We start from the raw sequence: 144,179 nt of genomic DNA, 5'->3' as shown, positions 1-144,179 counted from the left end.
TTCAGCGTTGATAAGCAGTTTATCAGCGTCGGTAGGTAGTTTATCGGTGTCTGTAAGCGGTTTATTTGTGCCGATAAGCAGTTAACGGTGCCAATAAGCGGCTTAATGGCACTTATGATGTCATAAATGCCATTTATTACCATAATTGTCAGCGATTTTAAGTTAGTGGTGCTCAGCCGGGAACTGAACCCGCGCCGTTAACCGGGGACTGCCTGTATCAGGATTGTCAATAGGAAATGAATCTCGGAGTGATGCTGGAGCAGACTCATGTGTTTCTAACACTTGCTCATGGAATTTCACAGAAGCTCTTAAAATTGACAGTTTCTCTCATAGGTTTTACCATCATCAGTTAAAGACTTCATAATCTCAGTTAAGACTTCGTACCCTTGAGTGTTAATCCTCTTGCATAGTTTCTTGCTCCCACTGTTTCTTGTCGTTAATAATTGGCTGTACTCTACCTATATCACCAACAGCCAGAGATTTCAAATTTTTATATGTATAGCAATCAGCCACCACAAAGCATTTGTTTTCCGTTGTCGTTCTTTCCTTTTCCATCTGAATGTTGGAAGGCATAAAGCATTTAGCTATTGCTGGCAGAGAAGTTATAGTACATCTGCCCAAAGGAAGCTAACTAGACATTTCCATCACATTTTGGGGAGTATTTCAATGTTGAGAAGACCTATATATGGATCTTCTTTGGCTTTCTTGCATTTCTTCGTCATGTTCTTGGCTATTTTGACAGCAGACTCAGCTGCCCCCATTTGCTTTACTATGTCCAGGAATAATGGGTTCATGGGAAATACCCCAATTATTTGCGAAACTGGTAAATTCATAAGAGTACAGTACTGAGGACTATCATCTGAAATGACAGTATCTGGAATACCATAATGAGCAAAATGATATTTTAACTTTATGACTGCCTCTGAAGTAATTTCTGACAAATACTCTACTTCAAAGAACTGACTAAAATAATCCACAGTACAGTGCCTAGCTAACATTTTCCTACAATTGTACACATATTAGTAGCCAACTTCTCCCTTGGGAAAGTGGGGATATCATGGATGTACAGTGGCTCCTCAGTCTGTATGAGGAGCAAACATCACAAGACTCAATGTACTGACAAATTTCTGGAGATATTCCAGGCCAGTGTATAAATTCAAGAGCAAAGAGAAGACATAAATTTATTCCAGAATGACCAGCATGAACTTTTTCATTTCCCATTGCAATGAGGCAGGAAGAGCAACACGTTCTCCTTGTAGAATTATCCCATCTTAAACAGTTATTTCATCTCTATAGTTCAAATAGAGAGAGTTGTGGTAAAAGAGCTTTTTTTTTATGCCATCCTTCAACTATTGTCTGGCTTAACAGCTTCAAGGTCTCACCTGACTGAGTCTTTGCACATTTTTCATCCAGATGAGAAACTTTAAATGGAGAAAACGACAAGTTATTGATAGAAACAACTTCTTCACTCGTTGGGGCTCATGGTAGAGCATCAGTTACTGGAATGTCCTTTCCCAGCTTATATTAAACTTGAAAATTATATTCTTGAGCATGAAGAAGCAAAGCCTAAATGGGCTTGGGAGCATGGATAAGGGGTTTCTTCACAATACTCACGATAGGCTTATGGTCTGTCACAACCTTCACAACATGACCAAAAGTAAAGTGATGAAATTTATTCTGACCTTTGAGAAGAGCAAATATTTCTTTCTCAATCTGTGCATAGTTTCTCTCAGAACTTGACAGGGCTCTACTAGTAAAAACAACTGGTTTTCCTTCTTGCATGAGAATTGGGCCTAATCCATACTCAGATCCATCACTTTCAAGAGTAAGTTTCTTCTTAGGATCATAAAATGCCAGAGTTGGATTATTTACTATCATCTCTTTAACATGCTGAAAAGCATCTTTTTGATTCTGAGATCAAGCCAAGGAACATCTTTTTTAAGCAGATTATGAAGAGGATGTAAAACAGCAGTTAAATGAGGCACAAACTTTGACATATAATTTTCCATAACTAGAAAGCAATGGAAGTCTTCAACCATTTAGGGAGTTGGAAAGTTGCAAATAGCTTTCATCTTCTCAAGTTCAAAGAACAGACCATTCTTAGTAATGACATGACCCATTATGTAAGGCGTTACTGTTCTAAGTGTAAACTTATCCATATTCAGCTGAATACCTCATTCTCTGCATCTCTTAAGGAATGATTCTTATAGGTTTTGCCATGAATAATGATGTCATCTGCAATGCATACATTAAACAAAGGATTCAAGAATGTGCTTCTAGAAAATTTCAGAGGACACGTCAAGTCCAAACGGGAGTCACAGCCATCTGTATCCACCGAAGCAAATTTGAAAGAGTCAACAGTCTAGAGGGCTCATCAAGTACAACATGCCAATACAGTAACCTGAAGTTAGATCAGCCTTAGAAAAGATTCTTGACTGTCCTGATTCATGAAGAGTATCTTCAAGAACAGGTAATGTAAAGCATTCTTATAAGGGCTTATTAATGTTCTTTATGGCCAAGACAAATTCTAATGTTGCCATCTCTCTTTGATGCAATTACTGACTGGCTGACCCAGGGTTTAGGGCATCCTACAGGAGCAATCACTCCAAGACTAACTAACCTGTCTAGTTCAGGGAGCAAGGAGACTGGCACAGCAACTGTCAAATGCTGTAACCCAGCAAAACAGCCTAATTTTCCTTCCATAACATCCATGTAATTATCTTCAACATTAACACTGTTAATTTTCAAAATTATTTTCACATATGGTACATTAATAAGACCCATTTGTTCATTTGCTTTCAAGTCTAATAAAGAGGTAAAATTTTCTTCAAATACAATAAATTCAACAGAATACGTTTTATGGTTAACAATATTCCTTCTACACTTACAGGATCTTGTTTGGTTTTATTCCATATTGTCAGTATTTTAATTGTTTTCTGAACATTCTTAGCATATTTTATAGGCAAAGTGTTCACACTAGAACCTCTATCAATTTGGAAAGTTAACCTTTCACTATCTACAAGCATACATTTAACATCTTTTGTAACTAACAGTATTAATACAATTTACACATACACCTTCAGAAAAATCACAATTTTTTAAAGTAAATTGTATTTTTTCATAACTATACAAACCTGAGGTCCTTTACATTAGGAACTAATGTAAAGGACTTTCAAACAAGGTGGTTAGGCTGTTAACTACTGTCCGGGAGGTGGGAGTCCCACCTGCCCAGATGTAAACATTCCAATTTGCCTTTCGGCCCAGGTGTCAGATTGAGGGGTGGCATGAGATGGGCATGAAAATGTAATGTAAAGGACCTCAGGTTTGTATAGTTATGAAAAATACAATTTACTTTAAAAAACTGTGATATGTTCTGACATGATATACAAACCATCGGTCCTTTACATTAGGAAGACTCATTGGTTGTAGGGAGGAATCTGAGCAGGTCTCTATGAACTGACTGGAGTTTGCTACACCTTGGGTTCCCTCCCTGGTTGACAGAGTGAGGAAGGGAAAACCTGCCTCTGACAAAGTGATCGGGTTGTAGGAAACTGTCAAACTTCAGGGCTTTTTTGTATGAATGAAGAAGATGTCATTTCATACATAAATAGGCTAGGATTAACCTTGAGAAGTTAGCGACAGTAAGGCAAATACAAGTATCGCATTTGTCTTATTGTTATGATCTCCTTCCTCCACTTGCTAGAGGAAGGAGTGGGTTTCTTCTATAATCCTGAAAGGAAATAGGATGGAAGCTCGAAGTGTATGCTTACCTGCATCGACTGCCAGATCCAGCATATAACAGCATATCCGCTCTCTGCCTGCAGGAAGAGAGCCAGGACGAAGAGAAGAAGGAGAGGCCAGTCACTCCCACACTCATTCTCACATCCACAACCACATATCTTAGGCGAGATGCAACCCTGTCCTGTTAGAGGAGCTGGGTAAGCTACACAACTTGTTGAGCAGCCACCACAGGTCCCAAGGAAAAGGTGTCCAAGGACTTGTGGGCAATATCCCAAAGGTAGAAAGAAGCGAAAGCGGTCTGTTGAGACCACACCCCTACTTTCCACACCTGAGGAACCAACAGGTTCTTCTGGAATGCAAGGGTCGAACCAATGCTCCGGACTTTGTGAGCCCTCAGACGGAAGGTACCGGTGTCATCTTCTCCAGGAGCAGAATATGCTCTCCTTACCGTCTCATGAAGCCAGAAAGAAATCGTGTTCTTGGACACCTCTTTCTTGGTTGAGCCAGCGCTAACGAAGAGTCATCGACACTCAGGCCGGAGACAGAGTTCTCTTTAAATAGCGCCACAGCACTCTAACAGGACACAGTAGCATCTCATCTGGGTCATTACCTACGAAGTCCTCTAGGGAGGGGATCGTGAAGGACTCGAACCTAGCATCAGGGACCGATGGATTCTAAGTCTTTGCTATAAGTCTGGGACGAAATTGAGCGTAGTTCATCCCCATCCCCTCGAGTGTTTATCAAAGGAAAGTCCATGAAGTTCTCCAACTCTCTTCGCCAATGCCAATGCAAGCAGGAAGACAGTCTTGAGGGTCAGATCCCTGCCTGATGACTATCATAGAGGTTCGTACGGTGCACGAATCAGGTTCCTTAGAATGAGAGTCACATCCCATGCAGGGAGCGTGAGGTCCCTGGGTGGGCAAGACCTTTCGAAGCTTCTCATCAGTAGAGAAACCTCAAAAGAAGAGGAGATATCTACCCCTTTCAGCTGCAAGACTAGGCCGAGTGTGGCTCTATAGCCCTCTACAGCCTAAATGGACAGAAGCTTCTCTTGGTGAAGAAAGATGAGGAGGTCCCCGACCTGCTGAACAGCAGCTCCGACCAGAGAGAAACCCCGTCCATAACACCAACCACAGAAGACGGCCCACTTTCCCTGGTATACCGCTGTGGAGGACTGCCTGAGGTGTCCAGCCATCTCTGTTGCTGTGCGACACAAAATGCCTCTCGCTTGCAGGAGATGCTGGATTACCACCAACCGTGAAGGCACAGGGACTGCACTGCCAGGTGGTACTGCTCTATGTGGGGTTGACACAGCAGGTTGGGCCAGGGAGGAATCTCACTCGCTGCCTCGGAAAGAAGAGCTAGCAGGTCGGGATACCAAACAGCCTGAGGCCATTTGGGAGCCACCAAAATCATCCTGAGATTCGGGGTGATCATCTCTTGGCTGATCACCCTGCGAATAAGACAAAACGGAGGAAAGGCGTAGACATCGAGGTTGTCTCACGGGTGTTGGAACACGTCTTCCGCAGCGGCCTATGGGTCCAGCACAACTGAGCAGAAGATCTAAAGTTTTCTGCTGTGCCGGGTGGTGAACAGATCTATGACTGGACGCCCCCACAGATCAAACAACCTTTCTGCGATGTCTGGGTGAAGGGACCACTCTATCCCTATCACCTGATTCTGGCAGCTGAGCTTGTGTGCCACGACATTCCTCTTGCCTAGAATGTACCTGGCTGACAGCTCTACCAAGTGAGCCAGAGCCCACACATGCACCTGCATTGTCAACTGATGAAGCGGAAGGGACACCAGGCCACCTTGCTTGTTGCATATGCCACTACCTTGGTGTTGTAGCTCATCAACACCACAGTGTGTCCCATCACTCAATCCTGAAACTCTTGGAGAGCCAAGAAGTCTGCCTTGAGTTCCTGGATGTTGATGTAAAGGTGCTTGTCATCTCGGTGCCACACTCCCAAAGTCAGCAACTCTTCTGGTGTGTCCCCTATCCCCCAGTTGATGCGTCTGAGAACAGAAGCATGTCCAGAACGGGAGTATGTAGGCATACTCCTATTAAACTGTTAAGCGCCCCTCCGGACGACCTCGCTGCTAACGTACCATCATGCTTTTTTTGTAGTTAGCGGTCATTTCACTGATGATAGTTTTTCAAAGTTAACATTCATTCTTATCCTTATAATTCATACTTGTAGTTTATTGTATGAAAGGACAGAGGGTATGAAAGGACAGAGCGAAAGTAGCGAAAGTGAGAGTGAAAGTGAGAAAGAAGTGAGAAAGGCTATGTATGTGAGGGAGGTACCCGGTGTGAAAAGTATAATGAGTATGGAAGTAGGGATGTGCATGATTTCTTTAGGGAGTATGAAAGGTTTGTCAGGATAAGTATGGGAAAGTAAGAGAGTGTGGGCACGAGAATTAGGAGAGTATTTGACTGGGTTTTTACTTGATATGTATAGGGTTATTATGAGTGTGGGGGATGTTGAGTATGACAAGGTGAAAGCTTAGACTAGTTGAGCAAGCGAGGCGTATGAAAGCGAGTGTTAAGTGTAAGAGGAAGAATGAATTTGATGAGGCAAGAATGAAAGCTGGGAAACCTTGTCACTATATGCTTGTAGGCTGGAGACGTTGGCAAGGAAGAAGTTTGGGGATGATGGGATAGATGAATGTAAGGAGGTAGTACGGAAGTTGTTAGGGACAGTGCCAGATGGAGTTAGAGAATTTGTGAACTTGAAGCGGAAGGAGAAGAAAAAGATGGACGAATGAAAGGTTGACTTGGGGAGAAATCTTGGAAATTGTAGAAGATTATGAGCTTGACAGGGTTATAAAGAGAGCAGAAGTGTAAGTGTAAGGGCTGGGGTAGATGAGAGAGTACCAGAGTTTGGAAGCTTTAGGGATGCAGTGTTGAGGGCCCAATGAGAATGGCCGATAGTGTAATAGATAGGAGTGTAAGAGCAAGTAATGTGGAGGTGCCAGTGAGGATGAATGGTGGGTTTGTAAGGGAACAACGGGTTGGACGGGTTAGGGATAGTAGTGTACAAAGGGAAGGTCGATGAGTGGAAGTCGAAAGCGAAGTGTTTTAGATGTGGAAAGGAAGGACATACAAAGAATGAGTGTAGGTGGGCTTTGGGAGCGTGTTTCGGTGTGGGCAACCGGACATTTGGTAAGGAGTGTACGAAAGATAGGGGTTAAATGCTACAGGTGCGGACAGGTGGGTCATATTGCTAATGGTTGTAGGGGTACCAGTGAATGTAATATGTGGCAACTGTGGTAAGAATGGGCATTATGCGAGAATGTGTTCAGAACCGAGAGCGAAGTGTGTCGAATGTGGAATGGAAGGGCATGTATCAAGTGTATGTAGACGAAAGAGGGTGACTGTGACAGCGAATTCGGAAACTGAGTGTGAAGGGGGTTCAAATGGGTGGATCCTCCAGGATGCAAGCGGTGCGTGTGATGCATGTGCGTGAGGGGTTGTTGCATGAGGATCAGCAATTTGTTTTGATAGAGTATGGTAGAAAACGTAAGAAAGGGAAGAACGTAAGTAAACTGAATGGTCGTAAGTTGTGTGATAGGGGTGTGAGTGCCAAAGTGAAAATGAGTGATAAAGCGTGTAATACGGATGAATGGGATGGTATGAATAGAACGTATAGCATATGCGGTTTGATATAACTGAGTTGACTGAACGTGTAGGGGTTAGTGAACGGTTGGAGGTGAGCGAAGTGTAAGAGTAAGAGAGCGTAGCAGTAATATGCGAGTGATTGAAAGCATGAATGAATCGTTGCAAGAATTGGAAAGGTCAATGAGCGAATGGGATGGGTTAGTTGAAGAATTGGGGGAGGTATTTGGGAACGAGTTAGAGGGTATAGATGAGATTGTGGATGAAATTGAGAGTGGCAATAGTGAAGAAGATAGCGTGAATCTGAGAGAGAATGGAGGAGAAGATGTGAGTTTGAATGTTGCTAGAAGAGAGAATGATTCTGAGAGAATGATTGCGTGCCCGCGAACGCGATCTAGAGGACCTGCTAGTGAGCATCCGTGGGTGTTGCGTGTAAAGGCGATTTGAAAGAGGGTGAAAAGGTGTTGGTTGGGAAATGCTAAAAGGGGGAGAAATATAGAGGGATGAAGAAATTTGTTTTTATTTAGCATTTCCCAACGTTTTGTGAGAGAGAGAGAGAGAGAGAGAGAGAGAGAGAGAGTGTAATTGTCATTGGGGAGTGGTTCGGTTGTTGGAGTTGGTTTTCGGCTGTCTCTCTGTCTGTCGGTCTGTCGGGGAGTTTTTCGTTTTTGGGAGGTCTTGGGCAGTTGAGGTCCAACCTTGAAAGTGAACGGGAGTTTGTCTGGCTTTTGTTTTTTTCGGTACCGATATTGATGGTGCATGTGTCTCTTTTTGTTCGTTGTTGGTGGAGGGTTTGTTTGCAATTTTGTTTTGTGGTTTCTGTGTGCTGTGATTGGACCGTGGACTTTACCCATCTCCAGCAACCGAAGATCAGGGTGAGTGTTGTTTTGTTTGAGGTTAGAATTCTTTACTCCCTAAAGAAATCATGCACATCCCTACTTCCATACTCATTATATTCTTTTCACACCGGGGTACCTCCCACATACATAGCCTTTCTCACTTCTTTCTCACTTTCACTCTCACTTTTCGCTCTGTCCTTTCATACCCTCTTCCGAATACAAAGAGTCCACTTCTGCACTTACATTCATCTTACTCATTACACTCTTTCTTCCCCCTCTTTATCCACTTTTATCCACTCACCTCCATCCACCTCACTATCACTACTGCCTTCACCCTCTCCCTGTTCTTTCCTGCCTTTCCCACTTCCTTACCCTTCTTACCAGTTTCCTTTCCCTTTCCTTCTTCCCTTTTTCTTCCCTGACTTATCCTTACTTTTCCTCTGTTCCTTCCCTTGCTTTTCATTCCCCTTTCCTACCCTGCCTCTCATTCCTCATTTCTTACTTCCTATTCCCATATCACTTTCATCACTCACGCTTCCATTCACTTCTTCCTCCTTTTCTTTCTCTCTGCCCCTTCACACGTTCCAGAGAACCTGCCTCCAACAGCCCCTTCTCCAAAAACACCCTTGAACATACCTTTCACCATTTCTTCCACACCTTTCATCATTCCTCCAACTTTTTATCCATCCTCTCTTCCATTCTCTCTTCTGACTCTTTCATCTCCCCTTTCATTTCTTCTTTTGCACTTCTAGCATTCCCTCCACCTCCTCCAACTGACTCCTCAATCTCTCATTCTCACCCCTCAACCACGTATTCTCCTCTCTCAACCTTACCAGTTCCTCTTCCATCCTTCTCTTCAGTCACACTACCAGCCACCAATCTCACTTGCAGCTGCAATGGACCAGCTGCCCCGTTCAGGCGCCAAATATTATGTGGCGGAATTCTAACCCTCAAACAAAACAACACTCACCTGATCTTCGGTTGCTGGAGATGGGTAAAGGTCCACGGTCGCCAATCACAGCACACAGAAACCACAAAACAAAATTGCAAACAAACCCTCCACCAACAACAACAAAAAGAGACACATGCACCATCAATATCGGTACAAAAAAAACAAAAGCCAGACAAACTCCCCTGTTCACTTTCCAAGGTTGGACCTCAACTGCCCAAGACCTCCCAAAAAACGAAAAACTCCCGACAGACCGACAGACAGAGAGACAGCCGAAAACCAACTCCAACAACCGAACCACTCACAACAACAATTACACTCTCTCTCTCTCTCTCTCTCTCTCTCACAAAACGTTGGGAAATGCTAAATAAAAACAAATTTCTTCATCCCTCTATAATGCTTTTTTTGTAGTTAGCGGTCATTTCACTGATGATAGTTTTTCAAAGTTAACATTCATTCTTATCCTTATAATTCATACTTGTAGTTTATTGTAGGAATATTAAATGGAATAAAAAACAATTAATACTACTATTATTTTATTTCAAAAGGCTACATAATACTGAATGAAAAATGTTATGCATGAATTATCACACTTATAATCAATGCCCTGTAAAATAAGTAGACCTATAAAGACTCTAACTTCATTTGCACAAGTGTCAAACCATCTATGTACTCGTGATTGTGGTAACAAATATTCTACATTCTCATCTAGAAACTGATTTGCAATCTGTTTGTTTCTTTCACGAGGTAATCAATGATTTCATCATCAAAGCATTTCTCAAAATATTCTAATGGGTTCTCTTTATCCTCAACTGTAAATTTCACTCCGGGATCAGCAACAAAAGCAAAAGGATCTCGGAAATGAAAAGTCATCTTCACTCCTGCTATCAGAAGAAAAGTTTGTTCCTTCAATATCCTCATCACTGGAGGATTCAGAACTAGAGCTCTCATCATCTAATAGGTCATCAATATCACACTCCTCTTCTAGTATTTGATTGATCTCTCCTGAAGAAATACACCTCTTTAGGACATTCGTTGTGAAAGAAGCAAAAAGTCAACTTGTCTCGATAAATGCCCGAAGCGTAATGAAAGAAAACCAGCTTTCTAGCATCAAGCAACCACCAGAAAAATGTTGCCAAGCAGCAAATAAGTTTCCATTTACAGCTTACGTGTGCTGAGAGTTTTACCAAATGATGTTCCTACACTTTCTATACGAGCAAACGTATTATTACGGGACTGACGGCTTGACACTTACATTTGAAGTCTTGAACGTAATATCCCGTTGAAGGCGGTACCAAGTAGGTCGTGGTAAACGTATTATTACGTGGGTGACGCTTCAGAGGTTAAGAGGTTCCTGTCATCCATCCACCAGTCTAGGTCCTCTCTCACCTCCTCCAAAACAGGGATGAGAAAGGACTGGGGGTCTCAAGACTGGGACCAGTGCTCCTTCAGTTGCCACTGCAGGACTGAAGGTGTAGATGCCCATACGGAACAAGCTCATCCAATAACGACAGGTGACTGATGATGACTTGCCATTGCCGAACTGGCTGTTCCTGTCGAGACAGGAACAGCTGTGTTGCCTTCCTGAACCTGCTGATACAAGAGTCCAAGGGGAAGACTCTTGCTGCTACCGTATCTATCAGCATGTCCAGGTACTTTATCCTCTGCTTGGGGGTGAGATCTGACATCTCGAGATTTGCTATGATCCCTAGATTGCAGCAAAACTCGAGGAGCCGATCCCTGTCCTGAAGCAACTGCGAGCAGGAGCTCTCCAGGACTTGCCAATCGTCGAGATACCTCAATAGATGTATCCCATGTGAATGGGCCCAAGCTGACACTAGGGTGAACACTCACATGAACACCTGGGGAGCAGTCGAGGGCCCAAACCAGAGTGCCCTGAATTGGAACACCGTCTCCCCGAGGATAAAACGAAGGTACTTGCGGGAGGACGGATGGATGGGTATTTAGAAATATGCATCCTTTAGATCCATTGTAAGCATGAAGTCGTTCTCTGGCGAGCATGGAACGAGCTGTCTCTGCGTGAACCAAGTCTGGCGAACGAAAAGGTTCAGGGGAGAGAGGTCTATGACCAGTCTCCAGACCCCCGAAGCTTTCTACACGAGAAAGACACGGCTGTAAAAGCCTGGGGACCGATCCGATACGAGTTCCACAGCACCCTTGCTCAGGTCCTTCATTGAACCAGCAACGTAGGTACGGAGACAGACCGGAGAGTTGGTGAGGGGTGGCCGAGACTCGAACGGGAGTAGATATCCCTCCCGAAGAACATCCACTACCCAGGTCTCGGCTCCGTATCGCTGCCATGTTGCTCAATGGCTTGATAGGCACCCACCCACCACTGGCAGCAGCTGGAGGGGAACGCCGCCCCTAGCGTTTCCCTTTCTTCTTCTTTACCTTGCCCCCTTTACTGGACTGGAAAGAGGGCTGAAAGGGGAGCGATTTCCCGTCCTTCCCGGCAGAAGAAGAAGGCTGGGTGTTTCCATGGGAACCCTTCAAAGTCTGGGACCTACAGACCTGGCAAAACATGAAAGGACAGTGTCTCTTCTCTTTAACACCAGGTTTGCCATCTGGTGAGCAAGGTAAGAGATAGCTCTACCTCCATACCGGCACAGCCTCCCAAAAGCAGAGTCCTCCCCAGGCACAACAGTGCCCGAGGAGGCAGCCACTTTGGATACTATGAATGACCACAGATCCAGCCAGGAGTCTGCCTGGAGAGCCGCCATAGTGGTGGCTTCCAGGGTCGCTGCTTCCTGCTGCAAGAGGGAGATTCCTTCCACTGTAAGCTGCAGCAGTGAGAGACCGAGCCTAGATGCACCAGGTCCAGGTCAACCTGCTTGGTTGGCAATGCCCTCTCCAAGAGTGTATAGAAGCACTTCTGTTGAGGCAGAGGAGGGAGAAGCAGCTTATCCGAACGGTTCGAACGAAGTGAATTATCTTGCCCAGAAACAAGATTATTCACCTGATCGAGAACTCCCTCGGCAAGCGTGGACCACAGCAGCCCCACCGAAAACTTGGGTTCTTTTTTGGACCCCAGAAGGGTTCAAGGCACAAACGATGATCCACAGACAAGGCCGTGGTCCATTCCCCAAGGTCGTTGTGCTGACAGATCAGCACCATGACCTCTGCAAAAGTCTTCTGTTTTTCTGGGGTCTGCATCCTAGGGGAAAGGACCCTCAAGTCTTTTAAGGGTGCGGTCCTCCCAATCTACTCTCCCAGCAGGAGGGAGAACCTCAGCAGACCCCTTGGATCCTTCCTTCACTACAAGGGCGTACGATATAGTAGATTTGAGGACCAAGCCAGGAACATACAGTAAAACCCCCGTATTCACGTTGTCAACGTTCGCGGACTCACGCATTCGCGGGTTTCTCTGTGGAACATATCTAGCCATCATTCGCGGAAAATTTGCCCATTCGCGGTATTTTTCACTGAGAAATATTCACTAATTACTGTATTTTCATATAATTTTCATGAATAAATGCACTTTTTGTGATAAAACTATTAAAATATTCAGGTATAAGCATTTTTACAGGGTTTTTCTGTGTTTAAGCTATCAAAATGGGCAGTTCTAAGTGTTTTTAGAGGGGTTTTAAGCATTCACGGATTTGACCTATTTGCGGGGGGGTGTGGGAAGCATGCCTTTATAGTCAAACTCTGCAGAGAGGAGTCTCCAGAGTTCCTCCTGTCCGACTTGCCCCTCCCAGGGAAACCCCAGGAGGTTGAAGGGACAGGCAAGGAGTATCAACTCACAGTGACAGCAACCTGGGTCCAGGAGAGCGCTTTTCCCTTAGTGAAGCGCTGTCCCGAGGAGAGCGTAGCGGTTCGTGCAAGTCGAGCCGAGCACTCGACTCGACCGAGCTAGGTCGATCACACAAACATGATTGGGGAGTGGGTGGAGTCGAACGCATGGATGGCTAGCAACAACTTGCGCTGTCCTCTTGACAAGCCCCAGTCTTCTTCGTGGCCAGAACCTTGCCAGAAGACTGTATAGGGGATCTCCTCTCTGTCTCACCAGATGCTTGGATTCGAGAGACCAAAGCACCTACCTGGGAACCTGACTTGCCAATAAGGGAAGTGCCAGCAAGCAGAAAATAGTTACGTATACCTTAGTATAACCAGACCACTGAGCTGATTAACAGCTCTCTTAGGGCTGGCCCAAAGGATGAAATTTATTTTACGTGGCTAAGAACCAGTTGGTTACCTAGCAACGGGACCTACAGCTTATTGTGGAATCCGAACCACATTATCACGAGAAATTAATTTCTATCACCAGAAATAAATTTCTCTAATTCTTCATTGGCCGGTCGGAGAATCGAACACGGGCCCAGCAGAGTGCTATCCGGGTATGATACCAACCCATCCAATGAGGAACTATCCCTGGGCAGAGCCAAGATGCCTGCATGTCTTGGCTCATTCTCCCATCCTGTGCCTGAATCGGTACAGTGAGGAGACTCTCCAGTACTGGTTTGGGTACTCGGAGTAGTTCACGAACAAGCACCCGGCACAGCACCAGCCTTCAAAGCAGACTTCTTAGGCGCGGCAACGGGTATGCAGTTCAAGGTTTGCAAGCTGCGGGGGGTCAACGATTCAGTTCCCTGACCTGCATGACAGGAAGAGCCGACGAGAGATTCCACTGCCTCCCCTGTGGAGGGAGGCAGTCCTTTAGAAGTCCCAGAATGGGATTTCTTGGGAGGGGAGAGACAGCCTTCTTCTTCTTCTTCTTCGACCGACAGGCCTCGGAAGAAGAAAGGGAGGAGGTGGTAGGCGACGATGAAGACAAAGACAATGAAGACGAAGACAACGACACCTTCCTAGCCCTCTTCTTCGACTTCTTCTTCATCATCTTCTTCAGGATGGCGGTCAAGTCCCCCATCCAGGAGGGAGCAGCAGATGTCACAGGAGCAGCCAGGGTGGCCAGGGAACCAGGAGCGACCCAGGCAGCAGATTTATCAACAGCGGTGACTGGGGCAGCCGGGGCAGCCAGTACAGCCCGGGAGCCGGGGAAGCCAGGAGCAGCGACTAGGACGACCAGTTGCTAAGTAACCAATTGGTTGTTAGCCACGTTAAATAAGTCTAATCCCTCGGGCTAGCCCTAGGAGAGCTGTTAATCAGCTCAGTGGTCTGGTAAAACTAACATATACAGTACTTAACTTAACTTAGAACAGCCTGGGCAGGTGGAGGAGCCAGGACAGGCCAAGAGCCAGGGAAGCCAGGAGCCACGACCAGGGCGACCAGGATAGCTGGGGCAGGTGGAACAGCCAGGATAGCCTAGGAGCCAGCAAAGCCAAGAACAGCAGGAGCAGGAACCATAACATGAGGCACGGACAGCTGGGCCATGGAGAAGCCAGGAGGCAGAGGCACTGCATTCTGAGATGCCAGCATGATGGTCACCTGGGTCCCCCAGGTGAGATGAGACAGTCACCGGCATCTTAGCAAAAGCTGTCATGGTCACACTGCTGGTGACAGCGGTAGCCACAGCGTGAGTTACCACTGGAGCACCAGTTAGATGAGCAAGGAAACCATCTCGTGATGGGATGCCAGGAAGACCCAGGTGGAGCTAGGTTGGATTCAGATCTGTAGCCTGCCCCCTAAGGAGAAGTCTCTGCTGCCAGGTTAATTACAGGTTAATTACAGTCGACCGACAAAAAATAACAGTAAATTCTTAATAAGCAACCAAAACACAAAAGAAAAAATCAATTTCCAGAGTAATACCTGATACGGAGCTCTTGCTTAGTTCTACCGTTTCTGACACTAACTTTCTTAGCAAATGACCTAACCAACCACACCTAACCTTACCAAGTCCAACAAAACTAAACACAACTACTGCAGCCTGTCTCCTGCCAGTTGCCAACCAGAATAGTTATCCTTTTTGTTTTTGTTTTCATTAACATTTACATTTTTTTTTTTTGCCTATATTTATCATCTTTGTTTTATGGATAGAATTATGGAACAACTCTGCATAGGCTATTACCTTGGAAATTGACTTTTACTATAGTATTTTGGTTGCTTATCAAGAATTTACCATTATTTTTTGTCAGTGGACTGTAATTAACCTCAGAACTGATATGTTACTGTATGCTGGCCAGCCTGGAATGTTATCGCACAAGTGCAGTGCCATAGGGAAACTTTTGGTCAAGAGTGGAGTTTCCTTCACTGGGGGTCTGGGGGCAGAGCCCCCTGCTAAGTAACAGAGCCTACTAGGATAGGTTAGGTTAGGGTAAGTTGGGTTAGTATGGTTCCTTTTATAATAGATTTCCTTAGCCATTCCCTTCTTGAACATATGGCTCCCTAATGACTTGCGAATGCACGGAACCATTCCATAAGACCAACGTGACAATCCGGTTTCCTTCTAGTATATTTCCCCACCCAAAACCCAGAGTTCCCACAGGGTCCCCAACATTGTTGAGTAGCGTTGTATGTTAATAATAGTTGACCAACAATTAAAAACACCACCTCCTTCATCAGCAACACCTTAAGTATAGGAAAAATCAATTTCCTAAGTAATATATAAATCGTGAAGAGCTGTTATGTAGAAATACCGTTTCATATTTTTCCACTCATCCCCAAGGGGCTGGTACAGAACATGGCGCCCATCTTGCCTGTAAACTGATAGTTGCCAAACCAGAGGGGCATGGTGGTATTCTCCAGTTTTACCCCAGGTCCTTACCCTCTTGCACGATAGTAGTTTGAAAACATTCAAAAACTTGCCTTACCTAATCTGAATGAGAATCACCGATGGGATTAAGGTTATTGTATTTCCCTCGTTTAGTTTTCCTCTTTCCAATGCACCCGCTCTCCCACTGTGGTTTCTAAATTGTAGATAGTCCAAAACAATAAAAACAACACTAATAACATCAGCTTAGGCAGTTTACACTTGCAATCGACTCACCTGTGATCAATATTAGTCTCGGAGCAAATGAATCACATTTATTAATAATTTTTCCCAAGATAGCTTTTGACATGGTTCTTGTTTTAATAAGCTACATGCCATGCAAAACTGAAGTTGATGATAGGTCAGGGCATAGTTCCTTTACGCTCACACAACAATGTGCTTAATTATGTTAACGACAAAATACTCTGGAATGCTTTAGATCAGTGGTTCTTAACCTGTGGGGAATTCCCCACTGGTGGGGAATGGCGGAGTTGCCAAGTGGGGAATGACCGGTCGGACAGAAGAACCACTGTCTTGTTGTCACATTTCGTGAATTTGTTTCCACCCACAAATAATCGATAGTGCAAAAAAAATTAAAGGCCGTAAAATGGCACAAAAAAGCAAAGCGTATATTTACGTATTAAAGTTAAACACTGCATGGGTTAAACTCGAATTTGTCAATGACCGATGCTTTGGTGGGAAATGGAGAGTTGGCTCACTGAAAAGTGGGGAATTGGAGAAAAAAGGTTAAGAACCCCTGCTTTAGATTGTCAAAACTGTCCGCAAGGAAATGTTGTAGTAGCGGGGGTGACCGTCGTAGTAGTAGTAGTATTAGTGAGCTTCATTGCTTTTGAAACAGCTCTCTTGCCCATTCTCTTTTTCCTTTGGTAGTGCTTGTTTAAGTATCTTTTATCTGTGATAACTTATGTGTTTTTGTGCGTTTTGGACATTCACTCTTCCTATTTTCGATTTCCTCTTTAGACAAATTTGTGAATAGTAAGATGTTAGCTATTAGTCGCTCTTCATCTTCCTGATATGCCTGCTGCATGATTTTAAATCTGTTCACAGTATTGTTATACGGTAGTCAGTAAATTAATAGATATTCATTTCTTTCCATCTTTAATCTTCTCCCATCATTCTAGGTCTGCTACATCAGCAAAGAGTTGTATCGTACCAAGGTTCTTCTCTTATTTTTCCTTAAATTTTCCATAGATTTTCAGTGATGATTCTCAATTATTTCTCTTTTCCATGCTTTTTGTGTCCCAACCTTTTAAAATTTCTTTTAACTGCGTTTCTTTAATCCATTCCATTTTGCTTAAACAATAGTTTAACTCTTTCACACAACGTTTCATTTGCAAAATCCAAAAAGTTTTTTGTCTTATACTGGTCCAAATTTATGTCATAGAGGAACCTGGGTAATAGTTGAACATATTTCACTCGGTTATGCACGATGTCAAGTTGGTGGATTTAGGGAACAAAACCCCTGGTAAAGTCAAGACACAGTGTCCTACGAGTTGTTAGGCTAGGGAAGGTTAGGTGTGGTTGGTTAGGTCATTTACCAACTGAAATATGCCTTTGATCTGCTTTTAAGCAGAGCAGTGAGGCAGAAAAAGGCCTAAAGAGCGCAGCTCCTCTATACTTTTTTCTTACCGGAGACTATTCCTGTCACTGTTGGGATATGCATGCTTATTCTTCGTATCCCATGAGTGTCTTTATGACTCCCCATACATCAGATAGTAAAACACAACTTGGGAGTGCCCTGGTGCATTCACTATTATCCTATAAATGTGGTTATCTTTTTTTTTGCAATTTTATTTATTTTTTTTTGCTTGGCTTCACTTTTTCCATGGCTTACAAGAACGTTAGCATCGCTAAACCCTTCCGATTATCACCATCCAGCTACAACTTTTACTTAAGACTGAGTTACCATGTTGCCATTCGTGCTGCCTTTTCTAAAGCAATATTTTGAGTTATGTCTAGTAATAGCTAGATATTTTATTTGCTTTACTGTTCTAATTCATTTACTATATTGTATGTCTTCTATTTTATCTATTTTGTACCAGTCGCTGAATTTAAATTTATTATTATTATTATTATTATTATTATTGTTGTTGTTGTTGTTTACAGGACTGAAAGGTTAACTGAAAGTTAAAGGTTTTATAGGTATAGCAGGAGGAAAACCTTGCAGTTGCACTATGAAACAATAGATAAGAGAGGATGGAAAGTAAGTTGGAAGAAAGAGAATATGATCGGAGGTACAATAAAAGGGTTTCAGCCATGGGCCAAAGGGACATTGCAAAGAACCTAAAAAAATACCTAGAGTGCACTGCGTGAGGTGCACTGATGGCACTATCCTCCTACAGGGTCCTTGTTTATACTAAGGATACATCCACTAACTTTTTTATATGAATTTTCATGGCTTTTACCATTTCTTCCAAAGAATCAAGTAAATTACAAATAAGAACATCATCATCATTTCAGCCTTCAAAAGTCCTTTTTTGGATTTAGGCCTTCCCCAGGTTCCTCCACAGATTTCTATCCCCTGCTGTTCTGTGCCACTATCGTTTATGTTGGTCTAAGTCATCTCGCCAGTGGGTTTTTTTGTCTTCCTCGGTTTCTTGTACATCCTCGGAGCGTCCAGAAGGTTGTTCATGATGTCCATCTGCTGTCTGTCATCCTGGCAATGCACTCTGTCCTGTTCCACTTGAGCTTACTGATGGTTTCAAGGATATCCTTTACTTTAGTTTTTGACGTATCCATTTAGCTGTTTTTCTATCCTTCCAAGTTAGATCTAGCATAATTCTTTCATGTGCCCTCTGCACTGTTCGTAACTTAGGGGAAAGCTTTTTTGTTAGATTCCAAGTTTCGGCCTCATAGGTGACAGTGGGGAGGATACACTGATCATAGACTTTCCTTTTTAAGATGATGGGAATCTTCTTATTTTTTAACACTATACTGGCTCTTCCAAACGCCTGCCAACCGAAGGTTATTCTTCTTTTTATTTCGCTCTCTTTGGAAGCGTCATGTAGAGAGATTTGTTGTCTAAGGTAGATGTAGTGGTCCACTTCCTCAATTTGTTGATTTTCAGTTTCAAGTATGTCATCTGCATTTTCAGTGTATTTATTGCTCATGACTTTGGTCTTATGGAAGTTCATGTGGAGGCCTACTGATTTGCTTGCTTCATTTAGCTCACTGAGCATTTGCTGAAGCTCTTCTTTGGTGGGGGCAACGATAATGATGTCATCAGCAAATCTCAGGTGACTTAGGTATTCTCCATCTATTCTTATTCCTTTTTCTTGCCAGTTGAGTTGTCAGAAAGCTCTCTCCAGGCAGGCAGTAAACACTTTCGGTGAGCTTGTGTCACCTTGTCTGAATCCTCTCGAGTTGGAATGGTTCAGAGTCCTTGTGGAGGCGAATAAACAATGTTGCATGGTCACAGATGTGATGGAGGACATTGATGTAAACTTCGTCAACTCCCTGTTCTTCCAGCCCTGACATGACCTCCTTAGTTTCGACCGAGTCAAATGCTTTGGTGTAATCTACAAGTGCTTCTACTAGTATGGGATTTTATATTCGTTTGTTTTCTCAATGATCTGGTTTACTGTTTGTAGATGGTCAATTGTGGAGAAGCCCCTTCTATAGCCTGCTTGTTCCCTTGGCTGATTTTCATCAAGCTTACCTGCAACTGATTAGTGATAACTCTGGTGAAGATCTTATAACATTATGGAGGCTGATTGGTCTTTGGTTGTTCATGTTCCTGCGGTCACCTTTTTTGTAGAGTAGAATGAGGATGGTTTTATTCCACTCTCCTGGTGTTTTGCTCTTCTTCAAACATTCATTGAATAGTCCCGCCAATCCGACTTGGATTGGCTCATCAGCATCTGTTATTAGGTCCAGTGTGATGTTATATGGCCCCAGTGCTTTCCCCTTCTTCATTTGCTTGATAACAAGTCGCACCTCGCATGCTATGTTCTCTGGAAAGTCATGAGATAGGTGTTGATTTTCTCTTTTGTGAAGATGGTAACGGGGTCTTTCTGAGAAGTAAAGCTTTTGGTACTACTCTCTTGCTCACTTAACTATTCCATCAAAATTGGTTGTAAGGGATCCGTCTTCTTCTAGCACCCCAGTGAACTGCAGCTTCCCATGGCTGAGTTTTCTTTTTGCTGTTTTAAACCCTCTGCCCAGTTTAATGACATCTTCAATTATTTCTGTTGTTCTGTTTTGAAGGATTTCTTCTTGCTTTTTCTGTATAGTTTTGTTTAGTTCTGATGCTTCAATTTCCTCCTGCACTGTTGATGGGGCTTGAGATTTCTACATTTTTTCATGAGGTTCTTTGTCTCTTCAGAGAATTTGCTGTTGTCGGAGGGCTTTCTGTCCTGGAACTTCTTTGCTACTTCTTTCTATGGGATAATGATGTTATTACAGTATTCAAGTTTTCAAGATCATTTACATTACAGTACTGTTTTGGTCTTCTAAATTTTCAAGAATTTTGTAGCGGTTTTTTAACTCTATCTGAAATGTAGATGAGAGCTTCAGGTATTTTGATATGTTCTGGTCTTGAGAAGAATAGTTTTTGTCTTTCTTGTTTGGTGTTGATTTGGATTTTGCCTCTTACCATCCTGTGACCATTGCCTACGTTGACTTGGTTCAGGAGGACATCAACACTTTTAACTATATTATGTTTGCCTACAAGTATGTAGTCTATTTCATTTCGTGTTTCATGGTTTGGGCTTCATCATGTCCATCTCTTGTTTTCACTCTTTTGAAAGAATTTGTTCATGATCTTGAAGTCATGTGCTACAGCAAAAGTGATCAAGTCATTTCCCCTCTCATTTCTCTCTCCATATCCAAATTTGCCAACACAATCTTCATTCCCTTGTCCAATTTTAGCACTGAAATCCCCCATTATGTTGTATTATTATTTAAAGTGGTATATAGGTCATCATAAAAGTTATCCAGTTCCCCCTGGGATGACATTGATGTGGGAGCATATACCTGTACGATTGCTAGTCTGTACCGTTTTGAAATTCTAAGAGTGACACTAGCTACTCTGTCAGATGTGGCTGTGAACTTCTCAATGTTGCTCTGTAAGTTTTTGTTTATGAGAAATCCAACACCATTTTGTTTGCTTTCCTTGCCACTGTTGTAAAGCACATGTCTGCTTTTAAGCATTTGGATTTTCTCACCTGGTCTTCTCATCTCAGAGATTCCAATAATGTCCCAATTGATGTTTTTAATCTCTGTTTCGAGGCTGCTCAGGTGTAACTCTTCAGAGAGGGTTTTTACATTGTATGTAGCAATGCTGAGCATTGTTTTGGGGGTAGGTAGTTGCTTGTACAGCACACAGTCCCTACCCAAATCAGACTGCGTGGTTGGGCCTTGATTTAAATCCGCTGACCCAACAGGAACAGCCCAATTTCATCTGTGGTTGTAACTCATTAGGGGAGGGTGTGGGCCATACCCTGCAGTGCTGCCCCATGGCGAGTTGGCATGGGAAGAGACAGCAAGAAGTGAAGTTTGATAAGGGAATGGACAGAAAATATAAAGGGATGAAAGAAATGAGGGGACAGTAAGAGATAAAAATTTGACTCCGGACTGAAGGGCCATCAAAACCCTTTAGATATTGTCTACCTCTATTGCATACAATATCCCCGGTTGACCCATTGCATCCCTGCCTTATGCCAATTGTTAAATTTTATTTTTAATGTTCTACAGTATTGAGAAAGTGCTGTTGTGTCATTTGCATATATCTTGGCAACTACATTTTTATCCTACACATGTAATATATATTTCATGATTCCAGTAAGCGTTCTGTCTGTGGATCAAAAACTTTCTGGAAATCAACTGAGGCTACCAATAAGGGGTCATTTCTTCCAGAACATGAGCATAGTATGTATTCAGTGATCTCTACTCAGGTGAGAGTTTGCCCATGTAATGGTGCACTAGTAGCTCGTGTGGTGTTTTCTAATTTGGGATATTACCTTTTACTTATTTTGCCTTTTTCTCTACATATAAGATTTTATTTCTTTTCAATCCAATGCAATTACTTTTGCTGAATAAAATCTTTCCAACTATCATTGACCCCATTAGCAAACACCCAGTGCTCAGCTAGGGTGCTTGGCTGTTCAGCTGTATTTTTTTTCACTCCAATTTAACTTTTTCTTTTTCCTCAACTGCATAACATCTGGAACTAAACTATTTCCCTGTATTCCACTTGAGCCTTATTTTTTACTCCAAAGAATATTTTCCAAAGAATTGTTTCTTTTTCTCATAGCACAAATATTTCCCTTTTCCTTTCTGGCCTTCCATCACACTTCCAAGGCCTTCCCTCTTTCAAGAACTTTTTTCTTTCCTTCCTGGCCTCTCTAACTATAACAAGACTTACTGTACTTTTAAGAACTTTTTCCAAAGGGGTGTCAATCCTACATGTACTTTTTCCTTTTCCCACGACCAAAATTTTCTTCACTGCCACAGGTTTCAATGTCACTTCAGGGTTGCTCTAGGAGGAGGAGCCCATACTAGCATATGCTAAGCTTAATCTAAGTCATTAACCCCAATGTGTCATAGCTGGCTTGGGATTTATGGGCATATCCAGCCCTTGGACGTGAACAAGTTTTAACAATATGCCTTATTATTTTCATTATCACTGACTAATCTGCAACTGTAGTTAGAAAAGTAGAATGTTAGAGCCCAAGAGCCTCAAAAAAGAAAGTCCAGTACAGGAAAGAACTACAGATGCAAAGAATAATCTATAAAAGCAGAAAAAAAATCAGACAGATAAAAGTGAAAAACAATCACAATAAACAGCAAAAAATAAATCCATAAATATAAAGTATGAAATAAGACTTATTTGAACCTGCTCAACAAAAAGCATTTGCATCAAGTTCTAAACTCCAACAATTCTTTAACATGATCAGGATTCCACAATTTGGTTGCAGCTGGAATGCAACTTATAGAAAATTGTGTGGTACTGTACCTCACAAAAGAGATATCACGTACTGTACATAGCATAATGCATTGGACTGTGTAGTCTGTGCAGAGGTGACTATATGAAATATTCAAAACATAAACACATATCTCCCTAATGAGAGCCAAAGAGATCATTAATGCTGGGAAGGAATGCAACCCCATCCCCCCCCAAAAAAAAAGAGAATAAATTGTAGAACATTCTCGAAAATAGAAATTACCAAAAATAACTGTACAAGGAAGTACAGACAGTCCACTTACCCTTCTTCACAGCTTAAATGAAAGTGGCTAATGGTGATTAAAACCCACCTCAGGGTGCCTAATACACCACTTGTTAACAGCAAGTACTTAAACTTATAAAATCAATACAAAACTATACTGTACAAGAATGTAAATTACTGTACCTATATATACAATTTACTGAAAAGCACACTAAAATGTTGCTGAAATTTCTAAGAAACATAATTAGATAGCTCCACCACAGAGCTAGTGATTCAAAGGTAAACACCAATTACAACTTGAGCAATAAGTCAAACTGTTCATCATTAACTAAGGAAAAGAAGTGAACTATGTTGTAAAAGAATGATGAACTGGGTATCAAAAAAATGAGATACTGGTTGGAACAACAATGGAAAATGGCAATCCTGAAGTGAGAGGAATATCACAGATTCTTGAAAAGAAGGCAATTGATGAGTACCTTACTTTTCTTATTCTGTCTACATGGGTAAAAAATTTAAAATATCCATTAAGTCTTTTATGTGAAGCTGAGGTGTCAGGTACACATATTTTTAAGATGGAGTAGAATGGAATATAAAATTTAGGCCAAAGGCCAACCACTGGGATCTATGAGGTCATTCAGAGCTGAGAGGGAAATCGAGAGTAAAAAGGTTTTAAAGATGTAACAAGAAGAAAGCCTTGTAGTTACATTATAAAACAACTGTTAGGAGAGTGTGGAAAGTAATGGAAGAAAGAGAGTATGAATGGAGGTACAGTGAAAGGAATGAAAGGGATTGCAGCTATGGGCCAAAGGGATACTGCAAAGAAACTCAAGCAATGACTGTGGTGCACTTAAGTGCACTACTCCCCCTACAGGGACACTAAGTTTAGATGGCCTAGCCTAACACATGATTCAATTTAGTAATTTTAATATAATTTATTCATACTTTATTATTATTATTATTATTATTATTATTAAAAGATTTTGACAAAGGAAAAATCTATTTCTGGAGAGGGGCCCGTGTCACCCGGTGAAATAGTCCATTCAGCACTTATTTCTAGGTAATTCCGTTGCTAGATACCAGAGAAAGCTAAATGAAATGCTGGAGTTACTACCCCCAGAGCGATCTCCACTAGATGGAGTCGTGTATGGAAAAGGGTGAACTACAAAAACACGGAACCTTATCCTATAGAGATTCCCAATGTCAAAAGTCCCAACGAGAGAGGTGCCGATACAAGCCCATGCACTACTCGCGGACTGTATACAAGGGCAACACTAGCCGCATTCCATGTTAGCACCCACCTCACTAGAATGAAGTTTATCAAGGGAGGGAGAGAATGAAAAACAGGGTGGGTCACCCGGGTGACACGGGCCCCTCTCCAGAAATAGATTTTCCTTTGTCAAAATCCTTTTTCTGGATCGGGGTCCCGTGTCACCCGGTGAAATAGTAACAGAGAAATAAACATCATTCTTATGCTATTAAAGACTTAAATAGAAACATTGAAAACTAGAAGAATTCTACCCTGAACATTAGTAAGGTCCTCTAAGTTCATGTAATGAAAATAATGTAAGTGGTCACCGTCTAAGATCAAGAGCTTAGAATAGCACCTGAATAGGCTTGTATTAAGAAAATACTTCCTGCCTAATAGCAGACCCAATGACAGTGCCCCCTTTTTTAAGGAGAGGACCTGACAAAATTGCGAGGGACTGTCTAAAAAGCCTGAAAGGAGAAAACTGGACACAGAAACAGACCTTGTAAAAGGGGAGTACTTTCCCAGGTGACCACCGAAAATGAGGACCTTCAATTGAGGATAGAAAGTTAGGGTGAGGAATTCACAACACTACCCCTGATGAGGGGAAACCAAACTGATTGGTTCCGCCAGACAGGGCAGACAGTACAGGAAAACTAACACTAGAAGCTAAGCTGATTAAAAATTTTTGGGACTTCCTTAACAAGGAAAGGTAAGAACAGGATGATTGTTAGTTACCGGCTAACTCCGATACATTACTCAAAGACCAGGAAACCGAATGTGGACGGAGTACTGTTCTTAGACGAACACAGACCTTAGGGATGAAAGTTAAGGGCCTGTGAGTCTGGTTCCAACAAAACACTTTCCTCGAGGCCAATGCGGCCGCATCAGTACTGTAGCTTCGAAAACTATGTGAAGAGTGCTAGTTACTTAACTGCAGAACCATACTGCAGTAGAGTAGGATCCCTTAACTGATTTCAGGAAAACAGTAATAACAGGACCAATATCAGTTTCCTCCTAAACTGTAAGATTCACAAAGACCACAAAGCCAGGACATCAGAGTTTGAGGGGGCTGACGCAGGCTGAGTTTATACCAGACGGGACAGCTTGATAGTTGTGGCTGAATTGGGTTGCAAACAGACCTACTTCAGGCCCAGGAAAAGGTCACAAGGCTACCTGAATGACGCTTCGTCTAAGGACTATTCCGACACCAGGGGGGAGGCCCTGGATAGGGAAAAAGCAGTGACCTTTTGGACCCCTACGAGAAGGGTGGTAGACAGAGGCACCTGCGTCTCTTGGTTATGGAGAAGAATAAACCATAACCTGAACGAAGCAATTCGAGTCCAAAACCACTTGTTTACGCAGCGCACTATTGCTGTTTTGTTCAGAACCAGCCTAAAAGGAAACCCCTTGGGGGGAAGAAGTTTCCCAAGGACAGGAAGACTGTCACCGCCCTCCAAAGCGTTGATATGGAACTGCCGGAACGTGACCGACTAAGTACCATGTACTTCATTGGGCCAAAAAAAATATCCACCTCACCCGCCCAGAGAGGTGACGGTGTGGAATACTGAGGCCGGAGGGGAAAGCTGGAGAGGAACTGACTTCGGTAAGCACTTGACAGTTGTGCAAGGCCGGAGGCCACTATTCAAGCAGGAGGAATCAAGGAGACACGTCCCTGACTCCACCATACCCCGGTCATAAACTCCAGCTTTGACTTCAGAAGGAGAACCGTCACTGAAGCAAACTGGAGAAAACCCAGGACCTTTTCTTGGGCACGGGGAGAGGTATGCTTGAGATGATGAAATGATAGGATGTCCTTGCTATCTCTTTCCACTTCCACTGGATTCATAACTACGGAAGGCTACCCTCCTGAATCAGGTGGGATTCCTTCCTGGTTACTTAGAAGCCCAAAGACTCTAGAAACCGATTATAATGACCGGCGCCCTCAGGCAATTCCCGACGCTGGGTGCCCAAATGAGCCAGGCAACTAGATATGCAGCTAGCATAGCCTCCTAATACCGGAGCTGTTGAATTACGGTATTGTTCAAACTGGCAAAGACTCTGGAGCCGCATTGAGGAGGGCATGAACCTGAAGGGGTACGCCTGCTCCCCGAGTCTGAATCCCAAGAAGGGATAGGACCTTTCTGCAACCAAGATGTGAAAGGAAGCGTCGGAAAGGTCTATAGAGGTGGTTACGGCTCCACGGCGCAGTAGGATCCGAACCCATAAGACTGTAAGCAACCGAGACTTGCCGCATGAATAAGGAAAACAAACGGGACACGCCGGAAAAATTTTCCAGTGGAAGGAACTTCCTTGGCAGACTGAAAAAGCCCGACAGGCCATTCACAAAGACCCCAGAACTCTGGCCGGAGGCTGATTGAACCTGATTGGGGGGAACAACAGTCCAGCCCCACCCCGGCCCTGATAACTATACTCTGGGCCCAGGAACTGAAGTTCCAGTGGCCCCGAAAATGGTACAGCCTCCCACCCATATGAGAAATACTACAGGGGGAGGAGGCTTGATTGCCTCCCGTGAAGCGAATGCCTTCCCAATTTCTCGGAGAGGGAGTAGGATGCATCCCTGCTCCTATGATAACCCCGAGGGTCAGAGCCTCTGGCCAAATGTCTAGTGAAAATTCTTTCCTTACGTTTTCAATATGAAGTAAAGAAAACTTCGGCAGGCACGTGGGGGAGGCAGAGACACACGGGGGTGTTACAAGGGGCTGATGTGTTGGCTGAACCCACACACATCGAGGTGGAGGCTGGGAGTGAGAGCTGACGGCTGTCTAGGGGCAGAGACCTGAAGAGCCTGCACCACCGCCTGAGCAGGGGGCTCTTGAACTACATGAACTTCTTGCCGGACTTGGGACAGGTCCCGGCAAGATCAGACCTTTCTGCTCGTAGGGTAGACACCCATGAGAACGGAGGCTCTGGGTAACAATAGTAGCCCCAGACGGGCCGTAATAACGCCCACCTGGGGAAAAGATTAATTCTCCAGGTGAAACTGTTCATAAGATTTTTTCAGCTCAAAGGCGGAACGGGCAAGCCTGACTTACACCTGTTTCAGCTTCGAAAATTGACTCCGAAGCTTAGGGAGCTGTACGCTGAATAAATTAGAAGCGTAGTCCCGGGTTAGAAGATTCACTGTGAATGCATCTGTGATATCTGTCTCCGGAAATGCCTCAGCGATACATTTTCAAAACAAGCCTGTTGATAAGAGGGGCTACATTCGGAGCACAAGGGGTAAAAACAGGGCTCTCAAAGAGAACACGGTAAGACCCCACAGCTGGCGTGAACTTGGGATTCTCCGCCTGCCACTCCGTTAGAGTTCTCAGGAGACGATGTGTCCAGCCCCTAGCTGAGGGGCTCACTTATGGATCCTGCCAGACAGATGCCATGCTCGTTCTGACAGTCTGGTAAAACCCGGAGAAGAGGATACCAGACCGGAAGGGAAGAAATGCCCTTCCACCAACCTCCGTGTGCCCACACCCCCGACAGGAGGGTGCCTTCATGCTGGGAAGCATAAAGGGAAGGCACCAAGATTCCCCAGACTGGAGGGGAAAAGAGGTGGAGATGTCGAACGATAGAATTCGAACGGAGCAGGACTTAACAGGTGATCCATTGACAATGAGTCTTGAGATTAATCACTTGGGATTTAAGCTCCTGGGAAAGGGAAGGCATGGACCATGAGGTAGATAGTTAGTTTAATAGGTTGACAATGACCCTCAAATCGAGCTCCTTATAAGGAGACCCGTAAAAAAGTTTTCAACAAAGGAAGAAGGGGGTAACCGCCTTGCTTTGCTTGGGCCGTGTCCCTTTCAGAAGACGAGGCCAAACTCGTAGATGGCACCGGATTAGAGATCTGAGACGTCCTTGAGGGGACCCGAGCGGGTCTTCTTGGTTTAAAAAGGGTTTTTTTTTTTTTTTTTTTTTTTTTGACTTCACCTTAGGGACGGTAGACCAGAAACCGTCGAAAAGGGATGAGAAGGTAACGAATCCCCTAAAGGAAAAAGTTTGCCTCACCTAATTCCGAGCTAAGCGGAAAAGGTTTGCCTCAATTATTCCCGCACCTACTTATCGCTCCGGGGCGATGTTCACAGGTCCGAGAACGAGACAGAAGGCCGCAACGTCTTCAGAAAACTCTCTGTAAACAATTAACTTGAAGCGACAGGGTTACGAGACTTGCAGCCGGCCTCCAGGAGGGGGAAAAATAGGACCCCAGACACCGGAGGAACAACTATTAATAAGTTATATAAGACGGAGTTTGGCGAAGGAAAAACCGATAGGTGTATATGAAACCTACCAATTTACCGAGAATCTCGCCCGAAACGGAGTTTGGCGGAGGAAATCGATAGGCGATATGAAACCTACCGAACCACCGAGAATCTCGCCGGAGAGAGCCCAAACACCGAAAGATTAACTATTAATAAGCCACAAGAGGCAGAGAACTGATAGGTTTATATGAAACCTACCGAATTAACGAGAATCCCGCCCGAGACGGAGTTTGGCGGAGTGAAATCGATAGGCGTATATGTGAAACCTACCGATTTATCGCGCGAAGAGCGACTATTAATAAGCCACATGAGGCGGAGCTGACGGAGGTAAAACCGACAGGTATACAGTATATGAAACCCTACGGATTCATCAGGTAGCCTGCTCGGGAGAGCATAGCGCACAACGCAATCTGCCGGGTGCCAAACGACTAATAATAAGCCAAAGGAGGTGGCGTTTGGCGGCGATAAAACCGACTGGTGTAAATAAAACCTACGGATTCATCAAGTAGCCTGCTCGGAGAGAGCATAATCTACTTTACAACCTTCCGAGTCAAGAATAAGTCACATGAGGCGGAGTTTGGCGGAGACGAAAACCGACAGGTATATATAAAACCTCACGGGTTCATCAAGAAGTCTGCTCGAGGAGAGCATAGCGTACTTCATAACCTTCCGTGCCAAACTATAAATCCAAAACAGACTGCGCACCGGAATGGGAGATATAGACTCCGTGACCGCTGGTTTGTTGCAGGATAGCGGAGCATTCCTGCACTTGACAAAACCAGCCGAAATGTATGAAAAAAGGGCATGCTGGAACGGATGCCGGAGCAGAGTACCGAGCAGCCATAGCCTAGTCAGACCAGGAAAACCCCGGAGAAAACCGGAGAGAAAACCGGGCTAACAGGACAAAACTCATAGACATACAAACAGAGTCAACGGAACATTCGAAGCGATCATGTTTGAATAAAATGTGGAAGGTTATGAACTGTTGAAGTGGGCGCACTCCGAGCCAAGAGAGGAAAACCCCGGAGGAGGATATCCTGAACGAAGTGATAGCGGTGGGGATAAACGGCGACCGCTAAACACTAAAAACCACCGTAGCAGTAAGCAAGGAGAGCGCCCAACAAGATAAACGAAACACCAACAGGTAGTAGCAAAGAGGAGGGGGAACGCACAAAAGTAAATAAAGCAGAAGACAGTTAGGTGGAGAACGCTAACTGGCCTCATATGAGATCCCAACAGTGAGGTGCGAACATGTAGGAAGCACCACAAGAGAAGGGAAATAGTCGACGTAAAAGGAAGGGGGAAGGATAGGCCAGGAGGTTGGTAACCCAAAGCAGCGACCAGGGGTGGGGCAGCATCCCGGGCGCCCAGAGATTCTCATAGATCCCCTCGCTATGTAAGCTATGTTGCACGACAAGAGCGAGAGAAAAAAGAGAGGAAGGGCAAAAACCTCTAAGGCCAGGAGAGCAATGAAAGATAAAAGGAGTGTGAACGGGAGTGGGGAGAGCACTCCTGGTCACCTCCAGGTCCAGGTGGAGTGCCAACTCAGACACACCGAGGACAATCAATGAATGCAGAGGAGGGGATGTAGGCTACAACATAAAATAAGGATAATTGCTCTCAAACCTTGAAAGTTAACAAACTTTGAAAACAAACCAAGGGGAGAGAGAGCAAAGGATAAAAGGGAGAGAAGGGACTCTCACTTAAACCACAAATAACATATATATAGTCGGTAAAAGAAGTGTGAACAGGAGTGGGGAGAGCACTCCCGGTCACCATTGGTAAGCAACCCAAAGAAGGATTGAACTAGGATAGGCTACGCAGGTAAACCCCTCGCTATTCCAGCTTAACTTATTAGGAACATTAGCCTAAGTGAAAAGCCGAAACAGGGAGAGGGTGGACGTAGGCAATATATCCAAGCCAAAACCAAACAAAGGGAAGCACCAGACATAAAACACACATGTACAGAACGAGATCACCGACATGAAACTCATACGTACAGATCGAGATCGTCCCTCCTTAACGAATTTTTTCCCGAAGGAAAAAAAGTGTTACAGCCAACCCCTAGGCTAACCTAACTGAGGCGATGTAAAGGAAGGAAGCCTAGGAGAGGGGTAAAGGCTAACCAATAACTCAAAAAAAAAAATCATAATAAAACAAAAATTGTCTATAAGGTACATGTAGGAGGATAGGCAGGCCCAACACAACATGGACGTGAAGGGACATGACCAACCTCCAGTTAAATGAAAGTATCCCAAAATTAACAAAATTCAAAAGCATCCAAGCACAAGGTCAAAAATTAAATGTAACAATGAAAATCGTGTTTCCATACACTTAGAGAAGTGAGTCTAAAACAAGGCAAAATAAAGCCAAAATAAGAAGCTTAATAGGCCCGAGGGGGAACCACGTAGCCTAAACAGCAAGACAGCACTTGACCAGGAAGGGAACACAAAATTCACAAAATAAACAAAATTATAAAAACAAAGTAAAAACCGTAACAGTACCAATGAAAATAAGATCCCCAAAGGCTAAGAGAAGTGAGTGACAAAAATAAAGCATAATGAGGCCATGATAATAAGCGAATGGGCTCGAGGGGGAAGCTCAGTTTTTTAAACGCTCAACAACACTTCTCGTAATGAAGCCACGATAAAAGCGAATGGGCCCGAGGGGGTAGCTTGTAGCCTAAACGCTAAACATCACTCCCGTAAAGAAGCCATGATAAAAGGCGAATGGGCTCGAGTGGGTAGCTCGTAGCCTAAACGCTAAATATCACTCCCGTAATAAAAATCACTCTCGTAATGAAGCCATGATAAAAAGCGAATGGGCCCGAGGGGGTAGCTTGTAGCCTAAACGCTAAACAGCACTTCTCGTAGTAAATGGGTACAGAACAAACAAAAATTAATCAAACCCACTAAAGTTAGGGATCATTAAAGGTAAAATATCCCAAATAAAAAGGGATACAAATAAAAAACACAAAACAAACATGCCGACCCAAGACCAAGAGAGGTCAAGAGACAACGTGAGAGGAGATCGAGACGGGCGTATAAATCCCTTTAATTATTAAACTAAAGGAAAATAAGAAGCCTCAATCGCCTAAAAAACAACAAAACACTGGTACTCAAGTAATTGAAGACGAACCTTGCGAGGATGCCATAAAAAATCCAAAATAGAGCACAAAATAAGGATCACAACGAAATTACGTGTGAACGAAAAACGTGCTAAAATGGAATGCGGCTAGTGTTGCCTTGTATACAGTCCGCGAGTAGTGCATGGGCTTGTATCGGCACCTCTCTCGTTGGGACTTTTGACATTGGGAATCTCTATAGGATAAGGTTCCGTGTTTTTGTAGTTCACCCTTTTCCATACACGACTCCATCTAGTGGAGCTCGCTCTGGGGGTAGTAACTCCAGCATTTCATTTAGCTTTCTCTGGTATCTAGCAACGGAATTACCTAGAAATAAGTGCTGAATGGACTATTTCACCGGGTGACACGGGACCCCGATCCAGAAATTATTATTATTATTATTATTATTATTATTATTATTATTATTATTATCGTGTCACTGCAACTCACCAGTAACTCTCCTATGTGTTTGTAATGCTTTCATGAATAGAGAGGTAAACATTCTTTGGTGGAAATTCTTTGAATACAAAGAATACAGAACATCTGAGTTACAAAGTAACTCTGATGTTTGCGAGAAAGTCTGCAACAGGTACTCGTCTTTACTTACCTTCATTAAGGGTAACAAGTTTCTGGGCAATAGTTCTCAACTGCCGCTTGTGGTCCTTCTTTCTGAGGTGGCACAGACATGTGATAATGTTTTCTGGATATTGCAAGACATAGCTGGTGAGTCCTTGCTCAGTAGGTTCATCCTCTTCTTCCTGGCCCTCTCCTCCAGGAATACCAGGAGGCTCTGCTTCAGGATCTTTGTCTGCGTCACTGTTCTATACATTTGGTTGGATTATTTTTTCAGTGTTGGAATCACCACTCCTAGTTTGGCCAGTTGTTCTTTTAAACTCACCAACTCAGTGCTGAGGGGATGCTGCTGCTCTCTTCTAGTATTCTTGAAGGATGGGACCAGGAAGAAGAGGATGAATCTACTGAGCAAGGACTTAATGTACTACTCAGCTTTTAGATGAACTGTTTGTATTTATGAGTGATTCTTATATAAAATATTTATGTTGATAAATATACTATACCTAAATACACATTATTCATTGTTAAATAGGATACTATAATACTATATGTATTTGAAAATTCACTCTTATGAAAAACAAACAAAATATTCATGTGAATGTGAAACTTCTGTAAAGGTATTTGCTTCTCAAGCATATCCTTGGAAATTAGCTTCCTATTACATTCCCATCAATAAAAGAATTAATTCTCATATAGATTAACATGATATTCCTTATTAAATAAGATCTTGACAACTTCATTTTAAAATTCATTAATACAAAGAGGACTAAACATTTATAAAGACTCCACTATGACAAGTAGCTAAGCTAGTACTTAATGTGTAGTATATGCAAGCCTCCAACATAATTATTTTACAGTAAAAAATTTCTTATAAACCAACAGGTCTCAAGTGCCGCTGATCTTACATGCTACCAAATACAATACATGAATGATGGGTTTATGATAAAACAAATTTGTCTCAAGTCCTTAAATATCTGAACTGAGTATTTTACATTTGTTTTTTATTTCTGACTGAAATATGCTGCACAGTAAGAATTCATATCAATATCCCCAAACAGCATTAAAAGTACAGAAACTACTGTATGCAAAAAATGTTATAAAGCTACTGGAGAGAAGAGCATCAAAGTAATATCAATAAGAAGTTGAAGACTCCAAAAAATTATCTATAAATTATCCACAACTAAATTAATCAACATGGTGGAGCTGGTATATCATGCAATAACATTAGAACATCCTTCATTGCTAATCATCATTAACAAGATTCAAGGTAAAAATAAAACAGATAAAACAAGAATAAATCTATTAAAGCAATACACAACATAAGATTTCTTAACCTTTTCATGAGGCATAATTTTGCATACAGCACTTACAGTTATCTATATCCCTTCACTATCAAAGTCTCAGGCAATGGCATCAAAGCAGCAGCAATGTGTCCTTGTAAAAAATTCATTACTGTATTTACTTCTAAAACCTAAAACTATTTTTCACATCCATTTTATGAAAGTAACACAATGGACTCGATAGTTTGAACTTCATGAAACACAATCACAGTCCTTACTAAATGAGAATACAGTACAATATTGCAATTCATGCTTTTGCTTTTTATAAAGAAAGGTGTGGAACAATCAAGGTTCCAAAGGAATTTGTACGAACTTCAACTTGTATCCATCTGGTAGCGGATTGTCAATCTTAGCTTGAATAGTACTTGGGTCCATAATTTGAATTTTTTGTGCCATGTTGTTTAAAGTATCCATATCTTCAGCCATTAGTTCAAAATCAAAAACCTGTAATGGAGTACATACCCAAATTTAAAACTTCAAAGGTAAACAAAAGACCTAAAAGCCAAAGTAAAATCGTGCATAACGCACACTAATGACTGCCACATACTGTTGGTGTTATGTGTGTCCTTATACATCTGATACACAGCAACAATCCAAAATTATATGAGTCTAGAAATCAAGCTTCTCTGCGTTTCAGTGAAGATATGTTCACTTCAGTGTCAGACAGTGAGGGCAGATAGCCACTATATAACAATTTTTGAGTGCTCCTAGGAGAGTTAAGAACCTTATCACAATGGTCCACATAAACCACTGAATCATTATACAGTAATGTCAATGCTTGAATGTTACAATAATATAAGATCATGATGTTGATATAGCAAAGTACTGAACAAAAATGCTTCAAGTTATTATAACAGGTACACAGGCTACACAACACCCCTATTTCCAACATTATACAGAAGTTTTTAAATCCTAGACTTGTGTAAAATCCACTATCAAAGTAAAAGGTTTGTAATACTCTTACTTTAAAATCTGTTAGTCAAAACTGTATCAAATTATGCAAAAAGAAAATTTACCTTGTATGGTAAATTTGCCGAATGCTGTCTTTGTCATATTTAATAACTGACATACAATCTTCAATTTTTGTCATGCAGAAATCTGGAATAACTAATAAATATAAAAATGGGAAAAAAAACAAACTACTGGATGCAGCAAACGTACCTTAGCATGCAAGGACCAAAAATTTTGCTACAAAAAATGCAGTGCAAAACATCATCTCAGCAATAAGTTGGGGTTCCATGACACATGGAGATCACGATTTAGCTTATCTAGAAAGTCCATATCTTTTTCAGATAAGGCAAAATCAAACACCTGCAAAAGGCAAAAGTTAGTGATCTTGACTTACCAACGAAAATATTGAGAATAAGTTAGTAAATTTTAAGTCTACCAACACATATGCAGGTTTAGCTCAAACATTTGGTACATTAGTTGGGATTCTGCAAATTGCAATTTAATAATGGTACAACCATGTTACAGTTCGTTAAACTTATGAAGTTTTTCTTTTAAATTATAAGAAAATTAAATGCCAGCAAAGATTTCAATGTATCTCTTGATGTTTCATACATTGCTAGAAATCTTGAAAACCTTTTTGTCCACAATGTATGCATGACCATATACATCTGCTTTTATACTGAAGCCCTCTGCTGGATCACAACAGGCCTGTGTCAGTACTATTTTGGCTGCTATCTCAAAAAATGGCTACCAAAAACCAGTTTGAATACAGTGCAAGATATCCACAGTGTCAAAGAAACCAAGAGAGCTGAGTGAAAAAATAAAAAATTTTAAATCAATTTGTGTTTTTCATAACTAACATACCCTTGGTCTTAACATAAGGGGATTTCTCTAGCGCCTTGCTGGAGTCTGGTTATTAATAGCACAAAGTTTTGGTGGCAACAGGAGTTTAAATTTTTGTTCTTAGGATCAACAATCCAGCTACCATCTTTTAATTGGGCAACAGTTTAACTTTTACTTTTAATAAAAAGTTGCAAATGATCAGTTATGCTAAAAATACTCACAGAATGTATTATTGAAAACTCTTTTCAGGTTTTAACTAGGTATTCCTTATATGAAATACGTATATAATCATTTATTGTTTAATGCACTTTTCTTCTGGTAACCTGAAATTTATATGTTGTATTATTGGTGGCAATGATATTTATAAAATCTTTTTTATTTTACGACAAAGCTAGCAATGCAGTACGTCTGTACAGTATTGTGTTCTAATATACTGTTTTTTTTTCAGGTTACTGGCCAGTAAACTAGTAAGATGTCAAAAAGATGAAGCTTATAACTGATAGAAGGTGACACAGTGCTTCTACCTACTCTGGTTTTTGGGTGAGATTATCTGCCAGGTAGTTACAGATGCACTACTCATTAACACAAAAAAGTGTACTGAAAAATCTGTTAAGACTCAATTGCATACAGTGATACAGTGAATTTCATGCACTGCTAATGTTCATCCCCCTTTTCCCAACCTGATGGATTAAGCATCAATACATTATTTGAATCTTATTCAATAAAGTAAAAAAAAAATACTGGAAAATGTAAACCACACAACAGTTGCTGTACATTGTATGAAGGCTATTTTATTCTTTACAAGGTAGGTTTGAATATTGGCATTCAAGTGATCACTCGAGCCCAACCAATTCATGTCTCAGCAAAGCACTTGGAGTGGCAATTTCCTTAATTTTATGACAAAAATAAGTTTGTTAACCAAATGGATGGTTTCCATGAAGAAATATCTATCCAGTTAACTGGTTCAGACTGAACTTTAATCTTTGTTGATGGTGGAGTAGCAAATACTGGACAAACAAGTCTTTCTTATCATGCTCATATGTAAAACCCACTTGATACACACCATAAGTAAGAGCAACTTTACTAATTATCACTGAAGGCTTAAGCTTACAAATTTCTGTATTTATCAAATGGAGACCAAGATTTAATTTTTCACAAGTGATACAGTATAGCAGTTATATTTAAAAATCATGTTTTTATTTTGGTCAATTATCACTGAAATAAATGTACGCCTACTCTCTCTCACCTGCAGTGTGAGAGGGTACTTAGATATTTAGTACTGTACTTTAAACTTCTTGACCTATTGCCTAAATTTCAATTTGGGATCTATGCGACTGATGAGTGTGTGATTAAGCAACCAAAATTTTATAAAAAAAAAGTATATTTTTATCATATAAAATATACGAAAACTACCAATCATGTAAAAAGTGCCCTCTCCTTATCCCCTTTTTTGTGCTGTTTCTTGTACAGTACACTCTAGTCAAACAGCCTACCAATGGGCAAAGGAGTGCCTGTGTGAATGGTTGCTCTCAGTTCATCTACTTTCTTTGTCTACAAGACATCAGAGTACACCTCTATGTCTGGGATCATTTAGAGCGTGAGTGAAGTTTCTGTGCGACTGATGAGTATGTATGGGGAAAAACGTGTTTGCTTACTTCTCCACATCTTCTCCCACTTTTATGTAGGGTCAATGTTTCTGACAGCTTTCCTCCACTTGTCTTGATCATATACATCACCCTACGACAGCTGTTTGTCTCTCAGATCTTCTTTAACTACATCCATCCACCTTTGTTTTGGCCTCCCTCTCACTTTCCCACCTGGCACCTGCATCTGCATCACTCACCTCCATACATATGTCCTCTCATTACTAATCATGTGGCCATACCACTGCAGTCTTCTTCCCTGGACCTTCTTTGATAGTTCTGCCACTTTAATAGTTCTCCTTATTCTTTCATTCTTGATCCTATCCATTTTGTCACTCCACACACAGCTCTAAGCATTTTCACTTCTACCACATCCCATTTCTTGTGCTCTCTTTACCAGCCATGTTTCAGCTTCATATATCAGTGCTGGTGTTACTGCTGTCTTATACACTCTTTCCTTAACCTTTATGTTGATTCTGCAGTCACACAAGATGCCTAACATCTTTTTCCTATTTTTCCACCCAGCCTGCACTGTTATTTTTTATACAAATTTCCATCCCCAGCTACAATTGAACCAAGATACTGTATCTAAATTTTTCTACTCTACTCAAACTTGTCCCCTCCACACTAATCTCAGTCTTGATCTTCATTGAGTCTTGGGTATTTAGAACCTTAGGTATGGGAAAAAATGTGCATCAATGTATAAAAAATGACAAATTTAAATTAATTTGTATTTTCATAGCTAACAAACCTATGGTCTTAACATTAGGATAAATCTTCTCATGCCAGCTGGAATCCGGTAAAAATAAAAACAAGAATTGTCAATGCGAAGAATTGGTGGCACATGGCATCTTGTCACACAGGTGAGATGGGAAGTGGCCAGCGACATGATCTCAACCCCATGACTTATCAATTTTCTTCCAGCCCATTGTTAACTGAAAGAGGGGTAGCTTAATATTTTAGTACATTTGTAATATTCCAGTACATAATGCTTTTAGGGTAAAAAGTAATGTTCAAAATAACTGAAAGGATAGTTGATTAAGTTATGGAATGTGAAACCTATTCAAAACAAAGTGGGGTTTAATGAACATTATGCCATTGATAGTACACTTTGTTTATTAACTGAAAAGAACAAGGTACATCAGTGTGGTGGATATATTTGGTTATCCAGGTAAATCCTACCCTTTTATCAATTTTCCAACATTACATGCTTTCTGAAGATCTTCACAAAAGATTTGTTTCCCAGGATGTTCCTCCTTATCAAGTTAATCACCATCATACTCAACTTGAGTAAGTGAAAGATATTTTTTAAAGGCACAGCTTCACAAAGTTGGACATCCAGCCACCTATTTAAGGAGTGCTGAAGCACTGTCAAGCAAATCAATTACCACACTTATTTCAATTATCTTTTACTATTTATCCACAGTCCTTGTAGACTGTGGATGCTTTCACTAGACTGCACCACGTGAGATGGTTACCATTTTATATGGAGACTTGACAAAAACCTGAACAGTACCACCCTAGTGTACATGCAGTATTAATGAAAAAAGATGAAACCAATTTAAAGTCAAAAGAGCAACAAATAATTTTTGGCATTAGCAAAAGATAAATAAAATTAGTGATAACTGCTTTGCAAGACAATGCTTCAGCACTCCTTAAATAGATGGCTGGATGCCCAACTTTGTAAAAATAATGTGCCCGTAATAATTTTGTTTTACTTACTCAAGATGAGTAAAATGATGATTAAATTGAAACAGAAGAATATCCACGAAAACAAAATCTTTTGTGACAATATTTAGAAACCATGCAATACCGGAAAACTGATGAAATAGTGGAATTTAATGGATTATGAAATTTAGGCTTAACATGCCAATCACAATGGTGTTCCTTATTCTTTTGAGTTAATAATAAAATGTACTGTATATGGTTTAATTTTCATGAAGCCCCACGCTGTTATGGATAGTTTCACATTTTATAATTTAATGAGCCACCCACACAACTATTATGAACATGTGGCAGTATTACTTTTTACCCTAAAGGCATTACTGGGACATTGGAATATTATATACAACTATTATGAACATGTGGCAGTATTACTTTTTACCCTAAAGGCATTACTGGAACATTGGAATATTACATATGTACTAAAATATTACATTTTTCTACCTTAATATACATTTTTCTTGGGCTTACCCATCGGTCACACAGAACCTTCACTAACAGCCTAAATGCTCCCACACACATAGAGGTGTACTCTGTTGTCTTGCAGACAGAAAAGCAGATGAACTAAGAGCAACCTATCATACATGCACACCTTTGGCCCTTTGGTAGGTCATTTGACTAGAATGTACATGAAACAGCAAAATTAAGGGGATGAGAGGTAGGCATTTTACATGATTGATTGGTCTTCATGAAAACATATTTTACTATAAAATCTAATTTTTTTCATCACATACCCATAAAGCATGGACAGCTCATATTGCAATTTAGAAGAAAGGAACAGATGGAGACTGAATAGGTCAGGAACTAAGGATCAAAAGTATTTTCATGGGGTACTGTAAACAGTAAGACACCATAAGATGAACACAGTAAGAAATTAAGTTTGTACAGTGCTTGTCAGTATTTTTGATACAATAGATATCAAATCAATATTTAAGTAAAATTTAAGAGCTCATAAACAAAAAATTATTTCTTATGGATAGCTGAGCATGAACATGGGTGATGCTTAAAAAAAAAAGTGGAAGCAGATTGCACTGCATTTTCCACCACTGGCAACATCTGTCTTGTCGTGACTAATAGCTCCAGTGAGTACAATCCTAACCCCTTGTGCTTAACATATTTAAATGTAAAGTTCAGCATATGTTGAGTGGAATTTTTTAGTAACTAAATTTGTAATGGATATAATCTCAATAACTGTTTTCAAGGCTATGGAAGTTGAGATGGCCTTGATTTTATGAGCAGTCACTCCTGCCTAACTGGCATTTTCTAGAAAACTATTCCTTTGCTGCTCGTAGACAGAGGAGTCTGGAGTTGTTGCCTTTCTGATATTTTGTTCCCTTCAGGTTGTGGTGGATAGCTCTACTGAACTAACAGATGTCAAGGCTTCAATGGCATAAGGAGACATGATGCAGTCCTGACTTCAGGCAGCCTGAGCTTTAGGGACTAAGTAAAGAGCAAAGGACAACTCAGTGAAAGACCACCCCTGGTATGACAATGAAGGGCTTGCAAAAAAGTTATTGTAGTAAAGTGCTGAAGGAATAATTCTTGAAGCAGTTCATAGGGCACCCTGCAAGACTACAATGGACTGAGAAGAGGTCTCACTCAATTGGCAGAATCAACCTATGAGAAAGCTCCTTTAAGTGGTGAAAGCCTTCTCCAGTCTCTAGAAACAATTACTTCTTATTTGTAATTTATTCTTCATTGGTGCCAAAGTCTTCCAGCTACAAGGTTTTTACACAAAATATTCACAAACAATGAACAGACCAACTGTATGCTACTTTCAGGTTGCTAAGCCACATCTGAGCACAGTTTCTAGTCTGCAAATGTCATAGTAAAGAATAAAATGCTTTCCAATCTTCAATCAAGTACGAGTGATTCAAATTCTTTCTTTTTCAATTCTCTATGTTCCTCATATTCTGACTACAATCCTATCAATGGAGAAATTTATTTTCAAAATTTTTCTGATTTATTTAGGTTCATTGCACTTTGTTTAAGATACCTTAACTCTACCCCTTAGAAACAGAAATTCAATAAGAAACATTCAAAATGAACAGCTTTTTTCCTGCAACAGAATCTTCCTTAGATTATAAAGACCTGGTCAACTGGCTGGCTAAGCCTTGGGCTAATGCTGAATAAAGTCATAATAATCTAGCAGTCAAAAACAAAAGTCCAGTTGAAGTAAGTCATAAACAATAGTGAAAATTTTAAAAATAATGCTGACATCAACAAAACAGCATTCTTTCATACCTGAGGGCTAAAGATAAGACACAATCTCCATTCTTTTAAAACTTAATGCCAACAATAAGACTTCTGTCTGTCAAAATTTTTCTAACATTTGCAACATTGTAGACTATCATATATGGTGTACAGCTTTCAAGCCGTGGTGAGAGTAGTTACTGAGTTTTGTGTAATTAACCATTTTCACAATTTTAGCTATGTGAGGTCATTTTTCCAGTTGCTTCAGTCTCATATTCATTCTAATATTTTTAATGATTCACTATGCAATTATCATAAAAGATAAAATCAAGTATGAACTCAACTTTATAAATATTAACTTGATTTTAAATTCCTCACAGCATTATAGCATCAAGCAAACTGAGTACAGAACTTAGTGACTATGCATAATGAAAATAGGACTCTTTATGTCATATAACATGGTATTTCAAGAAACTATTAGCTAATCTATTTACAAACACAAAAATTACATGTTAAAGTATCATACAAGAACAAAAATCACTGATATACTGTTTAAAATAATGCTTCCACTGCAAATTCCTGAGAAAACTAGTTGCAAGGATCCCAACTAAAGTACAGCATTTTTTAGAAAATAAAAGTTATTGTGACCTACACACACTTGCAATATTAAGAGGAATACCTGTACTTAATAGATTCTACCTCTGAATTTTCTTTAACCCTGTGCTTCTTGGTGGACTTAGGGATGCAAACCACCTTATTCTGAAGATTCCAACGAATGAGAATCTGAGCTGGAGACCTGTTGTGCTTTTGGGCTATGTCTTGAATACTGGGCTCAGTAAGAATTTGCCCATTCCCTAGTGGACAGTACCCCTATGATATTGGATTTAACAAACATTCAATAAAATCAAAATAGTCATTAGAAAATCATTGCCACTTAAAACAACAGACTTACCCCTAAAAATAATTTCCATTGACTACAAAATGTTAAATACTGGACTTATGATAAAAGCATATTTACATCTTGTTAGTTGCATTTTCCAATTCCTATGATACTGTAAAATAAGTCACACACAAAATTAACATTACCCAAATATTGAAAAATTTTGTTTTCAGCGGATTTTAGAACTTTTGTTAAAGGGACATCTCAAAGACATCAACAAACTTCTGCAGGCTGTTCCATCACTACATTGCCAGTCACTGTGACTGGAAGAGTTAACAGCTTGCAATTTACGTAGAAAGGGAATTATTGTGTAATTAAAACCAAACTTAATTATAACTATTCACATAGTATTTTTACTACTGTAAATAAATTTTTGTATAGTACATTCTTAGTGATCAAACCACAGTAATCCAGGCACTCCCATACTTCTCTGTAAATATGCAGTCATCGAATTCTGTATCTAGGATATAAATATAGTTTGTGGTAAATGCTGCTCTAGCATATTTATTAAGCTATATAGCTCCTTTTAAAATAAGATCACATTGTTACTTTTAAAATTTTAAAGATGTTAACCATCCTCACGAAAATTCTTAAATTACTTCAGAACATTTCAGCAGTATTTTTCTTTGTTCAGGATTTTAAAAGAAAATGAGATACAGTACTTGGAGACTCCCTCCTGTCCAATTTTAAGTAAAAAGACCCATACAATCAGGTTAATGTTGAGAATTATAAAAAATGTTTTAAATATGTAAATTTATGTGCAAGCCTGCAAATTTATTACAGTATTATATTCGATGTAAAAAGCAAATACAGAAAGATGTATGACCATAAAAATTCAGATAATATTACAACACATAAAACAACTATAGAGGTGCATCACTCAACAGGAAAAAACCAAAAATTTCAAATAGAAGACATTAAAAAATACCATGAATGTGTAAAAGTGTTGGTCATTTGGTAACCACAGGAGTACAATGATTAAACACTACTGGCCCAAAACATATATGGCTTTGAAATTCTGCTACTGTATTTTGTTTGCCCTAGTATGGGAAAGTGATGGAGGTTGAGACAAAGTTTGTACACAATACAATATAAACAATTTAAAATATCTTCTTTTGTTCCTTAAACTAAAAAAATCTTATCTTACTTATGCTATACTGCCTGAGACCATGAAGCATTTACCATGATTAGAGTTACCAAAGCTATTATATTAATTTCCTTGGCTACCTTTCTGTGTGTGTGTGTGTCCCCCTCCCCTCCCTCTTGCTCCTTCCCCCTCCCCCTTTCCCTCCCCTAATGCAGGTGGTTCATAGTTATCACATGAGGTTAATTAAACACTTCATAAATGCTAAAGGCCAAGCAAGTTATATATATTATAAGATGTCTTCACTACTCCAGGATCCTTTGAAGTCGTCTTCAGCTCCTGAAGCATTCCTGGAGAAACGCCCATTGGATTATAACGTCTTCTTGAAGTCTTAAAGACTCCTGGATCACGTGAAGCTGTCTTCAGCTGGAGAACCACCCATTGGATTAAATCTTCTTGAAGATGTCTTCATAACCCCAGGATCCTGTGAAGTCGTCTCCAGATCCTGAAGAACTCCTGGATAAACACCCATTGGATTATCAAGGCTTCCTAAAGAAGTCTTCAAGAATTCAGCTGTCTTCGTCTCCTGCTTTGGATTACTAAGCCTTCTTGATGACATCTTCACAACTCCAGGAGTCTGTGAAACCGTCTTCAGCTCCTAAAGAACTGCTGGATTAACACCCATTGGATTGTCACGGCTTCCTGAAGAAGTCTTCAAGAATCCAGCTGTCTTCATCACCTTCTGCTGCAGCCTCGCGAATCTCAAAGTGTGCATTCAAACAAACAAACAAACGTTTCATGGAGAAATCCAGAATCTGTATACAGAATCATTCCACCCAGAAATCCAACGGGAGTTTTTACAGGAATGCTTCAGGAACTGAAGACAACTTCAAAGGATCCTGGAGCAGTGAAGAAGTCTTTTAAATATAACTTGCTTGACCTTTAGAATTTATGAAGTGTTTAATTAACCTCATGTGGTAACTATGAACCACCTGCATTATGAGGACCACAGTAAATACTACTCCTGTTATACAATTTCAATATTAATTATATCATAACTTTAACAAGAAACTAGCAAATGTGAGTAATAGCAAGCATCTGCTAATGAAAAATTAAGTCAAGACTTTTTTATTGAGTAATCCTCACCAGAGAGCACCTCTAGTTAGTATGTTACCTTTATGAATTATCATTAGCTTCACTGAGAAGGAGAAGTGGCTACCTAAAAAAAACATTCAGTGTCTGTTTGGGAACACAATTATTTGTTTTAATTATGTATATGGTGATATAGCACTACACACAAACCACATATTTTACTTGGGCAAAGAGAGGGAGGCAACTAGCATCTCTTAGGTATTTATATCTAAATTCTAGCATCTCTTAGGTATCTATATCTAAATTGGGTTGATAAAGCTGGCAATAAGAACTAATATAACTTTCAGGATTTTGGGAACCTCTGTGGTCTCTAGAACAGGTAGCACAAAGTTGCTTATAAGAAGAAATAAAAAAATTATATATTGTTTGTGAGAGAGAATGGATCTACAGCATTCATGTACACCAGATGTGGCTGGGGACTAGATGGCTACCAAATGCTCACTTCACAAGTGGTAAAGCTACAATTGAAAGCAGTGTTGATGTAGCCAGCTGGATCTGTCTCTTCACTTGTCCTAACTCCAACAAAATAAACCATAGAAAGTCATAGTAACAAATCAGCAGTGAGGCTTAGTAGTGGAGGTGACTGGTATTTCTACCTTATTGTGGGGAAAACCTCACTAAAGAGCTAGGAAAATGACCTAACCCTTTTAGTACTGGTTTTATTACTGGCACACTCCTATGATATATCCACTGATCTCGAGATAGTTTTTGTAGAGATGCTACATATAATCCTCCAATCTCAGGTTTTACCAGAGTCTAATGTTGGTTTCCCCCATACAGTAGTCTCCGAAGATCCACACAGACTAGGGGATCCAAGGTCCAATTGGTGGGAAGGACCTACTTCCGATGGCTCAGCTCGTCTGCCAAAACATGTATTTTGCCCTGAATAAATTGAGTGACCAGCGTCACTTGATTTTGATCCACCCACAGATGATCTCTTGATGCCTGGCAGAGAAAGAAGGAGTGAGTGCCGCCTTGCTGTTGAATGTACATTAAAGCCATGGTACTGTCCACACGGACTACCACCACCTTGCTGTAGACCATGCTCGATAAAAACTAAAATCTAAAGTGAACCGCTTTCAGCTCTCGGACATTTATGTGAAGGTTCTGTTCTTTCAGGGACCAAGTCCCTGAAACTTCCTGGTTTCCCAGAAGGGCTCCCCAGCCTAGATCCAATGCGTCTGAGTAGAACTCTAGGTCGGGGCTCAGAGGATGAAGAGACTTTCCCTCCGAAAGTCTTTCTTCAGACAGCCACCATAGCAGGTCCGACTTGATCTCCAGGGTTACAGGAAATAAGTAAGTGTCCAGCTGTGTCTTGCTGTTCTATTTGGCCTTGAGGAAGAATTGAAGGACTCTCAAATGAAGCCTGCCCAGCTTGACAAACATCTCGATGGATGACAGCGTCCTCAGCAGGCTCATCCACCGACGGGCTGAGAAAGACAAGAGGGCTAGAAAATTGTGGGCCGTCTGAAGGCAGCTGGCGATTCCCTTGGGACACGGAAAAGCCAGAAAAGTCCAAGAGTTGAGAGTCATCCCCATACAGAGGCTCTCTTGCGACAGGGTCAACTGAGACTTCTGGAAGTTGATGAGAATACCCAGTTCCTGAGTGAGGAGAAGAATCTTGTGAAAGTTCTTCGTGCACTTCTCCCTTGAAGGGGATCAAAGAAGCGAGTTGTCCAGGTACAGAACGACGTTTATGCCTATCAAACGAAGCCAATTTGCTAAAGGAGCAAGGACTTGAGTGAACAATTGAGGTGCCATAGAGAGGCCGTAGCAAAGAGTCAGAAACTGGAAGACTTTGTCATGGAAGACGAATCTTGGATACTTCCTGGAGTTCGGATGGATGGGGATGTGGAAGTATGCATCCTGCATATCCACCGTTATCATACAGTAACTACGGTGAATGGATGACAGGACTGAATGATTCGTCTCCATCTTGAACCTTGTCTTCTGAACAAACAGACTGAGGGCGCTTACATCAAGGACTGGTCTCCAACACCCGATATTTTGGGAACCACAAAAAGACAGTTGTAGAAGCCTTCTGAGCTGATGTCCTCGACCTCTTCTATGGCCCTCTTTAGAATGAAGGAGGAGACCCCCTCCAAAAGGGCTGAATGTTTCACTGAGCCTCTTGAGTAGGCCGTCAATATGATGAGAGAAGTGATTAAAGGGGGTGCTTTTTGAGAACAGGATGGCGTAGCCCCCCTTCAGAACCTTGATAATCCATGGTTCTGCACCTCTGATCTTTCACTTCTCCCAAATCTTGGGAAGTCTGGCTCCCACTGGCACACGAAGGACTTCCTCCTCATTTCTTAGGCACAGACTTTGTTGAGAACTTTCTGATGGATCTGGCTGAGAAGCAGATGCTGGAGCAGGGCTTAGGCTGTGACTTAGGCTTCCTTCCACAAAAGGGCTGCCAGAGTGGAGAGGTCATCTTGGGAGCCAACACAGACGAATCCTTGGGCATTTGGAAGATTGTGACAGATGATCCTGGGCAGACTTCTTTTGGAGGTCTGAAGCAATTTCCCTCACAGTGTTCTGAAGGAAGAGGTGATGAAGATCCAACAGCAAAAACAAAAGAGCCAATTTCTGGGTCTAAGTGACTCCTTTAGTTATAAAGAAGCACCAAAGTTCTCTCTTCTTTAAAACCCCCAAGGAGAAAAGAGCAGAGAGCGCAAGACAGCCATCTCTAATTGCCTTGTCTGCACAGGACAGAACTCCCTGCCAGTCCAAGGCAATGTATCCCGCCAAGTCACTGAAGTCTTCGATCTTCTTGGCCAGTGCTCCAACTGTCCAGTCCAAGAGACTAAAGAACTCAAACACCCTGAAGAGATCCTTCACAGGGTGGTCTAGTTCCGCCAATGAAAACATTATCTTCACCAACAAGAACGCAGAACGACGGGAAGAGTCGACGAAGCCAGAGAAGTCCCCTTGGGAGGAGGTAGCAACTCCCAAAGAAGGGGCTTCCCCAGTGAAATAGGAAAGATATCTCCTATGGACTAAGTGCGAGGGCAGGAGGGCAAAGGACGCTTTGCCTTGCTCCCTCTTAGCAGAAAGACAATCCTCAATCTCTCTCAGATCCTTCTTAGAAGATGAAAAAAGCACCATCTTGGGGAGACTAGCTCTGTCATCTGGATGACTCCTCATCAGAAAGGTTGACACAGGCAAGACCGAGCAGCTGGGGCAAAAAAATGAGGGAAAGGTCGCCAGCAGAAACTGAAGCAGAGTTGCACAGGCCGAAGGAGGAGCAGGTTCTTGCTCAAACTCCTCTTCTCCTGAGGAGACCAGAGACAGGGTCGTATCATGAGCACGCTTGCAGACAGAAGGAGCTTTCTTCAGTAAGCTCATTATTTCAGCCAACTGCTGTTTAATGGGAGCCAATGATGGCTTGTCTTGGTCTATATGAGCTGGAGACTGGTACTGAAGAGTTGGTGCCAGGCATTTGGACAATGATGGCAGGTACCTGAGAGGGTCTGTTGACCGCTTGGGTGCCAAGTAAGGGTGCTCAACAGCTGGGTGCTCAGGAGAGAAGGCTTCCGGACTGTCCCATGTGGAAAGTGGATGCTGGGCTGAAGCAGGGACAAAGGGTCCACAGTGTAACTGCAGGAAGGCTGTTGGCTGAGACTAGTCTTCTTGTACCACTTAACAGGAAGCGAAGAATGGTGACCAACATCATCTGCAAGTCTCTTCAGTGGACATGATGAATCAGAAAGTGTTTACGGTGCTTCCTGTCTACACCAGCATCCTCAGAACTAGACAACAACTGGTGCACATCCAACGAGACTCCTTTCCAGTGGCTGTCAGTTGATACCTGGGAACATGCAACAGGCTTGACCGAGGGGGCGATTACTCGTGGGCAAACCCCACCAGCCTCCCTTGTCTTCTGGTATGTCTTCTCCCAGGTTCAGGGGAGCAGGACAGGGACCTTAGTCTAGGACAACCGGCGGGACAAGTAGCCACCTCCTCCACTTGTACAACAGTCACTTACCACTTTCTCTGTGTACACTTTACTCATTAACACTTGCAGTGACACTCCTAACTCCACCACTGTATTAACAAGGTTAATTTTCTTGTCAAACCTAGCTTCGAGACTGGCAATGGTATTAGGGTCGGAAGCAAGGGATCCAGGCATGGGAGTAGGTGGATTAATAGTAGGAGGGCTAGTAACAGGAGAAAAAGCAGAATGGGGGAAGGAATAGCAAGACTTTCTAAACTAGGTTTAGGAGCGGTTTCTAGGTTAGCTCGTCTCCTGGCTCTATCCCTTTCTAGCTTGCTTGGGTGAAGTCTAAGTACTTTCCACTTTTTCTCATCCCAGTCATTACATTCAGTACAAGTTTTCTCCCTACTACACTACTGCCCCTACAATTACTGCAAATTGTATATGAATCACAGCAGGATTTAGTCAATCTGATTTTACAACCTTCACTACAGTAGCGAAAACCAGAGGAACTAGAATCAGGCATAATCAGTAAAAAACACTATCCTCATCCTAAAGGATACTAATAAGCTGAACAAGCTTGAAGGCTACCAAAATACAATGGTAATACTTCACCAAAATCCAGTAAAGAGACCAAAAAAACCATAAAAAAAAGCTGCTGCTAGCAACCCGATGTTTACTCAAGAGCCGGCAGAAACAAATTGAGGTTGTCTACCAAGTCATTCCCAGTGTTCCCCAATAGTGGGTGGGGCTAGTCACCTACACAAAACAACTGAAGCACTACCACGAATTTTTAAAAAAGGCTGCTGTGCGGGTTAGAAACTACAGGGAGTCCCTGGTTATCGGCGGGGGTTCCATTCCAACGGCATGATGATAAGCGGAAACCACCGATAACTGAAAATCAGCACCTCTGTTAGTTATGCACCGATAAAAATCAGTAAATCCAAAATCGCCCATTTTCACCACTAGACAAGCCCCAAAAATCCAGATCACCGATAACTGAAACCACCAATAACCGGGGACTGCCTGTATAGCTATGTAATTACTTGGTAAGTTACTTATATGAATATAATAAAATAAATAAATTATGATCAACATGAAGAATAAAAACATAACTACCCTAACATAAACACATAAACACCCTTTCATTACTTATTGCACTAATAAACTAAAAATCTAGATAACATTATGGATTATTGCTGGGCAGCAATAATGATCTAACATGAGGGACACAACACAAAAAGTTCCAGTCAATGCATCATCTCTGTTTGCACATATGGTCTAAAGTCACTAATTACTTGTCCCAGACCTGTACCCATAAAATGGGTGCATTTAAGTACAGTATATTGTTTCTAAAAATCACATTTTCAAGCAATATTCACAGTAGAGTCATCAGCAAAAAAATTATTCCCTAATTAATATGTTAGTAAAAGTTTAATGTACAGTACTGTGTGATTATAATTTCAATGTCTATCTTGTAATTGTGTACTAATTTTATCATGGTTATCAATACACTAGAAATATTCCTGTTTGTCTCATGCAATAGAGTACTTTTCTACAGGATATCCCTGGGTGTTATTACATCATACTGACTTTAGAGAATAAAGAACCTTAAACCCTCCAACTGCCCCATAAGCTGCATGCCATATATGATATTTTCATCATTATACCTGAGAGTTTTCCAAAACACGCTGCCTTTTGGTAGACTTCGGTACTGTGGGAATCTTTTTCTGGACACCCCAACGGACGAGAACTTGAGCTGGTGTTCGCTCATAACACTTTCCCATTTTTAACACCTGGGACTCATTCAAAAGCATACCTTTTGCTAATGGAGAATATCCCTAAGATGAAATGAATGTTGAAGACTGCATAAATAAAAATTTGCCCTTAAACTGAAAATTATTAGAAAAAATTAGCAGAAATAAGTAAGACAAAAGACCAAATTACTAGAGGAGAGTGTGACAAAAATTTAGAAAAAATTAAATTCCTATAGTTATGAACCTGTAACACTATTATCAAAATTACCTAAAAGAATAGCTACTCAACCATTACAATAACATGTGCAGTCAGGTTTCTGTCATGAAAAAGAATGCAAGTTATTACATCTGAAGTTTTCATCATGTTTACACAATCATGTACAGTAACATAATTAAGTACAGTAATGCACAGTGTGCTGTACTTTGGTTCCAGATGTGAAGCTAATGGATTCAATGTCTTTTATCTACTCTTTTATATTTATTCTATATAGTCTATTTATCATCCTTGCTTTGACTATTGTTAATGAAGAAAGAATAAAACAGGACAACCATCAACAAATGATAAACAAATTCTAGCACCAAAGTTTTAACAATGTTTCCAAAAAGGCACTGATTCCACTCCTACCCCAAACCGTCAACCACTACATAGGGGATGCAAAAGGAGATACCATAAGGCTTATGGTGTGCCTTGCTCAACACACTGTGGGCCGTATAAAAGGTTCTTGGCAGCATCCTTCTGGCCTCAACTGCATTTCTATGTTCTTCACTTTTGCCATTTGTCGTAACTTTCCATTTTCTTCAACTCTGTCCTGCCCCATTTCTCACTCCTCATTCAAGAACAATTCCTTTTAGCCACCATTTGAGAGTCTAGAAGTGCAACTCATTTGTTTGGCATAGCTATTTTGTATTAATGTAATAATAATAATAATAATAATAATAACAAATAATAATAATAATATAACAATAATAATAATAAGCAAGATGCAACACAGAACCCAGTGACTATAAAACACCAGTCTGGATAGACTGCGATAGACAAAAAATAAGAACAATGATAATGATGCTCTACTGGGAAGCAATGCTAGTGGTTCTTGGCAATGCTATCCAGCCTCAACCTTGGAGGGCAGTGACTACATCTTGGAACAGGTCTCAAGCCTTCTGGCCTAAACTAAAAAGTGCATCTAACGCAAAGTTGAGGCTACATCAAAATAAATTTGGCCATCATGTGCACAGAACTTTGATGTTCTTTAAATAAAAGAACATATTAAATGTTAATTAACCCTTTCGCTTACCGATGATGTACATAAACATCACCCAAATTCAAGTTCTTTGCTTACTGATGATGTATGCAAACGTCAACGACAAAAAAAAAAAAAAAAGGTTGCACAAACCAGCAGACAAGATGAGGATCATATTCAGCAAGTGTTCCTGATATTCTCTTAAACATACGTAACATGTATCTTTAATCATTTTTTATAGTTTTAGGTTTTTATTCTATAATTATGTTATTTATCTTTTTTCCTGAAAGAGAGAATATTTTTTTGTACATATCTAACAGGCATATTTATCTGTTTTGTTTTGCATAGTTTTAAATTTCAGTTTTCTGAAAATAAAACTATAGTGCTAGCTGTCTGTCTGTCCGCACTTTTTCTGTCCACCCTCAGATCTTAAAAACTACTGAGGCTAGAAGGCTGCAAATTGGCATGTTCATCATCCTCCCTCCGATCATCAAACATACCAAGTTGCAGCCCTCTAGCCTCAGCAGTTTTATTTTATTTTATTTACAGGCCACCACAGGGCTTTGGTTAAAGTCTCATGGGCCACGGCTCACACAGCATTATACTGAGACCACCAAAAGTTAGATCTACTTTTGGTGGCTTTGATTATAAGCTCTACAGAAAACTCGATTGCACCAAAGAAACTTCAGCGCATTTTTTACTTGTTTATTCTATAAACACATTACTTATCTTTTTTGAGAGAGAGAGAGAGAGAGAAATTTTTTATGCGTATGTAAAATAAGTTTATTTGTCTTGTATTGTTTAGAGAGAGAGAGAGAGAGAGAGAGAGAGAGAGAGAGAGAGAGAGAGAGAGAGAGAGAGAGAGAGAGAGAGAGAGAGAGAGAGACTCATGACTGGATCCCACTTATTTTGCGGAAAACATTATGTTACTTTTTCATTCATTTTCATATACATTCATTGGTGTAATTACTTTTGCTTTCCTTGGTGTAATTACAACTTTTGCATTGCAAAAACTACATAATTTATCTGGGTATAGTATGGATTTCTATCAATAACGGGGCAAATTATATTTTGGGGTAAAGTGCAAAATTTTCACGTATCTAGTAATTTCTACTCATTATTTCACCTGCATAAGTTATTTTGTGGGTATTTTTATGCCATTGTATAGAGCAATCATTCAGCTGCAAAATGAAACAAAATTGAGCAGTCTGCCTTGAAAAGTCTGAGCTATGCTTCTTTGACCAAAAAAAGGTACTGTATACACATTTTTTGCACGTACAGTGTGGGTGACTGGCACTTTTCTTACAGAAAATGCGATGTTACTTTGTCATTCATTTTTCATATTTTCCTTTTTATAATTAAGAGATTTTTGCACTGTAATAACTAGGTAATTTAGCTGGGTGTGCTATGACCAAAAAATGTAGACTTTATCGTAATTAATTTTATTTTGGTAAATATTTTTGGGGAACATTTTCTCATAATTTCTACTCATTATTTCATCTACATTAACGTTATTTTGGGAGGATTTCTTTATGACATTGCATAGAATATTTATTCGGCTTCAAAATTAAACAAAATTGACCAGTCTATACAGAAAATTGTCAGAGATATGCGTCTCCGAACAAATAAAGGTATCAAAATTTTTACGCTTACTGCTCAAGTCACCACCACTGCCCACAGATGTAACTGTTTATAAGAGTCATGCCCACAGACGTAACTGTTTATAAGAGTCATAAGCGAAAGGGTTGAAGTATTAAGTCTTATAATTCCATCTGGCTTTACAACTGTCTATGGAAACTGAGCTTGTAAAACAAGAAGGCTTTACCATTATTATACATGCAACTCAGATTTGAATTTTATAATTTTTTTCTCTCCTCTACAGTAATGAAAAGGATAAACCATACTGTTTACACTTATAAATGTAAAAAGCAAGTATTCAACAATGTAGCAGGTACTGATACCTGCTACCTGACTGACTGTTTTCAAAAGTTACTGAAACAAGTCTCAATTCTCATCTGAAGGACAAATATTTACCATTTCTACATATCTTAATAGCAAAATCTAATTTTCTTTGCACTTCTGCTATATAGGAGGTCACTGGGCTTAAGGGAAATGCTAAGGTACACTTGCTTAACTGCAGAAACTGACTGGGCTTGTGCCAAAAGCAGTTCTGAGATATTTCTGACATGAGACGTGGTCAGTACTAAAAGATACCTTCCATCCAATCCCTCTTTAAAAAGAAGTCTCCCCTTTCAAGTGTGATATTTGGTCATTTACAATTATATAACTTTCTCCATAGACCTACTTCCCTTCTTGCAAATGGGTTCCTCCATATTTGGATTCTTTACTATTAGCTTGCATTTTCCCAGTACCTTGTGAAAAATGGATAATTGCCTCATATTCACAAAAAATTATTTAGTGAGCAAGGATTTTAGGATTTTAGATCTCATGGTAAATGTGCACCATTTCAATTATCTCTTCTGGCTCTCGTAGTGTTTCTGGGTCCAAATGCATTCTCCTAACAAACTTCAATCTAAAAGATAAGTAGCTGAGTTGAAAGCCATCTCATACGTGGCCGGACAGTTTGTCTATGGGTAGATTGCCTACTGACAGCTTGCCTACAGACAATGTGCCTACCAGTCAGTTTGCCTACAGACAGTTTGCCTACTGGACATTATGCCTACAGATAGTTTGCCTACTAGTGAACAACTGTCTCATAAACTAATGAGGGTATTTTTGTGTGTCCCTACAGCTTGTAAAGAAGTGATATATTTACCATATTTTCGACAAGTGTCTGTTAAAATGGAAAAAAATTACAAATTTTTAATTAATTTGTATTTTTCCAACATACAAACCTCAGATCTTTACATAAGGATAACTTTCGGTGAAGTTGGTAAGTCCGGCAGTTAAACTTTTGCAAGGTAGGGGCAGGAGCACCGTCCACCCAACCAGTATGCATTTAATCTCTTCAGTTTACCTTTTGGCCCAGGTAAAAAAATGAGAGGTGGTTAAAGGTGGGTCTTTTATGTAAAGACCTCAGGTTTGTGTGCTAGGAAAAATACCAGTTAATTAAAAATTTGTCATTTGTTCCCGCACGAATACAAACCCTCGGTCTTTACGTACGGAGACTTACTATTGGAGGGAGGATTCCAAGTAATTCTCTGAAATGACTAGTAGTTGGCTCACCTGGTATTCTCTTCCTGGTCATGAAAGACCACCAAAGGAAGGATACCATAACTCTGATCCGTTGAACACGTGATGTTCAACTGGCAGACTTCTGGGCACATCGAATAAAAGTAAAGTATGAAAACCCTTGATTCAAAAGGTATGGATGAACTCAAAATGCCGAAGACTATGTAGCTAAAAACAACCAACTGGCTTGCCCATAGTCAGTCCTTCTCTCTCCTTGCTAGGGAGAAGGCAGGAAATGCATCTATTAATCCAAACAAAACTGGATTATAGACAGGAAACTCACTCATGCAGATCACCTGCATGCACACCAGTCCAGCTACGGCTTGTTCACTCTTCCTCTGTCCACTGGAAGAGGACAGAACACAGAAGGAAGGTAGGAAGCTAGTCCCGCCCACACCTTCTCCCTGTAACTGCACACCTTAGGCGAGATGTAACCTGTCCTTGAGAGCTGGGTAAACTACATGACTTATTGAGCATCCACCAAGGATCCCAGGAAAAGGAGTCCAAGGACCCATGGGCAATAAGAATGTGAACTGCTCAATTACATTCTATCAAAGTACCAGATCGGCATGTTCTTCCTGAATGCCATAGATCGATGGATGACTGTGGCCCCTAGAGATGTTGCCTCAAATGTACTGATGACCACCAGGAAATTGCAAGGATGTTTGTAGGTCATTCCCCCCAGGCAGGGAAATGATCCCCTTTACCTATGGTCTTCATTTCCCTTTACCTATGGTTAACACTCCAAGGCAAGAGGATATGAATGTGAATTTAACAAATACATTCTATCCTAGTACTTGAACTACATGTCCTTTCTGAATGTGACAGACGTATGGATGACTTTGCCTTCTAGAGATCCTACCTGAAATGTACTGCTGTCTAGTAGGAAATTTCATGGTACGCTCGGTTCCCTAGCTAGAGAAAGGATCCCTTTGCCATCGTTTCTCAGGCAGCTCGAAGCTAACGAACTAGTTGTTAGCTTTGGGTAGAAAGACTAGATTATGGGGGTAATACAGAAGTCATACTACCTTTGGTGCCACAGGACCATCGAAGGAAAATGATTAATCTAACTGACCACCTCTGAATATATAGCATAAGCAGATCAGAAAAGAGCCAACAATAGGAAATCAAGAGAAGAAAAAGTATGATCAATCTTCTTTCGAGGTTGAGCAAGAACCAGAAGTCAAGATCAATCGTCCGAGCCCATGATTTCATTGAAAAAGTGCTGACATTTCATCCATCTCGCTTTTGATTCCTTGTTGGCCATCGTATCGAAAGTACCTCTGTCTGTCCGAGTACTACCATTGTCGCAGACCTGACATGGAAGGACATTAGGACCTTTGGGGACCATATTCGTATTGTGGTGTCATCGTTATCATACTGAGGATTGTAAGCAGCAATTACTCCCTACATTTCCCACTCCTCACAGGAGTAACGTAACAGTTACGAGGACCAAGGAAAGGGGTTCCAGACACCATTCCTTGACTGAAAATAAGTTTTAGAACTTAGTCTCCAGATTAGTTAATACTGTATATACAACTGTTCAGACAAGAAACTAAGGTACCAATCAATACACGTCTGATATCATTCCCGGAATACTTCAGACATGTATTCTATAGCTCCCACATCTGATAGACCTTATCTTCTTACCTATCTTGGTAAAGAAGAAAGCAACTAGAAAAGAAAGAGATCAGTGTCTCGATCAATTCCACTGTCCTTATCAGTAAGATCTCATCAACACGGAAGTGGAAGTGGTTTAGCACAGCTAAGAACCATTGTTCAAAACTCCACGAACATAAAAGTTCTTCTTGAATACTAAGGAGTTCAGTCCTCTAAAGACGAGTGCTCTTGTATACTGTTATTGGTAATTAAAACCAATCTGGCAGTAGGAACTTTTTATTATTATTAAAATAGTTTAACCAGACCACTGAGCTGACTAATCACCCTTATAGGGCTGGCCCGAAGGATTAGGATGAAATGCCAGGTCTAGGCCATAGGCCTAGAACTGGGACCAAACAGGTCATTCGCATGATGATGAACAAATGAAAATGAAGTTTAAAAGAAAAAAACTGTATAACAAATATGCTTTACTCTGAAACGCATGTATACAATAAATACATTTGCTCGTTTCCATGCATACAAAAAAAATTCAAGATTAAAAAGAATAAAATAAAATTTCATAAAAGTCAAAAATTAAAATTCAGAATTACAATTTTTTTTTTTCCTTAAATGTCCTACAGGAATATTTTCATTATTTACTTGGATTTATATTTTATCTATCAAGTTACACTTCTTAATGAAAGATAAAATTGGGATGACTGAAAATGTATAAGATTCTGATAAAATTTCCCCCACTGATTTATTTCCAAAGGTTGATACTCGTTGTTGATTATATTTTGGACAATTGAACAGCACATGTTTGACTGTTATCAACACTGCATTCTGGGCATTCGGGAGGAGGGCCACATGGACTGTTCATCAAGTGTCCATGTGTCAAAATGAGTATGGCCTATTTCAGCAGACGCAACAGAATTACTTGTGTTTGTCTCTCTCTGACATGATAAACTTCATTTTCCAACGCTGGATTTTATCTGTTTCAACTTATTATTTATAGGTTCCTGATAAGGTTCCTGATAAGGTAAAGTATGCACGCTCAATCACTTCATATTGCCAAAGAAGTCGAACTCCTGTACCTGTACATGGACATAGACTCCATTGAGGAACTTGTCTGACATACATCCCTCAACCAGGAATGTGTCTGATTGAGCATGCTACTGAATCCCATTCATCAGCACTGTATACAGAGATGATAGGATAACCTCAAGGGATGTCCCATGATAAGATGACCTATGCAGATACGTAGTAAGTACTCTACTGTCAACTTGTGCACTGTCAACGGAATTCGCACCATTGACAGAGGAGATGTCCTAGTGATGTTAATGGAGTGTACATCATCAACAGAGACGTCCTATGAGATCCCTATAATGACATAAGTTCAGTAAGCTACTCAAAAGAGGAGTTGCCCTATGATGATAGGACACTCCCTTTATATATCCAGCTAGTAAAGAAGTGGTATATTTACCTTATTTTTGATAAGTCTGTCAAATGGAAGAAAAATATAAAATATATTTATTTAAGTATATATTTACAAATATTTATAGTACAGGTAATACATCTTTGGAGGACAAAAAACAAACATAAATTTTGTTGTTGTCTGCCATGTGGACTATAAAGGGTGTGACCAGCAGGAAACAAAAATGGATTAACATTCCTCAAGAGATTAAAGAGATGAACTTTCTCTCTCTCTTTCAGGGAAAGATACTGCTAATTTGAGTCTCTTTCACCAACAGGTATAGCACGTATGCACACAGAGTGTGTGTGTGTGTGTTCATAATGTTTTAAAAAATGTGTTGTTCAGGTAATACATCTTTGAAAGACAAAAAAAAAAAAAAAAAAACATAAATATTGTTGTTGTCAGTCATGTGGACTATAAAGGGTGAGACCAGCAGGTAAACAGTAATGGATTAGCATTCCCCGAGAGAATAAAGAGATGAATTTTGTTTTGAAGGTATGTCAATGCAGCATTAGTAAATATCTTCTGAAGCAAAAAAACACAAAAAAAAAATTTTTGTTGCTGAAGAATCACTGAACTAACAACTTTGCATCAAAGTAATGAGAAGGAATTCATTCTACAGTAATCTTCATGCACAGGCAGTCCCCAATTGTCAGCGGGTTCAGTTATTGGCGATCTGGTTTTACCGAGCTTGTCTAGTGACGAAAATCTGTGATTTTTGACGCTGGAAATTGCTGATTTCTGCTTATCAGCGCCGATAATCAGGTACTGGTGCCAATACATACCTAACAAAGGTGCTGATCCCCAGTTATCAGCACCGATAAGCACTGATTTTCAGTTATCAGCAATTTTCACTTATCGTCACGCCATCAGGACGGAACCCCTGCCAATAACCAGGGACTGCTTGTAATAAGTAAAATACATACGCTATTAAAAACTACGTACTGTACTGTATTTAAAACACAAGCACTTACATCACATTCGTCACCTTTCCCAGACAGAATACAACTAAAACCCGATTAGCTGGCTGGTTGCCCAGGAGAGCTGTTAGCCAATGACAGCCCTCTACTTCTGTTCTATTTATTTTGATCCCAAATTGTGTACAGCTCTAAGTTTGAACGGTGCCATGATCACAATTATTTGACTACTGATTACGATTATTTGACTACTGATGGCAAAAATTACTCAATAATTTGCTTTGTATAATTCTTCATGAAAACAAGAATTTAACAATAATTTTAATTTTAATATAGTGGTATGAAAAATCCCACACAGTCTGTCATAGTGATGCGTCATCACTTGCGAATCCTGTTCCCGGACCATCCTCAAATATAAAACTGCAATCTGATAACAAGTTAGTGAAAATAAAGAACAACCCTCTCCAAGATCAATATGATGAAATATATTTTATAGTCTTACTTATTGTTAAAATTCACAAGTTAAATTACAATTATTTTGACTATGTATATTTTTGTGTTTTATGGAATGTTTTTGTTGACAATAAAATGTGTTAGTGAGTATATGGTCTTAATTATCCCACTATCTTATTACAGGCAGTCCCTGGTTATTGGCGGGGCTTCCATTCTGAGGGTGTGATGATAACCAAAAATCGCTGATAACCGAAAATTGGCAACCTTCTGCATTTTTTCAGCAATTTTTGGGGTTTATCGGCGCCAAAAAGTGCCGATTTTCAGTTATCAGCACCTCTGTTAGGTATGTATCGGCGTCGATAAGCAGAAATCAGTCATTTTCGGTGTTGAAAATTGCCGATTTTCGTCGCTAGACAAGCGTCGTAAAACTGGATCACTGTTAACCGAGCCCGCCGTTAACTGGGGACTGCCTGTATTGATAACCTTAATTATCTCATATTCATTTAACATTATATTACTACAAATGAAAAACTATAATGAATAAATAACTACTGTATAATGAAAAACAAAAAAAAAAAAATATGATTTTGCTGCAGAAGTGATGTTTGGTTATGCCCCTGACCCCACGGTTCCGAAATATGATATTTTAATGATAAAATAAAGTTTGTTCATACTTACCTGGCAGATATATATATAGCTGTATTCTCCGAAGACCGACAGAATTTCAAAAAACTTACAACACACGCAGTGGGGCCAGGTGGTTAGTACCCATTCCCGCCGCTGGGAGGCAGGTATCAGGAACCATTCCCATTTTCTATTCAGATTTTCTAGTGCCACTGTCTCCTGAGGGAAGGTGGGTGGGCACTATGATTATATATATCTGCCAGGTAAGTATGAACAAACTTTATTTTATCATTAAAATATCATTTTGTTCATGAGACTTACCTGTCAGATATATATATATATATTGAATCCCACCATTGGAGGTGGGAAGAGACAGAATAGGATTTAGGAAACAAATATATGTAGGCAATTGACGCCTTGGTTCCTTACCTGTTAGCATAGCTGACTTCATGATTACTGTCACCCAAGCCTGCTTCTGCTTTACTAGAGTCTCCAGCAAGGTAGTGACCTATATAGCTGGTGAGTTCTAGATGATCTGTCAACGGGGGCGAGACCACAATGTGACTAGACCATATGACCATACTATGAGGGCAAACGAATCATAACCAACCACCTGACCAAGCCTAGCTACGTCATGATGCCATAACATAAGCTAAGGACTGGGACGTCCACCCCCGGTGGCCGACCCAACAACCATAAAAAACACTTCCTAACCATTTTCTACAGGATAGGATGAGTGTCGCTCTCTGCCCCCAAAATAGCATCTGCGGAAACGTAAGGCCCTAGCACACAGCAATTCTTGTAAGTCGTCCTCACATCAGTTAGGTAGTGCGAAGCGAACACCGAATTGCTTCGCCAAAAGGTGGCCCCCAGAATGTCACTGAGAGACATATTCCTCTGGAAAGCCACTGAGGTAGCAATGGCTCTCACTTCGTGAGCCTTGACTTTCCATAGACTCAAGTCACTGTCTTGACCGTCAGAATGCGCGTCTAAAATGGTGCTTCTTAAAAAGAATGCCAGTGCATTCTTAGACAAAGGCAAATCTGGCCTTTTGACAGAGCACCACAGATTGTCCGAAGGACCTCGACATTCCTTAGTTCTTTGCAAATAAAATTTGAGAGCCCTGACAGGACACAGGACTCTCTCTGGTTCTTGTCCAAGAATTTCCGTCATACCCTTAATCTCGAAGGTCCTGGGCCAAGGGGTAGATGGGTTCTCGTTCTTAGCTAGAAACAAAGGGCTTAGAGAACATACTGCATTATGGCCTCTAAAACCTATATGCTTACTGATGGCTTGAACTTCACTAACTCTCTTTGCCGTCGCCAGAGCAGTTAGGAAAACAGTTTTTCTAGTCACATCTTTCAAGGTTGCAGAATGTAGAGGCTCGAACCGACTGGACATAAGGAATTTTAGAACTACGTCCAAATTCCAGGAAGGCAGCCTTGGCTGAGCCACCTTAGTGGTTTCGAAAGACCTTAAAAGATCGTGAAGGTCCTTTGTTGTCGGTTAAATCGAGACCTCTATGCCTAAAAGACCGCTGACAGCATACTTCTATAACCTTTGATGGTAGGTACTGCCAGCTTTTGTTCCTTCCTTAAATAAAAAAGGAAGTCGGCTATCTGGGACACAGAGGTCGTGGTTGAGGAAATCCCCTTGATCTTACACCATCTCCTGAAGTTGGCCCACTTCGATTGGTACACCGCATTGGAGGAGGCTCTCCTGGCGCTGGCAATAGCCCTTGCCACTGGTCTTGAAAAACCCTCGTTCTGGCCAACTTTTCGATGATAGTCTGAATGCAGTCAGACTCAGAGCGGGAGGTTTTTGTGGTACCTCTCGAAGTGGGGCTGTCTGAGAAGATCGACTCTCATGGGAAGCGTCCTTGGGAAGTCCACCAGGAATGACCTGACCTCTGTGAACCACTCTGTCGACGGCCAAAAGGGGGCGATTAACGTCATCCTTGACCCTTCTGAAGCCGCAAACTTCCTGATGACTTCCCCCAAGATCTTGAAGGGGGGAAAGGCATAAAGGTCCAGATCCTTCCAGTCCCAGAGGAGGGCATCTACTGCTACTGCTCCTGGGTCGAGCACGGGAGAGCAGTACAGAGGCAGCCTTTTCGTCCTCGACGTCGCGAACAGGTCTACCAAGGGACGTCCCCAAAGCCTCCACAGCTCCTGACATACCTCTTCGTGCAGGGTCCACTCGGTCGGAAGAAGTTGTCACTGCCGACTGAGAAGATCCGCGCGTACGTTCTCGACTCCTGCCACGAATCTTGTGAGTAGCGTAATCTGCCGAGCATGGGCCCACAGCAGGATCTCTCTTGCAAGCATGAACAGGGACCGAGAGTGAGTACCTCCCTGTTTCTTGAGGTACGCCAGGGCTGTGGTGTTGTCTGAGTTGATCTGTACCACTCGGCCTGAAACCTGATCCTCGAAGAATTGGAGGGCCAACTGAATCGCTCCCAATTCTTTTAGATTGATGTGCCAGGACACCTGTTCCCCTCTCCAGGTGCCTGACACTTCCTCCCCCTCTAGTGTTGCTCCCCATCCCGACGTGGACGCGTCGGAAAACAACACTAGGTCGGGGTTCTGAAGATGGAGAGAAACCCCTTCTGCCAACTTCGTGGGATCGAGCCACCACCTTAGGTGGTCCTTGGCAGACAGAGAGATCTTCAGAGTCTCCTCTAGGTCCTCCTTGTCTTCCCAGTTCTCCGCAAGGAAAAACTGGAGCGGTCTGAGATGCAGTCTCCCCAGGGAAACAAACTTCTCCAGCGATGAAATGGTCCCCAGCAGACTCATCCATTCCCTCACCGAGTATGTTTCTTTCCCAAGGAAGGCTGAAACTTTGTCTAAGCAGTGCTGCTGTCGTTCCTGGGACAGAAAAGCTTGAAAAGCCAGTGAATCCATCCAAATCCCCAGATAAACGATGGACTGAGTAGGGATCAGATGTGACTTTTCGAAATTCACCAGAAGTCCCAGGGACTTCGTCAACTCCAAAGTCGTATGCAGGTCCTCCAGACACCTCTCCTCTGACGATGCTCGAATGAGCCAATCGTCCAAATAAAGCGAGATCCTTATGCCCGCTAGGTGAAGCCATTGCGCCACGTTCCTCATCAGCACCGTGAAGACCATCGGTGCTGTACTTAGCCCGAAGCAAAGAGCTCTGGATTGGTAAACTTGTCCCCCCAGGACAAACCTCAAGTACTTCCTTGACTGATGATGAATGGGGACGTGAAAGTAGGTGTCCTGGAGGTCCAGCGAAACCATCCAATCGCCTGGTCTTAAAGCTCCTAATACTGACTGAGACGTCTCCATCCTGAACTTCTCTTTCACCACAAAACGGTTCAGTCTGCTGACGTCTAGGACTGGTCTCCACCCTCCCGACTGCTTCGGTACCAGGAAGAGCCAATTGTAGAATCCTGGGGAATCCAACTCCAGGACGTGCTCTATGGCTCTCTTCTCGAGCATCTGGTCGAGCAGATCGAAAAGGATCTGTTGCTTCTCTTGATGGTAGGAGGGCGACAGATCCTGGGCGTTGAGCACAGCGGTGGAAACTCGAGAACGGGATCTTGTAGCCTTTCTCGATGACTTTGAGGGACCAGGAGTCCGTCCCTCTTGCTCTCCAGGCCTTCACAAACGAAAGAAGCCTGGCTCCTACTGGTGTCTGGAGGTCCGGTGCATCATTTCTTGCCCCTAGGTTTAGAAGGGGCTCCGCCTCTGGAAAGCCCTCTTCCTCGAGGAAATGACCTTGAGGAGGAAGCTCTACCACGAAAGGGCTTCTGCCTCTTAGAAGCTTGTCCCTGAGAGGAAGTGGACGGGACATCTGGACGTCTGGAAGACTGGGCTAGGAGGTCTTGAGTAGCCTTCTCCTTAAGGCTGGCGGCGAGATCCTTGATCAAGGACTGGGGGAAGAGATGGCTTGATAGAGGGGGCGAAACGCAATTCTGCCCTCTGCAAAGGAGAAACTGACTTTGCCATGTAGTTACAATACAAGGCCCTCTTCTTCAAGAGGCCCGTACAGAAATGAGCAGCCAGTTCATCCACGCCATCCCTGACGGCCTTGTCCATGCACGCCAACACGCTGGACAGCTCCCCCAGACTGATCGAGTCAGGACTTCAAGTCTTCAAGTCCAAGGCCCCAAAGCACCAATCCAAAAATTTAAAAACTTCCATCGTGCAGAAAAGCCCTTTGAGGTGATGGTCTGTTTCTGAAAGAGTCCAAGCCACCTTCGCGGAAGAAAGGAGGGACCTCCTTGGAGCATCGACCAAACTAGCGAAGTCTCCTTGGGAAGAGGAAGAAACTCTGGAACCGACTTCCTCTCCTGTCTCATACCACATTCCCGCCTTTCCGCTCAACTTAGATGGAGGCAGGGCAAAGGAAGTCTTGCCTTGGGTCTTCCGATCGTCCATCCAAGTGTTGATCTTCTTAAACGCTCTCTTGGTAGCAAGCGACGTCTTCATCTGAAGGAATCCCGGCAATCTCCTCACCTTCGAAGAGGCTAACTGCGAAGGAGGAGAGAGAGGGGCAGAAGGCTGAAACTTATCTGCAAACAAGTCCCTTAGCAGGTTGGTCAAAACCTGGTAGTCCGAAGAAGACGACTTAGGAGGCTGCTCCTGCTCTGCAGACTCCGACTCACCTGACACCTCTCCCTCTTCGACGGGAGCAACAGGAGAGACTTCCGGAACCTGGGGAAGTCTAAGGCCTTGTGGTCCAATCCACAAATGGGACCTCTGCTTCAGCGAATCTATTGCAGAAAGCTCTGAAGCGTCCCGCAAATCTGAGAAAGGAGCGTCCCTGCCGAGCGTCCTGTCGAGCGTCCTGCCGAGAGTGCTGCCGAGCGTCTTGCCGAGCGTCCTGTTGAGCGTCCTGACGAGCGTGCTGCCGAGCGTCCAGTCGAGCGTCCAGTCGAGCGTCGTGCCGAACGTCCTGCCACGCGTCCAGCCGAGCTGCGAGAGGGGCGTCCTGACGAGCATGGGAAGCGTCAAGTCCAGCAGCTTGAGGAACGTCAAGTCGATGCAGAGCGTCACGACGGCGATCCAACGAACAATGAGGGCGGCTGGGTGAACTCGCCGGCGAAGAAGACGAACGAGGAGCAGGAGGGGATGACTTCTTAGACCTCTTGACAGGCAGCCTCAAGTCCTTACGGCGTCGATGCTGCTCAGACTCCCTCTCAGCAAGGAGCGAAGCCAACTGCCGCTGAATATCAAGCAGAATTCGTTTAGAAGGAGAAGACTCCCTCTCAGGAGAAGGGCTGCTCCTGTGAGAAGACGAGGGGCGAGGGGACGCCCTCTTCCTTCTCCCAGGGGCGACGACAGCTCTTTCCCTGGAGCGACTGGGGCGCTCAAAAGCGTTCTCCTCGTAAGATGTCCTGGTCCTCTTCTGCGGCGGGAACTCGCCGAACCATTCAGGTGAAGAAGCAAACGCACCCCGAGAAAGAGGACGTGAAGCGTCCTCCTCTCCGAAGCCTCTCTTCCAAGCGCGAGAGTCCCTCCGAGAGCTCGACCCCTTGCGCGGGGAGGGCGCCTCGGAGGACAAGAAGCAATCCTTAAGGATGCGTGCGCGAGCACGATCCTTGGCAGCCTGGGAATCGTCAACAGGTCCTGCCGAAGGGACGCCAGATCGGTGGGGGGCCCCGTAACCCTCTTGCGGCTTTCGACTTGCCCACTCCCTGAGTCCTGGGAGTCTGACAGAGGTCCAGGCCTAGAGGCATTATAGGGCCGATCTGACGCCCCCTCCACAACACTAGGGGGATCACTGCACTTCACTACACTTTCGATGGCAAGCACTTTCGACTCCAAGATACGGATGGAGTTCAAAATCTCCGTCAGGGCATTACCTTCCGCAGAAACAACCTCAGGGCCTGAAGGCAACACTACAGGGTTAGGTGAAACAAAGTCTACAGAAGGGTTAAAAGGTGACAAAATATTACCCTGACTCCTACCAGCCGACACACTTCTGGAGGAAGACCTCCTGATCCTGTCACGCTCTAACTTGCGCACATATGAATCATAAATCTTCCAATCGGCATCAGGCAAAGTCTCACACTCCTTACAGCGATCATCAATCAAACAAGCATGCCCTCTACACCTCATGCATACTGTGTGAGGATCTACCGCTTTCGAGGTAGCCTCACCTTACACTCTTTCACACCACATACCCTGAAACTAGCAGAACTAGATCCAGACATCGTAACCAAAGAAAAGTCAAAGCCAAAATCAAAAACGGTCCACAATAGCGTATGCCTATCCACAAATCCAAAGTCAAAAAACCAAAAGACAATCAGAATACTCAAGTGGCGAAAAGTTTTCGAAATCCAACGACGAAGGTATTGACAACGGGTGTTGACAGTACCAGCGACAGAGAAAATCTGAATAGAAAATGGGAATGGTTCCTGATACCCGCCTCCCAGCAGCGGGAATGGGTACTAACCACCTGGCCCCACTGTGTGTCGTAAGTTTTTTGAAATTCTGTCGGTCTTCGGAGAATACAGCTATATATATATCTGACAGGTAAGTCTCATGAACTAACTGAAAAATTCCAAAACCGTCTCATTTTGGATAAATAAGTAAGTATAGCAAACCACTGAATTAACAGCTCTCCTAAACTTATTTTACGTGGCTCAGAACAAACTTAGCAACACATCTCCGGCTATCCCTAACTCTTCATCAGCCAGAATGCGGAATCGAACTCCGGAAATTCAACCAACTTTTTTGGATAAAGGAGTGTATACCTGTATATAAATAAATATATATTTTTTAAATTTTTTTTCCATTTTAATAGACACTTGTCAAAAATAAGGTAAATATTGTATACCATTTCTTTACTAGCTGTAGGGGCACACAAAAATACCCTCAGTAGTTTATGAACCAGTTGTTCGCTAGTAAGCAAACTATCTGTAGGCATAATGTCCAGTAGGCAAACTGTCTGTATGCAAACTGACCAGTAAGCACATAGTCCATAAGCAAACTGTCCATACGCAAACTGTTTGGGTACCATCTCATAGGCCGTGGAGAATCAAGGTTAATTAATGTACAAGTAATTTTAAGATTATAAGACTTGAATATATCCTTTTAGTTACTGTACTTGTAAACTTGATCTATGGGTCTTCATTAACCTTGCAAAACTTCAAAACAAACAGAATACCAATGCATTAATTAAAATTAATTTTTCTAACCCCTTAACCCTATTCGCACTTGAAATTTAAAAACTGACTGAAAATTGTGCCACTTTTTAATACTTGTAGAAATCATCTACAAGTACAAAACTTTTGCAAAAATTACAAATTATTTTTGAACTATACCAACATACTTGCCAAGTAAGTGATTTCAGTCCCTAAAATATATTTCACAGTGATAATATCATATAAAGGAATAAAAGGAAAAAATCTCAGCTTACCTCAAATTGTATATTTCTTTCTTTGCAATATGCTCGCAGCCTTTTTGGATTATTATAGGGATGGAATTCACACTGATTTACATGTGGAACAACAGAACACTCGCTCAGAATCACTTCAAGATGTGGCTCCAAGAAATTGCTGACCCCAATTGATCGCACTCTTTCTTCATCAAGTAACAGCTGATGCAAAGAACAAACAATAAAATGGATAAAACTCAAATGTAAATACACAGTACACACTCAGCACATGGTTAATTAACTGTTTAAGTGCAATCACCAGAAATAGGAAATCATTAATTTTGTTGTCAGCCTTAAAAGGCACAATGCAGGTCTGACTGTTTGTTAGCTGGGATTAGAGTCCACTATAATTATTCTGTCTGCATATAAACAATTATCAGCTGCATTAGTAACAACTAATAAGATCTGAAAACATATACTGTACATATATAAGACATAAAATACCTTAATATTCTTTACAATATGACTCTATGGTATGTTAATGCAGTATACCTAACACAAAAATTTCACAATGTTCAGGTTATTGACACACAAAGATTAGGATCCTCTAAGAAACCAAAATACTGACTTTGTCATATCATTACAGCACTGAAAAACAAGTTTTCCTAACAGACTTCCAATCTAGCACACATTATGGATAGATCACATAACTTAAATGGCTAAATCCATTATCAACAGGTTAGGCATATTTTTAACTTAGTTTTTTTGTCAGTCTTGGGTAATCTCTATAATTCATCAGCTTTAAACACCCATTTTTGGAATCTAGCACTCATTTTGTGGTACTTCTGCTTTTGCTTCCTTTTTTGCGACAAAAATTAATTAAAGGTACTACCATCTTTATTCTCTTCAATTACTGTATTTAGTTGTTCCTTCCTACAGCCTAGCTGTCCTTATCATATAATAACTCTATTGCAAAACAGGATAGGATCATCAACCCTGAGACAAGATTGTCACCTACGTGAGAATTTCTTTAATAGCAAAGAACTGAATTCTCTACCTACTACTGTACAATAACAGCTTCCAGTACTTTATATCACAAGTACAATTTTCATGCTGCATGAAGCAGCTATTCATATTTCTAAACATTTTTGAAATAACGAATTTATTTCTATTTTGCCATTTTCTACTGTTCCCAAACTTGCATCTGAAATTTATATATTGATGACATCAACAGGATTCAAAATTTTGATAATAGTGGGTACATTTTACAAAGTATGATACGTACTTTAGTAAATCATAAAAAGTACTGCATACTACCAAGTGCTTTATGAATAATGTAATTTCATATTTTTACATTACAGTCCAACCTCTTTAAACTGGCTCCCTTGGGACCAGGCCACTTCCAGACCACAGAAAATCCCGAATGACAGAAATCACCCATAAAAAAGTTGTATTTTTATATAAAATTAAGTTTCATATATACTTACCTAGTAGTTACATAGCTATAGTTTTCCGCTCACGATGCAGCTAAAATTTGAAGTTCGTGGTAGTGATACTATTGTTTTTGTGTAGATGACTACCCCACCCACTATCTGGGAACAATAGGAACAACAAAACAGAGAAGCTCACTTCTTTTATGCTTAATGTTCATGAGTGGCGAGGAGGGAGGGCTCTGATCTGTAATTACTTTGGAAGTATGTACGTTTATATGAAACTTAACCCTTGATGTACCGTACGTCGACTTCAAAAAATTTCAACCATCGGTCAACTTTGACTCGACCGAAATGGTTGAAAAACGCAATTGTAAGCTAAAACTCTTACATTCTAGTAATATTCAATCATTTACCTTCATTTTGCAACAAATTGGAAGTCTCTAGCACAATATTTTAATTTATGGTGAATTTTTTAAAAAAACTTTTTCCTTACGTTAGCGCGGTAACCCGGCCGAAAATTTCAGAAATTATTTCGTCATTTTGTCGTAATTTTTGCACCGTTTTATATTAGCTGTTACATAAAGTTTTATATATGAAAATGTGTGCAATTTCATGTAAAATACAACAAAAAACAACCCATGGTTGTAGCTTTTATCAGTTTGGAAATATTTTCATATAAATCACGATAAGTGCCAAAATTTCAACCTTTGGTCAACTTTGACTCGACCGAAATGGTCGAAAAACACAATGGTAAGCTAAAACTCTTACATTCTAGTAATATTCAATCATTTACTTTCATTTTGCAACAAATTGGGAGTCTCTAGCACAATATTTTGATTTATGGTGAATTTTTGAAAAAACTCTCCTTACATCCGTGCGCGGTAACTCGGCCGAACATCTCAGAAATTCTTTCGTCACTTTGTCATAATGCCTGCACCGTTTTATGTTAGTCGTTACATAAAGTTTTATATATGAAAATGTGCGCAATTTCATGTAGAATACAATAAAAGATAACTCATGGTTGTAGCTTCTATCAGTTTTGAAATATTTTCATATAAATCACGGTAAGTGCCAAAATTTCAACCTTCGGTCAACTTTGACTCGACCGAAATGGTCGAAAAACGCAATTATAAGCTAAAACTCTTACATTCTAGTAATATTCAATCATTTACCTTCATTTTGCAACAAACTGGAAGTCTCTAGCACAATATTTCGATTTATGGTGAATTTTTAAAAAAAACTTTCCTTACGTCCACGCGCGGTAACTCTGCCGAACATCTTGGAAATTCTTTCGTCACTTTGTCATAATGTTTGCACCGTTTTATATTAGTCGTTACATAAAGTTTTATATATGAAAATGTGTGCAATTTCATGTAGAATACAACAAAAAATAACTCATGGTTGTAGCTTCTATCAGTTTTGAAATATTTTCATATAAATCACGATAAGTGCCAAAATTTCAACCTTCGGTCAACTCTGACTCAACCGAAATTGTCGAAAAACGCAGGTGTAAGCTAAAACTCTTACATTCTAGTAATATTTAATCATTTACCTTCATTTTGCAACAAATTGGAAATCTCTAGCACAATATTTCGATTTATGGTGAATTTTTGAAAAAAAAATTTTTCTTACCTCCAAGCGCGGTAACTGTGCCGAAAATCTCAGAATTTCTTTAGTCACCTTGTCGTAATTTTCGCACCATTTTATATTAGGCGTTACATAAAGTGTTATATATAAAAATGTGTGCAATATTATGCAGAATATAACTCATGGTTGTAGCTTTTATTAGTTTTGAAATATTTTCATATAAATCACGATAAATAGAAAAAATTCGACCTTCGGTCAACTTTAGCTCGACCGAAATGGTCGAAAACTGCAATTGTAAGCTAAAACACTTACAGCCTAGTAATATCCAATCAATTACCTTCATTTTGCAACAAACGGGAAGTCTCTAGCACAATATTTCGTTTTACGGTGAATTTTCGAAAAAAACTTTTTTTACATCCGCATGTTACGAATTCATGCATCATTTTGTGATATTATTTTCTCTGTGTTGCTTTGATCATTTTACAATTTGTTACATACCAAAATCATCGCAATTTAGTGTACAATACAAAGAAAACAAAAATAACTTGTTAGCTCTAACCGTTTTGCTCACAGCGTGATTTGTATACAATTATATATGAATTTTTTTTGCACTGTCATATATTTCAATATTTATATATGATAATGATATTTTTTTCATTTCTGATGGTTGCATACTAAACTTCAGGCAATGTCATAAGAAGGAGCCAAAAATGAACTCTTAATCTTAAAAACTAAGCGTGCTATGATTTTTTGAAAAAAATTTTTTCCGCTTCGGCGCTAACTCCCAAATGCCGCCGGCATACGGCAGACACTTTCGTAAATGGAGGCTTGGCGTTTAAGGGTTAATTTTATCATGAAAACACCATTTTCATATAAGTAACTTACCAAGTAATTACATGGCTGAATCCCACACCGACAGGAGGTGGGACACATGGACATAGTCTATTCCAAAAACAGACACTTATGAAGATGAATTTGAAACATAAAATCTGTTACCATTAATAAAATTCTTGTTTCCTTACCTGGTAAGAGAGATTCTGCAGGTGATTACTGCATATGGTCATTGCACATCTTGACCTGTAGTGAGTTAGCGGAATTGCCATGGGAAGTCTCTACTTTTAAGCTGGGGCTTTGGAGTAAAGGAGTCTTCCAAATACCAGCAAAGCATATGAGAAAGAACTACCCTTGCTCTAGGTGCAGTACCAAAAGATAAAAAGACAAGACAATGCTGTCACCTATACCAAAACAGAAATATCTGAAAGCCATCATACCACAACTAAGGACTGGTGGGCCCTCCAGGTAACAGTAACCCCCAGGCTCCCCAAAAAAGAACTCAACACCCTCATTTCAAGGCGAAGAAGTTGCAGATAGGAAGGAATGCTTCTTATGCTTCTTCCTCCAAAACCATGCCAGCCAACGATAACGGACCTAATGTACTGCAATTTTCAAAGACCATTGCTATTTCCTTCAAATAATGGGTAACAAAAATGGAGTTACACTTCCAGTAAGTCAACTGGAGGATAGCTAAAAGCGACATATTATGCCTGAAAGCATACGAAGTGGTGACAGCCCTGTTCTCATGTGCTCTCACCTTAAAGGTAGGCAGGACGTCCTCTTGGATTTGTGAGTGCGCCTCCGTAATAAAGCTCCTGAGAAAAAATGACAACGTATCATCAGACAGAGGTTGCAAGGGATTTTTCACGGAGCACCAGGGGTTGTTGGCAGGGCCTCTGATCCTCTTGGTTCTGTCTATGTAATACCTAAGCGCCCTAACCGGGCAGAGGACCCTTCCCTCCTCTTCTGGTCTGAGAATGTCCATTAGGTTTTTAATGGAGAAAGAGCACGGCCAGGGGTTAGTTGGTGTCTCATTCTTGGCCAGGAAGCCTAGCATAAAGGCACAAAATGCATCTTCTTAAGTGAAATCAATATGCTTGCCAATAGCCTGAAATTCATTTACTTGTTTTGCATGGCCAAGGCTACAAGGAAGAGAGTTTGTTTCGTTAGGTTCTTAAGGGGCGTGGAACGGAGAGGCTCAAAAGCAGGTCCCGTTAACCACTTAGAACTACATCTAAGTTCCACGATACGGAGTTAGCTCTTACCTGCTTGGAAGTCTCGAAAGACTTGATAAGGTCGCTAAGGTCTTGGTTTGAGGCCAAGTCTATTCCACACTTGCTTAAAAACAGACCCCAACATCGCTATGCAGTCTTTGATGGTGGATGAAGAGAGCCCCTTCGTGGTCCTCAGGAAAAGAAGGAAGTCCGCTATCTGGGCTATAGTGGTTTTAGCAGACAAGATGTTATGGCTGCTGCACCACCTATGAAAGATAGCCCACTTTGACTGGCAGACTCAACTGGAAGACTGACATCTACATCCCGAACAGCTTCCACAGCTTGCCTTGACAATCCCTTCACTCTGACAAGTCTCCAGAGAGTCTGAAACTTGTCATAGCTAAAGCAGATAGTCCTTGATGGAACTTCCAAAGGTGGGGCTGTTTGAGTAAACATGGATTTTGCAGGAGCAGCCTGGGAAAATCGACAAGAAATTTTAGAAGGTCCAGGAACCATTCCTTGAGAGGCCAAAATGGAGCTATCAGGGTCATTGTCACGCTGTGATGGGATAGGAACTTGTTGAGGACATCTCTCCCCATGTTGAATGGAGGGAAGGCATAGAGGTCCAAGTTCAACCAGTTTATCAACATGGCGTCTGTCGCCCATGCCTAAGGATCTGGAACTGGCGAACAAAAGAGGAAGATGGTGGTTCTTTGATTTGGTGAACAAGTCCACAGTCAGCCTGCCCCACAACTGTCGCAGACTGCAGAGTTCAGGGTCCACTCTGTCAGAAGGACCTGTCTCTGACTTAGATTGTCTGCTAACACGTTCATCTTCCCTTGGATGAACCTGGTAGATAATCTTGACCTGATTCTGATCTGCCCACATGAGCAGCTCCTTCACTGCCTAGCAAAGGGAGAAGGAGTGGGTTCCGCCTTGCTTTATGTAGGAGAGAGCCATAGTGTTGTCGGAATAAACCACCATGGTCTTGTCTGTGACTGCTTTTACACAGTACATTAAGCCCAAATGAATGGTATCAGCTCTTTGACATTTATGTGCAGACTCCTCTGTTCCGGAGACCATGTACCGAAAGCTTCTAAGTTGCCAAGAAGGGCTCCCCACCCTCGGTCCGAGGCATCTGCATAGAAGAAGTGGTCAGGGTTCGCAAGGTGTAAGGACTCTCCCTCCAAAAGTCTGCCTTCGGATGTCCACCACCACAGGCAAAGTTATGGGGAATGTCACTGAGTCTGGTTGCTTCCTTCTGTTCCAGTTTGCCCTCAGGTAGAACTGAAGAGGTCTCATGTGTAGTCTCCCTAACTTCACAAATGGGTTGATGGATGAGAAAGTGCTTCTTCGTTGGAGGGGTGGGTAGAGCTTTTGGCTAGCACGCTGTTGGCCCAGTGTTCAACTCTCCCAGCAGCCAATGAAGAATTAGAGGAATTTATTTCTGATGACAGAAATTCATTTCTCGTCATAATGTGGTTCGGATCCCACAATAAGCTGTAGGTCCCGTTGCTAGGTAACCAGTTGGTTCTTAGCCACGTAAAATAAATCTAATCCTTTGGGCCAGCCCTAGGAGAGCTGTTAACCAGCTCAGTGGTCTGGTTAAACTAAGATATACTTAACTTTTTGGATGAGAAAGTTCCCAATAGGCTCATCCGCCTATTTGCCGAACACAACGGGAGCGAAAGAAGATAGTGTACTGACTGAAGGCAGGACTCTATCCTCTTGAGAGATGGAAAAACCCAAAAACTCGGAGTTAATCCTCATCCCTAAATAGAAAATCTCTTGAGTCAGGGTCACCTGATTTTTGCAGGTTTATCAGTAACCCTAGTTCCTGGGCAAGAAGGGTTTTCTGAAGATCCTTGTACTGTTCCTGTGACGATGAACGGAGAAGCCAACTGTCCAGGTACAGGTATACATTGATGCCTAGAAGGTACAGCCACTTTGCGAGGGATGCTAGAACTCACGTAAATACCTGAGGAGCTGTGGAGAGGCCGAAACATAGCGCTCAAAATGGGAAGACTGTGCCCTTGAAGACGAATCTTAGGTATTTCCTGGACTCCGGATGTACTGGGATATAGAAATACACTTCCTGCATATCTAGGGTGATCAACCAGTCACCTGGTTGGATGGATGATAGCAGTGACTAGTTTGTCTCCATTTTGAACTTTGTTTTCCATAAGTTCAAAGCACTAACACTGAAGACAGGCCTCCACCCCCCAATAGACCTTGGGACTACAAACAGGCAGTGTGGTCTTCTACTACTTCTACGGCCCTTTTCTTTAGGAGAGATAACTCTTCCTCCGCCAGAGCTGCAAACCTCTTGGAGCCCTCAGAGTATGCTGTCAATGCAATCAGCGAAGACATGAGAGGAGGGTACTCTTTGAATGGGATAGAGTAGCCCTCCTGGAGAACCTTGATTGTCCAAGTCTCCCCGCCTCTGGTGCTCCACTTTTTCCAAAAGAGGAGTCTGGCTCCTACAGGTGCACGAAGAATAGATGAGTCATTTTTTGGAAGAAGGCCTGGATGAGGTCCTCCTGATGGACCTAACGGTGAATCGTACCATAGAGTGGGATTTGGAAGAGAAACCCTGTCTGCCTCCTTGAAAGGGCTGCTGTTGAAGAGGAGAGACAGATTTCACAGCAACAGCAAAAGGCTCTTTAGGGTGCTTGGACAACTGAGCCAAAAGATCCTGTGTTGATTTTTTCTGAAAATTGGTGGCAATCTTCTTCACAGCCAATTGCAGAAACAGGTATTGCTTGTCCAAGGGAGAAAACATTAACTCCAACTTCTGAGCCGAAGTCACTCCCTTCGTGGTGAAGGAGCACCACAACTCCCTTTTCTTCAATACTCCAATGGAAAAGAGGGCTGCAAGCTCTGAGGAGCCATCTCGAATGGCTTTATCAGCAAATGACAAAACACCAAGCCAATCTGCTGACAGGTCTGTCACCAAAACATTGTAGTCTTACATCTTCCTGGCGAGGACTCCAATCGTCCAGTCAAAGAAACTAAATATCCATGAGGGCTTTGAACATATGCTTGACTAGATGATCCAGCTTCGAGGGGGCAAAGGAAACCTTAGCTGACGAGAAGACGGACCGACAAGCTGAGTAGATCAGTCCCGAGGAGTCACCTTGGGATGAGGCAGCACCTCCCAAGGATGGAGCTTCTCCCATAGTATGGGACAGATATCTTCTGGCTGTTAGCCTTGCTGGAGGAGAAGCAAAAACAGCTTTCCCCCGTTCTCTTTTCAAAGCGAGCCAATCCTCTACTTTCTTTAAAGAGTTCCTCACCGATGAAGGAAGAACCATCTTGAGGAGACGAGTGCTGGAATCTACTTGATTCCTCATAAGAAAGGTAGAGGCAGGTGAAACTGGAGTGGCTGGCTGGAAATGCAAAGTAAAGTTGCTTAGAAATACAACAAAAGAGAAGCATACACTGAGGGAGTCTGTTCTTGAACTAACTCCTCCTCTGCAGAAGAGCCAGGAAACAATGGTACATCTCACGAAGGCCTCAGTATAGAAGGCGTCTTATGCAGCAGGCTCAGAACATCTGCTAACTGTTGCCTGATATGAGCAAAAGATGGAGCCTCTAAGATGGGTGCAGGTAAAGAAGATGGGCACTTGGTTGGCGCTGGGCCCTTAACAGTTGGCGCCAAGCTGCTAGCAATTGGCACCAAGCTGGCAGAGGCAAGTACTGTACTGGAACGGGAGAAATCTCACTGGAGTGACGTCTCTTAAGAGGATGAGATTCACCCAGAAAGCGCCAAAAACGCCTCTTGTTGAGGCTGGAGAAATCGGAGTTTGAAGCCAACTGATGAACACTGACAGAGATGCCTTTCCAACAGCTGTCTGAAACACAAGCTACAGAATCGGATGAGGGGCGACTGTCCATGGGCAAACCCCACCAACCTCCTTTGGAGCTTTTGGAGCTCTGGTATGTCTCCTCCCAGGTTCAGGAAAATGTGGCAGGGACCTTCATCTTGGGGAATTGGCAGGATGAACTGCCACCTCCTCCACTGGCATTGGCACTTGCACAACACCAGGCACTTGATCCATTGGGACCTTAAGGGACTCACCTAACTTGGACACTGTGCTGACCACAAGGCCAATTTTGTGGTCAAACTTACTCTTGAGGCTGGCAATGGCATCGGGTTCAGAGGCATGGAAGCTGGGTAAAGGAATTGACGGCAAAATATAGGAGGACTAAGGATGGGGGATAAGGCTAAGGCCAGGGAAAAAGGAATGTTATAGTCATCAACAGAAAGAATAATAAGGGGTTCTAAACTATGAACAGTAAGGGGTTCCAAACTATGAGCCCTACTCTCAGCTCTAGAGACTGCCTTCCTCTTTCTATCTCTGTCCAATTTCTCTAAATGAGATTTCAAAATCTTCCACTGCTTTTCACCCCATCCTTTACATTCCTCACAAGTAAGATCCTTTGAACTCTCTTGTTCTCTACATTTAGCAGAGATTGTATGACTATTGTGGGTCACCTTAGTCATGCAGGTCTTGCAACCCTCCCTACAATATCTAATGCTGGAGGAACTTGAATCCAACATTATTAATAACACAAGAGTCTCCTAAATTAACTAAACTCAGATGAAAAGCTACCAGAACAAAGAGTGCATCACCAAATCCTGAGAAAAAGCAATGAAAAACTCCAAAACAAAGCTACCAAAAACATTCAATGTTTTGTCGAAAGCCGGCAGAAAAGAAGTAAGCTCCTCTGTTTTGTTGTTCCAATTGTTCCCCATTAGTGGGCGGGGTAGTCACCTACACAAAAACAGTAGTATCACTACTGCGAACTTAAAATTTTAGCTCTGCGTGAGTGGAAAAGTATAGCTATGCAATTACTTGGTAAGTTTCTTATATGGAACCCTTATGTAAACAAAGTCTTGCTAGCTCATTCCAAATATATATTGCTGTGTTATCAAGAGTCAAACAAAGCTTATAAATAATAACTGTCATTCATTAGGTTTAGTTCCTTGTGAAAATTCTAGCCTGCTCCAAAAGCATTTGTATTCTGATAATGTTTACATTCTTAAAATCATCTGCTGATTGTGTTTTACATACATCACAGCCTAATATTAGTTGCTAAATGAAACACATTTCAGAGAGTCGTTTTTTATTTGTAAATTATCAAAGCTGGGTTTAAAAATGCAGCTTACTTTAGTTATACACGAAGTAAATGTTTTGTGGCCTGCATATATTAGTTTCTTCAACCACAGCTACAACCTTAAATTTAGTGAGATACTTTCATAACACTTTCCTGCATGAAGGGTGAATAAAGATTAATTTTTTTTATTTATGGAAGTCACACTTGAAAACTAATAAATGTTTAACTAGTTGACAACTGTAACGCAACCCTCAATTAACGTGTGTTGGTTACTGTAACTGACATAGACAGTTGTTTCTCGATTAGACTGTTTATGTAATACTTGCTGTTGCTTATCCCAGTGTCTTGCATGCAGTAGTAAGTGCTTGTTAATTATAAGAAATAGTAATGAATTCTTAGGCAAGTCAAAAGGATGGTAAGCCTGATTTAACGTAAGAAGATTAGCATTTAATCTAATGAACTCTTGCTTCTAGGCCTATTTCTTAGTTAAAAGCTAACTAAGATATACTATAATATGCATTATGTGGTATCTACTAAAACTGTGACAGGCAGAGAATGTCTACCCTAGTGTAATCTACTGACATTACATCTTGCACTATACACAATGTATATGATGAATTGTTTTTCAATGAAATTTTAATGATCACGATACATGAGCTCAGATGATATATTATATATGCAAATCACGGCTTTTTTGTATACTGTATATTTTTGAGTTTCACAGAATGTTTTCAATGGAAATAAACTGTGCTTGTGTTTACAGAGCAAGGTTCACTTTCAAAACCCTAAAAAAACCCGAAAACTGAAACATGTGGCGCCACCCTCATAGTCCCTCAAGAACTAATGGCAGCTGATTCAAAAACGTCCTGGATCTTGGGAGTTGCCAGACTTAAGAGGTCAGACTGTCCTAGCATATTATCTTTCTCTAAAATGAGGATACAACTAACGAAAAAATGGTAAACAATGAATTTTTTACATACAAACTCATTACTATTAAGCCTAACTCCACAAAGGCGCCCTTATTTCCACCTGTCTGAGTTGCATTAGGGCCCCTGAGCTCATCTAATAGAAAATTTGATAATTCTTTCCTTAATTTGGTAATTCGGAGAGGCAATGCATGCAATTAAAAGCATTTATGAAACAAAATTCACTTTTACCAAATCATTTTTGCTCCAACATAAACCCATTACTATAAGATAGCTTGCATCGGTAGAAAGGGCTTGATGCATTACAGTCCTTCAGAAAATATTAAAACACAGAGGTGCTGGACCCACAACCCAATTGGCTGAGGGCAAGTCCTGGGGCTAACATGGGATCAATACTTTGGCAGAGCCTTGGTAACATTATAGGGTGTACTTCTTGGTGAACTCGTATAGCTTGACAACTGAAGGAAAATGGTGCTAGCCAACATAAGCATGGCTGCAGTTACCCCAGATATCTACATTCCTGGATCAGAGGATGGCTTGATGAGGATGAAGTGGAAGATGGGTCTGACAACCCCACTTTTTTTAGATTAAGACAACTTGACTTGCATCTAATACAAACCAAACTGAATACAAATTCAAGGAATTGTGTATCAAGTCCCTTAAACATAGTATGTGAATAGCAGAAAGAAACACCTGGATTGCCATATTTAAAACTGCATTAATACCCAAGTTCATCTTAAATGCCACAGAGACTGATGTGACCCTGGCTGCATGACCCTTGATCCAAAGACCAAGGTGCCATCAAAATTCTGAAAGAGACCAACCATTCCTGCTACTGGATCCCTTGGAACCACTTACAAAAGCTGTAACAAGTGGGGCATCCTTTTACCATCCCTCAAAACCCCGTAATGAAGCTCATTTACATTATGCTGAGAGATAAGGGGGAGAAGCCAAGAGACCAACAGAGAAAGCTTAGGCTCCTTTACAGAGCCTGTGGCTGACAAATAGCTTCAATTTTGGGGGAATACATTACACATATGACTTAACTAATAAACCTTTAAACCTGTTGCCACAGATATGAACATCACATAAATCACTGCGCAGGATGTCTAAATTTGTGGTAGTTGCAACTGCTGACATGACACTCAGCTGCCTTGATAAGTTCAAAAAAGAAGAAACAATCATGACAAAATTCCCTTACCATGCAAGGTTCAAAAGATGTAGAACCAGTTTTGACAGGATTGCTAAGATGACAAGATGCACTCTGGTGCACAGCTGACACCAGCTACACCTGGAATAAGGCTGTCAGTGCCAATAACAGCACCAAGATAAGAACTGCTGGCAATGACTTTCAAAACTGAAGTCTGAACCCAAAACAAGTAAAACTTTGATACAGATTAATTCCCACCAGCAAGAAAAACCACACGAACACTGTCATTAAACATCACCAGCTCCTATGGCAACATCTCGAAACACCACTACTACTCCTCCATCCTAATTACCTTTCCTCAGACCTGTAGTTTCTTCTGCCTCCTCCCTGTCCGTCTCAACCTCTCCAGTTCCCCCTTCACTTGAAACTGCTGCCATTCCATTATTCATTTATCTAGAAGACTATAACTGAATTATTGAAATTCATGTCACTTCAAGATAACTGGACTGTATGCTTTATAAAATAATTGATTACGTAAGGGGAATAAAGGAAAACTCTTAGCATATTAAGAAAAAAATTATACAGAAAGAACTTGCTAGAGAAGACACTCCCTCCACCTAAAAAGTCCCACACATAACCACCTTAACACCATCCTCTGCAACCCACTTCCTGTCAATAATGTTCACTTAATCCTTTGATTCCAGCTACCCATACTAAATTTGTGGTCATGTCTAAGTATCCTCATGAGTCTGCTCATTTTGCAAGAAGGTATGCAAATTAAATTCACTATAAATCACTCAGATGGCTTGAATGGGCCATCAATAACTAACCTGCAACTTATTATGCCTTGCTTCCATGAGTGAGTAGAATGCCTGCTGACAATGGAATTTCTTGAGGAGCTGCTGCTTATCCCAGATCCCCCCAGTCCAATCCAACTTGCAACAATTCTGGCCACATTCAAGTTAGCAGGGTTAGAAGATGAAGATACTACATTAACTGTCAACTTAACAGGCCTTAGTTCAGTAAGTTGATGGGAGATCAATTGTCCCTGGTCCCATATATCCCCAGCCAATTCTCACTGCCTCCCCTGGTTCCATACATTTCCAACCAATTCTCACCATCTTTGACTTAGGGGTCACTGAATACTGATGATGATGTTGATAATGCAACATATCAGCAAGAAAATAGGGATACTAAAAATAATATCACTGCACATTATGAATGGAGAAAAAGCAGGGAAACTTATCAAAAGAAAGTCTTTTTACCTTATGTCAAATTTTCCATGCATTTTGAGAAAAATGCCAAAACTTCCTAGGTTAGCTGCATTGATATGCATTTTTAAATTAATTAGTCCACTTTAAACTGTTGACCACTTTAGGCAGATTGTTAGGATTCAAACCACTGTGTGTTTTTCCAACTTTTTCTTTCCATTAAGTCTCCTGACTTTAGACCTTCCTATTCCAGTTCCCTATAATCCAAGACGAATTATTCTGCCATTCCCCTGTCCCCAACTTAATCTTGAAATCATGAGTAGTTTCATAAGAATTCCCCTTTCCTAATATGAAAAATTTCCTTTTCTCACTCTCCCATTTCTCTACTGGGACTTTTCTCTAAATGCTTTTCCTTTTCTTTCTGGTCTCTCTGACAATATGACTCCCTCCCATAAACTTCTTTTTCTGACGGGTAGCATGAGGTTCAAAGGGGTTTCAGCCCTGCCTGTACTTTTTTCCCTAACCAATTTATGAAAAAATTCTCTTCTCTTCCATAGGATTTAACTCTCCCTGTGAACTCCTCTAGGAGCAAGTTTGTGACAGTGTAGCAATGACTTAATCTAAAATAACATACTAAAATACTATTGTCTAAACAGGTGCCCAAAGGTACTACAGGTGTTCCCTAAAATTTCAGCTTCCAAAACTCTTTGCACTTCTTTGCATTAAAGGACCATTCTGATTCACTTGGCTTAAAAAAATCCATAAAAATGTTGTGTATGCCTGCCATCAACCTTCAGATTAGCATAATGCTCTACTCATTTGCTCAAAGGTGTACATTTTTGGCGATGTCATGCCAACCTCATTGCAGAGATATGTCCAATATTATCAAGGGAATTTTGTTGGCCATATGAGCACTGGAAGCTTGAAGGCCCAGGAACACTACCTTCCCAAAAGCTGATTTGATGCAGTCAAATCTAGCACATGCATATCAAAACCATCTTTTGAGGCACCTGAAGACTGACTCATTTACACTAACCTCATATAATTTGTAAAATGTAAATTAGATTTGTTATAGATTTTTAGGTCAATAGTTTTGATGCGCCTCAATAGCACTTCCAGAGTAAAATTAAGCCATTTCTTAAACAAACAAAGCATAAAAAAGAAACCTGATATCTAAGAAAAATAAGAGGAAAAGATAAAACCACTTTAAATTATGAAAACAGTGAAATAAACAAAATTTAAACAAGCCTTTATAAAAAGTAGACCAAGCTCAGTGCACCAAAAAAGATTATGCTTATAATCTAAGTGTCACGTTAAGTGATGGTTTTGCGGGAACTGCTGGTTCCCCGCTCGTTCCCTTTTGTGGATTGCTGCCTCCTTACCTTCAAGTTTTTTTTTTTTTATGTTCTCGTCGGTGAGCTGCCGTTTTTCTTTCGCCAGTCGGGTCTGGTAGGGCAGCGAGAGTAGCGGCAGTGGCAGCAGCAGCAGGCAGTTTTTGAGTCGACGTTGGTCGGGAGTTTTGAGCAGCAATTGGAGCACGCTACTTGTGACCACGAGCTGCTCATCTTGATGACAGCGTGAGGCTGTCCTGACGTCTCCATCGGGGTATTCTGGTTTGTGGGGTCTTGTCCCTGTTGTGCAGCTGAGGGCTGTCTTGGTGACCCGATGGAGGACGTATGTTTGGTTTTTTTTCTGCCTGCTGTTGTTTATTTTGCCTTTTTTTTTAAAGCTACTTTTTTTGTTTATTTAACTTGATTTTGTTTAGTGCTGCATTTAGGGTTTTTATCTTTTTACCAGACCTGTCTCACTTGTAAATCTTGTAAATAAATTAATTTTAAGCTCATTTTATTGTTTTTGTTGTTTTCCCTCCTTTGTTTGTTGCATCTGCCGTAGTCACCCTGAGTATATTAAAGAACCTGCATAATGGCCCACTCGGTCGTTACAATGGCGACTGTGACAGGGCGGCTCTGTTTTGGCTGGCGGGGTGTTACGACATTGGAATCATGAGTGTAAAAAAAAAAAAAAAAAAAAATTTTTTTTTTTTTAGGTGGGGAGGTGTCACGTTAAGTGATGGTTTTGCGGGAACTGCTGGTTCCCCGCTCGTTCCCTTTGGATTGCTGCCTCCTTACCTTCAAGTTTTTTTTTGATGTTCTCGTCGGTGAGCTGCCGTTTTCTTTCGCCAAGGGCAGCGAGAAAAGTGGCAGCAGCAGCAGGCAGTTTTTGGAGTCGACGTTGGTCGAAGCAAAAATTGGAGCACAGCTAGTGGAGCACGACGTAATGAGTAGTCAACGAATCTTTGATGACAGCGTGAGGCTGTCCTGACGTCTCCATCGGGTATTCTGGTTTGTGGGGTCTTGTCCCTGTTGTGCAGCTGAGGGCTGTCTTGGTGACCCGATGGAGGACGTATGTTTGGTTTTTTTCTGCCTGCTGTTGTTTATTTTGCCTTTTTTTTTAAAGCTACTTTTTTTGTTTATTTAACTTGATTTTGTTTAGTGCTGCCTTTTGGTTTTTCTTGTATTTAGGTTTTTATCTTTTACCAGACCTGTCTCACTTGTAAATCTTGTAAATAAACTAATTTTAAGCTCATTTTATTGTTTTTGTTGTTTTCCCCTCCTTTATTTGTTGCATCTGCCGTCAGTCATGACAGCCCCGTCCTGAGTATATTAAAGAACCTGCATAACGGCCCACTCGGGTCGTTACACTAAGTGATACTTATAATCTAAGTGTATATATGACAAGATTATTATTTCCCTCTACACCATAATGGGAATCCTCACCAATGACACAGCTGACAGCAAGTGGCTAAACATAAATTATTGGTGAATGAACAACAATAACTTCACATATTCAGTATACAGGTACAAAAAAGTTATACTAAATGACCAAAAGCATAAATCAGCCGACAAAACAGGTGAACGGTTCCACGTTGTTCAAAGGAAAAACCACATTTGGAGGTGCCAGAAGATAGATACAACAACAGACTACAGCAAGTAAGGCTGGCAAAGATCAACACATAGAAAAGGGAAACTCTGAAGAAAATACACTTACAAAAGTTGAGGAAAGGAATTATTTATGCAAAGAATTAAAGGGGTTATGAAATTTAACTAATTTAATGCATTATCAGAAAGGCTGCAGGTGTTTATGATACACCAAATACAAAGACAATGAAAAGTTTTCACAGATAAAGGCACTTGGGGACCTGGATGCCTTTTTAGTCAGGTGAAATACCAGACTCTCCTTCATGTGTGGAGTTAGGCTGTCATACAATAACAGGTTTGTGTTGGAACAAAACTTATTTTTGACTCTTGGGATACACAGGGAGCCAAAATAGGGTTAAACTCCAAAATCTCTTGTATTTTACGAACACATTTTTTATACAAACGTAGTGTAGATTAGTATGTCAAATTATTATAATCTTATTTTGATATTACCCAGTGCTGTATAATTATACAGTATTTAGTCTTTAAATTATGTTATATACAAAAAAACTTTCAGAACAGGGCAGTTTTTACTCATGTTCTACTCTTATGCAATACTGTATCTGGGAACTTAGGCACCTAACAGGGCTTTGGACACATTAACCAGATAACAAAGTCATTATTGTACCCCAATTAAGCTGCAAACTACTTTACTTACATTATAGTCTCATTTTGTGGAATACAAAAAAAATTACTCAAGCTAAAGCAACAAGATTATGGCAATTTTTTTTTTACTATACAAAATTTTAAAATTTTTCATACTCCATAAGTACAAACCTCTTATTCTAGTTATGCTATACTGCCTGGAATGGTGTAGTCTCAGTCAAGAGTAGAGTTATGAAATGGAGAATAAAGTCCAGTCTTTATCTCTGGTTATTAGATTTCATCCCCTACTCACAAGGATGTAATTGTCACTAGCATATGCAGCTGCACTAAGGAAACTGGAGGTGCTGGGTAGAGAGCATTTCAAGTGAAGGAACATGAAAATTACTGAAAATGTTCTTTCTTCCTACAGCGTACATTAAAAAGTTCTCATTTTACTCAGGCTGCTATCGTGATAGGCGGCAACACGCAATCAACAGTATTCGTATCTAACTGGGCCTGATAAAAGCTCAGGACAAGCATCAGTAATTTTATAGATTTCCAGTAATCTTCAAGGTCACTGGCACATGTATCCTGTTCTTGAAGACCAACCTCAATCTAAGTACACAAGTGTCCAGGGAATGTAAAAAGCTTTCCACTTTGTATATATTGACTATGCATTCATGAAAGCAGAACACAAGGCATCCACTTTAATCTAAGGCATAGTTCCAAGTAGTAATACCCCGATTCATGATAAAAATTCAGGAGTACTGTACATGACATCACCAATCAATGGATATTGTGCCCAAGTTGTTCTCTTGATGCTGGGGTCTCAATATGCTCATTTAATCATCCCCTTAGCAGTGACCTGTATTGTCTTTCTGATACTGTATTATGTTTCTAGTTTACTATCAACAGCATGCTAACAATGCTGTGTTCTGAATGTCATTCAATAATAAGTTCTTAATATCAAACTGTCAGTAGCCTGCCCTGACATCTTGTTTTTAATGTTGCTGAGAAAGTGTTCTCAATAACATATGTCAATATCAAGCTATCAACATTGATGCTCTTCATGATATGCTCTCATTATCATGCTGTGTTCTTTATGTTACATCAAAACCCCATAATAAGCATTTGTATTTTAGGTTGCTGATCTGCATGTCCCTCCCACTACAGCTTGTTAAACAACTTGCTGAAGGTCAGTTCACAGCTTTCTATCCTAGTGTTATTCTTTATTCTATAGATGTCCTGAAAAATCAGATATGTACCTATGGCTGGCATGTTCACCTACCCTGAAAACCTGAGAATCGTTAAAGAAATGTTTTCCAGGGAGAAAAGTGTCTAAAAAAAAAAAAAAGTCCTGAAAAATACTTTCCTGGTTCCCGCATAACTAAACAGAACTGTAAATACCATATACCAAAAAGTCTGCAATGTCAATTGCACAAACAGTCAACATTAAAAATAGAAGAAAAACCTTTCATAATCACAATGATAACCACACTGAATCACTCCCTATGATGCACATTGGTCAAAACAGGGCTTAACCCCTTGTGGCCGGGTGACATATAGGTATATATGTTTATTTATAGCTTTGTTGTGGATTCAAGATTTTGTGCCATACTATTTGAACGAATTTTTTGGGAAAAATGTTCACTTCCATGGGCCATAAATGACCTCTAGCAACTCTTACATGGCAACTGTAGCTCAGTAGAGGATAGAGGGAGACCAGTTTGACTTGAGATGTCATATGGGAATGTACTGCAGCTCCCCATCCCAGAACGTCTCATAAATATTTTACAATAAATGTACTCAGAATTTTTAAATGATTTTAATTTTTATCTGTTATGATATTGTTGTGAGCTGTAATTATAATTTTACAAAATAAATTTTAAAATTATTAGAAAAAAGCATTCATAACTTGGTAAAATTAGTATAATTTTATGACTGTCTCTTGAAAAGAGGCCGCACACAGGGTTAGAAATATTCACTTTCAACTTCCCCCGAAAGTTACAAAAATTTTTTAGATTTTTTTTCTTATACCATGTGCATATGCATATCTTCCTTTTTTCATTGATGTGTTTTTTTTTAAATTGGCCATCCTTAAATTTAGCCCAGTCTAGGGGTGTGCTTAATATATATTTAGCCCAGACTGTGAGGGTTAATAAAAAATCAACTGTTTTAAGTCCCAAAATTATTTGATAAGCCATTTAGGATGGTGATAAGAAAATGACAAATTTTTCAACAATTTGTATTTTTCATAACTAACAAACCTGAGGTCTTTATGTAAGGGAATTTTCTCAAGTGCTTAGCCGGAATACGGTTAAAAAGTAACACAAGGTTTTGGTGGCAACAGGAGATACCCAATGGGGAAAGAGGTAGGCGGAGCCTGACCTGGATAACCCCCCCTAGAAGATGCAGTGGCGCTTCACTTTTCCTCCAGCCCAGGTAACTGTAGGAGGGGGTGGCTTGAGGTGGGCTGTTTACATGAAGACCTCAGGTTTGTTAGTTATGAAAACTATAAATTGACTAAAAATTTGCTATTTTGATCATACATAGAACAAACCACGGTCTTTATGTATGGGGATAATTACTTTTGGTGGGAGGATAAAGTAAGCTTTAGAACCAACTGGTAGTTCAGCTCACCTGGGCTCACTTCCTGGTCAATTGTTAGAGCATAGGAAGGAGTTGTATGCCTTTGATCTGTTAAGCGAAAGATTACTCAACAGCCAGTCATCCGGGCTAAGAGACAATGGGAACTCCTGTCTACATTGTGTGTTGGAAGAAGGAAAGAAACTGTAATTGTCAATATAACAAAACTCACGTTAGCTACCAACCTTTTGTTGCCAATCCCTCTCTCCCCTTGTAAGAGAGAGGAAAAGGACTTCCTTCTATTAAGAGTTTGCACTGTGTAGGAACAATTAAATATGATATAGAATGGTTGCTCACTCACCTGTATCTAAACAGTTCCAGCAAATGATGGTTCAAATCTCTCCACTGCCTGCCATAAGAGGAGAAGAAGAAAGAGAAAGAAGGAAAGCCAGCCATCCCATTCACTCTCACTTTCATAACCAACATCTTAGGTAAGATACAAACTGTCTCACTAGGGGCACTGGATGAGCCACACAACTTGCTGAGCAGCCACCACCAGACCCAAGGTAAAAGTGTCCAAGGACCTACAGGCAACGTCCTGAAGACTGAAGGAGGTGAAGGTCCTTTAAAACCCATGTACCAGCCTTCAATGTCCTACAAACCGACAACAAGTTCTTTTTGAATGTGATGGAAGGACCAAAGCCCCTAAAACCATGAGCGTTTGCATACACTATATTGGCATCTGTATCCGAAGAGGTACTGTATGCTTGTTTAATTACCTCACTTAGCCAAAAGGAGATGGTGTTCTTGGACACTTCTTTCTTGTTCCAGCCTGTGCTAACAAAAAGTCTTTGACACTCTCTTCTGAGATGTCGAGTCCTTTTCAGATAGCTCCGCAGCACCCTGACATTATATAAGAGTAATTTGTCTGGATTACTATCAGCAAAATCTCCAAGGGAGGGGGGTGGAGAATGACTCGAATCTGTCATCATGAACTGAGGGATTTTGAGTCTTAGCTATGAATTCTGGGACAAATTCGAAGGCTTTGGACCCCCAACCCATCAATTGTTTAACATTGCAAGTGAGGCCAGGAAATTCACCTACTCTCTTTGATGAAGCCAAGGCCAGTAAGAATGCCATCTTGAGGGTTAAATTTCTATTTGATGAACCCCTAGAGGGTTTGAACGGTGCATGAGTGAGGCTACTAAGGACCAGGGTCAAATCCCAGTTAGGAGGCTTCAGATCTGTTGGGGAACAGGACTATTCAAAGCTTCTGAAGAGCATAGAGATTTCCTATCAGGAGGAAAGACCTACACCTTTCAAACGCAGAACTAATCCTATAGCAGCTCTGTAGCCCTTGATGGCTGACACAGAAAGTAGCTTCTCCCTATGGAGGAATATGAGGAAGTCTGCTACTTGCTGAATAGAAGTTCCGACTGGAGAGAAACCCCACTGACAACACCAATCACAGTATATGGCCCATTTCCCCTTGGCACACGGCTTAGATGATTTCCTGAGATTGCCAGACATTTCCGTTGCTGCTCTGTAAGAAAAGTCTCTCGCTTGCATGAGATACTGGATAGTCTCCAGCCGTAAAGAGATAGGGAACCTACCGATTGGTGGAACCTCTTGATGTGTGGTTGGCAAAGGAGGTTGTGTCGGGGGGGAATCTCTCTCGGTGCCTCAGTCAGCAGGGCCAGGAGATCAGGGTACCACTCTGCATGTGGCCACAAGGGAACTACAGGGTCATTCTGAGGTTCTGAGAGGTCATAACTGTTGATTACTTGATGGATCAAGCAAAAGGGGGGGGGAAGGTGTAAGTGTCCAGATAGATCTATCACCAGCCTTCCCCACAGATGGAACAACCTTTCCGCTACTTTCAGATGAAGTGACCATTCTGTCCTTAGCACTTGACCTTGATGACTCAGCTTGTCTGCCACTATGTTCCTCTTACCTGAAATGTATCTGGCTGAAAGATCCACCGAATGAGTCACTGTCCACTGGCGTAATTGTACTATCAAATCGTGAAGTTGGCGGGAAACTAGCCCCACGTTTGTTGACATAAGCCACCACAGTGGTACTGTCGGACATGAGAACCACAGTGCCCCCTCACCTTCTCTTGAGACTCCTGAAGGGCTAGGAAAGCTGCTTTTAGCTCCAGGATGTTGATGTGAAGCTGCTTGTCTTAGTGATCCCATACACCTGAGGGCAGAAGATCTTCCAGGTGTGCTCACCCAACCTTTATTCGAGGCATCTGAGAACAGAAGAATTTCTGGAGGGAGAGATTGAGGGGGTACTCCTATGGTCTGGTTCCTGCTGTCCAGCCACCATGCTAAGTCCTGTCTCACTTCCTTCGAGAGAGGAACTCTGAAGAAGGGAGAATCCTTTGATGGGGACAAAAACTCTTTCAATCCCCACTGAAGGGATCGAAGGTGTAGAGATCCATGAGGAACGCGCTTTTGACAACAGGTGACCTAGAACAATCTGCCAATGACATGCTGGTTGCTTTTGTCTGGAGAGAAAGGACTGAACAATGATCCTGAACTTGTTGATGCGTGGATCTGATGGGAAGACCCTTGCCGCTGCCATGTCTATAAGCATGCCCAGGTAAAGAATCCTTTGGCTGGGTGTAAGATTTGATTTCAACTTTATCATTATGCCTAAGCTGTGACAAAATTGGAGCAGACATTCCCTATCTTAATTAACTTTACCTGAAAACTTGCCAGGACCAACCAGTCTTCGAGGTATCTCAAGATGCGTATCCTGTGTGAATGAGCCCAGGTCGAAACTAGGGTGAACACTCTTGTGAACACCTGTGGGGCAGTAGAAAGGCCAAAGCAAAGCACTTTGAATTGGTATATTGTCTCTTCCAGACTGAAGAGAAGAAACTTTTAAGATGATTGGTGGAATGGAATCTGGAAATATACATCCTTCAGGTCTATCATGAGCATGAAGTCAGACTTTCTGATGGCTGATGGCTGCTAGAACTATGCAAGGAGTCTCCATCTTGAACTGAGTCTTTCTGTTGAAAAGCTTGAAAGTAGACAGGTCTATGACCGATCTCCAATCGCCCCATGCCTTCGGTACCAGAAAGACATGGCCAGAGAAGCCCAGGGAAAGATCCATCATGACCTCCATAGCTCCTTTTTCCATCATTTTTCTCAATCACTTTTTCTTGGAGAGCCAGATACTTTGGCGAGTTTTGAACATATAGTCGACCCCCGGTATTCGTGGGGGATGCTTACCACTACCCCCTGCAAATAGCTAAAATCTGTGAACACTTGACACTCCTCTAAAAATGCTTATAACTGCCTATTTTTATACTTCAAATCCCTCAAAAACCCTCTAAAAATGCTTATACTTGAATATTTTAACAGTTTTATCACAAAAAGTGCATTTAGTCATGAAAATTATTTGAAAATATGGTAATCTGTGAATACTTCTCTATGAAAAATACTGCGAATAGGCGAATTTTCCGCAAATAATGTATATATGTTTCATAGAGAAATCCGCAAATAGGTGAAGCAGCAAATCCAGAACCACGAATAGGCGGGGGTCCACTGTATGTTCTTTGATGGAGTGGACAATTGGAGAGAGAAGGAGGCAACTCGAAGGGGAGTAGATATCCCACCTGTAGAACATCTACTGCCCAGGTCTCCACTCCATGCTGCTGCCAACTTGCCCAATGGCCCGCCAGGCAACCCCACAAACTGATGGCACCTCCTCTAGCCCTGCCTCTGCCTCCTCTCCCTGGTCTGGAAGAACGGGGCTGAAAGGGACACTGCTGTGGAGTTTTCTCAGCTGGAGTAGGTGAAGGTTGGCGGTCCCTACGAGGGTCCATTGAGGCTTGAGGTCTCTTAGGTGAAGTGTACAAGGTAGCCTCAGATCTAGGCCTAGCTACACTGTCAAGTGAAGGACCAGACAACTTAGTAACAGCTCAGTGGACCAGACGGTCACTGTTGTCTGCTCTCCTTCTCTCAACTGCAGCATCAACCTGGTCCTTAGGTAAGAGAGACGAAGAAAGTACCAAGATAGAAGCAGGGCCAACAAATCTGGAGCCTTATAGAGGGCAGAATCTCTTCTTTTCAGCAACCAATTAGCCCACATATTTGCTGTTAAGTGAGTAGGAATGATATAATATTGCCACCAAATTGCAATAGTCTAAGGAAGGTGGCATTCTCCTCACTGTTGCTAGCCATGGAAGCAGAAGAGATCTTGCCCACTGTTGTTGACCATGAATCAAGCCACGAAACTGCTGAAAAGCTGTACAAGAGGTTAACTCCATTGTAGCTGACTCTTGGTGTGGGAAGGAGGTGCCCTCCGCCTTAAACTGGTCTAAGGATAGGCCTGGGCGTAGTTGAACCAGGTCTGGATCCATTTGTCTTAATTGTAAATTGTGGAAGTGGTGGAGGAAGCAACTTAAAAGACCTGCTAGACCCAGGTGAATTGTCCCGTCCAGAGACAAGAGAATTCACCTGGTTGAGAATGCAGTCAGCATGATTAGAACATGGCAAACCCAATGATACCTTTGTTTCTTTCTTGGGCACGACAAGGGCTTCAAGATGCGAAGGAAAATCTGAACTGGTAGCCACAGTCACCCACAAATTAGTTCAACGACTTCTGCGTATGTTGTCAAAAAATTCTTGATTGTCTAAATCAAGTGGAAGAGGACCTTCTACTTCCGGGCCACGAGGTCCTTGATCCGGCCTGTCAGCCAAATCAGTGATATCAATTATATCCTTGTTAATTACTGGAGCATAAGCACACTCAGGTCCTAAGACCTTCTTGGGAACATAACGTTTTAAGGAATGGGAAGGGACCACATCTTGATCACGGTCCTGTCCACAAGAACTGGAGCATGTACTATAATAAGGGGATGACAGCCATGGATGGTTACACGACCATGTAGGGCTCCTGTTACATGGACAATGGCCACGGCTGCATGAGCGAGAGCGTGGGCTCCTCTTACATAGAGAATGGTTAACACTGCCAATAACCAAATATCCCAGATAAATGAATTATGGTAATAAATGGTGTTTACAGTGTAAGCGCCAATAAACCGCTTATTGGCACCATTAACCACTTATAGGTGCTGATAAACTGCTTGCCAATGCCAATACAGTAAACCGGTTGCCAACACCAATAAACCACTTGCTGAAGTTGATAAACCAGTTATAATATCACTTACATTCGCCGAAAAAGTGGTTAACGACATCGTTAGCCAAGCGATGTAGAGCCTGAATGCTGTTAACCGACGCTTCCGATAAGCGAGGACTGCCTGTATAAGATCTAAGAGAGGAATGGTTCTGATCAGGAGAACATTCCTTCAACATTGACTTCTTAACGGCTGCCTTGTCATCTTTCTTCACGGCCATGGCAGTAACTCTTGTTCCTTGGGTAAGACAAGTAGAAGACGAAATGATTGCAACTTCTTGCGGAGGAGCCTGATCCATAGATCTGCGGCTCTTGGAGGAGACTTCTCTTGATGAGTGTGCTGTCATACAAGAATTAGTAATTAGGAGACTTTCCTTATCTAAAGCAGATGTGTGGTCATGCGCCTTGACAAGTCCACGACCGTCTGAAACAGCAAGTAAGTCTGGGGCAGCTCTAGACGAAGCAGGAACAGACTCGACATGGCCATGATCAGCTGATCAAGAATCAGCTGCAGGAGGAACAGAGCATGAATCTGGAGAGGGCCTGAGAATCTTCTTGCACAGAGGGGCTATGAAGTCCTTCTTCTCCCAATGTCTGATAGATATGGAATGAACAGACAACAATGAAGAAGAGAAAGAAGAAGAAGATGACGAGGATGAGGGAGATCTACGACATCTCTCCTTCAATTTCATCAACTCGGAGCAGCCAAAACTCTTTAGAAGATCACCTCTGACTCTATTCAAGGCTTGAATAGGGGAGTCAGAAGAAGCAGATACAGTATAGAAGAACCAGGAATTGAAACCGATGGTAGTGGCACAGCTGAAGCAGGAATGGTGTAGGCCGAGAGGGAAGCAGCCGTGGAAGCACGAGAAGATGACACTGACACCGTAGCTCTGGAAACTGTCATGGCGGTAGACACTGGGATACAGGAAGACATTAAGTAGGACAGTAGGCCCCAAAGGAGGGTACCCCTAGTAAGCCTAATGACGCTCAACACTTGGAAAGCTAGTTCCTCATTGGACGGGTGGGTATCGTTCTCAGCTAGCACTCTGCTGGTCCCATGTTAGATTCTCCGACCGGCCAATAAAGAATTAGAGGAATTTATTTCTGGTGATAGAAATTCCTTTCTCGGTATAATGTGGTTCGGATTCCACAATAAGCTGTAGGTCCCATTGCCAGGTAACCAATTAGTTCTTAGCCACGTAAAATAAATCTAATCCTTTGGGCCAGCCCTAGGAGAGATGTTAGTCAGCTCAGTGGTCTAGTTAAACTAAGGTATACTTAACTTTTAACTTGGAAAGCTTTTGTGCATCCATGCCTGACAAGACAAAAATAGGGGAGGCTGCCTCCTCCCTCATGGGAGGGGGCAAAACAACAGATCTCCTGAACTCCTCCTCAATTCAGCTAAAGACAAAGCAAACAAGGAATGAGGAGTAAAATCTTCCTGAGAAGAAGATGCAACGGGAGGAGATTTCAGCACGGAAGAGGAGGAACAAGAAGGAATGGCGGCATCTGCCACCATTGGAGGCACAAAGCCTTCCCAAGGCAGAGCAGCCGATTTCCTCTTATATTTCCTCTTCTTACCAAAATTCTTCCATTGTTCAGGAGACCAATTACAACACTCAAAACAGGGGTTACTTACAGTGCAATCATTAGACCTGCATCTGCTACAAGTTGTATGGGGGTTGGTATCCAATGCAGCTAAATGACGAAAGCATGGTTATTAATTACACAGGGGCACCTTCTCTGAGGCCTGGATTGCTTAGATGATTCATAGGTTTGCATTTTATAAATGCACATACACACAGATAGCACAATATAACACAGAATGACACAAAAAAGAAAATGAAAAACCAGAACGCCAAGGCGTAAAATAGACAGGAAACGCATAAAAAACCAGCTTCTTAGCGAGAGAGGGCAGCGCACATCTTGCGAGATGTTAAAGAGAACTGAAGCATCACAGCATCATCTAGGGGAGAATCCAGGTCAGGCTACGCCTACCCCTTTCCCCATTGGCTATTTCCTGTTACTACCAAACCTTGTTATTTTTAACTGGACTCCAGCTAAGCGATTGAGGAAATCCCCTTATGTAAAGACCGTGGTTTGTTCTGTGTATGAACAAATGTACCTTAAAGAGCCAAGTGGGTAAAACAAGCTACTTGTAATGCAAAGAAGGTGGAGGGCTATGACACACATTTCAAGTTCTGTAATAAATAACACTGGCAACAGCCAGTATACCATCAACTAATCTTGATCTTGCTATAAAATACAATACTTATTTTATCCACAATACAAAAGTACCCAAGGCTACTATGACATCTCTGACGTAGTATGGAATGCCTTCTGAGAGTTACTCACCAGAGAGGCAAGCTTTATTCTCAGCTAACACTGCACCATTCTCAGTAATACAGTACTGTATAGCATAAGTAAAATTAGAGATTATACATTGCAGGGAAGCTGTAACTTTTTTTTGCAAGAAAATGTCAAAATAAAAATATTTAAGAACTCATTTCATATATACAGTAACAAACTTGAAGATAACATTAATTTCACTATCACATATTTCTTTTCTCAGTTGATTCATCTTGTAATATGCAATTTAATAAAAGGGTCAATGGATGGCAAAAACTATGACCACCAATGAAACATATGATAGAGCTGCATTCTGCTACATAATTTGTATATTGCCTTTAAACAATCTCAATAGTCTCCACTTAAAGAGGTTGTAAAAATTAAAACTGTTCAATCTGACTGCTAATTTCTGCTACTTTGGGTGCATGGCATTGTTGCTTGAAATGTGATCTTGAATTACATTAGCCAATGGACATCCAGCACCATAATAATTAGGATGGAATTTTGTAATATTGTACAATAATAAACAAGTATTATCCTAGTACCTCAACAAAACCTACTCCTTGGCAATCTGATAAAACATGAAATTAAAAAATACCTAATTTCTGTGTAAAAGTAAATCTCAGTCATTAACCCAACTCTACGGTAAAAGAAACTTAGCATAAAATATTTGAATAATACTATACCTCCAGAGTCCTCCAAGTATCCTGCAAAAGTGAATTTTTGTCTCTGACACCTGATGGTACATCTGGCCAGTGCAGAAGATAGAGGTCTATTCATGAAATATAGATTAGATTAAATTTTTTATGAAAAAAGTTCTCAATTTCATAAAAATTATCCTACAAAAGTCAAAGACTATAACCATTGGGATTAATTACTCATTGTAAAGCATTTATTGTCCTCACATTAACTTGATTTCTTCAGTGACTAATATTTCCAGATTGATGATCCATATTTGTAAAGCAGGTACTTAATGATAAACTAGGACCAGTTGCGGATACAAATGTCTGACACAATTTAAAATTTAAACTTAAAAATATAATAGTTAAAAAACAACTTAAAGGGAGTTATAAATGAATCTTTCACAATTAAATTAAGGGATAAAATCATGGTAAAGGAACACAAACTTGAGAATTAAATGAAACTCTTTATAAAGTCCATTCCCTAACCAAAGGAACCATTATCATGATGATTCACAAAATGATTCTTCTATTCTCATTAAATTCTTCCTCCATTCTCATAACATACTTTTGCTCTAACAGCCTACATGCTTACAAAAACAGAACTCACAAAATGCTTCTCCAACATAAAATACAAGTCTCTTTCATTCTCACAAAAATACTAATTTGAATTAAATCAGGAAGACTAGCCAAGCTGTTGTTATGCCAAAAATATATACTGTATCACTAACAACAAATCTATTAGTCATTTAATATATTGTATGTGCATGCCTTAAATACATCTTTACATGGAAGAGAAGTTTTAAAGTACAAAAATGTCTTTTCTGCCAATAGCTGACATATACACTACAAATATAACATTTTCTTCTGACAAGGCACTCAGTTCCAGGGATAAGCATCTGAACACAGAGCTGCCCTTTGCTGGCCAAGGAGGACTGACACCATCTACATCCCACTAATCTGTGTCACAAGCAAAACCATACATTCCATCCCCTTATAACTGTCATCAGCCATCAGCGCTGACAGCTCTTGATGATAGCTGATTTACCTCATTAATCTTTACAGGTAGTGAGTACCTGTAGGCAGGTTGCCCAGATTTGACACAGATTATGGAGGGTGAAAAATACTTGTACTGTATAACTTTGGTATCTTACTTTTGCTTTTTCTTAATCTACTTTACCTCAGGTTTTGTGTTTTGCTTACTATTCTATGTGAAACAGAGGGCATTCAATCATATTTTGAGCCAAACAGCAGAAGAAGTTCAATCTTTGAATGCATAATATAAAGAAACTGCTGTACAGTACTACTACAGTCCACTATACTACAATAGCACATCACTAACTTGGCTGTTTCTTATTTGTATTTCAGCCTAGTCTGGAACAAACCAAGCTTATCAGGTGAGTTATGAAGAATTATTAATTTTGAAAAGTTTGCAAAATGAAAGATAACTTTTAACAGCTTGTTATTAAATGAAACAAATAGTATATAAGACATTAAGGTCCACTAAACACAATAGAATAAAATAAATAATTCAATACACATATCCAGAGCAAATATAAAAATCTTATTAAAATATTATAAGCTCCACTTTTATCCACAGTAAACCCCCTCAAGACCCAGACTAAAGGGAAGGAGGGGCTGTATCTAAATCTTTGAAACATCTTGCAATAGGCTAGCCTACTGCCTACTACAATCATAAAACCAGACATATGCAGAGAAGGAATGGAAGAATACCTAAACATCTCCTCTTTTTTATGTCATGTGTTATTGCAACTTTCATGGTCAGTAACTTTTTTACTTGTCAACGAGTATATTTACAGACTTAAGAAAATTAATTTGGCATTCACATATTTCTCAATTTATCTAGAATTCTCATGATAGTACTGTACTGTTATTAAGATTCAACACTGCCCAATAAAAAAACTAAAACTTCTGACTCCCTTCATCCTGCCATGACACATTCATCATTTATGAATAAAATTATCTTAATAAGAGTGCAGTAAATTGAAGTGAGGAGGGGTTGTGGGACCTCTCACACTCGGCAACAGAAAAAGACATCGTAATCAATCACCAATATTTTCATAGCTTTGCCCATATAATATATCTCATGTGAAATTTCATTTATGTAAAATATTAAAATAACTATTTATGTCAAATTTACTGGACAATTACTGTCCGCAATCATTATACAATGTATTTTTTGCTCAAGTAAATTTACTTATCTTTAAGCTGGCACTAAATTTCTCAATTACATCACTATTTCATGATGTGAATAAACCTAAAAGAATTTCGACTGCAAATACAATGGACCCCCGCTAGATTGCCATTCAGCAATCGCGGATTCAATAATTTGCTGTTTTTTCTGTGAAACGTATCTCCAAATATATTGAGGGAAAATTAACTAATTCGCAGATTTTTCACAGAGCAATATTCACTAATTACTGTATTTTCATGACTAAATAAATTTTATAAGATAAAAAATCATTTACTAATTTTCAAATATTAATATTAATTTTAAGTTAGGGACATTAATATTAGGAACTAGATTGGTCTCAAAATATTCCATATATATATTAGCGAATATTGGTGATAATGAGGACCCCATAGCTACTTCATGTCACTTGTCCCTCAAACATAAAATAAGTATCACTAACACATAATTTGATCAACTTCAGGAAGACACTTACTTCTATGCTTGGATTGAATACTCGCTAATATATACCGTATATAGAATATTTTGAGACCAATCTAGTTCCTAATATTAATATTAATATAAACACAGCAAAATATCAATCATATGTTAAAGTAAAATTCCTCAATATCAATCTATTATCAACGTGATATGTACTATATGAAAAAACTATGTTCAACTTTCTCTCTCTCTCTCTCTCTCTCTCTCTCTCTCTCTCTCTCTCTCTCTCTCTCTCTCTCTCTCTCTCTCTCTCTATGCCTAAGGATAAAGATATACAGTACAGGCAGTCCCTGCTTAATGGCAGCACCGGTTAACGGAGATCCGGTTTTATGCCACTTGTCTAGCAATGCCATTAACTGGATTTTCAGCACTGATCTTCGGTTAGCAGCGTCAATCTCTGGTTAGAGGCACTAATATCCGGTTAACGGCGCCATTGAGAGGGTTATTAGTGCTATTATCGCCGATTTTCACTTAGCAGCGCTTGGCTGGGAACGGGACCCCCGCTGTTAACCGGGGACTGCCTGTACATATATACAGTACAGTACTGTATATATACTGTATTATTATACTGATCTATTATCATCATAATATGTAGAAAAATACTATCGTCCAGACATTTTTAACTGTTTACCAATGTAAACAACTCAGTTCAGCCTCTCTCTTTCTCTCTCTCTCAAAGGATACCCGTAGAATATAAGAGATGGATAGACAGATAGAAGCAATGAATAGGAGTAGTAATCACATAGCAGGATATGTTACCTCAATGCTGACTGGCTTGTAGCACAACACGCTATTGGCTGGAAGGATTAGAAGAGCCAATCACAGAGCAGGATATCAGCTTTGCTAGTTGCTGACTGGCTTGTAGCTCCCCTCTTTTTTTTTTTATTAATTTTAGTTTAATGTTTACTTATATTCTTATACCCTAATTTTGTGAATTAATTTTTATTTACCTTTGTGTACATACTGTCACTAGTGTTTTAAATATTTTTAATGTTCATATGTATTTTTCTTCTCTCTCTCTCTCGGGGTAACTTTATTGGTTTTCACAAGTAGCTATGAGGTGCGCCATATATCTTTGAGGGTTATGTTGTAAGATGACTTTTTAAAATGATATTAAAGTGTTTTTAAGGATAATAGTTTAAGGTACATTTTTGTTTGAACTATTAAAATAAGCATTTATAAGCATTTTAGTTTAAGGTATATACTGTACTCAATTCACTCTCTCTCTCTCTCTCTCTCTCCATGACAACAGCTATTGGCTGGAAGGGTTGGAAGGAGCCAGTCACATGGCAGGGTACCAGCTTTCCTCAATGCTGACTGGCTTGAAATAAACATTACATATAAGCATTCTTAGAGGGGGAGGTTCCAATATATCACAGATTTTCGGTATCTGCGGGTGGTTATGGTCCCTAACCCTCGACGAGTATGGGGGGGACTGTATGCAGATTAATTAATACAATTGTAACTAGTTGTCTTTTTTAACTTTGTGCTTCTGACCTACTAGTCCTCTGATCAACCAAGCATAAGAAAATACACCAGTTCTGCTTGGCTATCTCCTAAAAATTAATAATAAGGAAGTGGGAAAAAAAAATTGGGAAGAAAATGAGACAGAGCTTATATCAATTCTATTATAAACCCATTTTCTATCAAAATCTATGCTCTTTATTCTCTCATGGGAGTCTTCCATACTGAGGGATTTATTTTCAGACAATTTCATTGCTCCACATTCTCATGATTTCTTCAGATAAGCAGTGCAACATTTCATTATTTGTATCCAAATGGTTTTCTGCTATCATTAAATATTTATTTCTTTACTTTAAAATTTCAGCTGAAAATACAGTAACATATTTGTAGATAATTTAGTAAAATTTGGCCTCATACATAAGTTTTTCCTATATTAATCTCATTTCCCTGTAATTAACAGGTTTTGACGTAGGAAAAACCTATTTTTGGTAGTCGCTGTTTCGTCCTTAAAGGAGTTACCTTCCATGGTCTACCAGAGCTCCATGGTGACCAAACTCCTTTGAGGACTCAACTGTTTTATAGTACATCACTCAATTAGTATCTTTCAATGGGACTTGAACTCTGTGGCTTGACCTTGAACTGGAAATGTTATTTCCTCTGGGGTGTTGGGATTAAAAAGCAAGAGCTTAAGCCTTTTTTCGTCACTTGTCAATTTCTTTTGTAAAGCTCCTTTGAGGACGAAACAGCGACTACGCTATCAAAAAACAGGTTTTGACATAGGAAAAACCTATTTTTGGTAGTCGCTGCTGAGTCCTCAAAACCCTCCCACTTCCCTGACGAAAAGGCATGGGATTTGGGTGAAGGGATCAACCTGCATTGACCAACAGAGAGTAATGGCTCCTTGGTCTTTTAACAGCCCGGTTGTAAACAAGAGACTAGTCACTTCTCTTTCTTGCGGGTTAATTGACGTTGGAAAAACTGGGTTCAGCTTCGCTGAAGATAAGGGAAAGTGCCCTCTTATCTTTGAGTCCATTATATACAGGCTTGTCTGTCATTACATCCACTTTATTTGCTATGTCACTGTCCACATCCTAATATCACAAATTCAAGACTGGTTCTGTTTTTCCCAGATATACAAACCAAAAGTCTTTTACAAGTGATATCTCATCAATGATAAGAAAAGTTAACTAGTAGCAGATGAGTAAGGGGATGGGAAACTCACCTACTCAATCAACTGCTGACACCTTTTCCTTTGGTATCTGTGACATACATGAGTTTATCCAGAGGTGGAATTATGATAAAAGACTTCTTCAAGTTTGGATATTTGGGAAAAATGCAAATTATCTTGGACTTGCACTTTGTTCCATGAGTGTATAAACCCTCATCTTTTATAGCAGGAGACACTCCTGATGTAGGATGTTTTCTCAAGTGACAAGAATGGCACTGCTCTAAAGGAATCAGAATATGCCAGCTTCCTAATCAAGTGTTTGAACAGGAGAAGGCTGACTCCTATCACCTCCCATACAGCCTGATATCTGATGTGAAAGGGTAATATGGCCATGCAACTGAGTATGATTTACCATATAAAACCACCCTCCAGAAAAGACTTATAGGATCCCTGTCCTTCCTGAAAAAGGATGAGACATCAAGGTCTATAGGTACCAGTAACATCATTCAAAGATGATGAATAATGATCAGCACATGCACACCACTGGGTTCCCTTGTTAAAGAAGGGTGGAGAAAACACATTGTCAAACCCGAGTCTTTACATAGGTACCAGCCTGTGTAACTCACTTGCATCTGCCCAGCCAGCATGAACACATTTTGGCTCTCTGCATTTAGAAAGAGCAAGGAGGGGAATACAGCAAGCATCCAATGAACTTTCAGCAGGATGCAAACTTCTAGGGAGCTAGGCAAGCAACTACAATGGCTTGAGCAACAACATAGGGCCAAGGAACAAAAGCCAGAGGCCAATACAGTAGTTGTCGTTCTGTTAAAAGTAGGATGGAAACCAGTGGGTTGGCTACCTATCTCAAACCTGACCTGAATGGGTGTAATTTCAACTCAAAACCCTGTGAACTACTGATGAGAGGAATCCACTCCTTTCCCTAGCTAAAGAGGCCTGGGAGATCATAGAGCACCCAAAGATTAATATGGTAAAATATCTCACCTTCTTCCTGAGAGTGTTTGGAAAAATCAACCTTCTGGCTAAGGCAGAACTATGTATGCTGACACTGGTTCCTTCAGAAGAGTTCTTGAATGGAAAGACAGAGAAGCCCAAGAACAACTTCAACCATGAAGGGTGACTGAGATCATTCCCTGAAATCTACAAATGAAGGAAAAACCAGATTCCCCTCCACAAGGAGCTCTGTTGCCCATGAAAAACTGACAAACAGTACTCCCAACCTACTCAGGGAGTAGGGACTGAGGTAGATCATCGGTGAAGAGATGAGTAAGCTGTTATACGCCTTTTCTGACAAGCAAAGGGAAACAAGCACTAGTTGCACAAAATGAGCAGCTGTGAAGATAGACCAGTACTTCTCCCTTCCCCTTTTAGTATCTTGAGGCAACTTAGGAACAAGGGATGAGTTCCTAGTAACAAAATCCCAAATGGACAATGGATCATACTCTCTCAAAGACATACTATAATCCATCAAATGTTGACCCTTCCCAAGTCAACCGTGTATCACAAGGAAAAATGAAGGCAAATAAAAAGCTTTGGTAGGTTAAGATTTCTCCTCAAAATGAGGAACGAAAACCTGATGAAATAAGGTATTGGCAGTAAAAGTAGCACCCATGGTAGACTTCTCCATCCTCTGAAATACTCTTCTCCTCTCACCCTTTCCAATTCTAATCCCCAAGGCAAGACTCAGAAGGCAGGACAAAAAAATTAGGTAGAAAGACATGAATGCAGAGGAGGGGCATGACTTTGCTCAAAGCAACTGATTGTACAAAGGTTACCTAAAAATAAAACCTTATTCTTAAAAGGGCATAAGGAAGAATCCAAATATGGTGGAATCCTGAAGGATCAGAAAATTTATCAGGCAGCACTGGAGAAAGGAGAGCCAGTGTTGCCAGGCTGGCCCTTGACCCAATCTAAGATCCCAATCTAAGATGCCAGTAGCATGCACTTTCCAAGCTGATCAGCATTAGACTTAGCATGGTCATGGACAGTACAATATAATGAAGCATGGGCATGCTCATGGAAGCTCAAGGACCAGTAATGAGTACATCCCAGGATGTACTGAGAAGACTGAGGAATCAGAACAGTCAAAAGACTAGGTAAGAGCAGACTCTTATGCTTGCCCCTCTGGAGAGGTATGAAATCAAGAAGAGTCAGGGTCACTCCTCCTCACCTGAGAGACTGGGCAAGTGACTGGACACTAACAGGCTCATGCACAAGGAACTGCTTGTGCACAAGCCCAAGGACCAGTTTACCCACTCCACTCACAGTCACCTACTGCTGCAATCAGATGTCTGGGTCAACCACCATCACCCGAGAAATGCAAATATTTACACCAGACTGAAGAGAACCAATTAAACGACGAAATGAAAAGGATGACTGATATAAAGGAAGTCTTAACAATTGTAATAGCTGGGAACTGATGAAAGTAGACACTTACTGAGGAGAAACTCATTGCAGAAAGAAATAAAAGTTCTCAACACTTATTTAGGACCTATAAAGAATCTGGTTAAATACCTTTAATGAGTAAAAATTCTGATAGTGTGATAAAATACAAAACAAAGCGTAGTTTGATAGGCATTAACAAAATGAACACACCAGCAGTAACTCAAGTTTACCATCAGGGGGCTGGAAGAGCCAACTGCATAGACTACTGGGTGAAATTAAAGGATTTCATCATCTCTGTGGTGTCTGAAATATAGCATGGATACATACTGTACAAGGTTAATGTAAAGTACTGTAATGGGCTTTCAACAAAAAAATTTTGAATTCTTTACAGACAACAAAGACACAACAACTCTCAATGTTAACGAATTGCTGATGAGGGTATTCAGCCCCTAGGGGGGAGAGAGAGGGAGAGAGACTATTTCCTTATCTTACACAAGTGAATGAAGAAATAACCATGGTCAATTTCTTGGAGACTTTCTCCATCAATGTGTCTTTGCAAAGACACCTAACTGCACAGGTACTGAGTTTAGAGCCCCAAAAATCAGGAGGGATCACATTACAGACTCCAAAGAGTTGCACTAAAAATACTTATAGCTCTTGATAGGTCTTGCATAATAGAAACACTCTCATAACCTCAGCTTTGATAACCAGACAGATGGAACATGTCTGACCATGTTAGAATTCAAGAACAGTCTCTACCTAAAAATGGCATTACTCCTAAAAAACAAAACCTGTTTCCTATTGGTCATCCACATTACAAGAATGTGGACCACTTAAGTAGATGACTATAACCTCACAAAGGATCATTAGTTAATTCCTCCGTCAATTAGCATACAAAGGCCTATCTATAAAAAGAACCATCTGCTACCTACATTTATCTCACCATTCTCAGACTTGTGGGCATTATGAAAAGATACTTTGAAACTGGAACAGACGGAATAATATCTATACATTTACATATTACTAAATGAGTCAACACAAATGGATATATTTGAGTTTTTTACTCTGTGACTGTGGTAGCAAACATAAGTATATAGTTTCTCGTGAAATGGTTCTTTCGTTAAAGCTGGTGGCATAACCTTTTTCTGCTATTCAAAGAATTCATGGCCTTTTCCCATCTTCATCACATGAAACACCCAAAGACAACCTTTTTATGAGGTAATATCTGTATTCATGAGTAAACCTATGTAACTGCATTCTTCCTATATAATCCTCTGGGTAAAGACTCCACTCTTGAGTTCTTGAGTACTGACTAGAGAATAAGCAAGGTGCAACCACTTAAAGAAATTCTTCATATCTCATATTTGCAAGAAAATATTTTTCTCAATTACAAAAATAACCCTCTTGCTGGATGTAAGCCCTAGCTATTTAACCCACTTTGTAACTACATTTTCCTCAGCTGTGTCTAGTCAAGGCAGTGTCCGATTTTGTAGCAGCCAAAAGATGAAATTCGTAGTCATATAATTGTCCCTGATCATTAAGGGGATTCATTACACATCTAAAAGAATAGCATTTTTGTTCCATTACAAAATCTGCTATCAAAGAAACTTTATCTAATTACTCTGTACTTTACACCATTAACTTACATCTAAGCATCACATCACAGAGATGTGTGCAATTTTTCTTCCTATCATATTGAAGTGTTACTGATGCCATAGCAACTCCCAATAAATCAGATTTTTTCATGATCTTTTTTTTAAGTTGCATATTCAGTTCAATTTAACTCTTCCCTCCAGTTACTTACTATTTTACGCTATAGTACAAGTGATTACCCTAAAGAAGCTAACTTGAAAGGGCCAAAAGTGAAACTGTGTCCCAAACTGGTCTGCTTTTGACACATTACATCAGTCAGTCTCTGAATGGTACCATTCACCCCAATCTCCTTAGCTTACAAACTTCTCATCTGATCATTTTATGCAGGGTCAGTCAGTCCACAGGTTTTTTTTTTTTTTTAAACAAAGAATTATACTGTACCAACAATGACACACAATGAATTTGGGTCACTCACTGGTACTGACATTATTCAAGCAGATGATGAGCACAGTACCAATCCTTATGTGACTGACTGATGCAATGAGCAAAAATACAGTGTTTTGGGACTCTAACTGCATTATTTCACGAAACTTATAAAATTTTCAACATTTGCAAATTAGCAAGTTGGTGTCACAGTAAGTATCAATGGACCAGAGGTTCTCTTAACCTGTTGGAGGTATTAATAATATGCCTTACATAACAGAAAGAAATTACTTACTGATACATCAGTACCAAAACAAAATTTGAAGTTATTTTGAAAGACTAATACTCCTCCAACACAGGTATATGAACTTTTGAACCATTAATGACAAAATATTTTAGAGTCAGAAAAAGTCTAACCTAAATAGTTTACTTCCAGTCTTTGGCATGAACCATTGAATGCTTCTCGAGTGGTGTTGGTCCCATAATCTGTTGGCCAGCATTTTGTTGTCAGAAACACCTCTTCTCTTGGAACCCCAGATGCCTAAGGAACAATGAATAAGATCAGACATTTTTTTCAGGAAAATAAAAAAAATTAGTTCCCTAAATAACACATCATCATTTGAAGTTATGCTTCAAGAGGGACACTTCAGTCAGCTCAATCACTTTCTTAGTTATTCTATTTAAGTATGGGAAACTGCTTGGGATAACATGTTGTGGTATTTTGAGCATAATTTCTAGTGAGTGAGTTGTGTCATTAGAAACTCATGAACTGCCAACTAGTGGCTACTCAGAAAGCAATAACACATGTAGATGGTCTCAAGAATGAAACATCAACCTTGGCTACTTTGTAAAGGAAGGGTGCTGCCAATTAGATTTCATTACAGTCACATGAGTATATGTTGGTTCACTTCCTATCATTAGTCCATCTATTGTTGCTATACAGTAACCATCGAAAAGTTATGCGACCTTGGGCTTCAATGTTTTGGCCACAAATTTTTTTAACCTCACAGCAAATTAAGTTTCCAAATGAAAGAATAAAATCTATACAATGAACAAGTGAATTCCAAATGGAAGAAGGTATGATAGTCACAAAAATATAAAAAATGGGATATTTTGGAGATCCCAAGATCAACTAAAACAGTATAGTTGTCATTCATCCAATCCAGCTCTTTTCCCCTTGAAACACCTGCACTAAACAAATTTCTTATTTTTCAATATTGTATTAATTTTTTTATTTTTAATCTTACTCTTAATCTTATTTTTTGTCCCAGTTATCAGCGGGCTCGTTATCGGCGATCCGGTTTTTCAGCACTTGTCTAGAGACAAAAACTGGCGATTTTTGGTGCAAATATTCGCCAATTTCCACTTATCGGCACCAATTATTATGTACTGCTGCTGATACATACCCAACAGAGGGGCTGATAATCAAAAAATTGCCAAAACAGCACCAAAAATCTACGATTTTCGGTTATCGGTGATTTTCACTTATTGTCACACTGTCAGAATGAAACCCCCACTGATAACTGGGGACTGCCTGTACTGTGTTGACCTATAAGTCATTCCATTATGATTATTCTTTATGTTTTTGTGTATTTTTGTCAAGTTTTGTGGAAAATAATACGTACCAATAGAATTGTGTATTATAATATTACCTACATTTTGTGTAAGGTGTATGGTTCTATTTCCATTACTTCACTATTTCTACACATTTTGCTGTTGGGCATTTTTCATCTAGGTCATCAACTGGAAATGGGAATTTCTTATTCTTAGCCTTATCACTGTTACACTGTCTTATTTCAATATCATACTGCTGATGTTTGTGTGTACAGTATTTATAGACCTTGTTTTTGACAACTGAGTGGCAATGGGAATGAGAACCAATATAATGGGACTGGGTATGACAATATTATTTTATGTAAAGCACAGTATACCAATATAGTGGGACTGGGTATGACAATATTATTTTATATAAGGTATAGAGTTCTGTTGTACGATTTTTGAGGGGCATTTTTATTACTCTTACTCTTACCATTATCACTGTAATGTTCATACTACACATACTTTATTTTCCAATTTTAATATTACTGTCATTACTGTTGCTGTTTTTATGTATTTTTGACCTTTTTTTCACCTGAGTGGTAATAATCTGTATAATGGGACTGATATGAAAAACAATATTTTTATAACAAAATACATTTTTATACAAACTCATTAATCCAAAACAAGCTTTACTCCATGTGAACCGCTCCAGCCACACCAATATGAAAGATTTTTCAAAGTGAAAAGACCCACTACACATGGCCAGAAAAGATGGAAGGTATCGTTCTTTCACATCAACATCCAACTTGAAGAGAATGGGGAAGTTCATGATTAACGGGTTGTCAGAAAATCATGTTAGGCTGAATGCTGTAAAAACATGAAATAGTCTAAATGCAGTTTAGGCGAAAGGATGGTGCACAAGAACCATGGAAGAAAATGACAGGTGCTTTCATAATTGCAGTAACGGATTTGTATTACAGAACCCTGAAGCGGTACACTTACTAAGCACATAAAGCCAGAGGGTGGATCCTTCAGGTGTGCCAGAACCATGAGAAATGAGGTCATGATGGAGATGACACCCTCCCCATCAGTAAAACATGGTCCACCACAACTATCAGTCCCAATAAGTACACGTCCAGTGATTTGAGCATAACATACATGGAATACGTAAAAGTTATACTTGAGGACCAATGAAGAGCAGTGAGCCAAAACTTCATGTACCTTGAGTTATGAGATCTCATCTTGTGAAATCTCCCAATAAGCCAGGGAAATAACCTGCCAAACTCTGTAGGGAGCTGATTTCTTAGAAACATAAAGATTCTGGTGATTCTTGTAAAGAAAGAGACAAGAAGAAGGGCAGAGAGATTCAGTTCTTTACATGAACATCCTGATGGCTTTCACTCCACAGAGAAGGCTATCTTCAGCATAAAAGGGAGGCAAATAAAAACAAAGTAAAGACATCCAAGAATGAGCCACATTTACTAGAAGATTGTTCTGGCTACAAAATCCAGGGAAAAGGATAGGCTCATTGAAGACCAACAGCTGGAATGAGGACTTCATCCCATAGGCCATCAAGTTCACTAACAAGCTTGGTGGAGGTGAGGGTAACCAAGAACTAACTTGAGGGTCATATCAAGCAATGACGCAGCAGATAGGGGCTTCTGAAGTGATCTAGTGAGGTTGTGTACCACAAATGTCAAGTCCCAACTTACAGGTTTAATAGTGGCTTGTGGGATTGATTGGGGCAAAATGAAGAACCATGTCCAAAACATTCTTATATCTTAATTCTCAGCCTCACTGGAAGAAGACATAAGGTCTTATATATACAGTATTTATAACAACGATGAAATAAGCACACCTGTTTTAGGTCTGTTGTCCTTCCTTTATTAGAACACTGTTTTCTGGTGTGGAAGTCTGCTTCTAACAGAGAATTATCCCTTTTAGATAGAATGGTTTGTGGTAGTAGTTTCTGTTTCCTAACACTAGCAGTTATGACATGGACCATCAATGGACAGTCTCTTGTTTGTCAATTTTTCATAAGTTGTATTTCAACAGAGAATTTTTACTATCACAATTGATCCCCGATCGCCCTTTTCCTGAAGAGAGCAACCAGATTTGCTGAAAAGCAGCACCAATATGGTGTGAAAATGCCCCTTTGTTATCTTCTCAATTCCAGAGGTCTTTTAATCCTCACAGACTGTGGAAGTCTCCCTGAGGATTTTGTGCAATTAGAACTACAAAATTTCAAGCAAAGATGCATTGTACACTACCCTAAAATAATTCAACTAGTACTTTGCTAATTCATTTGTATTTTCATATATTTATCTATTTATTCATTTATCTTTTTTATTTCCTAATAACTGATCTCTTGTTTGTGTATTTCCTATTATCTTCTCTAACTTCTTTCAAATGAACACCATATTCTTTGCAAGTTGAATTTCAATTCAATGATCCCTGTAGCTTGTTCCATATGAATAGGGGCTGAGAAATGAGAATAAGAAAAAATGGAGTGATAACCCTTAATAGCAAAACAAGAAAACTTTTTAATATTCCTTGGGTAAATGCATAAACCAGCTACGATGAGATAAGAGTCCGCAAGTGGACAAGAACTAGTGTTGGGATTATAAAGTCCTGTAGAAAGATGTGAGTATGCAAAGGACTAGCTGGACTTGGGAAACAGCTCAGCTACTGGAATGGATTAGAGGGTGGAGACACTGGCCCTTGCTCTACCTGGGTGATAAAGGCACTTGCAAGCATAAGATGGAGGGGGATTAGAACCAAATGAATTAGGGAAGATAAGCTTTCTGCCAAGGTTTCAGGATACTCTTGGGCAGGGAATGCCTTAATGGACAGCAGGGACAAGGCCCACTTTGCATTGGAATATCTTGCAAATGAGGCACTACAATTGAAGATAAAGAGGCAGGTTCCTGTGTTAACAGGGTCAAAGAAACCACAGAGAGAGAGAGAAGCTGCAAAGTACACCTCAGCAGATGAGTACGGAGAGACATACACTTTGTAGTGCAGTACATAGCAAAGAACACTAGAGCACATAGAATGCCATGAAGTCATTGAGTACAAATTTCCCACAGAATAAACCTCAGCTGACAAGTACACAGAAGATGGATAAACAGCAGTTGTAGGGTACAACAAGACTAGAATGCAAGGGGCTGCTGAGCACATAGGGCAGCCAAGTGCACAGGAGCAATCAAGTACATGGGGACAGCCGAGGTGGAAACACACACACACATGAGCAGAGGCTTGTGTAGCTGTCGTGTTCAAGAGTGAGACAGACCAGACAAGGCAAGGGTGGCAAGCAATCAATAGAAATCAAGGGAGATGTAACAGGAGGTACAGACATGGGTAGTGAGACACTGTGCAGTGTTGCTGAAGCAGATCACAAGGCTATTGTAAACTTATCCAAGGATGAATACACAACTGTACAATGTAAATACTGGTCCTGGAACAAAGAGTTAACCCTCTTCTTAAGAGGGGTCAGGAAAGAGGCATCCTATCAAATGATTTCCAACAAAAAGTTTGCAGAATTCCAAAAGGCAGGAGATAGTTTGCAGAATTCCAAAAGGCAGGAGATGAGTGCAAAGAACAAAAGTGGAGATGGAAAGAGCAGACAATAAGGAGACTGAAAGTTCCCTTCCAGGTATAATGAGATCATCCAGACAGGAAGACATCCATAGAGGCAAAGTTTTGTCAGGTAAAATGTTACAGGGGCAAGACTGGAGATGAATGACATCTCTCAAGTTGAGTGCTCTTAATAGTGCAGCAGATAATTGCATATTTCATAAGAATCGTTCAGATAGTGAAACAAGCATGAAATTTTGCACAAGTGCTCTTTAAAGTTCCCTCTATCAGAAAAGGGCGCTGGCACGCAAAAATTTAATATGGCGGCCAAATTCAAGATGGCGGCCAGTATCGACAGATTTTGGCTAATTTTTCACTAGAATGGCATGTATTTGCTTCTAGCAATATGGTAAAGCTCTTCCATACTATTTCTTGTGAATATTATGTTTCTGTAGCTTCCCAGTACAGTTTACCTTTAAATATGGGGGCTATATGGCTGCCAAGAAAAGGTAGAAACAATAATTATAATGAGAAATAATGCCCGTTCAACAATTATCGTTTTAAGCATGGATCTTGGTTTCTGTGGTTTTAGATCCTAATGAGGCCATCTCTTTCGAATAACTCATCAATTTTGAAGGAAAATTAATAAATGTAAAAGAGTGTATGTCTGCACACAACCAGGGCACACTGGTGACATCACTGCTATGTAACTCAGCATGGGGTTCAGTGCCAGCTAATCCAGCTTTACTAATCCTGTAGTCTTAGACTAGTAGTTGTAGTATAGTTTAGTTTAGTGTCCCAAATGCTTTCTAACAGCCCCAGACCAGCTATAGTTAGATAGCCGCACCTGAATAGACAGGATGTGCCAGCGCGGGAGAGCCGAGCCAAGGGTATGGGGGCTGTACATGATGGTTCATGTACTTACCCGGATGGTGTACAGATCACACGGGACTTAAATGGCACTGGATGAATGATCGGGCTAGGTGTAGGGAGACCGAACCTAGTTGAATCCCATACAGGAATGTGTGCTGATACCCTACTTCTTTTCCAACAATAATACAAACTATGCTCGTTGGCTGCCTATTCACCTCAGGGACATGCTTACCCTAGAGAGTTCACACCCAGAGTTGCACAAGGAGTTCAAGGCTGGCAACTTTGTTGTGCACAAGACCAGTCGCCAGTTCTCAGCAATGGCTCTTGACCAAGCTCATGAGCAGACCAATGCCTTTATAAAGGCTGATGGCGGAGCCATTGGGCTGACTGAAGATCCGTCAGCACTCAGAAGATGGATGGTGGCTGGCCCAGAGATCATCCGCTTGGTGTCTGCATACGAAACAGAGGTTCAAAGTAAGGAGTCTAATGAGCAGACAACACACCATGAACAAACACCTCATGCGCAGAAGACATTCTTGGAGAGAGTCAGCAAGCTGTCATTGGCTTTGCAACACTTGGGAAGTCCTTTTCAGGAAGAGAGCCAGGATCTGTATTCCATTGACAACAAAGGCATTGCCCACCCCAGCTCAGCAGAACTTCTACAGACACACCTTGACAGAGGCCGCACTAAATTTCAGAGTTTTCAGACTCTTTGGCAAACAATGCAGTCTCCTTCTATGAGCCGATAAAGAAGAACAGAACTGACTTCTTCAGGCAAGAAGCTGCTCCTGTAGAACAGTCAAAGCAGAAACTTCTGAAGGAGGATTGCCAGCTTTTCTCAAAGCTATTTATATCCTGTCAGAGCCGTGAATGTGATCTGCAGGAATTCTTCCAGCACGAGAATCAAACATTCCCAGCTTCCCTTAGTGAGGGTGGTAGGCTGTACACATGTCAGAAGTCTCAGCTGACCTCGGTCCTGGAGAGTCATGTTACACTAGAAGACAAAGAACAAAGACTGATGTCCTCATTGTAGATGGATCAGCTTTGGTCCATGCCTTGCCACCAAAGAAAGGAAAGACCTTTGAGGGCTATGCACTTTGCGACTTCTTGCCTGTGATACAATCCTATAGCAGCAAGTACATCATCACATCTTGTATTTGATGTATACAATACATCCAGCCTCAAAGCTGAGACCAGGCTCCAACGTGGTCAGGAGGAAGGCGCAAGGTGACAGACAAGAACACAATTCCATCCAACTGGCGCAATTTCCTAAGACACGATGCCAACAAGACAGAGTTGTTCCAGTTCCTGGCAGACAAAGTTGCCCAGATGTCTGCCACAAATGTTGTCATTGCCACGAAAGGGTCTGCTGTCCTCAGCACTCATGAGGCTAGTCTTCAGGGACTGGAAAAGTGCTCTCATGAGGAAGCTGACACCGCATCTTTCTCCATGCCAAATATGCCACAGAACATGGAGCCAAGACCATCACGGTTAAAGCAAATGACACAGATGTTCTTGTCGTTGCAGTCAGTGCTTTCCACTCTCCACAATCTAGGGCTAGAGAAGCTATGGGTGGCATTTGGCCAAGGCCAGAGCCTGCGCTGGATTGCTGTGCATGACCTGTGCAACTCTCTGGGCCAGGAGAAGGTGAATGGCATGCTCTTCTTCCATCGTTCACAGGCTGTGATACAGTGTCAGCCTTCGGAGCAAGGGCAAGAAGACCGCCTGGCAGACATGGAACATCTTTCCAGAGGCCTCCCACTGTGTTCTCCAAACTGAGTCACTACCCTCTCAGAGTGGAAGAGAGTGACCTGAAGGTCCTGGAGAGGTTTGTCATACTTATGTATGAAAGATCCAGCACTGCTGGCACTGTGGATGAGGCTAGACTTGATATGTTTGCCAGAAAACAAAGGGCATATGAGGCCATTCCACCAACCAGGAGCTCTCCTCCAACACACCAAGCGTGCTGGCGTACCAGGCTGGTTGTGTGTGGGGGCAGGCCACCCAGTGTCAGCCACAGCCAGAGAACCCTGCTGAGTGGGGATGGCAAAGTCTGGTGAAGCATGGCAAGTCCTCTGGACAACCAACTCGCCCTTAGCCAAGAGTTGCCAACAGCTTGCCAAATGTGGATGCAAAGCAGGCTGTCGGGGGAAAGGTGCAAGTGCTACAAGCTGGGTCTTCCCTGCACAGCTCTGTGCACTTGCAAATGTGAAGTCTAGATAAATATTGCCCTCTCTTCAGTAGATAATCTAGCTTGAGCATCCAACGTGTCATGCTATGCCTACCTTCTTATCCTCGAATTTTTCAAAGGTGTAGGTTGAGAGACCTATACATAGATTGGTTGCGTTTAGTCCGTATTTCTCTTCTTTTCTTTTTATGGTTACAGTCTTAGACACAATGTTGTATGTGACCATACCATTACTATTTCAGTTGAAAATAGCATATTAGTTAAACTGTCTGATCACATGAATATACCATTAAATAAAAACAGTTGGTCTCTATGTCTGCTAAGCGCTGTGGATAGAAAAAAACTTTTTATGGCAACCATTTTGTACGCCATCTTGGTTACAATTCATTTAGTAAGGGTTTTCAATAAAATATGTGGTATGGAACATTTTATAACCTAAAAGTCGAGGTTTAAAAAAAAAAAAAAAACTGGCATATTCCATCAATAGATGCTCCCAAACCAGTGAATCTCAACATAGATGGCGGCCATTTTGAAAAATAGCCGCCATCTTGGATTTTCAGGTGGCCAGCGCCCTTTTCTAAGAGAGCGTAGTCTTAGGAATGTTTGTGCCAAATTTCATGCTTGTTTCACTATCTGAACGATTTTTACAGCAATCTGCTGCACTATAACAGGAAACAGTTGCATTGTGGAGGCACTCTCAGACAAGGTCAGGATTTGGCTGTCACCACTGTGGTGTGACAAGATAAAGTGGAGTAAGAAGTAAACAACAGTAACCTGCTGTATACAGCACTGGATGAATGATTACAGTATTCATACACTCACCCCTAAACACAAAGGAACTAATGAGCCACAGTGCAGCCAATACACACTGGACAGGCCTGCTAAAGTTAACACTGTTAACCTCTACAGAAGGGGTAATGCAAATGCAAGGCCTTGTCTAACGATGACATAAATGAGCTATATTTATATGCCTTATTCTTAACCACATGAGTATATTGAGGCATGACTACGATCGAATAAAATGGTATTTTCATAATAAAATTAGTTTCATATACTGTACTGTATACTGTGCTTACCAAGTAATTACATAGCTACACTTTCCACTTGAGCAGCAGTTAAAAATTTGAAGTTTGCTGAAGTGATTCGTTTGTTTATAGTGTAGGTAACTACCCCACCCTCTATCAGGGAACAATAGGTACAGCATAACAGAGATCGTCACTACTTCTGTGCTTAATGTCCATCACAGGGGAGGAGGGAGGGCTTCTGATCTTGTAATTACTTGGTAAGTATATATGAAACTTAATTTTATTATGAAAATACCATTTTCATATATGTAACTTACCCATTGATAGGTGGTGGAATAAATGGACATACAGTATTCTGTTCCAAAAAAAATCAGATATGAAGATGAATTTGCAACATAAAAATCTGTTAGCATTGATAAAATGCTTGTTGTAACCTTACCTGGTAAGAGAGCCTCAGTAGATGATTACTGCCTTGGTCTGTGCTCATCTTAACCTGTAGCAACTTAGCAGAATGGCCATGATAAGTCCCTACTTTTGAGGGGGGCCTTAGAGTGAAGGAGACTTCCAAACACCCATAAAGCAAAATAGAAAAACTACCCTTGCCCTGGGGACAGTAACAAAATACAATACACCAATAAAAAATATTTACCAACACCACCAACAATAAAGATTAAAAACCACCATACCACTACTACAGACTGGTGGGCACTCCGGGTGTAAGTACTCCCAGGCTCCCCCCAAAAAATTTTACACCCAAAATTTCAAGGCGAAGGAGTTACGGATAGGAAGGGTTGCTTCCTATGCTTTCTCCTCCAATAATGAGCCAGCTACTGATAACAGAACTAAGGTACTACATGTTTCGTACGTCGCTTCAATTTCTTTAAAATAGGATAGTCGAGAGCGACACTATGCCTAAAGGCATATGAAGTGGTGACAGCTCTAATATCATGCGTTCTCACCTTAAAGGAAGGTAGGACATCATCTTCTATTTGAAAGTGCACCTCGATGATCAGACTTCTAAGAAAAAATGACAGAGCATTCTTAAGCAACGGTTTTGAAGGGTTCTTGACGGAACACCAGAGGTTACTGGCAGGACCTCTGATTCTCTTTGTCCTGTCTAAATAATACCTCAGTGCCCTCACTGAGCAAAGGACCCTTTCCTCCTCCTCTGGTCCTAGAACGTCCATGAGGTTTTTAATAGAGAGAGAATGAGCATGGCCAGGGATTAGACGGGGACTCGTTCTTAACCAGGAAGCCAAGTATGAAAGTGCAGACAGCATCTCCCTTCGAGAAACTGATGCGCTTGTCTATAGCCTGCAACTCGCTTACTCTTTTGGCAGTGGCCAAGGCTACAAGAAAAAGAGTCTTCTTAGTTAAATTCTTAAATGAAATGGTACGGAGAGGCTCAAAAGCAGGACCCGTTAACCAAATAAGTACAACATCCAGTTCCTTGACACAGAGTTGCCTTTCACCTGTTTAGAAGTCTCGAAAGACTTAATCAGATCTTTATTGGAGGTCAAGTCTACTCTGCTATGCTTGAAGATTGATCCCAGCATAGCTCTATAGCCCTCAATAGTCGATGGAGAAAGTCCTTTGGAAGTCTTGAGAAAGAGAGGAAAGTCAGCTATTTGGCTTACAATGGTTTTAGCAGACGAGATGTTATTGCTGTTGCACCATCTGTGGAAGATAGCCCACTTGGCCTGGTAGACTCAGCTGGTAGACTTAAGTCGACATCTAGAAATAGCTTCTGCAGCTTACTTTGAAAAGCCCTTCACTCTGACATGTCTCCGGATAGTCTGAAGACTGTCAGACTTAGAATGGATAGTCCTTGATGGAACTTCCAAAGATGAGGCTGTTTGAGATGTGGACTTTTAGGCAGTAACCTTGGGAAGTCACAAGAAGATTGAGAAGGTCCGGGCACCATTCTTTGAGAAGCCAAAAGGGTGCTATCAGGGTCATTGATACGTTCTGTGACGCTTCAATTTGTTGAGAACTCCACCCCCCCCCTCACCATGTTGAATGGGGGAAAGGTGCAGAGCTCCAGGTTCAACCAATCTATCAGCATTGCGTCTGTCACCCATGCCTGAGGATTCAGGCCTGATGAACAAAATAGAGGAAGACGGTAATTCTTTGGTGTGGTGAACAGGTCCAATGTCGGGCTGCCCAACAACCTCCAGAGACTGTTACCTGACCCCATTGACTTAATCCGTCTGCCAAGATGTTCATCTTTCCATGGATGAATCTGGTGATAAGTCTGACCTGATTCTAGTCTGCCCAAATTAGCAGCTCCTTCGCTGTCTGACAAAGGGAGAACGGATGGGTTCCGCCCTGATTCTTGATACAGGAGAGAGCCATGGCGTTGTCAGAATGTACCACCATGGTTCTGTTTGCTGCTGCCTTCACAAAATGCTTCAGGCCGAGGTGAATGGCAGATAACTCTTTGGTGTTTATATGCAGCTTCCTTCGAGCCGGAGACCAAATGCTGGAAGCTTCCCAGTGTCCAGAAGAGCTCCCCACCCCTGGTCTGAGGTGTCAGCGTAGAAGGAGAGGTCGGGGCTCGGAAGTTGTAAAGACCTTCCCTCAGAAAGTCTCTCTGGACGTCCACCATCGGAAATCCTCCTTTATCTCGTTCGTAACTGGGAACGTTGCTGTGTCCAGTTGCTGTCTTCTGTTCCAGCTTGCACACAGAAACAACTGAAGGGGCCTCATATGAAGTCTTCCTAGCTTCACAAACTGCTCTATGGATGAGAGGGTTCCCAGCAGACTCATCCATCGATTCACTGAGCAAACTGGAAGCGAACTGTACTGACTGAAGACAGGACTCTATCCTCTTTGGGGAAGGAAAAGCCCAAAAACTCAGAGAGTTGATCCTCATCCCCAAACAGAATCTCCTGAGTTGGGGCTAGTTGGGACTTCTCTTGATTTATTAAAAGTCCGAGTTCCTCCGCAAGAAGAAGGGTAGTCAGCAGATCCTTTGTGCACTGTTCCTGAGACTTGGAGCAGAGGAGCCAGTCGTCCAGGTATAGACGTATATTGATAACTAGTAGGTGAAGCCATCTCGTGAGGGGTGATAGGACTCGTGTGAATACTTGTGGGGCAGTGGAGAGACCAAAGCATGGGGCCCAAAATTGGAAGACTTTGCCCCCAAAGACAAATCTCAGGTATTTCCTGGACTCCGGATATACTGGGATGTGAACATATGTGTCCTGCATGTTGAGTGTTATCATCCAGTATCCTTGCTGGATGGAGGATAATATACTGACTGACTTGCCTCCATTTTGAACTTCGTCTTCTGTACGAAGAAGTTCAAAGCACTTATGCCGAGGACAGATCTCCATCCCCCTGGGGACCACGATCAAGCAGTTGTAAAATCCTCTTGAAGTCTGATCCTCCACTACCTCTATGGTCTTCTTCCTTAGGAGGGAAGACACTTCCTCCGAGAAAGCTATGAACTTCTTGGAGCCCTCCAAATATGCCATCAATGTGACTGGCGAATTCACGAGAGGAGAGTTCTCTACGAATGGGACCGAGTAACCCTCTTTGAGAACTTTGATCGTTCAAGGCTCCGCGCCTCTTGCACTCCTCCTCTGCCAGAAGAGGGAGAGTCTGGCTCCCACCGGCGCACGAAGGATAGAGGAGTCACTTTTTGGAAGAGGTTTTGGCTGAAGTCCTCTTGATGGACTTAGCAGAGAAACGCACCTTGGAGAGGGGTCTCGAGAAACCCTGTCTGCCTCCATGAAAGGGATGCTGTTGCAGGGGGGAGGCAGACTTACCAGAAAAGGCAGAAAGGTCTTTGGGGCGCTTCGAAAACTGTGCAAGAAGGTCTTGAGATGATTTTTTCTACAAATCAGTGGCAATCTCCTTCACAGCTGATTGAGGGAACAAATACTGTTTATCCAAGGAAGAACATAAAAGCGCAGACTTCTGAACAGAGGTCACTCCTCTCATGGTGAAGGAGCATCACAACTCCCTCTTCTTCAAAACTCCTGTGGCAAAAAGACCTGCAACTTTGGAGGAGCCACCTCTCACTGCCTTATCCGCAGAGGATAAAATGCCCAGCCAATCCACAGCCAAGTTGGGCGCTAAAACATCGTGATCTTCTATTTTTCTGGTGAGAGCTCCTATCGACCAGTCCAGAAAGCTGAAGACTTCCAGTACTTTAAACAAGTGCTTCACAAGGTGATCAAACTCCAATGAAGCGAAGAAAACTTTAGCTGAAGAAAAAGCCGAGTGACAAGCCGAGTCTATCAAACCTGGGAAGTCACCTTGGGAAGAGGCAGCACCTCCCAAGGATGGAGCTTCTCCAGTTGAATAACAGAGATATCTCCTGGCTGTCAAGGTAGCAGGAGGAAAGGCGAAAGTGGCCTTCCCTTGTTCCCTCTTAATGGACAACCAATCCCCTATCTCTCTAAGCGCCTTTCTTGCAGACGAAGAGAGAACCATCTGAGGTAGGCGCACACTAGAATCTGCTTGGTTTCTCATAAGAAACATGGAAGCGGGTGACACTGGAGCAGCTGGTTGGAAGTGAGAGGGGAAGGTTGCCAAAAAATATCTCACTAGGGAAGCATCAGCCATAGGAGGGTCTGGTACTACTTCCTCCTCTGAAAAAATAGGAGACAAAGTAAGGTCTTGAGAAGGTCTATGTGAAGGGGGAGCCTTCTGCAGAAGGCCAAATACATCGTCCAACTGCTTCTTCATATGCGCGAAAGAAAGATCTTCAGGCACGAGAGCGGGAGACAATGACTTAAATGTGCGTTCAGTAGAAGTCGGGTGGACACTTGGCAGCAAGTGCTTGCGGAAGGCGAGCTGGCTCGAAGAGGGCACTTGGGGGAGAGAGGCGGGCACTCTGGAGTCCGAGACAGGTAGTTCGGAGTATGAGACAGGTGCTTGAAGACTGGAGGACAGTCTGGCAAACACTCTGGATGCTCATGTGGGCGCCCAGAAGAAGAAGAGTGTTTCTTAGAAGAGTGCTTATGAGCCGAGTGATGAAGTTCAGCATGTGAACGCTTGGGAGAAGGGTGAGTGGGACTGCGCCACGTACTGCAACCCAGTTGCAAACTAGCGGAATGGTCTCTACTACACTTCGGAGAAAAGGGAGAGGCGTCTCTATCATGACATCTCTTCAAGGGATGGGATTCACCAGGGAAGCGCCAAAAACGCCTCTTATCAGCACTAGAGTCACTATCGGAGTCAGACGATAACTGGTGGGCACTCAATGTGATGCCTTTCCAACTGCTGTCAGAATTACAAAGCACTGAGTCGGATGAGGGGGTGACTGTCCATGGGCAAACCCTGCTAACCTCCTTTAGACTTCCGGTATGCATGCTCCCAGGTTCAGGGGAGTGTGACAGTGACCTTAGTCTGGGAGCATCAGCAGGACAGACAGCCATCTCCTCCACTGGCACTGACACTGGCACTTGTTTAATACTCTGCACTTCGTTCATAAGAACTTTAAGCAATTCACCCAACTCAGACACAGTATTAATTACGAAATCGAATTTACGATCGAACTTACTCTTGAGGCTGGCTACGGTACCGGGATTGGAAGCATGGGAGCCAGGAATAGGAGTTGATAGGAGAATTATTAGGAGGACTAAGGATGGGGATAAAGCAAGGGCAGGAAAAGAAGGAATGTTACAGTCAATGAGTTGAATGTTAGTGACATGCTCTAAAGTCTGAGCTCTGCTCTCAGCTCTAACAGCCACCTTCCTTTTCCTATCTCCATCTAACTTATCCAAATGAGACCTAAGAACCTTCCATTTCTTCTAATCCCATCCAACACATTCATCACAAGTGAGAGCTACTGAACACTCTTGTCCTCTATATTTTGCACAGATCGTATGACTATTGTAGGTTACTTTGGTCATTCGGGTCTTGCAACCTTCCCTAATACTGTACTTGATGAACTGGAATTGGATATCATAAATACACTGCAGAAAAACCATAAGCCAAGCTGAAAAGCTATCAAAATAATGGGTACTTCACCAAACCCTCAGGAAAAGTGAAGAAAAACCTCGAACTCAACCACCAAACCATTCAATGATGGCAGTAAATAATGTACTAGACACAGCAAAATATCAATTCATTAAAGAAAATATAGTGAATTAGTAAGATTTTAGCACAATATAAATTCTTTCTCTCATCTCCTCTTTTTCCGAAAGCTTTGGAGTGAGAGGGTGTAACCTGTCAGTTATGTCAAATATCTTGACATACTGACTGCAAGGGTAGAAGATGTTGCCACTCGGTGGTCAAATAAATGTTGCCACTTGGTGGTCAAATACCCTACGAAGGATACTGAAATCTCTCTCTCTCTAATCTAAGTTATGTTCTTTGCATTTCCTCTCTCTCTCACTGAGATAGATTTTTATGCATATGTAACATATGTTTATTTGTTTTGTATACTGTAGTTGTATAGATAAATGTGATGTTACTTTGTTATTAATTTTCTTCATATTTTCCATGCTATAATTACAACTTTTCTTCAGAACAAAGGGGGTGCAAGTACTTGTCAATTAACTTTACATGTTGACACCAACCACAAAGGGGAGGTAATGTTGCCCACAGATGGTCAAGGATGCTGAAAAATCTCTCTCTCTCTCTTTCTTTCTTTTTCCTTCATAAAGAATGATTTCCATCTTTTGATATCTAACGTAAGAATAACTTCTCTCTCTCTCTCTCTCTCTCTCTCTCTCTCTCTCTCTCTCTCTCTCTCTCTCTCTCTCTCTCTCTCTCTCTTTCCAAAGTTATTCTCTCTTTCTTTGTCATAATGTGTAAGAACAAACAGCCAACCCCCCTCCTCTCTCTCTCATGCCAAAGGATACTCAGAATTTAAGAGATAGATGGATGGATGGATGGATGGATGGATAGACAGAGAGAAAGGGAGAGTGGTTGATAAAAAGATATAGTCTCTCTCTCTCTCTCTCTCTCTCTCTCTCTCTCTCTCTCTCTCTCTCTCTCTCTCTCTCTCTCTCTCTCTCTCTCTGTTTGGCTGGAAGGGTTAGAAGTACAAACATATATACTTTTAAGGGTCAAATGTTTAAGATGACTGAAATTATACTGGAAATATCATTTCAAAGATAAATACAATAATAGGATAATATTTTAAGGTATATTTGATGTAGGATGCTAGCTTAAGGTATACATTTGGTACCTGAACTTTCAAGATAGGCTGTTATAAGTGTTTTTAGAGGGGGGAATGTTAACTATTCAAAGGATTTTAACTATTCAGGGGTTATGCATCCCCAAAATACAGGGGGTTTACTGTAGCAGTTATTCTACAAAATGTGTACAATACACCATTACGGTTTACTATACTCAGTAAACAAACCGCAGTAATTGTGGTTCATTTACAAAGTAAACAAACCATCTTTAGTAAAGAATACTAAAAGAACAAAACTTACTCGACACAGCTCCCATGTTAACCCAATGCAAAATGAACAAACCCTACAAAACTTCAATACTGACTCAAAGGACTTGCATGAATCATGAGCTTACACTTATAAACTGACAAAACCAAATACCATAGTGGTGGCATGAATGGCATCAACTGAAAGGCAAAATGATGCTAACTTGGTTAAAAATGCATTCATCACTAAGCATTATACATCAAAAGTGAAGCAAAGGAATTAACAAAAGCTTGTGAGCCAAAATTAATGAATGTTACATCAGAATAACAGGAAAAGCAGTGATAATCCAGGGAAGTGAAGCAGTACAATTAACTTCCAATCCTTCCGGGCTACTGAGGCACATGCTGGGCAACAACCGGCAAAGTGGATCTTTTCTCCTTGTAAGATATTTCAAGCTGGTGTGACTAAAGCCATCATGCAGAATAATGTATTTTATGGTTAATGGTTTCATGAGAATGGGTTTACCTTTTTACCTTTGTATTTCCAATTTACCATATTACTAAATTATTATGTATTTGTTTAGGGGTTTTTTCAGCAACTTTGTCTCAGGAATAAAGTGGAATTGGTCAGATTGTCTCAGGAATTAAGTGGAACTGGTAAGATTGTCTTAAGAAGTAAGTGGAACTGGTATAATTCCAATGAATTACCATTTAGACTGAAGAGGGAAAAAACATTAAAAAACTCCTTTTGTCTGATTTTCCTTAAAAATTATACATTAAAAAACACAACCACATTTTGTTTGTCTCCTATGATTCTGCATTTTTGGAAATTTTAAGGCCATTCAACCATGAAGATACTGATTCTGTTTTTCTTTTTTTTACAAAGGGAAAAAGGAAAGTTATAATTTGTAATGCTAGAATAAACAAAGGGAAAAAGGAAAGTTATAATTTGTAGTGCTAGTTATTCTAACTCAATAGACTTCTGGATATCTCAAAGTAGGGGCATCATTTGTAATTCTGCCTAATCAGGGGTATCATTTGAAACACTTACTGGAAGCAAATACAGTAATGTGATGTACATGAAACAGCTAACAGGTAAACCACGTTGGTCATACACTAATCATATCATTAGTTGATATTAATAGCAATAAAGCAGCATCTGCACAGAGATTCTATACAGAAAGTGACCACTTCAGTGATGAGCATCATGGCACACAAACCACAGAAAAAAAAAGGCCCAAACCAGACAAACAAAATTTGTTCCTTATAACTTTAAAAACATAAACATGCAAAGAATATCCCTTAAAAATGATGACAAAATTCTATTTCAAACTGGCATGAATCTCACCTTAATTGCTTGAGCAATATACTTCTCACAGCCGTAACGCTTAGCAGTGTCAATGTGACGATAATCACAACTTTTTAGAGCATAAACTACAGCTTCATGATTATAACCACCATCATGAGATGTTCCTGGAATTAACAACTTTTTGAGCAAACAAAAAAATTATTATGCACTCACCATCTGCATATTATGTACAAAATTAAAGTAACTAGTCCTGTAATACAGTATGCAAGCTGAATCAGTACCAAAGGAAAGAAGCACAATGAAAAATACAAACCTTTATATAATATGCCTCAATAATACAAACTTCTTATTTTTTCATGCTGTACTGCCTGAAATGGTCCATTACTTGTTAATGGCAGTTATATCATATGAAAATGTTCCTATCATCCTCACTGGTGAGAATCCTACATTTGAGAAAGCCCCTTTACTATTTAATACTACCATGTCATAGTGGCCTCAGCAAACTCAAACTGATTAGGGAAGCATGAGGGGTTTGAATGAGTGCATTGTCAGTAAAATACAGTATTAAAAAAATTATTTTCAATACAAATCCATACCCTTGCTTTACATTAGCCTTATTGTGCATCTATGCAGTCATCCAGACAACTCAGAAGAAGCCTCTCAGTCCCACCTGGCTCAGTAAGGATCCAGGTTCCAAAGTGCCTCTGGTGGCTAACTGAGGCTTTCTTAATATTATCTGAGCCTTTAGATCTAACCTTGTGACATGACTTCAGTGAGCATCTATGGGTACGAGTGTCTCTCAATAGTGAAAATATCTGAAAAGCTGGTTGAGTAAATATGGCAAGAATTACAGTTACAGTGAGGGTATATAGTGTGCTGCTCAATAAAAGCCCAGAGGTGTGAGAAGCACATCTGATTGAGACACCCATTATATATACTTGAAGGTTCAAGAGTTACTGGCAGAAAAGGCCTAGTACCGGGTGAAAGAAGTGGACTAGGCAAGGCAAGAAAAGGCAACATCACAATAATTATGGTAAGAAATGGTGTTTACAACACCGTAAGCGCCAACTGGCACCAATAAACCACTTACCAATGCCAATAAACAGCTCACTAGACCGAAAATCGCTTACCGACAACAATAAACTGCCTACCAACACCAATAAACCACCTATCAATGCCGAAATTCACTTACTGGCACCAAAAATCTGGTTAAAGATGTCATTAACCAAGCGTTGTAAAACAGAAATGGCGTTAACCAATCCCATCGATAAGCAGGGACTGCCTGTACTTCCATGAGGGCTGTGCATGCCACTGTTACCAGGAGCTGTGTACACCAGTAATAAGAGGTGTAAGACTAAGAACAGGTTATGTACAGTTGAGCCATACATAGCACTGATTACAGAGGTAGAGTGCACAGGTGGCTGGCTTGACTGGTTAGAGATGAACTCTGACAGAGGGCAGAGACAAGTACATCACTATAGTAGGAGTAGCTAGTAACAGAATCAAGTTGGAAGCTACTCTAGTATGCACCAGAACAGAAGGCACAGGAGCACTATCATATACAGTCTTACTAAGTGAATCTTTTTAAGGAGAGCACTTCACTGAGATCAAATACTGCTAGGGAAGTACAACTAACTGAAAGGTACTAGTCTAATGACAGCGAAAGTTGCAGTCATGACAGCAGGATAAGATGGGAGCAGGTCTATGAGTTAATAAGCTACCAAATCATGAAGCTCTGCTGGTGCCAGGAGCAGATGAATGTCTCACAGCCAGGAGAGTAATATGAAGGTCAACAGTCCCAACTGAATGCAGAGAGGCTTCTGGATAAACAGAAGCTAGGTGACCATTGAGAGTGTCAGGAAATGGTGTCAATGCATATTCAAATCTTCCCAGCATCAAAAATAAAATATACACAAATATACAGTATATATATATATACAATTGTATATATATATATGTATATATATATATTAATATATATGTATATATATATATATATATATATATATATATATATATATATATATATATATATATATGTGTATATATATATATATATATATATATATATATATATATATATATATATATATATATATATATATATATATATATATATATATGCTAAAAAATCACAGTAGATGCACGTGACTTCAGTGTATAAGCGAATCCCACAGGAAAATGACAGGCAGAAGTTCAGTACCAAAAGCGCTTTCACGTTTATTAACGCATCGTCAAGAACACGAATGAGACACAGATATAAAGAAAGTTACAAAATAAACAAAAGAACAAGAATACCAGATGGTCAGTTGTCAAAGGGTAATAAACAGAAAGATAATCCAGGATAATCTGGATCGAGCTGTCACAAACTGAACCCATAGACCAAACAACAAGAAATACTAAAGTTTAGGCTTACAAAATCCAAAAACATGTTGGAACCTGAGGGCAACTGCACCCAAGGAATTACCTGGGCAATATAACTGCTTGCATACCAATGTGTTTTCCCCAACTTCCCCAACTCAGCAATGACCCAATTGACAGCATTTCATTCGAATTTTCCCTTCTTAGTGAATAAGATAGAAATAATCAACACACAATCACGTGTGGAACAGAAATAATTTCAGACTCACATCAGGATCAAACCCAGGTCTTTCAATTGTGTGTTGATTATTTCTATCCTATTCACTCAGAAGGGATAATTCAAATGAAATGCTGTCAATTGGGTTATTGCTGAGTCGGGAAGTTGGGGAAAACACGCTGGTATGCAAGCAGTTTGCTTGCCCATGTAATTCCTTGGGTGCAGTTGCCCTCAGGTTCCAACTTCTTTTATAACTTGTATGGCCTAGTGGGCAGCGCCCTTGTCTTTCAATTGAAAGACCTGGGTTTGATCCTGATGTGAGTCATAAATTTATTTCTGTTCCACATGTGATTGTATGTTGATTATTTATATCTTATTCACTCAAAAGGGATCATTCGAATGAAATGCTGTCAATTGGGTCATTGCTGAGTCAGGAAGTTGGGGAAAACACACTGTGGTTGTCTTGCCCACATAATTCCTTGGGTGCAGTTGTCCTCAGGTTCCAACTTCTTTTATGACTTGTATGACCTAGTGGGCAGTGCCTTCACCTTTCAATTTAAAGACCTGGGTTCGATCCTGGTGTGAGTCAGAAATTTATAATATATAATATAATATATATATATATATATATATATATATATATATATATATATATATATATATATATATATATATATATATATATATATATAATGTAAGTGACTTTGTCATAAAACTAAGGTCTGATCACTTGAGGTCCAGAAAAATGGCTAAAAAATTTCTTATTCTAAGTTATGGAATGATTTTACATAGCCTGAAAAAGAACCTCAAAAGATAATAAAATTATAATTATACACTTACTAAATAATATACTGTATATATATTCCAAAGTTAAGCAATCTACTACTCATTAATACTTAGTTGGCATTAACTTTGGATCTTTTTTAATTGTTAAACAAAATTTACTGATTTGCATGGTTGCATATTATGGCAAAGCAGAGTAGTAGTACCACACCAACAGAAAGATATTACAGAATAACTTCATGATATACAACAGGTGTGACATTTTGTTCTGGCCAGGTGTTTTGTTAGGTGAAAAAAATTTAAAAAATTAAAAATTATGGCAAGTTCATGTGAAATGTCAAAAGTGCTGTCACTGTAAATTAAAAAAAAATGCCATAGCAACAACGGGAATCTCATAGTACAGTAATCCTTATTCTGAAATTCATCTTGACTGTGCAAGACAAATATATGGACACATGTTTTTAACTGTTGCAGGTGCTTACTAAAAATGGTTAAGGGTGATTCCTCTTCTGGTTGTTCCTCATAATAAACAGTATACAGTATATACACCTACCTCTGGTTGTTCCTCATAGTGATCAGTACAGTACACAGCAACGCCCCATTATCCACGGGTAATATATTCCGATCATACAAACAAGCTCTTTATCCCATATAAAACCCAAAGTGCCACTTACAATAATCTCTCTCTCTCTCTTTCTCTCTCTCTCTCTCTCTCTCTTGTGATAACCAAATATGTACAGTACAGTAGTGAAGTGGAAATGCTGTAGATTATGGGACAAATAAAAAAAATAAAAATAAAAAACTCTGGGTACTCTTCAACTACTTCTTCCATTATGCTATGGGTCTTTGGCCATTGAAAATGGTGATGATGGTGATGTACAGTGCCTACACAAATGAAGATGAATGATGGTGTAGGTACTGTGCTAGCTACTGATCTGATTATACAGCAGAAGTCATCAGGGTCATCCCCTAACTTGGAGGGGGCAGCAAAGACCAAAAGGCAGTGGATGGCAACAGATGCAGACATCAAGAGCTGACAAAGCAAAGATTGAGGATTGTCAAGAGTGGACACTTTTTTTCTTTTCTTTCCTCTGGAACAACATCATAATTGGCATAGTTTTCTTTGCCTTTTGAGTTCACTGTACACCTGTTGTAGTAGTAACATAGCCTTAGATATCATATGAGTCACTTTGACACTCCATTCCCTGGAAGGATCATATGCCTTGATTCTATCTTTAACTGTCTGATTCATGCTAAATAACTCGCTCATCTTTTCCAGTGTCCACTTTGGAGGTTCAGTTTCACTTTCCAATTTACCTCCACCCTCCAAAGTAAATGGCTTGATTATATCTTTCAGCTTGTTCATCAGCTCAACATCCTCTTCAAGATGCTTGATGACATTGTCATCAATCATATACCCCATTCCATTGCCACAAAAATGTCTTGCCAAATCAGTGATCCTTTGCATCTTGCTGTCAATAACTGTAAGGCCACAGTTATTCACAGCTTCACTGCATAGATTCTTCCAGCAATCATTCACTGTTTCTGGTTTAAATTCATTCATTGCTCCCCAGGTAAAGTTTGTTGCATCGGCAATTGGGAATGCTTTCAGAAGTCCATGACACTCAAGTCAGGGTCAGCCAAGCAGATCATGCTGCAGACCTGCCAAGTGTAGGTGGCCTTGACACAGTGAATGATACTTTGGGTAAGAGGCTGGAAAAGCATGGTTGTGCTGGGATACAGAAGCATGACCTGTGCATTTGGGTGTTCAATAGTGATAGGTTGAGGATGGCCAAGAGCATTATCTATTATCAATTGAACTTTTACAGGAATGCCTTCCTTCTCTCAATAGCTTTTCATTTCAGGGATGAAACATTCATGGAACCATTGTATAAAAAGTATAGCAGATGTCCATGCCTTGGTATTGTGTTGCCAGTAAACAGGAAGAAGCCTCTTGTTTTTGTTCTTCAGAGTGCGTGGATTCTTTGCATGGTAAATAACCCAGGCTTTATCATATGGTCAGCCACATTGCCACACAACACTCGAATCAACATGTCCCTCCATGCTTTGAAGCCAGGATCCTGCTTCACACTTGGATGGATATAGGTCCTGATAAACATTTTCTTCCCAAACAGTTCAGTTTCATCTCAGATGAAAACCTGCCTGGGATTGTAGCCCCCTTCTTTGATTATTTTTGAGCTATGAGGAAAAATATTAGTGGCATCTTCATAGCAGATGCAGCTTCTCCTGTAATTTTAATTACTTTCAGGTTAAATCAAAGCTTCAATCAATTTAACCATCCTTTATTGGCTTCCAGTGGTTTGATTCCCTCTTTAATTTCAGCCTTAACATTGAACTGTTCATTCAGTTAAGGCCTTATGCCATAACATGTTCCCACCAATAGGGACCCTCTTCTTTTTCACGTCTTCTATCCACACACTTAGAGCCTTTTCATTTTTTACAATTAATTTACTCTGCACTCACAAGCACAGTACCAGTTCTTTCACAAATGCTTTTCCAATGCTCATGGATTTCCCGAATTAATGGTTTGTTCTTCTCCAATCTCTTACCAATCTCTACAAAAAGAATTTTTCAATCATATCCAACACTTTAACCTTTTCAGCCAAAATAGGCACATCACAGATGCATCTGAGCTTGCCCTCACTACCATTAGACACACTTCTATCACACTTTGAAGCTACTGCACAGGTTTAATAAGGCTTCTTTTGAACAAAGAAATGATGGAACACACAGACTGTATGGGAGATACACCAAGGGAGAAGGTTAAGCATGGAATGAGTGTGAAGTGTGGTGCTCCGATGGTGTGCACTTTGGGAAACAATGGGTGACCTGCACGTAGATGCTGGGCAGAACAAAGGATACTAATAATGCCTGACACTTTGTTTTGATCATGTTTTCTCTTGTTGGCATGGTGCACACAATTTTAATTTTTTTTCCCCCCTCATAGGTATCTGTGCCTGATTGGCTCCATGCACAGTGGAACACCGTATTATTGGGTGTGGCTATATGTAAACTAAAAAATGTTTTTAGTAATCGTGGTCTTGCTAATATAATTGTCAATGACAATGAAGATGATTTTACTAGTGATGAATTTGAGACTTTCATGTATGACACTAGAGGTTCTCCTTAACACCCATCTACAAATGGTTTAGCATAAAATGATGTTAAAACAACATTATGCACCATGTTGCTATAGATGTATTACCTTGCAAACTTTCAGTGAAGGGATACCCATGTAATTAGAAACTAAGTTAGATCTTCTAAGCCCCTACATAAGTAGCCATATTGCAATGAAACACAAACCATGACTGGATACAATTGCAAGGATAATACAATTAAAATTTGTAATTTACTTTTACTGGTAACAAAAGTTAAAGGATAAAAAACAAATAAAGTTACACAATCTCATTCTCCTTTCATCTCTCGCATACAGAGCAACCACAAAGGAAAGGGCACGAAAAAGGCTACAATAATAACATTTTACATCCTCACTTGAGTTCCATGACTACAGCTATGCAAAGGGAGGCATCTTGATTCAATGATAGCCTAAGAAAAGTGATTATATAATTGGTGGCCCTTCTACCTCTCATCTATCAGCTATGAATTACTACCCTGTTATGAGCTTAAACAACCAATTCCAGCTGACACCTGGGGATACTCTCATAAAATGGAGGAAGGTTTGTATTTTTGCAGGAACAAATGGGCAACTTAAAATTACTGACACATGTATTGATCCAATTTCATGTAGAATTTGTTGCATAGATTGGTCTGTCATTTACATACATTTCGACCAGAAGTTCAAACACAAGGAACTTACTAGACTGACTAGATTGTGAGTATTCATTCTAAAGTAAATAACAACCACAAACTGTTTAACAATGGATGCAACTCTTATGTAATTGAAGCCTGAGAGTGGTCTAACAACACAAGACCTAAAAAGACTTCCATACTTGGGCATTTAACTTGTGGAAGCTTGTCAATCGTTTTAACCTTTAGACAGTGTTTACTTCATTACTTTCATATTACAGTTACAAGGGGTGCTATGCTATATGTGCAAAAATTCAGGTTCCTGGTTTGCATAAGATTAAAATATAATTTTTTTACTATTAATGTCATTACTTGAGATGTAGAGGTGTCCACTATACTGTACTGAGAATTAAGTAATATCTCAAGAAGAAGAATTCAATAACCCTCTTATTACACTGTCAGCTGACTGATTCTTTAACACTATTGTCCTAATTTGCAATCTCCTTGCTACAATCTGCCCTTCTTTCTTTCCATTCTTATCCTTATTTTCTTCATTCTTGGACTAGCTAATTATGGGAACTGTGTTCTCTATTCCATTGTGTGAGTTCCTTTGGAAAAAGTTTACGACAGGAAATAGGAAAAAAGTGTGGTTAAGAGCACATTGTAAATTTTTCTGTTATGTCTGCAAGGGAGATAACCCACGTGTGATGTAGCATTCACCTATGCATTTCAGAAAACAACAGTATTTCTTTATTACTTTTGGCACAAACTGTAGTCAAGACTAGGATAAACTTTACAACACATTACTGCAAGATTAAAAAGCTACATTGCTAATGCACTGCAATGATTCACTTCAAACAATTCTCCAGTACTTACCTAAACCAAGCAAGGGCATTTTCACATTGTTATGCAAAGTTACGTGCTTCTCTGGGTTAGTGTAAACATCGGCCATTACAGTCTGAAATTAGGGAGTTGAATTGTAACATCTGATGTCATTGAGGAAGTACAGTGTACCATATAATACGAACATCCAAAAACTTAGAATAAGCATCCACAGTCAAAAGAAAGTATTTGTTACTAATGGGTCTGTCATAATCTATATGAAGTCTAGGCCATGCCTTACCAAGTGAGGGCCGGGAAAGAACTGGAGCTTGGTTTGGCTGAAAATTAGCAATACAAATATGACAATTCTTTGTTACTTCTGTAAGGTCTTGATCAATCTTGGGCCACCAAACTCAATTCCTTACTTTGGCCTTTATTGCATTTAATCCATTTTGACCACTGTGCACTGATCCAACACACTGCATCTCAAAACAACAGGTATACCAACTCTGTTTCTATAAGATAATACATTTTCATATAAGCCCACGTCAGACTTTACGGCACTATATTCAGATAATCTTACATCACTCTTATGTTAACCAAATTTAATGTTATGAATTAGTAGGATCAGAAGTTCATCCTTCTTAATGCATTTCCTAATAACCTCAAAGTTCCCATTTACCTAATGTACTCAACTGGAGTTCCTACTTTGAGATCATAATTAACTGGTCCTGTAATCTACTAAAGGCATCTGCCACTACATTTTCTTTACCTGCCTTATAAGTAAGATCAAAATCATATTGTGATAAAAGTAAAGCCCAACGTTGAATGCGAGGATTAGCTTGGCTAGGAATTTCATGCCCTTTACCACATAAACCTAAGAGGGGTTTACGGTCTGTACGAGTCTCAAATTTCCCGCCATGTAAGAAATACCTAAATCTATTTAAGCCAAAAGAAAAGCATGCCCTTCTCACTCTATCTGAGCATAGTTCTGTTCAGCTGATGTGAGTTTTTCTTCCACAATACACAGGTAACTCCTTTCCCACAATTTGCTATAGCAAAACACAACCTACTCCAAGTGATGTGTCAACCTCACCTATTAGCTCTCACCATCATAACTACACAAAAATAGTCCACTTGTTAAATCTTTTTTTTTTTTTTCAGTGTCAAATGCATTTTGCTCATCTTGACTTCATTTAAAAATCTTATTTTTCTTTAGTAAGTCATACAATGGAGCCAATTTCACAGAGAAGTTCTTGATAAATTTACATTTGTAAGTAACCCTACCTATAAATGATTGAACTTCTGTCATACAAGTAGGATGAGGTGCATCTAAAATGGCTTTAACTTTCTTAGGGGAACCTCATTCCTACATCTGAGATGTGATAACCAAGATATTCTAAGGCAGTAACCTTGACAGCAAACTTTTTCTTATTAATCTGATCTTTCAAAATCTATAAAACTTTCCAAACTCTTAAGGTCATGCTGCTCTTCAGTTTCACCACTACCAATAATGTCGCCTAAATATGCTTCAACGCCATCAATATCTTTCAACAAGTTAGCAATGAACCTCAGGAAAATGGCCAGGGAAGAACAGAAACCAAAAGGCAATCTCTTAAATTTAAACAGATGCTCATTTAAACAGCCCTTATGGGTATTTGTCACTAAATACTATTGACTCTCTTCCTCCACTGGTATTTGTAAATATATGTTTTTCAAATCAATACCATAGGGAAAATATTCTCCCTGCTAGAATTTCATCAGGTTTCAGTAATGGATACTGACCACAATACAGTACACACATTGGTTCAACTCCTTAAAGCCACCACAAATACGAACTGACTTTATCAGATTTCATAACTGTAGCAAAAGGGGCTGCCCAATAACTATAGCTAACAGGTTCAATAATATCATCTTTTATCCAATCCAATAAAACAAAGTATTCTCTACCATTGGCTTTTAGTGATTTGAAACAATTTGGTGTTTACAGGTATTGAATTTAGGAGTTGAATCCTTTTCAAAATTAATGCTAGCAAGAAAACAAACAATGGGTTCATTAGGACCAACTTCATAACTGTCAAACCAAATCTACCACACTCCCACAAATGTTATTTACCCAAGGCAATGCATCAATACCCATCAAGTACATACCAATCATGCTCATCAGATTGGTTTGAATTCTTATTTCCTACAACATTAAAAATCTATCCACCTTGAAATGCTGTAATTCCCTCTCCAGGTAAATGCTTCTCCCACAGATTACTGTATCAGGATTGAGAAGAATACAGTAACTGATGTGCCTTCCAGCTTTGCTTCTCAGCCTTAGCCTTACAGGAGGAACATGCTATATACAATGCTATGGGGAAGATAGTGGCAGGCCCCTTGCTAGACTGCCCTGCCAGTTGGGGCCAGGAGGGTGACGAAGATGTTGACATAAATTCCTGGCTTTCACTTTTATGATTTATGGAGATCTAGGTAAAGTTAAGGATGGGGATAAAGGTATGGTAGGATCCAGCAACCTAGGTTAGGCTAGGTTGGATAAGGTACAGTTATGATGCATCCCTGAAATCACCTACAGAACTCTGACTTACTGCACAGTAAGCCAATTAGCCTAGATTAAAGGTCAAGAGGGGGGTAGGTTGGGGATCTCCCAAGTCTGGTAGGTCCTGGCACCTTAAGTGGACTAGGTTGGGAAAAGAAAGGTTAGAATTCATCCCCATAACTGGCCTTGTTACATGAATTTAGATACAAACCACGTATTTTTCTGACAGTCCATCTTTCGGTTTATGTCGTTTTGACTACTGTTTGTGCTGTTCACTCGTCTCTTATTACCCCCTAACAACCCAAACGTATAGCACCAACAATGGTCACAAATTCATCAAACATGGAAAAGAAGTCAAAAGTATGTATGTTATAGTTCGTGTTTGGTAAGAAATTCAGGTATTTGTGGCATTCCCGTATCCAATTGCATTGTTTCTCAGTAGCCTATTAACCCACCATAACTAGCCCAGTAAATATGAGCAAGAGAAGAATTCAAATATGAGCAAGAGAAGAATTCAAAGCGAAGTAGTTCATAACAATAAGCCTCATGGAAAACAAAAAAGGAGGATGAACACAGATAACGGGTCTTTGCATAACTGGATTAGGCCTATGGCCTACAAAGTTGTTATTAGTACACGGCACTATCATAGGCGGTTACTTGAGCTATATTGTTGAAACTGATATCAATATGATTTTAAAAGTATTAAAAATATACCATACATAAAAAAATACAGTTATCTATCCTATCCTAAGGCAGTAAAATCTTCTGGCTACAGTGGATAGCAGGCTAACCTCACAGATCGTGAAACGAACAAAAGTCGAGCTTACCTAAGGTAAAGAAAAACGACTGGAGATTTTGAATACTTTACTTATAGCAGCTCCTTATTGTCACTTAAACGTTATGTGTTCTAGCGCTTCTGCCCTTCTGATTATTTCACTGAGTGACAAGCGACGACTGAGTCTCTTAACCTTGGCTTACAGATTTTGGCACAGGTGACAGTCTCCTCCTTAAAATACCTGCTCGCTCAGCACTACGTTCTCGTTCTCACTCGCTCGTAGTAGATTGCATAAATAGGATAGAAATAATGTAGTAAAAAAATGAAGCCTCCACAAACTAGGGCAAAACTTAAAGACAATTTACTTCATTTGAGCATGGGAATATATAGAGCTTAGTTTAGATAACACTCCGATAGGCAGCTATTGTAGATTTGATCTGTGTATCATACGTGTAGGCCTACATAAAATAAAATAAATAGCCAATTTATGACACTTATCATCATGTTTTGCTGTGTGCTGAAATCATATAAAAATTAATATTATTGAGTTATCTTTCCATATAGATGAAACACTTTAAAATTCTTCTAATACTGCCAAATCCTTAAATATGCATGGACATCTGTGTACCCAGGTAACCATAAATTCATGTCAACTTATGACGTCATCTTATCATCAAGGTTGCCTTCTGCAGGTGAGAAATTTACCTTGCAGCCTAAGACTGCAAATAAAAAAACCTTTCTAAAGACGTTATATAATCTTAAAAAAGAGAACTGGTTTCGAGCAACCCTAGGGTCCTCTTCAGGTGAGCGTAAACACAAGAATGAAGGTATGACCGTATGAAAGATAGAGTACAAACAAAAAAATAGAGTATCAACGGCACAGGTAACTCAAGTTGCGCCAAACAGGCCATTTAACTTTTAACACATTACAAAGGTTGGCTGCTCAGGGGCATCATTTAGGGGGGCTGGGGGGCAACAGCCCCTTCTAAGACTTAAGTTGCCCCCAGCCTCAACATGCCCCCTTCAACCCGCCAAGCCCCAAGAAGTAACAGCAGCTAGTTTTCCATTATTCCTACCGAAATTTAAATGTGTCATCACATTAAGTTATATCTGTCTATATTATGTGCTTCAAAAAGCACATAAAATAGCTCAAAATAAAAAAACCCGGGGTGATTAGGCTCGCTTCGCTCGCCAAACCGCCTTGGCCTCCCCCCGCCCCCCACCATTAAAAATCTGAAATGACGCCCCTGTGACTGCTATCAAAACACATGTGATAAGACTGCGAAGGCTTAACAACACTCGTTCAGATTCACACTAGGGGCTACTTTTCCAAGATAAAAGGATATCTTTAGAATGTTTTCTCTTTTTTACTTTCATTTGTAACCACTTCCACGTGTAGCTTGAAACTCTTTGTTGTCAATGTTTTTGTGTAAAAATTATTAATTCCATGTGTCCAATGTAGAATTATGTTTAATCTAATTATTTGCCATATGAAGTTATTCATGTTTTTCATAGGCTGTCCTTTTGGCAGGTATTTTCACACATACACACACACTAATATATATATATATATATATATATATATATATATATATATATATATATATATATATATATATATATATATATATATATATATATATATATATATATATACATATATATATATATATATATATATATATATACAGTATATATATATATATATATGTATGTATGTATGTATCTATAAAGACAAAATCCACGAAGGAAAGTGAAACAACAGAGTGCTGCAAGGCCTTTCGACGTTAGTCCTTTACTTAGCAGACTGAAGAAGTATAAAAGTAAGCTTTACAAAGAAGGCTCAGATAAACGATAGAAGGGGATCACAAAGGGAATCCAACACAATTAAAGAATTAGCAGACATACCAAAACAGGGTTAAGTATTTAAGAGGTTTTACAAAGGAACAGGCTCAACGGCTCAAAAACAGGGACAGGACAATTAAAAGACAATACAAAGAAGGGGACTGACCACCACGAATGTTTTAAAAAGCACATCTCAATAATTCACATTTTTGGTAAACAAACAAATTTCTACAAGGAGAACATTTTTAACAAAGAAATATATATTAAACATATGAATACATAGAAAAATAACTAAATATTAATTAAGTCAGTGATTTTATCTTTTAGGTCATTCTTGAACATTTTGCTTATACAGGGGTCCAAATAATACATGGCAGGGCCAAGATTAATGTTACAACTGGAAGTGAGCTGTATAATAGCGGATTCTAAAAGATTTCTTGAAGAGTAATCGTTTGATCTGGCAATCACTGAACTTTCAGTCCAATTTATCCTGTGAGAGTTTTCACTTAAATGAATGAGTATAGAATTGGATATTTGTCCATTTTTGATGGAGTACTTATGCTGCTTAATCCCTACATCTAAATCCTTGCTGGATTGGCTGATATAAAAAGAGGGACAGTCCATACATGGAATTTTATATATTATGTTGTTGCTTTCCCTAGGGCTATTTTTTTGCTAACTGTCCTGTTAGTGTGTTATTATAGGAAAAAACGAGGTTAGCATTAAAAGATTTTAACAATGATTTTATGTTTTCAAAACACTAAAATAAAGCAAGCTAAGAATGTTCTTAGGGGTTTCTTTCTCCATGTTACTTTCACTATAAAACTTTTTGTGAGCTTAATTATAGCAAATATCTAGTATATGTGAAGGATAACATATATCTGTCCATATTTTTCTTATGTATTCGATTTCTTGATCCAAATACTGGGGACTGACAATGCGCAGCAAAGCTCATAAAAACAATGAAGAAAAAATTAATATTTTGATATTAAGGCGATGGCCTGAATAAAAATGGACATAAGTTAAGTTGTTGGTTGGTTTCCTATAAGTACTGAATTTGCATTGAAATGGTTCTCTAACTATTAAAATATCTAAGAAAGGGAGGCAATTGTCTTTTTCTGATTATAAAGTAAACTTAATGGATGTTACCTGGTTATTCAAATTAGAGAGTAAATCATTTACATCAATACCAGCAGGCAAAACAGCTAAAATATCGTCAACATATTTATACCACTTTAAAGGAGTATATATTATATTAGGTAAATATTGTTTCTCAAAGATTTCCATATACAAGTTTGAGAGGAGTGGGGATAAAGGGTTGCCCATTGCCATACCAAATATTTGTTGGTAAAATTCACCACTGTATATAAACTAATAATCACAAATGCACAACCTAGTGAGTGAAATAATATGACTTACGGGTAGAGGATTAGTTCATTACTAAGATAGGCTAAAATAGAATCTATAGGGACTTTAGTAAAAAGAGAACAAACATCAAAACTGACGAATCTATCAGTGGGGCAGAGAGTGATTTTGTTTAATTTATCAACTAAATCTAGAGAATTCTATATGTGAGAATCGGAGATAGTTCCAAGTAACTTGTCTTTATTTATATATCCATCACGTTCCATATTTTCGTGATTCAGTTATAAATACATACATACATACATACATACATACATACATTTATATATATATATATATATATATATATATATATATATATATATATATATATATATATATAAATATATATATATATATATAAATATATATATATATATATATATATATATATATATATATATATATATATATATATATATATATAATAATAATAATAATAATAATAATAATAATAATAATAATAATAATAATAATAATAAATAAAAGGATCCCATAAACGCACCAAAATGTAGGAAGTTTAATGTTATAATTCTGGAGAACAACTGTCTCCCTCTACAGTCAGATAATGAATGAGAAAAGAGTTACAGAAGAGCAGTATTTATACCAAGAGTTCCAGAGGTCAGCCGTTATATCACTCCAATTGATAGCTTCTTAATCTTCTTAATCGCTGGTTGGAGGAAGATTTTATCTGTGATATCTGAGTCCCAAGCTCCTTTTGAGAGGTTCATGGTATTTCTTTGTTTAATCAGTTCTGATTCTACCATCTAGCTTTTGAACTGGCAATTGCTGCTATAAATTACGTGTGACAAATTCCAGTTTATTCTGTGATTATGGTTATTTATATGGTTAAAAATAGCCGAGCTCTGTTGGCCATACCTTACTGAACATTTATGTTGTATTAATCCCTGGGGGAGTGATCGAGGCAAGGGATTTCATATACTCCCGTGTCTTTGGGGACTGGCTTTTGTTGGACATTAATCAGGGTTTTGGCTAAGGTATTTGGGTAGGTAAAAGCAAAAGGGCTAGAGTTTCCAAGTGCCTCTGTCAATGTCTTAATCCTGTTCAGGTGTGGGATTTTTATTTTATTATTGAGCATCTCTCCAGTCTTGTTTTGCGGGGTACAATAGAAGATTATGTTAGCTTTATGGATGACCTTCTCAGTTATATGGTCGGGGTACTTTAAAGACACAGCTACTTACAGGTTAGTCTAATTTCCTTTTCAAGGAAATCCGGGGAGAAAATCTGTAAGGCTCTTAAGAATAAATTGATGGCTATGCCAGTCTTGATAGAAATGTCATGATAACTTAAAAAGTGAATGTAAGAAAGTGAAAATGTTGGTTTTCTGTATACGGTAAATTTGTATTCTGTCGTATCTCTAACTATTAAAACATCAAGAAAAGGAATTTTGTTCTGTTTCTCATTCAATTTTAAATTTGATGCTGGGCACTAATGTGTTTAAGTTTTAAAGAAAGTCGTTGAAATTGCCCCACCTATTATCCCAAAATTTTAGGATATCATCAATATATTTCGCCCACACGCAGTGAGAGGTCTTTGTACTGGTTTCATTTTGCTCTGACATGGCTGTCTATAATAGCGCGACTCATTCCAATAGACTTTCTCGAAAGTTAAATAACTTAATAAATAAAATAGCGTTTGGAACAATCTTGAGCAAGAAGATAAAGTTTTAAATTTATCTAACATCGCCCTTACCGTAAAGCAACACTTAGTCTTAAACCTTGGTTTATTCTTTGCCTTCATGCCAGACTGGGAAAAATCTAGATTTTATAGTTACTCTTGACAAATTTATATATAATAAAAATTACAGCCGAGAACAAGAAATACCCTGTCCCTCGAAGATTTATGAAAGCCATCCACTCGCTACAAAAATTAGATGTTGTAATAAGTAGATCCGACAAAGATGGCAAAATCATGATCATGGACAAAGACTTTTACCTCGACAAAATCAACCAACTCCTTAGTGACACAACCACTTATGATAAACTAACGAAAAATCTCCCCAAAACGTCCCCACAGAATTTTTTTTTCTTTTTTAAGAAAAGTAAGATTAATTGGCAAAGACAAAAAGAGCATTGACGTACTGGAGAAATTTAAAGTCATTAACCCAAAACTACCTTATTTTTATGGCCTTCCCAAAACTCATAAAGATAATCTTCCATTCAGACCTATCATCTCATGTGCTGAAGCTTTCAATTGTAAAATTTCTAAGTGGTTAGCCGGCCTCCTTTCCCCATCCTTAGGCACATTTTCTCCCACTCACATTAAACATTCTGAAGATTTGTGTCACAAATTCAAAGAAGCAGTTATACCAATTCACAACATAAAACTTTTAATGTAATAAAATCCACAATTATGTAGTAAATATATTACTACGTAAAATAAACAAAGACTCTCGAACACTTGAACGGTGTTCCTCATCATTGCTAACGTTAAAATGACATTTTAATTAATGTTAGCACTGATGAGGAACACCGTTCAAGTGTTCTAAAGTCTTTGTTTATTTTACATAGTAATATATTTACTATATAATTGTGGATTTTTATTACACAGATTGTTTTCCATGAAATTGTGAATCTCTTAGCAAAACCTTTAAGCTTAGATGTAGACTCCCTATTCACAACAGTACCATTCAGGACGTTCTACAGTTTTTGAGAGAAAAATTAGCCCCCTTATCAGACCATTTCCCACTAGCCCTAGATAAAGATAATAAAGTTAGTTGAATTATGTGTATCAAATAACATCTTTTCATTCCGGGAGTCATTCTATAAACAAAAATGAGGGTGCAGCTTGGGCACCACTTTAGGTCCTGTTTTGGCCAATCTATACATGGAATATTTTGAAACTACAATAATAAATGCTATAAAATCTAAAGACATGCTGCGGATGAGATATGTAGATGATATCCTAAAATTTTGGGATAATAGGTGGGGCAATTTCAACGATTTTTTTTTTTATCAAAATCACTAATGCCCAGATTCAAATTTAAAGTTGAATGGGAAACAGACAACAAAATTCCTTTTCTTCATATTTTAATAATTAGAGACATGACAGAATACAAATTTACCGTATTTAAGTTATCATGACATTTCTATCAAGATTGGCATAGCCATCAATCTATTCTTAAGAGCCTTACGGATTTGCTCCCCGGATTTCCTGGAAAAGGAAATTGGACTAATCCGTAAGCAGCTGTCGTCTATAAAGTACCCCTACCATATAACTGAGAAAGTGATCCATAAAGCTAACATAATCTTTTACCGTATCCCGCAAAACAAGACTGGAGAGATGCCCAAGAATAAAATAAAAATCCCACACCTGGGCAGGATTAAGACGTTGACAGAGACACTTGGAAACTCTAACCCTTTTGCTTTTACCTACGCAAATACAAAAGCCAGTCCCCAAAGACACGGGAGTATATGAAATCCCTTGCCTCGACCACTCCCCCAGAGATTAATACAGTAAGGTATGGCCAACAGAGCTCAGTTATTTTTAACCATATAAATAACCATAATCACAGAATAAACTGGAATTTCTCACACGTAATTTATAGCAGCAATTGTCAGTTCAAAAGCTAGATGGTAGAATCAGAACTGATTAAACAAAGAAATACCATGAACCTCTCAAAAGGAGCTTGGGACTCAGATATTATAGATAAAATCTTCCTCCAACAAGCAGTTAAGAAGATTAAGAAGCTATCAATTGGAGTGATATAATGGCTGATCTCTGGAACTCTTGGTATAAATACCGCTCTTCTGTAACTCTTTTCTCATTCATTACCTGCCTGTAGAGGGAGAAAGTTGTTCTCTGAAACTATAGCATTAACTTTCTTCATTTTGGCATTTTTATGGGCTCATTTTATTAGATGGAATTCTGTTTAAACAGAAAATATTTCACAGTCATGTATATATATATATATATATATATATATATATATATATATATATATATATATATATATATATATATATATGTATGTATGTATGTATGTATATATGTGTGTGTGGTGTGCATGCTTGTGTGTGGTTGTGTGTAAGTATTTATGTGCATAATATATTACTCCTTTCAGTAACTTGTATATTTTTAATTAAACGAAGCCACCGAACAGAAAGAAATGTGTATTAACCAAACTATAGTGGCTTAAAGAAATTTGTATATATATATACATACACACACACACACACACACACACACACACACATATATATATATATATATATATATATATATATATATATATATATATATATATATATATATATATATATATATATATATATATATATACATATATATACAAAAAAGACTGCAGGTGTAGTGGGTGATGTGCATTCATTTTAGCTTAAACCAGCCCTGTGCTGGCACGGACTCCTGCTGGCTAATGTTATGGAAGATTCCTGCATAATGGGTTGGTCGGATAATGAACAACACAACAGTCACTTCCATAGTCATAGTGTAACTGCTGAAGCGTGAATGAATCCCCCGATTATAAAATTCCATAACATTAGGCACATCATGCACCTACAGAGAAGGGTCTTCAGCAGCACGTCAAATCCTCGTTTTTTATCCACGAATACAAAACGTGTAACTTTAGAGGGAAAATATTAGTGAAGTATGAGTAGCATACTGTCACTTATCACATAATGAATATAGGTAAAATAAAGGTGGGACAACAATAAAGAGGGCTTTACTAATTTTCTGCGCAAATACGCACCAATATGCGATAGAAGTTCTAAATATGTACTGTTTTTCGAACAAAGCACGTGAGTTCAGGCACCAAACACACCCACTCTCAAAATGACTCAGACATGATTCATGTTGATTGTTATCCTTTAATTATTCATTATTGAGATATTTCGGTTTAAATAACATAGATTTCTGTTTACTTTGTAGCATTGCCCTCATTCTAACCATTATTGTGCTCTATGTTACGTCATCGTTTAAATTTGAACAGGAAAATAAAGTTTTGTTTCAACAACGCACGAACTCTGTGGCCTATCTGTTACGTAGAAAGCTGTGGGTTGCAACAGTGCCTGTTACACTGTTGTTGGTGAAGAATGATTTTAAATATTCAAGATAAAGGTTTTCTTGTATGATGTGCTCACGAAATATTTTCTTTTCATTCCTTGCCATTAGCGCCCTTTAATTCATCACCGAACTGAGTTTCATTTTAAAGATCTTTAATCTATGATACCATCGCTTGTAAAGTTTTCGTAGCCGCAAATATAATGCTGTAAGAAATGAAATATTGTAGATTGAAGTTTTAAGCCTTATGTCATTTTTTTTTTTTACTAAATATAAGCTTAAATACGAAACCTGCATGTTTGGGTTTGTCTTTTTCATCACATCTCTTCTGTTTGTATGCATTACTTGACCAAACTGCCAGGACCGATCTCACGTCATCCAGAGATGATTCTACAAACAGACACGTTAAAAGCAAATTATCACTGCACAGATGAATGAATGCAAATATTAGTCAATATTTTTAGTAAAAAACTGAAGCACATACGAGAGGGCACATAATGTTGTGGTAATATAAATTTTCTTTTAGCATTATCTTACCGATAAGAGAATTCGTTGAGGGAGTTGTTTCTCTAAGTATTCTCCAGCTAACGAAGAGATAGGTCGGAAGTTTGAATACTATCCTGCTACATGTGTATTTTTCTTTATATGTCTAAGCACAGAACATAACTGGTCTAGAAAAGAAGAATGATAGGTTTCATGGTTTCTTCACTCGTCAGAATTTCTTAAATTTTGTGTATGATATATCTAAATTTTCGGTGCCTCATTGCATATTGCACTCTTAACTATTAATCTTAACTTTTTACAGAAGAAAACCATTGGTTTATTCTTATAGCTAAGTACAATGCAAGAGCATAAAATACACTGGAAACCTCAACAATATTAAACCCATGGAAAAACTATTATAAATGAACAAGATGTGAAAAATCAACCGGTGATGATCACAGAGAAAGCTTCAGAACAGGGCGGGTTAAAGTCAGTACTTTTCATATTGTTCGTGGGGATTTCATTGCTTATAGATGAGCTAACAGAATGTTTTGACAACATACTGTAGGGCAGGAAGATCAGGAATACGCCAAAGAAATTACACCCCTCTGATAAAAATATTAGGACAACAGCATGGAGACAAAAACAGAAACTCGCGTTAGAAATGTAAGGAAAACGCGCGAGCTGCACCATGTTTCATTTCACAAAGAAGGACTAATATTAATCTTGGCACAAAGAAGAGGGATTGGCAATATGCATGCACTAAAATTCAAGAGACATACAAATACCTCTTATTTGTAGTAACAATAGATTTCAAGAAAGCATTTGGCTTCGTGGTAGAAAACTCATGCAGAGGTAATGCAGTGGCTAAGATTTGTACAGATGATACAACCACACCATGTCTCAAGAATATAGAATATGAAGGAATAAATCAAACAAATAGTGTATACAGGGATGTAATGAGTCAACCATATTCTTCATATTTGTAACGTACCTGATCCTATAAAATTAGAATATACATATACAGGAGCTTGATACGAGATCCTAAGAAACGTTGTGTTGTTCTGTGCAAATGACGGACTGATCCTATGCTGTCCTCCGGAGGAAATAGTAAAAGCAATGAAAGTTTTTAGAAAAATAAGTCGTGGATAGTGCTTGAATATAACTAAAGATGAAATTAAGATATAAATATTCAGTGACTGGGCCTTTAAAGATGATGTAGAAGACATAAAATTCGTTGAAGAAATAAGAATACTGTAGTAAAACACATAAAAAACCTAAGGGCTAAAATTAAAAACTCAAACGATTACTTTAGCGAACACCTGAAAAGAGCTCAAATGTCCAGGCAGATGTCAAACCTAGCTAAGTCAGTCATAAGTAAAAGTTGTAGCAGGAAGATGACAAGGAATCTGTATTGGGAGGGGCAGCAGTACTCAAATTTATTTATGCCACAAGAGTAATGAACCGGTGGCAAAAAACAGATAACCCAATTTACATAATGAGCAGTGCCTTAAGATCTGATTTGGTGGCTCATCTAGCTACTTTATTTTCAGCATACTCTCAACAGTAAAAGAAATAGGTTCCTTTACGAGATAACCTTGCATCAGTATTAAAAACAAGGAAACACTCCGAATTATGCTGTTAAAGAGTTATAATTAAGTTTTTATAAAATCGAGCAGACTTAATAGTAGGGTAAAAGGTGCCATTTGGCGTCCTGGCATCCTGAACATTTTCCTGGCATCCTCAAGAAAGGGTGTCATTTGGCATCCTCAGTTATTATTATTATTATTATTATTATTATTATTATTATTATTATTATTATTTATTTATTTTATATTTTATATTTATTTTATTTTGATATTTTTTCTGAAAAAATAACATGCATATATAAAAAAATTATGTGTAGTAGGGTAAAAGGTGCCATTTGCATCCTGGACATTTGTTAGTAGGGTAAAAGGTGCCATTTGGCGTCCTGGCGTCCTGAACATTTGATGTCCTCAAGAAAGGGTTTCATTTGACGTCCTCAATTATTATTATTATTATTATTATTATTATTATTATTATTATTATTATTATTATTATTATTATTATTTATTTTA

At 40.1% G+C, this 144,179-nt stretch overlaps 2 protein-coding genes across 16 annotated transcripts in view; both read right to left on the bottom strand.

The window, feature by feature from the left end:
- Elp5 (Elongator complex protein 5) overlaps window positions 1-16,704 on the bottom strand; it is a 54,292-nt gene extending 37,588 nt beyond the window's left edge. The window contains exons 1-2 of one of the 2 annotated variants that reach the window (XM_067081438.1): window positions 16,587-16,704; window positions 16,056-16,259 (exon numbers count right to left, since the gene is read on the bottom strand). In XM_067081438.1, coding sequence (XP_066937539.1) covers window positions 16,056-16,128 — 73 coding nt within the window. In that variant the 5' untranslated portion in view covers window positions 16,129-16,259; window positions 16,587-16,704. Of the gene's footprint in view, window positions 1-16,055; window positions 16,260-16,455; window positions 16,493-16,586 lie in introns of those variants that run through there. The other variant, XM_067081446.1, reaches the window with a different exon arrangement.
- A 16,803-nt stretch (window positions 16,705-33,507) lies between these two features.
- On the bottom strand, window positions 33,508-133,587 carry LOC136825267 (uncharacterized oxidoreductase ZK1290.5-like). 14 transcript variants are annotated; one of them, XR_010849278.1, is made up of 11 exons: window positions 133,361-133,565; window positions 130,046-130,127; window positions 122,080-122,204; window positions 104,603-104,726; window positions 94,449-94,534; window positions 79,727-79,843; window positions 66,674-66,853; window positions 49,698-49,868; window positions 41,614-41,784; window positions 34,724-34,873; window positions 33,508-34,006 (listed from the first exon to the last, which is right to left on the bottom strand). XR_010849278.1 is itself a non-coding variant. In XM_067081327.1 (10 exons), exons 2-10 carry the CDS (start codon window positions 130,119-130,121, stop codon window positions 33,848-33,850), a joined length of 1,209 nt encoding a protein of 402 aa, XP_066937428.1. In that variant the 5' UTR covers window positions 130,122-130,127; window positions 133,361-133,565; the 3' UTR covers window positions 33,713-33,847. The 14 variants fall into 14 exon arrangements, 10 of the variants coding, with proteins under 10 accessions (XP_066937495.1, XP_066937525.1, XP_066937428.1 ...); XR_010849282.1 differs by lacking the exon at window positions 79,727-79,843 and having other exon boundaries at window positions 133,361-133,587; XR_010849290.1 differs by lacking the exon at window positions 41,614-41,784.
- Between the last annotated feature and the right edge of the window lie 10,592 nt (window positions 133,588-144,179).

The sequence above is a fragment of the Macrobrachium rosenbergii genome, chromosome 3 (genome assembly GCF_040412425.1).
Source record: "Macrobrachium rosenbergii isolate ZJJX-2024 chromosome 3, ASM4041242v1, whole genome shotgun sequence".
Lineage (NCBI taxonomy): Eukaryota > Metazoa > Arthropoda > Malacostraca > Decapoda > Palaemonidae > Macrobrachium > Macrobrachium rosenbergii.
Note: the sequence above shows the minus strand (reverse complement) of the source record. Positions and strands in the feature narration are given on the sequence as shown.

Coding starts and splice junctions, on each gene's coding strand:
- LOC136825267 (XM_067081327.1), bottom strand. CDS start 130,121: ATGGCCGATGTTTACACTAACCCAGAGAAGCACGTAACTTTGCATAAC. Junction 79,844..94,448: donor ATACTTGGAGGACTCTGGAG/GTATAGTATTAT, acceptor GAATGTGGCCAG/AATTGTTGCAAGTTGGATTG. Junction 49,869..66,673: donor AAAGAAATATACAATTTGAG/GTAAGCTGAGAT, acceptor ATTTCATCTTAG/GGATATTCTCCATTAGCAAA.